This window comes from Mustela nigripes, chromosome 6 (assembly GCF_022355385.1).
Source record: "Mustela nigripes isolate SB6536 chromosome 6, MUSNIG.SB6536, whole genome shotgun sequence".
Taxonomy (NCBI): Eukaryota; Metazoa; Chordata; class Mammalia; order Carnivora; family Mustelidae; genus Mustela; species Mustela nigripes.
This window is the reverse complement of record NC_081562.1, coordinates 81,680,314-81,824,492: the sequence shown is the minus strand read 5'-3', so window position 1 is coordinate 81,824,492 and position 144,179 is coordinate 81,680,314. Positions and strand designations below refer to the sequence as shown.

Sequence of the window (144,179 nt, the reverse complement as noted above, 5' to 3'; positions counted from 1 at the left end):
TCGTAAGAATGAAAGACCAAAGACTGAAGCTCATGCTGTAATTCTGGATAATAATTTCTCTAACCTGTGTGTGAAAGCAGGTTTTCTTAACTTTCTTTTGGTATTTGTGCTCTAAGAAATTGTAGCAGAGAAACACAAAATCTAACCTAAGTCAGGTTGAAGCTTTGAATTACATTACAAATCAGTCCTGTCTGATTTTTCATAAATTTGAAATTCTTAAAACTTAATCTGTTCAAATGCATAAGACCAGAAAATGTATGGCCATGTTGTAGAAACCTTATCCTTGTAGCACAGTTATTCCTCCCAGTGGACTAACAGGTTTTTATCTAGAGTAAACATGGGGAAGGGCAATTTACTTCCCCACTTACTTACAGCTCCTTATCTCAAAATAGAGAAGTGTGGTTATCTCTTTGGCTTTAGAAATTTAATAAGCTGATCTTTAAACATTAGTTTTCTGTGGGGTCTTTGTTGCTGAAGTAAGTAAGTGTAGTGGAATTCACAGGACAATTAGAATTTGAAAATAGTGATTTAAGAGAGGGTATGGTTGATTACCTAGGAAGGAAAAGACATTGTTAAAACTCTTATAGGAGACATGGGTAATATTTTCTCTAAGTTCAGAAGAGACCTTTTGACTGTTTTTGGAGTCAAGGTGGGTCAAGGTGTCACAACATAACTCTTGACTATCTGGAATAAATCCTGGTTTGGGGGGATTGGGTTTTGTTGTTTGTCTTTGCCTATGTGTTCTACCTAAGTATGAGAAGATTTCCTTGTTGAAGTGTTTAATAATTCCACTTGCTAATAAGCGTCTAAAAGAAACTTGTTTTAAATTTCCTTGTTTCTCGCATTAAAAATTGTAAGCCAAAGCTATAACCGAGTTGGTATACAATTCTTCTAAAAATGCTGAAAGATAAGATTACTGACTTAACAATGCTGCTTTGTTCCCTACATTAGTATCAAGCCTTTAAGAAGCATTTTATGTTATGAATCAGCTGGCAGCCTTCCCAGAGCAAACAGTGGGACAAAAGTTATACTGTTCATACCCCATTTCTAACCTGAGTGAATATTGAGCTAGCACACAGCTAGAAGTTTATGCCTCTATAGGCTTTTTGTGAATAAGCAGTGCTTTTTCCAGACCTGCCGTTTTTTGTGTTTATTTTTATAGTGTCTCTATGAAATGAGTCCAGTAAGAAGAGGTGTATAGTATCTTGGGAATTTTCATGATTGGTTTTGACCTTGTGTTTCTTTTCTTTAATTCAGATTGTGGTATCTGAACGGTGACTATTTGGTTTTGCTGGTGTCGCTGGTGCTCATTCTTCCTTTGTCCCTGCTGAGAAATTTAGGTGAGTAAACCCATCTCTAAAGAGAACTGAAATGAGCCTATCACTAGCTAGTTGGCTATCTCTTAATAGAAACTGAAAGCTAAAAAGCTCCCCAAAACAGGACTTTGGGAGCTGCCACGTACACATGGGTAGGCCTTTTCAAAATCCTAACAGTGGCTACCAGATGGGCTGGCCTTTTCAAAATCCTAACAGTGGCTACCAGGATGGGCTGGGATATTTTGACACTTGATAATATTTGTGCTTTATAAATAGTAATAACACAAAATGAAAGTTTCTATTATTTTAGTTATTAGCAAGCTTTGTTAAGTAATTCTATACCTTAGTACCTAAGAATTAGAAATTTAATATTGTATTCATTACTAAAGACTTTCAGACAGAATTGAGTTACTGCCTAAAAGTTGAGAAAATCTTTTTGCCTGAAATGTGTTATATTGAAGCAATAATTTCTGCGTCCTACAGGATATTTGGGATATACCAGTGGCCTTTCCTTATTGTGTATGATGTTCTTCCTGATTGTGGTAGGTATATCTCTTCTTTAAAGCTAGAGATTGGTTTATGAGCCCAGTCAGGTTATTCAGTTTAACAAATGCAAAAAATAATCCGTTTTCAGGTGATTTGCAAGAAATTTCAGATTCCTTGCCCTGTGGAAGTTGGCTTGATAATTAATGAGACCCTAAACAGCACCTTAACCCAGCCGACGGCTTTTACACCTGAGATGGTATTTAATATGACAGACGATGATTCTTGCAGACCACGTTATTTTATCTTCAACTCACAGGTGACTAAATGTAGTTTTTCTTAAGATTTTAGGGAAGAAGAGAGGGATACTAGCCCCTGGAAATTTAAAAATAACTCCCAAGGCAAAAGGAGGAGGGGTAGTATAGCTACTCTTTAGAAAACATGAGTAGCTGGTTACTGAATTATTGAAGACTGAGAAGAAAATGTTAGATTATATCTTAAAATGGATGGAGAACTGAAATGAAATGATGTTAATAATTGACACCTTCTGAGGTTAGGATATTGATCACACTTAGTGAGAGATTAGAAGAAGGAAAACTTTAAGGGTTTGATGCTAAAATTCATTACTCTAAAAACACAAACTGCAGACCTGTGATGACCCAAATGTGTTACATGAGGATTTTAAGTAAATGTTTCACGTTTTTTACAGACTGTCTATGCGGTTCCAATTTTGACCTTTTCATTTGTCTGTCATCCTGCTATCCTTCCCATTTACGAAGAACTCAAAGGGTGAGTGCTCTTCCTCTTTTTATGTAAATTCATTGGGAAAGTTAGAAGAACATTTGATTACTGCTTATAACTATTGCTCAAGTATATATCTGTATTTTTCTTTGAATTTACATAGCCGCAGCCGTAGAAGAATGATGAATGTGTCCAAGATTTCATTTTTCGCCATGTTTCTCATGTACCTGCTTGCTGCCCTCTTTGGATACCTGACATTTTATGGTAAATAATGTTTAGCTTTCAGAAACACTTCATGAAGTAAAATTGATACTTGCACATGTATAATCTATCACTTAAATTCCATGTTTCGGTGTATTTCCTACTTGGAATGAGAAACTGAATTTAGAGCTGAGAATTTCCTATAGTCTTTAATCAGTAATTTCTAAAGCCCAGGGTCATATCTTAGCCATTTGGTGGCATTCATACGGTACGCTTCCATCTGGGTTTATGCTATCTCCTTTTCCAGTCATCTTCACATTCTACAACACAAACTGTAAGCCAGACCATGGGATTTAGCTATGTAGCTCCTGTTGTTTTTGATGAGGGTCATGTGGCTAAATCTCTACTTGGTATTTAGGAAAATTTTCCTTCAATGTTATTTTAATTGCATTAATCCTAATTCCAAATTAATCTTCTTAGCCTCATAGTTTATACCCGTTTTGTGAGTAGCTAATAACTTTGTTGCGTATTTGCTGTAAGTTAGATTTCCCACCTAATCTCTAGAGGAAACCGCTCACTTGAAGCTTTTTTTCCTTTGTCTTTCCCCATAGAACATGTTGAATCAGAGTTGCTTCATACCTACTCTACAGTCATGGGAACTGATATTCTTCTTCTCATTGTTCGTTTGGCTGTGCTAGTGGCTGTCACCCTGACGGTACCAGTAGTCATCTTCCCAGTAAGTGGTCACCTGCCCTCCTTCCGCTCACCAGGAATGAGGTTTTAAACATGTGAAGACTTGTGAGATTTTCTTCTTCTGTAAGAAGGGAAACGCTTTTAGAGCAATACCAAGTTGATGGTGGTTTTGAAGGGATTATTTAAAATACTTTGTAGGTTTTTAAAACATTCTGAGTATATTTTCCGTAATTGAAGACCTAAAGTGATCTTTTAATGTTCAGATTTTAAGGAAACAGCAGTAGAAGAAGGGGCACAATTTAAGTATTTAGAAAGTTGGGGTTTTTAAGTTTTTTTTAAAGATACAGCCCCTGTTATTTGGGGATTTTTTTTCCCCCATTAATTTAAAGCTGGAATTTTTATCTCTCTCTGTTTGCTTTTGCAGATCCGGAGTTCTGTAACTCACCTGCTGTGTGCAGCAAAAGATTTCAGTTGGTGGCGTCATAGTATCATAACCGTGTCTATCCTGGCATTTACCAATTTGCTTGTCATCTTTGTCCCAACAATTAGAGATATCTTTGGTTTCATCGGTAAGTTTTAGAAAGTGTCAGAGTCCTTTATCACATCAGCGATTTTAAAGTTTAAAAAAAGGAATGACCAGTGATTCACTGAATTCTCAAGAAGTGGTCTGTGTTCTTTTTCAGGGGCATCTGCAGCTGCTATGTTGATCTTTATTCTGCCATCTGCCTTTTATATCAAGTTAGTGAAGAAAGAACCTATGAAATCTGTACAAAAGATTGGGGTGAGTGAGCTGTTCAGACTTACAGAAACAGTCGTGATCTTCTAAAACTAGAATTACCTGATTTTAGTCCCTTAGTTCTACTTCTTAGTTTCTAGTGTATATTTCTTTAATGGTGATCTTCACAGATGGAAGATTGGGGCAGGAAAGGTGGAAGACAGTTCGCCTTCGAATATAGGCCTAAGTTAATTACAAGAAAGCAGTTGAGATATTTCAGAGGTAGGAGCACAGATAAAGAGTGTATGTGCAGTGTGGAGGTGCTCAGTCAGCGTCCCGCATTAGTGGAGCTGGTATTTGTCTCGCTGCCCACTTCGACACTTACATGGGCTTTCAAACTGTCTTCAAAGCAAGGAGCCAGGGGGAGGAGGGCTATACCTATACTTTAAAATAATAAAATGAACTTTAAAGTGTAATACAGCTGATTTTACAAAGAACATGATAATGTTAACTACAGAAGGTCCTGGGGGGGGGGGAGGTTATTTAGCAAAAAGACTGCCTTTCGGTCCTCACCCTGCTACAGTTCTAGTCTGATTAAAACACTAGAATTGTTTATAATTCTATATAATTCAGCTGTATTCTTGTTTTATTCAGAATACATAGTGGCAGTAACTGATGGGGGTAGAAAAGCTCTGGCTTTGACCAGGCTGTGTTTTAGGATGACTTCGGTTTGATATTGTGACTTAAAATTTTTGAAGTTTTAAGAAATGTGAGAAGCAAACAAAAAACTAGTCCCGTTCTGCTTACGACGTGAAGTAGTTCATTCCGTAAAGAAAAGTATTTACATTTCTGTCTGAAACAAAGGAATGAGAAAGCAAATTTGGGGAAGATTTCAAAAACCGAGTTATTTTGTACTGTAGGTAAGCTCTTGATAACTTAAGACAGTTATCTGAGCAAGGTAAAAGTGTAGCCCTGTAAATACATCATTTCAGTGATTTCAAGCCCATTTTTAAAAGTAGGAAGGAATGTTCACGGGTATGTCTTCTGCTGGCTGATGAGTTTCTCTCTATGCTTGTTGCAGGCTGTGTTCTTCCTGTTAAGTGGCATAGTCGTGATGACCGGAAGCATGGCCTTGATTGTTCTGGATTGGGTACACGATGCCCACGGAGGTGGCCATTAACTGGTGCCGCTGAAACCCCGCTAGTCCACTTGATGCCAGTGTTGAGTCAACTCTCAACTTACTATGAAATTTCACCTAATGTTTTCAGTTTCACTTCCTTTTGAAGTGCAGATTCCTCGCTGGTTCTTCTGAGTGCAGAATAAGTGAACTTTTTTTTTTTCTTTTTAAAGAAACTATTCTGTATGATAGAAATGGATATGAACAACCAAACCACGAGTCTCGGGTTAATGGAAGTGACAATTTTATTCCATTCCAGAGAATGGACGAACTCTTTAACTTTATCAAGCCACATGGTTGGCTGTGTCATTGTTTAACTTGGATATTTTATGATTTTACTTGAATGTGCCTAATGGAACCATTCGATGTGAGAAATAATTCTTATTAATTTACAGCAAAGTATTGAAATAACCATTGAGAAAAACACTATTATTTTTTTGTACCAAAAATATTTTAAGACCTCAGAAGCACTATTTTACTTTTAAAAAAAGTTGCTTTCTTTTTAAACTTTATCCAAAAACAATTGTCAACAAATTCCATAAGAAAAAACCATTGGTGTTTAAAAACAAATATTAGTATGGTGAAATGATTTGCCTTTTTGTAGGCATAATAAGCCAAATACTTTTTTTAACCCAAAAAAATTTTTAGAGAAAATGATGTAGACAAATTGTACCATGAATAGGAGCGTAGTTTTTTCCATTCAGACTTCACCGTTAAAGAATAAATAACTGATGGATTATATTGCTATACCAAATCAGATGAACTCGTTCATCACTTTTCTTCTCTGGCCCCAATTAATTTATTTCATTCAGACTGAAATACACTTATGGCTTCAATCTATTAGAATGGAAGATACAAAGCAGTGGGAAGTAAAATAACTAATTTTGAGGTACCAAATAGTGCAATTGGGTAAAACAGGGTTTATTCAGTTGCATCTGTCTCCAGAGCTGTATTGACAGCTCTGGGGGGGTTTTTTGTTTTTGTTTTTGTTTTGGGCCAGCCCTTTTTTTGACATTGCTTCCAGCAGTGGGAAATGGGCATTTGATGGCTATAGGCCAAAACTATTCTATCCAGAGAGTACAACTTTTTGCAATGTTCATCTACTGCTGGAAGTGGGAATTACTTGATAATGTATGGCTTAGTTGTGTTCTTGTTTTGTCTACAGTAGAGGTCTAATTCACAGGTTACACCGGTATTTGGTATAAGTTCTCTTCAGACAGGCCACTGGGTTTTCTCATGCAGTAAGTTTTAAAACTCCTTTGCACTGGATTGTCATCTCATTCTTGTACAACACAGAATTATTTGTTTACATCCAACAGATGGTTAGCTAGGGAAAACAGTGCATCCTGAGTGAAAGTAGTTGGTCCAACTGCATGTTCATCCTTCCATTTCAGTGCCAGTTAGAAGTGAAAAAATCACGTGGCTTTAAGAGCACATTTATTGTACGTTATGGTGTATGGTGAATATATTAAATAATGTGGTACTTTGCTCATCAGGCATCATGTCTAATATCTAATACACATAATTCCATTAGTGGTTGAGGGAAGCAAATAATGGAATCATCAATTGGCCTCTGGCTCTAAGGTTTCCTCTTAAACTCCGCATTTTTAGTTTTAGGTAGGGGCCAGAAACATGGCAGACATGGTTTTTGTTACACATTCTTGTATTATATGTGACTAAATTACAGACAGGATATGTCTGTGAAGACCCTTGTGGAACTGGAAGACGTCTTGTAGTGCTACATTGGGTGAAACCAATGGTCCATTTGTGTTCCTACAAAAATAACATGATTGGGGACCATCCAGAAAGGCAGTGAGAAGATGTATTCTACGGCGCTGCTTTCATTTAATTGGGTTTTAGCACTCACTCCCTTCAGATTCAGAACCTCACCTCTAGTTCAGACCAAGAATTGGCACTTCTGCTTGAGTTCCTGGAAGAATTGCTGATTTTGTATCTGAGACCTGCCAGGAAGTACCAAGTAGAATTGTTTTCTACAGTTTACATCCTTTTCATGTGGGAGAAACTACCGTGGCAACCAGGAAGGAACAGAAAAAAGGAATTTTCTTCTCACAGCAAATTGACGTGGGGAGGCTTGTTCAATCCTCTTTTGGCTGTTGGAGTTTCAAAACAAACTGCCTAGGGTAAATTCCATTGCATGGTTTTCTTGGAGCTATCTTGTCTGCCTTGAGGTTCCTAAAACAGTGAATTCCCATTAATGAGCAGTCTTCAGTATTAAAACCACTGTCTTGTCACCTCATTTTGCATTACTGTCTTCCGTGGATGTTTCAGTTATAACTGTAATGTTATTTATAGAACAGCATTAATCCATTAAAGCTAACCTATTTTTCAATATTTATGATAATCTGTACATACATTGTCTGTCCATATGTATTTGTAATATATAATGTATATAATGTCAGGTTTGGGTTTTGGGTTCAAGTGTATATATTCCTGTAAGTTTCTTAACTGCATTTTGATGAACTCACATGTATCTATAAGAATTGTCCCAAAAAGTACCTGTACAGAGATTTCAATATAAACAAATTGACTAATTATGTAAACACTAAGAATTTAAAATATTGTTTAAATTGTATTTGCAATAAACAGACTGGATGAACATCACATTTTTTCATGAAAACTTGGTGCAAATTCAGATCTCTTATTTAAAATTTAAATAAGGTCTAATTTTCAAAATGCAGTAGTTTCAAAATGTGATCTAGTGTAATGAAATCAAATGTGATCTAATGTAATGAAAGATCTTTGAGAAACCTGGGTGTGTTAGCTTTCTGTATATAGTGTAAATACCCGCACTGTACTGTTAGAGGCCAGCGGTTCCAATAGGACTTGTTGGCAAAGAGTGCTACACCGTTTCAATGAAACAATGTATGTTTTAACTGAACTAAAATAAATCCATGCTTAATCCTGAGTAGCAGTGTTTTCTTTGAGGTCGGGGGATAATGTGTCTGGTGACACATCAGAGCTTATTAGGCCCCCTATGAGGGAAATTCTAATGAAGGGCATGGTGAGAAAAAAGTTTTCCTAAAGTTTGCAACATGTGAGAAGGAATACAAAGAAAACGGTAAAGGGCACCTCAAGGACCTAGGGTTAGGCCTACCGTAGGTGTGCCAGTAGTGCATCAGAATCATCCGGGAGCTGTTTAAAAATGGAGCTTTCTGGAACATGTGCCTGTGGTAGTCTTAATTCCACTGGTCTGGAAGGCAGCCCAGTTTTATTTCCCCCTCACCCAAGTCCTACCCAGGTGATGCAGAGGCACAGGTGAAAGTAAAGGGCACTGAGAAAGGTCTAGAAGTCTGGGGAATTCAGCTGAGGTGCTCCAGTCCAGGGAAGAAGAGGAAGCCTTGTTGTGGCAGAGCCATCGTAGGCAAGCTGAGATTTATCTGACTGGGTACTAGATAAAGCTAGCTATGAGGGGGCTTGCTAAGACACACAAGGTAGTGGTCGGGAATGGCCTACTGAGCCTTGGAAGCTTAAGGGCATATGCAGTGAGGGCTGAAACAAAAAGGAAGATACCTCAGAGTAGCAGGTATGATTGGGAGTGGTTGCAAAGGCAAGTGAAATTTTCTGCAAGAGAATAATCCGGTAGCAATGGTCAAGACAGTTATTTGTGGTTAGAAAATAGAGCAGAATTTGTGACACACCTGAACTGAAGAAGAAAAGGCTTAGCGGGTTGTTGCTCCTCTGAGAAGTTTTAATTGAATGCCTACTGCATACAATTAACATGCCCAAGGGAAAGAGGGTGGGGTTCTGTGTCAGACTCCAGTTGTAACAGAATCCATACACTTTGAATTAGCCACTCTAAAGAAATGATATCAAAATGAAGCAGAATGCCGATTAATCTGAAATAAATATATTTATTTCAAATATATCTATATCAAGGGGTGAAAATGCAGTTCTCTAACCAGGGAAATACCAAAAGATATTTCCAGTAAACCTGAGGAATATTCTAGGAATGTTCTAACTGAAGAACTAGAGTAGTCTGTCCTGACTTGGAGAATACTTTTTTCCTGGACAATTGGCTTAGATAAGCTTCTGGTGAGAGTAAAGAAAATCTATTTAAATTAGCTTAAGCAAAAATGGTGCAGGGGGAAAGAGAACTTAGCAGATCAGGTTCCTCAGAGAATTAGAAGATAAACAGCCTTCCCAAGGGTCAAATGCTGGATTTGTCCAAGAGACCTTAAGGACAGAAACCTACAAGCCAGAATTACGGACAGAAACCTACTATAGAGCTTGGCAGTTAGATAATGAGCAATTTCTTCAGCCAACTTCTCAAGACACGCATTGGCTAATAATGGGTCCTGATCTCCAATACAGCCCAGTGGGCAGGATGACACAGCACAAAAATTCATGGCTGCCAAGACCCAGCCCCGTGGTGGGGAGAAGAGTTCTCAGAGGAGGAGTGACATGGTCATGAGCCGGAAATAGGGTCACCAACGGTCGTAGCTTTAGCTACTGGGAGTACTGCAACCTGGGGAACCCCTTAATCCATGCAAACCGGGAGGGTTGGTAACCCTAACCCTAGTTAGAAAGACATGCAGAAAGGCGTCTGATAAAACAACCTCGTGATACCAATAAACTCATTTCCTCTGGATTTCCTTTTTCTAGACTTGTAGGTAGAACATCTGTCTTCTTTTATAACTTTGCCCCAAGTCAGTGGATTAGATCTTCCTTCAATTATATTTCTGATTTTCCCCACGTGAGTTGTAAGCTTCATAAGAGCAGACAACTGTCATTTTATTAATTCATCTCCAACATTCACAACAGTCCAGCAAACAGCACATTAAGTACTCCAAATAATTGTTGAGTAAATAAATATCCCCTGTATTTCTTACAGCATAGCTGGGGTGAGGCTTAAACTTTTAAGTAAAAATTTACTAAATGCTTGTAAAATAAATACAGCGAGTACCATGAAATTCAACACTCTGACTTAAAAGAGAGTTTATTCAGATTCAACCGGAAGCCTCTGTCCGACAGCAAGGCTTCCTTGCCTAGCCTGGGATCTGCCTCCAGGTGGCAGAAGCCATCCTTAACCTCTACTCCATATAAGCGGTGCTGCTGCGGCGGCGGCGGTAAAATCCATTTGAAATGCTGGCCAGACCTGGTTATGCTCCAGGTACCCTAAGGGGGAACATTCACGCCCCGGGTCTAGTTATTCGGGTTGCTTACTCCTTATGTCCTCAAGGTAACCATGAATGTTCCTTGGCCAATTCCTGGGAATGTGGGCCTCAGAAGGCTGTTCTTATGTTAGTGATTGATGGTTTTCTTGCATACACTCGAAGCAACGGCCCATGCTATACTGGCTTTTCAGGTTGTTCCACACAGATGCCAAGATTAATGATGTGCACCTGGTTTCATTGTTGGGGTCCTGAGTTTTGGTTGCCAAGACCGGTTGCCAAGCAGAATGTGCCTTCGTAACTAGTCCCCCACCAAAGCCTTGGACTTGGAACTCATTTTGGTTTCCCCGGGCAGAGACATTCCCCACGCATCCCTATAGTTCACTGTTAGAGAAAGAGCACTAATTCCTGTGTGGCCTCGGTCAAGGAAGTTCTTGGAACCCTGTGCCGGACCTCGCCGGATTCCTCCGTTGCGTCTTTTCCCTCTCCCTTTTGCTCTGTATCCCTTGCTGTAATAAATCTGAGCAAGTGAGTATCATCTGCTTTTGAGTCTTGGGAGCCCTTCTGATGAAATCACCAAACGAAACATGTGCATGGTATCTGTATTTTCTCTACACCATCAGTTTGCAAACATCGGTATCTCTTGCCTTCTCCAGGAAGAATCTATCCACCATGAAAGCCTCGAAGCCTTACTGAACAAGTTTTACAAAATATTGTTTGGGGCATGGGGTGTCGAGAGGGTTAGGTACCAAAGAAAATTTTTTTTTTTTACCTTACGCATCCCACTGTGCACCACTTTGTAAAACCTGATTTGACATATTTCTTCTCCCAAGTCCCTCTGGCTATGCCTGTGAACTAGAGATTCTATCTGCCCTTCCTCCCACAACATACACAGCCTGTTTTCCATTCCCATGGGTAATTCTACTCTGTGTTCAAACCGGTCTATCTTTCTCAGATAAACAGAAGAAGTTCTTAAGTCATCAAGACTCACTTTCCTGAGATAGCATTTTACTGAACACAAATTTACTGGACTTACCTTAGTATTCTTCTTGACTACTTAATTTCCCTGAAAGGAGTTATGGCAAGTTCAACTTTCTCATCTGATTATATTAAAAATATCTGATGTAGAGTCCATTCTATAAATGAGAATAAAAGCAAATCTATGCTGGCTGAAATGGGGAGGGGTGAGGTCTACAGACTAAGAGATCCAGCTTCCAACCTCCTTCCACTTGATTCATCTCTCCACAATGGCCCGTGAGGTCCTACCGTAATCTAGAGACCTATGGAACATGGCGTGAAAACATGGCTCTCAATTCTTTCAGGAGATTGAGACCCCAAGATGCCAAGAATCCTGCCAGCCTGAAGATCAGCTACTGAGTCACCTTTTCCAAACAGTCTCTTTTTCTCCTTATTGACAAGGTGGTGGTGTCCTAGCATCCTGTCTGTAACCCAATCATCTTTTTTTTTTTTAAGTATTTTATTTATTTATTTATTTGACAGAGAGAGGCACAGCAAGAGAGGGAACAGAAGCAGGAGGAGTGGGAGAAGGAGAAGCAGGCTGCCCACTGAGCAAGGAGCCCGATACGGGGCTTGAACCCAGGACTCTGAGATCATGACCTCAGCAGAAGGCAGGTGCTTAATGAAGGAGCTACCCAGACACCCCTGTAACCCAATCATCTTGACCTCAGTACAACCCAACAACCTCCAGATTGACACTAGAGTCACAAAGAGGTCAAGTCTCCATGACTATGAATATACTCAGGTCCTTCCAGGCATCTATTCCTAAGGTAAAGTAGGTAAAGCAATCTAAGTAGAGAATCGGTATAGATATTGAATAATCTGTTTCCTGCCCCCAGTCAAAGATGATATTATTGCCAACAAGTGACTTCAGTTTGCTGAAAGAAGCCATCGTCTTTTCAAAGATGGAGGGGAGGAAATCTTGAAGAAAAATTCAACTCTGGTTAGATCTAGTTCCGGTGGTCTTTAGCTTTAAAAGGACAAGTGATCACAAATGAATCCCGTGAATCATCTGTTGTTTCTCAGGGGTTTCTGGAATTATTCCCAGGTCCTCGGTGTATAGCTTTAAACTTCCAAAGTTATACACATTCTTCCTGGAAATGTGGCAAAATCCCACATTGATACAATTTTTAAAAGTGAGGCATCTGGTCAACAGGCAGTAAAAGAAACCAAGTATATTGAAGATGTCTATTTTAAGGATGCAATTCCAGTAAGCAACTGTTTATTTTCTTGAGAGGAAAAGCACCCCTGAAGTTTTGGTAAATGACAGATTTTCTTCCAGTGTCTCCAATGGACTGCAGCCTAACACAGAATCATGCTGTTTTCCAAGCCAAAAATAAGCTATATTTCTTTTTTATTTCCTTTCATTTTCTTTGTATTTCTCCTTGAAAGTGACTGAAAGTCTCAAGAGATGTGGAACTCAGAGTTCACAACCCTTTTGCTCCAGATAGAAGGATTGTATTTTTAAACTGATCCCTAAATAGAAAGATCCAAAGAAGGAAATATGTGGAATATGAAAATCTCTTCTCTAACTGCATGAGAGCCTCATAAATTTGAAAACATTCTTCTCTCATAAACTGTTCCAAAAAGAAATGTTTAGTACTTACTGCCTGTATTGAAGACAATGAAGCAAGAGAAATTTCTTCTTGCTTGTGACAGAAAGCCTAGTGAATTGCATTTTAAACAAGCACAACACACACACACACACACACACACACCTCATAATACACTGATAAGGTCTTGGGGAAAAACATGATCTTGTCATTGTGTTGTGCAAAGGTTCAAGTTCTGGTTTGCCATTACTAGCTATCTGATAGCTGGCAAGTTCCTCAATCTGTCCATGCCCCAGTGGGTACGCTTTGTAATAAAATCTAACATAACTCACATCATTTCGTGCTTACCACCTGCCGGGTCACACTAAGGATAATCATTATAGTACCCTAAGGCAGGAACTTTTTTTTTTAATCCAAATTTTATTGAAGAGGAAACTGAGGCTTGTAGATCAATCTCAACCTTTCAAGGTTAAGCGACTTGCCCAGAAAGTGACGGAGTTGAGACTCAAGCCTCAGTCTTGATGTCTTACCATTAATTAACTTACTCTCAAAGTAAGGATGAATAAGAACTGCCCATTTGGGGGTTGTTTTGGAGATGGAGTGAAGTAACCCGGAAAGTGTTTTTCACTGTATATCAGACAATGGAATACTATAAACACTGAGAATTGGTGAACTACAGTTCATTTTAGTAATACCTTGAAGAAAAAAGCAAGTCTCAGAATATCACATACTTAGAGCCTTATGTGCTTTTCATAAACTTCAAAACAACGACAACTGGAGTATCCCGATTTCATACTTCTATGCTGGATACAATGAGCGAAAGAAGCAAAGGAAGGACATACACAACATTCAAGACAGCAGTTGCTGCGGGAGGGTTTTGAAAAGGGAGGGAGGGGAAAACACGCAGGTTTCATGGAAGCTCATCAGGGCTCTAGTTCTCTGGTGTTTCGGGGGAGCGTGGGAAAACTGACAAACCAAAGGGGGCCTCCTTGGACCAATGGTGAATGTGACTGATTAAGTCAGTTATGTACCTCAGAGGCCCACAAGGGGACTTTTACACAGTCCGAACCACATGAAATTGCCAACTTTTTCCTCAATGTTCTGCCCTGGCAAATGGAAATTTCATGTTTTGTTTGTTTGTTTGTTTGTTTGCTTTAAAAGATTTTATTTATTTATTTGACACAGAGAGAGAGATCACAAGTAGGCATTGAGACTGAGGCGGGGGAAAGTAGGCTCCTTGCTGAGCAGAGAGCCTGATGTGGGACTTGATCCCAGGATCCTGAGATCATGACTTGAGCCAAAGGCAGAGGCTTAACCCACTGAGCCACCTAGGTGCCCCTGGAAATTTCATGTTTTAAACAAATTAGTAATCAATAAATATTGATGTTTTGGTGTTTGTTTGTTTGTTTTCCCCATTTATCCTTTCTTGAGCTTGCTGGATATGATGAGAGGCCCACACAGTCCACAGCAGCCTGGCTTCCTCAGTGTCTCTCAACCCAGGCTACAAGGACGATAGCAGTTTCCACCCCACTACCAATTTTTGGTCTCCGTGTCCCAAGCGCTCTATCAAAGTGACAAGTTCATCTGGAATGCTGAATAATCATTGAAATCATGATTGTTCAAAGTCTCAATGTAGTTTAATGTGAGAAGAAAAAGATTACACCGTGCACAGAGTAGGGAGAGGGGACTGGGCAGAGAGACGTACATAAGAATAGCTCTCGGGCCCCAGATGCTTGGCTCCTTTCATCCTGCCTTTCATAAAAAGGGGACATGCATTGTGGCTTTGACGTTTCCTCTGGGATGTTGAAGGATCCTCCGGTTCCCTGAGATCCCAGTTTTGGAACCCATGCCCCAGGCTGGCACTCACTTTCTGCTTCCTGACTCAACCTGCTTCCTGGACTCCGTCTTTGACTTCTGCCTTCTCTGACGGCAGCTTCCTTAACACTTCCAGGCTTGGCTGTCAGTCCCTGTTTCTGGCATCTGTGCTACATCCCTTGAGTGACAGGGCCCTTCCTATAACCCCTGGCTTGCAACCCTTCTCAGATGGCTTCAAGCCATCGGCATTTCTGGAATCTGCCCTGGGACTCCAGCATTGCCTCTCTCCAACCCATTCCCCACACTGCACTCAGACTTTTTCCACAGCACAGATGTGATCATATCATTTGTCTTTTGAAAATAATCCATCAGCATGAAGCCCCAAATCTTTGTGGCCCTTCACGACTCGGGACTTCTCCCACCTCCCCAGCTTTGTATCAGAGCATAGCGCCTGCCCCTCCCTCCATATCCCAACCACAAAGAATCATTCCCAGAACCCACCCACCCTTATACACTCCATGCCTTCATATAGGCTTTGTCTTCTGCCCGTTTCCTGCTCGCTTCCTCTTTTCATCAAGACTCAGATCAAGCACCATCTCCTCCGTGGTACCGTGGGCACTCTCTGAGCAAGTGTCTGATGGTTCTCTGAAACTGTCTCACTGTCTACACCTGGCCCACTAGACTGAAGTTCCCTGAAGTGGGAGACTGTGCTCCTTGTCCCTACACCCCAGCATCTAACAGTACTCAGAATAAGTGCTACATTAATAGTTGCGGAGTTGGAATCCATTACAGGCCCACGTCAGACCAAGACCTAGCTGGGTCTAACTGTTGGCAATGCCTTCAGCTTCCAGAAGACTCCATGTGTCAGGCCCTGAGATAATCATTAAGCATTCAAAGACGGAGAAACTTTTTCCTTCCTTTAAGAAGTTTACAATTAGGGTGCCTGGGTGGCTCAGTGGGTTAAGCTTCTGCCTTCAGCTCAGGTCGTGATCTCAGGGTTCTGAGATCAAGCCCCGAGTCAGGCTCTCGGCTCAGCAGGGAGCCTGCTTCCTCTCTCTCTCTCTCTGCCTGACTCTCTGCCTATTCGTGATCTCTGTCAAATAAATAAATAAAATCGTAAAAAAAAAAAAAAAAAGAAGTTCACAATCAAACCAGAGGAACAGACTAACAGTTAATTGCAATTTAATATTGGAAGTGTTATGATAAAGTGGGACAGTAAATAACAGAATGATTTAGTGCAGTATACAATTAAGAGAAGGCTTGAATGCATACATGGATCTGAATCCCAAACCCGTGCTTCCTAGATGTGTGGCCTTGAGAATGCTATTTTCTTCAGCCTGAGTTTGCATCTCTGTGATGGGGGAAACAGTACATAGCAGGTAGAGAAAGAATGGTAATGAGAAGGGAGGTTATTATGGTAAAATCCATGTAATCTAATATTTACCATTTTAACTATTCATAAGCATGCAATTCAGTGGCACTGAACACATGACCATCACTCCTGTCCATACCCAAAAACTTCTCCATTATCCCCAAGAAAAACTCCATACCCAATAAACACCTCTCCCTAGCCCCTCCCTCAGCCCCCAGTAATCTGTATTCTTCTACTTTCTGTTTCTATAAGTCTGTGAATTCTAAGTACCGCATATAACAGGAGCATATAATATTTGTCCCTCTGTGCCTGGTTCATTTTGCTAAGCCTAATGTTTCTAGGTCCATCTATGTTACAGCATAGAACAATATTTCATTCCTTTTTATGGTTAAATAATATTCTATTGTATGTATTTACCACATTGGGCTTTTTCATTCATTTGCTGATGAACACTGGTTGTTTCCACATTTTTGGCTATTGTGCTATGAACATGGACATAAAAATATTTGTTCAAGTTCCTGCTTTCAGTTCTTTTGCTGGGTTATATGTTTAACTTTTTGAGAAGCTGCCAAACTGTTTTGCACAGGGGCTGCACCATTTTACGTTCCGATGAGCAATGCCCGAGGGTTCCCATTTCTCTCATCTTCAGCAACATTTGCTTTTTTCATTTTGAAAAAAGCATAGCCATCTTAGTCGGTGTGACTTACAATAAGAACAGGGGGCAGCTTCCTATCCTAGACGCGTGACGCAAGGGAAACACAGATAGCCTCTTTGGTCACGAAAGATAAAACTCTCCCTTTTTTCTCCTTCTGGGCCTAGTCCGGAAAACTGAAAAAAGGGTCCAGTTAATGGAGAACCGAAAAAGAGGTGGGAAAGCAGAGAATAAGGTTTGAGAGTATGGGGAATAGGGAAGAAGGAGAAGGCTGAGGTACTACAAGAAGCAGTCAAGAGTTGTGTTTTGAGGACGAGAATGGCCAAGGGACTTTAAAGAGACAAGTAATGATTTAAAAAACAATTTTATAAATTGCATTTTTGGGGTTTGTTTTCTTGAAAAGATGGCATAAGCCTGTGGTATGAAAAGCCCATCTTTCACTCCTGAGCCCCCAACCCTCTGCTTCCCTTCTCCTTAGGCATCTACGATTAGCAGTTTCTTGTGTAATCTTTCAGAGATATCTGGCATCGATAGACTGTATGCTGGGCCGCAGTGCAACATGCTACTTGGTTTTTCTCAAGACTTTGGGGAACTTGGGGCGCCTGGGTGGTTCAGTGGGTTAAGTCTCTGCCTTCGGCTCAGGTCATGGTCTCAGGGTCCTAGGATCGAGCCCAGCATCAGGCTCTCCACTCAGCGGGGAGCCTGCTTCCCCCCTCTCTCTCTGCCTGCCTCTCTGCCTAAATCTTTTAAAAAAAAGACTTTGGGAAACAATCTGCTTCCCCCAACTACATCATGCTAATGAGTGTGGTGACGCTTAAGGAAAGGCCCACGGTCCATGTTTGGTAGGAAGATGAGAGATGACACGGGCAGGAGAAAAGATCCAAGTGAGATCAGGAATTCAAGAGGAAGAAAAACATAAAAGCAAGAAGAGACTATGAAAAAAACCAAGCCCTGAGAAACGTGCAGAAATATCGGGGAAGGTGTTTCTGATAAGGGCTCCCACTATATTGACCGACATGCTGAAGAGACAAAGATCCCAGACACCTGGAAGACTCGGGGAGACTCATTCTCCCAATAAGTGTGTTAAAGAGACCTACACATGACTTATCAGGATTGAATGAAATACGGTGGGTAATGACTTTACCCTAGCACAGAGATACAGTAAACCTTCGGTAAGTTACAGTTGCTGTCATCACCCTTTATTGATTAGTTACTGTTTGTAGGAGCTGGGAATACACAGTGTAAAGATACACAGTGTCCTTAAAGAACTCACACTGGTGAGGGTAACAGAGAAGTGGACCATTGGTTACCGTGACTGGCTTCTTCCCCTTAGCATAACACTTTCAAGGTTCATCCATGTTGTAACGTATATCTGTACTTGGTTTCTTCTTATTGATGGATAATAGTCTTTGTGTGAATATACTACAGTTGATTCATCCATGAAATGATACACTTTGGGGTCGTTTCCACATTTGGGATCTTATGAATAATACTGCTATAAACACTTGCTTGCAAGTTTTGAACAAGGCATATGTTTTCATGTCTCTTTCATCATACTTCTTGAATTTTCTACATTTCTTTGCTTTATTGTGCCCTGCCCCCTTCTCTTTTTTTTTTTTTTTTTTTTTTTTTTTTTAAAGATTTTATTCATTTATTTGACAGAGAGAGATCACAAGTAGGCAGAGAGGCAGGCAGAGAGAGAGGAGGAAGCAGGCTCCCCGCTGAGCAGAGAGCCCGATGCGGGCCTCGATCCCAGGACCCTGAGATCATGACCTGAGCCGAAGGCAGCGGCTTAACCCACTGAGCCACCCAGGCGCCCCCCCCCCTTCTCTTTTTATCTCTTTCTCTCAGTTGCAGTTTCCTTGGGCCTGTCTTTGGTGGGACAGCCACATTTACCCTGAGATAGTCTGTCCAACTGAAAAGATAGAGCAAGTGCCGCCCTAACCAATACGGAGATTTTAACAATATGTCCAATGGCTGTAATTGATTTGATCCTTGCTACAGGTTTGAGTTTTAATCAGACTTTGTTAACCAAGCATTTTTCTCTGTCATTTTTAAAAAAGATTTTATTCATTTATTTGAGAGAGAGAAAGAGAGAGAAGAGAGCCCAAGCAGGGGGAGAGGCAGAGGCAAAGGGACAAGCAGACTCTCTGCTGAGCCAGCAACCCAAGGTGGGACTCAGTCCCAGGCCCCTGAGATCAAGACCTGAGCCAAAGGCAAATGTTTAACTGACTGAGCCACCCAAGCACCCCTTAACCAAGCAATTCTCAATGCTACCTTTTATGGTCTGAGGTTCAGAAACGGTTGCCTTTTGCAACCTTATAAATTCCCAAATTTGTGAACGCTCTATTCCCTTTCCTGCGTGCAAATGGACCAATTCTTTCCTAAGCTTATCTATTTCTTCTAATACCATGGCAAATTTCATCATCAGCAAGCAACACAGGATATAAACATCCTATTTTCCAACCTCTTCTTCTTAAACCAAAGATTATTAAAAATTCGATGTGCCACACAAATTACTTTAGATGACAGCTGTACCAAATGTTTTACTCCTGCAGAATATGGATATACATCCTTTCATCTTCCAGTAATAGTTTTCTACCACCTGCTACCAGCCCCTAAGCCAATACCTCATTTTATGGAAATGTAATTAAAATAGAAATGTCTCTGACATCCAGAATAGGCTAGGTTATGCTCTGGTACAACAAAACTAAACTAAACTACACTAAACTAAAATTTCAGAATGTCGGCAGCTTAATCTTGCAAAAGTTTATTTCTTGCTTATGCTACATGTCCAACGCAGTTCATCAAGGCAATGAGAAAGTAAAAATAGCTCGGACGGTAAAAATCCATCCTGCCATTCATCAGATTGGAATAAAAGGCACAGATAAAGCCAGCTGCAGAGTTAACAGGAAACAATATTTCCCCCAAGGACACCCTGCAGCTGTAAACTGTCATCCACCCCCCACCCTACGGCTGCTTAAGTGACTACTGCTTTCTCACTCACTGAGAATCCATTGTCTAAAATCAGAGACTATCAAAATTTGAAATACTTTGATTTAAATTGTATGAAATGATGTCAGTAAGAATGAAGCCACCTACTTGCCTGGGGGGTAAATTCCTTGGACACAGAAAAGCAATCTGGATTTACAGCCCAGGTGCAGACCTTCAGATAAGGGATTTGAGCATACACATTCCACATCTATCTTGTTGGGTCCTCCCCCCCCCCCCCCCCCCGCTCACCCCCTGCCACCCCAAGGAAACAAGGCCCTCAGTCTCCTTTGCAATTCAGATATGATGTTAACCACTCCACCCAGCTTGGCTTTGCTTGGAACCTATCAAAACACTGATTTATTTAAATTTTACCTAAACTCCGGGCGCCTGGGTGGCTCAATGGATAAAGCCTCTGCCTTCGGCTTGGGTCATGATCTCAGGGTCCTGGGGTTGAGCCCCACATTGGGCTCTCTGCTCCGCAGGGAGTCTGCTTCCTCCTCTCTCTCTCTCTGCCTGCCTCTCTGCCTACTTGTGATCTCTGCCTGTCAAATAAATAAATAAAATCTTAAAAAAAATTTTTTTTTTTACCTAAACTCTACTCTTCCAGAATTCTATCAGTCCTAACTCTATCTTTCCCTTTGTTGGGTGAGATACCCGGCAGTTTCTCTAGTGTGTGGTCTCCCCCACAGCAATGGGTCAATACATCTGATTTTGCCTAATAAACGGTTATTTTTTTAGTGGTTTGTAGCTTATTGAGCTAAGAGAAGACATTCAACTCATTACAAACTTTTGGCAGTGAAAGATCTGTATTTTATATAATGAAATAATTAAAGCTTCTTGTCAGACCCTGCCTTGACCCTAAAAACCATCTTAGCTTTCTGAAGATTGCTCCTTTCCTGGAAAAATTAAGCTAGCTGGTCTGTATAACACAAACCCTCACTCAAAAGCTATGGGGTTTAGAAATAATAATAGCCAAAGTCCTAAATGGTTCAGGGTGACTTGGGTCCCAGGCTGTCTCTAAAAATGTCACTGGGGCATAGCCAGACTGCCCGCTGAGCCTCTTTCTGTCTCGGTCCCTCTAAGACTAATACTCTGGAGGAAAGCCTTGTACTGTGTCACAGGTAGCTGTCATCTGTCAATACTATCTGGAGAATAAAACAGAAGGAAAGGAACTGTAAGTATGCCATCCTTCTCCACTCCCCGTCGTCACTATGGTTATTCCTAGAGAATAAGGAGTGTGTTCAGAAGTGGTTAGCAGGAGTTGCAGCAAGAAGCCTCAGAGTTAGAAATCAGGAAGATACTCAGGGAAAGAGATAGGATATCAGCCACTGTCCCAACGAGAAACAGAAGCAGGCTGGATTAAAGGAACGAACGAGGGAAGATGAAGCATCTGGGACAAGTACTGGCAGGAAACCATTATCGCCACTTGGTCTGAGAAGGCAGAGGGAGGGAAAGGTAGAGTCTTGTGAGAGCTGCAGAGGTGGAAGAGGGGTTCAGAATGTAGAGGGATGAAGCTATTGCCAGGATCACAAAGAGGCAAGGGATAAGAGTGGAGGAGAAAGACCATAAGAATAAATATCTCAGTCTCTCTACCTTCACCCTCCAATCTGACCTCTGGTGCCTCCCATTGGCCAAGCCCAACCGGACTCCAAAAAGCCAAAAGCCCACGTGCTGCTTCAGTGAAGGTCAACCTCTAGAAGCACGGTTCGGGGTGGAAAAAAACAGATAATGGATTGAAGTTGAGGGTGGAGCCAATGGAGACTAACAAGCATAGATGTGTTGAGAAACAAAGTGGAAGATAATCTTGGGCAAATGCAAGAGATAGGAGAGGCCCTGGAGAAAAATTAAGGGTTCTGTCATGAGTCCCAGGGTATCAGAAGTGAGTGCAGTGGTCCCTAGTTCCTGACGGGATGTCATGGGGGTCTGGTCATTGGATGGGTCATATCAAGAGTAGGGCCATGAGAAGTAACTTCAGAAGTTTAAAAACATGTCATAAAGACTCATTAGGGGGGCAGTCCTGGGTTCAGACGTCACTAGTACAGGAAGCTGTCCTGGAAACCAGGGTATCACTGCACTTCCACTACAGCCCTCAGGCACTGCTGGGTGTGGAATTCTTGAGTGACATCAGCTGAAAAGAAAGCTGTTTGGGTCCAGAGAAGAAACATCTCATTTGATTTTAAGGAGGTTGCGAATGACTCATTGGGTCTCTATTTCTCATTTAATTTATTTTGGCTTTATTTTGAAGACTATGTTCTTAAAGGAGCCAGCCGTGGATTGACTCACTGAATATTATAGATAATTTCTGATAATAACTAACAATAAAACTGGTTGGTAGGCTAAGAGCATTTGTGCTTTTATTTCTAATCTGTTTTATAGATTAGAACTTATTTTTTTCGAAAAGCGTAATTAAATGCATGATCCAAATAAGCTCTGTATCTAATCACATGATGTACTTTTTTTCTGTTAATTTTTTTGTTAATAATTAAGGAACGATCCCTAGCCCCAAAATATCAGTTATCTTACCTATCAGATTAAAAACATAGCGTAATTTATGGGGCGCCTGGGTGGCTCAGTGGGTTAAAGCCTCTGCTTTCGGCTCAGGTCATGATCTCAGGGTCCTGGGATCGAGCCCCACATCGGGCTCTCTGCTCGGCGGGGAGCCTACTTCCTCTTCTCTCTCTGCCTGCCTCTCTGCCTACTTGTGATCTCTGTCTGTCAAATAAATAAATAAAAATATATTTAAAAAAAAAAATAGCGTAATTTAAAGCCTGTAATTTTACTTGAATGTACTTCCTTACTTTAGCATACTGATGACATTGTTCATTTTAATCCTTAAAGAAGATCAAATAGAAAAGCAATCAAAAACTCCACTTTGTTTTTGGAGGGGACTTTATCGTTGCTTGCTGGGTTTTCCATTTCTGGAAGAAATTCATTGCATAAATAAACGGGGTATAGGAAAACAAGACTCACACATACTAGTAGAGAACAGAAGTAGAAGTAGAAGGCAAAGGCTTCACCTAGAACTTCATTAGTCATTCTCTTTAATTCTTCACGTCAAATGCATAAGGCTGTTTTGGCATTACTCTTAAGAAGAATTCTTTCACCTCTCCAGGAAGCAGGAAATGTTCAGAAAACAAACATTGCCTCAAAAGCTTCAGCTGATGAATGTGAGTATTTCCATAATCCTCCAAGTGGGTTGGAGCAAATATACTATTAATGTTGCCTGCTTTTCCTGGAAAATTCTGACTTTTTTTTCCCAGAATAAATTGGCTTTATGTAAATAACCTTAAGGTTATTTATGAAAAATGCTATAATTCTGCTATAGTGAAGTTATACATAGGTGTCACAACACGTCTGTGACAATCGAGTTATGCCTTTCTTTCCTTTTTATTTAAACAACTTTAAAAAGGGCGAGCCTGGGTGGCTTAGTTGGTTAAGCATCCAACTCTTGACTTCAGCTCTGATCTTGATCTCAGGGTTGTAAGTTCAAGCTCCACACTGGGTGTGGAGCCTACTTAAAACAATAAATAAATAAAATAAGATAAGAATGTATAGCATTAAAAAAATTAAAAAATAAAGAGCTCTATTGAGATATAATCTACATACTATAAAATGGACCCTTTTAAAGTACACAACTCAGTGAATACAGCAGAGTTGAATAAACTAAATATATATACACACACACACACACACACACACACACACACACAGATTCTATTGTATGGATACACCACATTCTGTCTCTTCATCAAGGGATTGACATTTGGGTTGTGTCAACATTTTGGCTGTTACGAACAATGCTGCTATGAATACTCACGTACAAGTCTTTGGACATATGTTTTCAATCTCAGTATACATTTGCACAGCTTATTGACATGTGCTTTTGTTTTCAGCATGCCTTCTGAGAGAAAGACACTTTACCATCAGTTATGCCCTCACATTCTCTGTAAGCCTGAGTAAAGAAGAGAGTAGAGGTAAAAGGGAGGGTGACATGGACCCCCCAAAACACCCATTCCCTGATTAAAAATGAAGGGGTACATTCACTAAGGTTATCTGGCAATTGCATTTTCTTTTTTTTTTCCTATGGAAAAAAAATATAAGTAGGCAAACTAAGAATACACACACACACACACACACACACACACACACACACACGAATACATGTGTCTGCACACAGGTAAAGGCTTCATCCAAAAGGCAAATAAAAAGTGAGAAAAAGGCTTTCCAATTTAAATATTAATTTTATTTTTAAAGTATCCCTTTTGAATATCTGATCTTTAGGTCTTTTTGGGAAACCAATGCATATAACGAAGTCTCGAAAGACTATTTTACCCTTGTTCTAAGAGGCCATATGCTCACTCCGGCCCAGTTTGTGATTACAGGATAAGTTCATGTGAAATGAGTTTTTTTCTGCTTGCCTATTTTCTCAATTTAATTGAAAACTCATTCTTTCATTTAGAAAATCCACTACAAATCCCCATGTTGTTATCATCTCATAATAAAGCAATGATCCCCTCCACATTGTAACGTGAGCCGGCTATACCATGCTGAGCAGTCACTCATCACCATACAGCATGAGCAAGAGAGAATCCTACCCCCGTCCTGTTGGAGCTTCTTCTCAGTGGAGTGTTAACACGCCTCACCTCTCACTGGTGTTGGGCCTCGGGCCTTGTATCATTACATAGGCATTTTCTCCTTAATCCTCACAAGGGACCCCACAAGTAACTTATTATCTCCATTTCAGAAATGAATAAACTTAGGCTGGGAGAGGTTGTGTAACTTTTTCCCGAGATCACATATGTAGTTACTTGCAGAGTTCACATTCAAACCCAGGTCTTCCGACTTTTTCTGACTCCAGAGCCTAAATTTGTATTCACTCCATTACAGTGCCTTTATATATCATGAACCCGGATGAGCGCAAAGAAACCTATACAAAATTTGCTAAAAGACTTCACCTACTTAGAACACAGCTCTTAGATGAAGTCCTTTGTGTAAAAAGGTATAGAATCAGGAAAGAAATTTAAAAAGTAGTCAGGGGTTCCTGGGTGGCTCAGTGGGTTAAGCCCCTGCCTTCGGCTCAGGTCATGATCTCAGGGTGCTGGGATCGAGTACCACATTAGGCTCTCTGCTCAGCAGGGAGCCTGCTTCCTCCTCTCTCTCTCTGCCTGCCTCTCTGCCTACTTGTGATCTCTGTCTGTCAAATAAATAAATAAATAAATATTTATTTAAAAAAAATAAAAAGTAGTCAAAATGGAGTTTATAAATCTCAAATACTAAAATATACACGCATTACTTATAGGATAATTCCTCAAGTTCTCTCTCAGAGACTTTTTACGGTGCTAAAATATACATAGTATAAAATTTACCATCTTAACCATTTTTAAGTGTACAATTCAGTGACATGGGGTACCTGGGTGGCTCAGTGGGTTGGGCCTCTGCCTTCAGCTCAGGTCATGATCTCAGGGTCCTGAGATCGAGTCCCCACATCGGGCTTTCTGCTCAGCAGGGAGCCTGCTTCCTTCCCCCCATCTGCCTGCTTCTCTGCCTACTTGTGATTTCTCTCTCTGTCAAATAAATAAATAAAATCTTTAAAACAACAACAACTCAGTGACATGCATTTATATTGTTGTGCTATCATTCACCACTGTCCATTTCCAGAATTCTCTTCATATTGAAAAACTGATACTACATACCCATTCAACAATAACTCCCTATTTCCACCTCCCCTCAGCCCCCGGAAACCGCCATTCTATTTTTGTTTCTATGATTTGACTACTCTAAGTGTCTCGTGTAAGTGGAATCACACAGTATTTGTCTTTCTGTGACTGGCTTATTTCACTTAGTACAACAGTCCTCAAGGTTCATCCATGTGATAGCACGTGTCAGAATTTCCTTTCTTCCTATTTAAGGTTGAAGAATATTCCATCGTATGTATACGCCATATTCTGCTTACCCATTTTTCTGTCAATGGGCGCTCAGTTTGCTTCCACATTTTAGCTATTGTGAATAATACTGATAAGAATACGGGTGAATAAATTTCTCTCCAAGACCGTGCCTTCAAATGTTGGGGTATATACCCAAAAATGGGCTTTAAAGGATTAAACAGAAATTCTATTTTTAATTTTTTGAGGAATTGCCATATTGTTTTCCACAGCAGCTGTTTCATTTTATGTTCCCACCAACAGTGCACAAGGGTTCCAATTTGTCCAAACCCTGGCCAACACTTGTTAATTTCTGGGGTTTTTTTTGATAGTAGCCATCTTCCTGAGTCGAGGTAGTATCTCATTGTAGTTTTGATTTGCATTTCTCTAACAATTAGTGATGCTGAGCATCTTTTCAAGTGCTGGTTGTCCATGTGTGTATCTTCCTTAAAGAAGTGTTTATTCAGGTCTTTGCCCATTTTTGAATTGGGTTTTGTTTTATTTGTGGTTACCAAGGGGATTACATTTAATACCCTAGAGTTATAACATGCTAATTTGGATTTATAACAGCTTACTGTCAATAATGTACAAAAACTGCTCCTTTACTTCTCTGCCCCTACCCCTTTCAGTTATTGAAATGATATCCTTATATATTGCATGTCCAAAAACATACACTGATAATTTTTCAAAAGTGTCAGTCTCTTCAATTATGTAAAAAACAAAATGTGAAGTTATAAACCGAAGTTGCAATAATACTAGCATTTAGACAAATGAATGTTTTTTTTTTAAACATCTTAGTCTCTTAAATCATGCAGAAAATAAAAAAACAAAGATATAAACCTTTGGTACAAAAATACTAGACTTTATAATTGCCTCTGTATTTATCTTTGTTGGGCTTTTTATTTCTTCATGCAACTTTGAGTTCCTGTCTATTGTCTTTTCATTTCAACCTACAGGCCTCACTTAGCATCTCTAGGAAGGCAAGTCTGATGGTAACAAACTCCCTCAGGTTTTGTTTATCTGGCAACGACTTAATTTCTCCCCTTAATTTTGACAAATAGTTTTGCTGGATATAGACAGCATTCTTGGTTAGTCGTTTGGTTCTTTTAGCACTTTGACTATATCAGCCCACTGTCTTCTGGCCTCCAAAGTTTCTCATGAAAAATATGTTTATAATCTTACTGAGGATCCCTTTGATGCAATAAGTCACTTCTCTCTTGCTGCTTTCAATGTTCTCAGTCTGTCTTTGTGTGTTGATAGTTTGATTATAATGTGTCTTAGGTGTGAGTGTCTATGGGTTCATCCTATTTGGAGTCATTGAGCTTTTCGGATGGTTGTACTCATGTCTTCATCAAATTTGGGGAGTTTTATTACATGTTATTTCTTCAAATATTCTCTCTACCTCTTTCTCTCCTCTCCTTCTGGGATTCCCACGATACATATGTTGATCTGTTTGATGGTGACACATAGGTCCCTTAGACTCTTTGTGTTCACTGTTCTTCAATCTTTTTTTCCTTTCTGTTCCTCAGACTTGATAATTTCCATTGTTTTATCTTCAAGTTCACTGATTCTTTCTTCTGCTACTCAAATTTGATTTTGAATCCCTCTAGTGTATTTTTCATTTCTGTTATTGTCATTTTTAGCTTCAGAATTTCTTTTTGTTGGTTTTTAAAATTTTGTTTTGTTTTCTATCTCTTTATTGATAGTTTCATTTTATTCATGTATTGTTTTCATGACCTTCTCTACATCTTATTTTAGTTCTTTGAGCATCTTTAAGACAATTGTTTTAAAGACTTTGGAAGATCTGCCTTTGAGTCTTTTTCAAGGACAATTTTTTCTTTGGCTTAATGTTTTCCCCTTAATGCGCCTTACTTTCCTATTCTTTGTAGCCTTGTGATTTTTGTTGTTGTTGTTTTTGTTGTTGCTATTGAAAACTTAACAGTTGTATCTAATAATGTAGTAACTCTGAAAATCACATTCGTCCCTTTGCCCAGGGTTTTCTGGGGTTTTTTGTTTTTATTTATTGTTTTTGTTTCCATTTTGATTGTTGGGAGCTATCTTTGTGCCAGGGATCGAACTGAGGAGTAAAATTAAGGTCCTCTTGGTCTTTTCTGTGCATTTGCTCTTCCCTGGGCTTGTGCAGTGACTATCCAATGTTCCCATATAAGAAGTTGCTTTTTTTTTTTTTTTCTCTAAGTAAGCTCCATGCCCTATATGGGGCTTGAACTCACAATTGTAAGATCAAGAGTCATGTACTGTACTGACTGAGCCCGCCAGACACCCCTGAAGTTGCTTTTGGAAGTCTTAGGGTCTTTTTTGTTTTTCTGTTTTTAAATGTCTTGGTTTTTAACGTCTGACTCCCAGAAGAGGAAAAAGAAAAACAAAGGGGAGAAAAGGTCATTGGCTTTTTAAGTTCTCTGGAAGTCATGTCAGCTAGAGCAAGAGGGGCTTGCAACAATAGGGAGAGGTGCAACAACAATGGCCACCCCCTTCTCTGTCTGCATTTCTGTGACCAGAGCAGTAACCAGTAATTGGAGTGCAGATCCTCATGTTTGGAGGACAAGGTTCTTATTGCCCACTCTGGCTCTTACAAGCTATATTACAAAATTCTTCTGGAATGCATGCATGGCTGCCCATAGTGGATCAAGGCGGTGAGGTCTCAAAGAGAGTTTTTCCTCAAAGCCTCAACTGCATTTTCCAGAAGTTTAATATATCTTTCTTTCTTTTCTGGAGATTCTCTCTTTTACCATTAAAACCTTCTGCATCTGAGCCCCATTTGTTGTAAGCTGAATTCTCATTCATTCCTACTGAGTTCCTGAACCAGTGCAAATTGGGAGATACAGTTAGGCATCTGACCTGTAGATCCTGCGGGAGCCATATTTCTGGAACTTTCTAATTCCATGAGGAAGTTAGTTCACACAGATCCTGCAAAGTACTTATAGGGAGCAGTGCTTCCTAATTCTTTCTACATGTCAGCCTATCAGAGGCTTTCTTCTGCCTTAGCAAAAATACTCTTACATCATCATTCACTTTCACCACATTAGTAAGCATACACACACAATGTGTGCATATGCATGCCAGCATGTACACACATACACACACACAGAAATTAAATTTAATATTCAATCCTGGCAATGATACAGTAAAACTATTGCTTTTAAAAATTGATGATGGCATTATAAATTGGAACATGTTTAAAAAATCAATATAGTAAAATGTATCAAGAACCCTAAAAATGTTCATTGACACAATAATTCTACTCAACTATATATAGTCTCAGAAGATTATCTAAAATGTGAAAAAGCCCTGTTCTGCATTATTTATTATGTTGAAAAATTGTAAGAAAATTAATGGCCACTAGTAAAAATGTAGTATATGTATCTGCTGAAATTCTATAGTGAAATTAAAATATTGATATGGGCATTAAAGTAATGATAAAGTCTACATAACACTATAAGTATGGTACAATAGCTACCATTCACTGAATGCCTACTGTGTCCCAGGCCACGTAGTAGCTATATTGTGGATATTACTTCATTTCGTCTCAATAATTCGGTGGAGTAGGTATTACCCTTATTTAAGGCTCTTTTCAAGGTTCTTCTTTTATCTCCCCTGCTTTCTTTCAATTATCTCTCTATGCTCTCTTCCCTTTCTACTTAAAGGAAAGAAAATTCCTCAAAGGAGCTCCTCCTTGACTTCAGAATATGGATTTTTAAGCATTACCCTAAACTGCCTCCTATTCAGTATGGTGTTAAACAGAAAAGCAAAAGAAATCAGATTACTAAAGTAATCTGATTTTGATTTGTAAATCCACTACAATTTAAAGTTTAAAGATGTTGCCTCCAGAAAAAAAAAAAAAAAAAAAAAAAAAAAACTTGGAAGGGAATATATAGAATTGATGACAGTTGTCCTAGGGTAGTGGAATCTCAGGGGATGATATTGCCCCCCCCCCCAATTTTCTGTAATATAGTTTCATTATTCTTATAAGCATAAATACTTTAAGGCCTCCCAAATGGAAGTAATTAGATTTGTTAAAAAAATAATTGGATTCTGACATGATCAATCCTTTTCATGTTCTAAAACATTCTTTATGGTCATTGTAACATTGTTTTCAGAATTTAAAAATATGCTAAGTACTAAAAAATGTCGACTCCATTTATGACAATAACAGCAGTGAAGCTTTCAAGTTTTAGAGCTTAAGGAGAGAAATAATTGTAATCTCATACAAACACATCAAGATAGTGCTTTGTGGGTTTCAATTTTATGAATATTGGCTCACTTGATCTTTCTGACACATGAAAGGTACAAGTTCAACTTTCTGAAAGTTATCCAGAAAGCTCACTCCCTAGAGTTTCCGTGAAGCCACAGCTCTACCATATCTACTGGCTGGTCCACATGCCCCAGGAAAGGGCCACTGGGGCATTTGCCAAACACATCATCCAGCCCCACTCGGCACAGCTGGAAACACAGCTGCAGGTTGCAGCTGGCCGGATCCCTGGAGTAATCATCACTGAAAAATGTTAAAGAGGAAGCTCCCCCGAAGGTCCTTCCTTCACCACCACCCCCTCTTTCTGTTCGTGGAGGCTGACTCTTCCACTTAATAGGAAGAATGATTCTACTTAGTATCGCTAATCAAGTAACAGCTGGTGAAAGAGGGGAGCCTCACTTCTTCCCCGCACTTCAGGCTCTCCCAAACACACCAAAAATATGGCAATTGCAGAAATCATGGGGACTTAATACTGCCCCCACCGGGCAAAAAACTCAGCCAAAACGGCAGCTTTCATTCAGATTTAAACCTCTAAGAGAGAAAATAGAGATTCGAAATGTCACTTCTCTTTCTTAAAAGCGTGGGATTCTTCTGATTATAAAATGAATACATCCTCAGTGTGGAAAAATGAAAATGAATTTAAAGAAGAAAATCAAATCACCCTAAGTCCTTTCAACCAAAATTCCCGCTCAGTAATTATTCATTTCTGAAAATAAATTCCTGGCCTTTCAAAAGTACATGACAGATACGTTGATACACACTTTTTGATTTTACCACTTAAGAATCCTACTGCATATACTGTTCAGTTTTCTTATATTTGACGTTACTGTATCCCCCCATTTTCCTATGCTGCAAAAAAATGCTTTTAATGCCTTCTGCCTCAGATCATAACTTTAGAAAGCATTCCCTGAAGTTTTGTTAAACTATTAGCACCACTGATTCCTCTTCCTGTATTCCCTAACTCCGCTGAATCCTCATGGGCATTTAGCGTTCTCTGGCTTCAGTGAGAATTAAGCACAGGCAGAGGAAAAGCAGGCCATCTGTGCGGGGAAGGTAAAACCAGTGTAAATTAAATGGGGTGTGAAAAAAAGCCACTTATGCTCTTTAAACATGTGCTACTTGAGGGAAATGCTCACCTGTGTACAGAACTAATCACTGAACACACAGGCTTCAGGTGACCAACCTGTGCTGAGTGTTCTTTGTTCAAAAAGCAAAAAAGCAATGCTCTTTTTTTATTTTTAATTTTTTAAAGATTTTATTTATTTACTTGACAGAGAGAGAGAGAGCTAGAGAGAGCGCACAAGCAGGAGGACTGGGAGAGGGAGAAGCAGGCTTCCTGTTGAGCCGGGAGCCCTGACGTGGGGCTCCTGGGATCACGACCCGAACCAAAGGCAGACGTTTAAAGACTGAGCCAGTCAAGTGCTCTGCAATGCTCTTTATTTTATTATTTTTATAAATAACATTTCAAAGCTCCAAAATGATCCAAGAGATTTTAATTAAACCTTAAACAGTTCAAGGACGGTAAACCGAAAACAAAAGAAGCCTCCTTCTCTGGCTCTGGGACCGTTTTCCTCCCAATGCCGCTTACCAGCTAGAATTCTTGTGGACTTTGTATACTCACCCAGGGCTGTTCGCTCACTCACTGCCATCTCTCCTCACTGATGGGTGTCTGTTCGCTCCTCCCTTTTCTTTCTGTTTCTCCCACACACCCCTCCTCCTTGTTTTCACCGATACACCAGTACTATGGAACAGCGTGGCGCTCAAGCGTGTCCGATGCGATTTGAATTTGAATTCTGTCTGTGGCAACTTAAAGTAAGTCACATATCCTCTCTGTCCCTCAGCTTCCAATCTGACAAGTGGGAATAGCAGTAACCAGCTCATGGGACTGTGGTGAGAAGTCCATGTGTCACGTTCTCTAAAGCACTCTCAGAATGGTGCCTGGCACACTGTGAGCACCTCATCACTGCTTCTAACATTTCTACTACTGGTGAAGAGCTTCCTAGATGTTTCCTTCACTTTCAGTCTCTCCTTCCCTGCTCCACGTGCATAATTACAGAGACTTCTGTGCTAGGGGAGAGCTTCCCATGTACCAACCCTGTCTAAGCTCTCTACATATTTTTAGTAATCATTCCATTCCATTCCATTTTACAGATGGGAAAACTGAGGCTTAGAAAACTTCCAGTCTGTCCTATACAGCCTCTGAAAAATGGCAAAATCCTTTTTAGTTACATAATTTCTTTGCTCAAATGTCCACAAGATAGTCTATTAACTGTCCCCACGTTGCTTTCCAATTGTGGGTATTGGGCTGTACCTGTTAACGCATTCTCGTTGTAGGCAAAATGGCCTTCCCAAGTCTATTCCTGAAAACAGCTCCAGTGCCGAGGTTGATTTTGATTTTCCTCATGCCCCTTTCTTTCCTCAACACCATTTTCATCAAAAGACAGAGATTTAAATTTGCATTTTTTCCTAGAATTATAGTGAAGTCCTCTATCCTGGTACTTTTTGGAGTACATAAACCATATTCTGGACGTCCCTGAATTTAACTGCACATGCCTTTAAAAAAAAAATCAAAGCATGTAGTCAAGGATAAAATGACTGGTGTAAGCTGGTGGAATTTTGGGACAAAGCATCATTATTTGAAGATTTTCCAGCCACTTGGGTTGCCTGGATGGCTCACTTGGCTAAGCAGCTATCTTCAGCTCAGGTCATGATGATTCCAGAGGCCTGGCATTGAGTCCTGCATCAGGCTCCCTGCTTGGCGAAGCCTTTAGTGAAGTATTTAGGAAGTTGTAATGGGCTAAAGGGAGAGGAAGAGAGCAAGATCAGGAGTCAGAAGTGAGAATTTGGAGGTAAAGCCTCATGGCCCAGAGCAACATCTTCTCCAAACAATGTTTAGAGTGTGTAGTCTGACACTGGACTAGCCAAAGTGAGCACAGATTGTAGATTTGGAATTTTTTTTTAAGTTTTCATTTATTTATTTGACAGACAGAGATCACAAGTAGGCAGAGAAGCAGGCAGAGAGAGAGGAGGAAGAGGCTCCCTGCTGAGCAGAGAGCTCGATGTGGGGGCTCCATCCCAGGACTCTGAGATCATGACCTGAGGCGAAGGCAGAGGCTTTAACCCACTGAGCCACCCAGGTGCCCCTAGATTTGGAAATTTTAACTGTAGCACCTCTTGTCTACCCTCATGTAGGGAATGATCAGAGGAACTGGAAATAACTCACGTTGAGGAAGAGACAACAAGACAGGTTGGGGTAGGATTGGCCTGGGTGAGCTGGTGGCTACAGAGAGAATACGTGGGAGGTTGACCTTGACTATCTAGGGTCTGTCATGTAGTAGAGGCAAGGGGATAGTGGGTGGCGAAGGGCAGAGCCGGGAGAAACAGAATAACCTGAAAACAAAACAAATAATTCCAAGTGGCTGGACTTACCACTTATCGGTGATGTTATAAAGGAAATGCCGGAGTCCCGGCTCAGAATGGTGTAGGTCTATGATGTTTCCAGGATCTGTCTGGTCACTCGTTTAGCTGGCACCTGGGTGGCCACTGGCTTACTTCGAGCAGGTCTGCCTGATTCAGGGGACCTGTCGAAGCCCCCACTCAAACTTCTTTCTCCTTTCTCTTTTTAATGGCTCCTTTCTTTTCTCCTACCAGAAGTGTGAATGTTTTTAGATACCCAATGATACCTTTCTAAACCCAAAGTAGGACCCCTTGCACTGGCACATGATCTGGTGAGGGAGTGGAAGAGCTGACCTGGGTGAGGTCCAGCCAACCCCACACTTCAGGGGCGGGGAGGGAGGGCAGCAGGCAGAGCCCGAGCCCGTGGCCCCACTGTTCCACCTGCTGCGGACTCTAACCATAGCCATGGCACGTGATAGAAAGGAGGTGGGCTGGGGAAGGTGGACCAATAAAGCAGCTATTGCCTCTTCCTCCTGCAAAAAATGAAAAGGCCCTTTGGGAGGTTGCATACCTGAAGTTCTTGGCAAATATTTTAATTAGAGTTCAGACTCATTGCCAAAAGTCACTGAAACCGGACATCAGACCCAGGAGAGGCCCTAGGGGGTGCAGGAGAGGGTGGGAGTGGCCGAAGGAAGGAAAGGAAGCTGATAAGGAAGGTGAGGAGGGCACCAGGCTTGCCCTTTGCCCCAGGGTTGGCGGCGCCAGAGGCTGCTCATTCCTCCTGTCTTATCTTGCCCTTGCATTCTGTTCCAGAAATCAGCTCCCTTTCCCAGGGAAATGCGGCAGAGGAGTAAGTGCTTGGCTAGTCTCCCCAGAGAATGGTCTGGAGCAGCTTGGACTCTGTAGCTGGGGTGTGTATGCTTGTGTGTGCTTTCCAGTGTGTTGGGGTGTGTCTGAGGGCTTATGTGTTCTGCAACATCGACTCATCTGGAGAAGCACATGTCTTTAACAAGCCAAGCAGTGATGATGATGATGGTGATGACGATGATAGCTAATGTCTACATGGCTCTTTTTTTTTTTTTAAGACTTTATTAGTTATTTGAGAGAGGGAGAGAGGGAAGGCATGAGCAGGAGGGAGGGGCAGAGGGAGAAGCAGGTTTCCCTGCTGAGCAGGGAGCCTGGTGTAGGCGTAATCCCAGGACCCCAGATCACGACCTGAGCTGAAAGCAGATGCTGAACGACTGAGCTGGCCCTACATGGCTCTTTCTACCGGGGATTATCCTAGAGTCTCTACAGACACTTACTCACTCCATGTTCACAACAATACTATGAGTAGAAACTATATCATCGCCACGTGGCAGACAAGGAATTGAGAAACAATGTGGGTAAGTCACTTGCCCAAAGTCATGCAGCCAGCCCAAGGCAGAACCTGCATTTGAACTCTGGCTGTCTGGTTCCGGAGACCATTTTCTTAACCATCAGGCTCTACTGACTATAAACAGAGTTAAGTGTTCAAGTAAAGAGTACCAATTCTTAACAAGATCTAATAAGTAGTAAGCACTAAGTATCGGGCCCTATTTAAGCTTGTAGCTCATGTAATCCACGCAACAATCCTACGAGATTGGTACTGCTATCATCCCCATTTTACAAGGGAAGATACTCAAGACCGACGTAGCTGCAGCTTGCGTGTGGACAAGACTAGAGTTTGGTCTATTAAGTAGCAAAAGCCACAGTTGTGAGTAGGACCTTATACCAAAAGGAAGGATGAAGGGCATCAACTTACTATTACAGGTTCTTCATTAAAACCAACAAACAATTCAGGAATGCCCCCTCTTAACTTGTATTGTTACTCCCATGATAGAATACTCTTTTACTTTGCCTCCATTTAAAAAAATGGGTCGCCTTTCTCGCCCCTCCCCATGCCAGCATATCCACCTTCATCTCCAAAAATCTATTTCAGGGTGTACCTAATGCTTTTAATGTCTTTCTGATGCCCACTCAACATGCATGTAGGTAACTCGGGCAAGCCATCAAAGGAATTAATTGAATAACGGTTTCAGTTACTTTGCCACTGGCATAGGAGCAAACTAGAAAAACAAACACCCTAATAATAATTAACGGGACTGAAAAGCCCAGTAGACCTTCATGACTACAACTGTATCTCATCCATCTCTTTTTTATCCTAACAAATAGGAAAGTGCCTGGTAAGCAATCCATAAATATTTATTAAACCAATGAATGACAAAACGGAGTTTTGCTATGGGGCACCTGAGTGGCTCAGTCAGTTAAGCATCTGACTCAATTTCAGCGCACCTCATTCTATCAGGGTTGTAAAATTGAGGCCCACCATAGTGACAGGCTCTAACACACTGGGCATGGAGCCTGCTTAAGATTCTGTCTCTCTTCCTCTTCCTCTGCCCCTTCCCCTGCTTGTGGGCCTGTGCAACTGCACATGTGCTCGCATGCTCTCTCTCGCTCTCTCTCCCCCAAATAAATAAATAAATAAATAAAATCTTTTAAAAGCTGAGCTATGTGGGGCCCCTGGATGGCTCAGTGAGCTAAAGCCTCTGCCTTCGGCTTAGGTCCTGATCCCAGGGTCCTGGAATCAAGCCCCAAATCGGCTCTGCTCAGCAGGGAACCTGCTTTCTACTTTCTCTCTGCCTGCCTCTGCCTACTTGTGATCTCTGTCAAATGGATAAATAAAATCTTAAAAAACAAACAACTGAACTATGCTAGAATGGAGAATAATTTCTAATTGTTTTGTCCGGTTCTACCCCTCATATTTACAGCACATAGAGAAAGAAACACAGGCATTAAGAGCAGACAGATCTGAGTTTGAATTCAGCTTAGCTGCTGTCTATGAAGTCGGGACTAAGTTCCATCCCCTCTTGCCTGTTTAGGAATGCATGGTGAATTTCCAACCCTTGCTGTCCTTCCTGGCTTCATTTTATTTTGCTGCCTCCCTTAAGAAGGGAATGGAAAGCAAAGGAAATGAGATTCGAATTCTTGCATCCTAGTTTTTCATGCCCAAGACTCAGATAAGTCAGAACAATGAGAACCCTAGAATCCTTTCTTTTATATTTCTTCCTGTTTATGACATCAAGTACCCTAGGGTGTGTGCATTTTTTAAAAAAAATTCTCTTAAGAATTTTCTACTGTCGCATTTACATTTATATTTATTGAGTACACATTGATACCTGATGTGGAAATTACAAGGCCTACTTGACTACAGAAGACATTATGGGACATTGTCCATGTCCCCCTTTAGAATCCCCTAGAAGCCCTCATTTATTTGCTCTCTTACAGAAGTATCTCAGCCACAGAAGGCTGATTCGCCTGAGGTCACACTAGGGTTCCCCGGCAGAGGGCATCCAGTTGTCCACATGCAGGTAAGAATATCCAGCCCCTCACCCTAACCCAAGACAAACCCGAAGGGCCACCTCAGCCTCAGAGCTCCCTGAGGCGTGGTCTGCGGCTCTGGCTGCGACTGTCCCATAAACCAACCAACTTCTCTGTTCCCTGTGCTGCTTCCTTCCCTTCCTCAAGTGTAGATCCCAAGGGGATAACCTTCTCGCACATTCATCTTAGTCTTCCACTCTCCCCAGGGAACCCAAAACTTCAACAGTTACCCAATTGGTTGATTATTAAACATTTTTTGGTAACTCGGACCAAGAGTCTCTGTTACTCGATATAGCAAACACAAGTGATGTCTTTCATTTTAATCCACAGAGTAAGAATGTCAACAAATACACTGTGGGTGGTTAAAACTTAAGCAAATTCAAAAGCGGTGCCCCTGGCGGTCCCCAGATCGGTGCGCCCCAGTGTGGGGAAGGAACACACCCAGGGGCGCCCCTTCTTCCAGCCTCCGACCACCCTCCAACCTCTCTTCCACACACAGACTTCGCCACCCTCTTCTCGACCGCCCTCCGCCCCCGGGACCCGCCAGCACCCCAGCCTGCGCCGGGCTCCCGGCCGCGCCAGGCCCGGTCCCCGCGCCCGAGGCTCGTCCACTGCCCGCTGCCCGCGCTCCGCGGCCTCGCACGCCGCCGGCCTCCCCGCCTCTCTCGGCACCGCGAGGCCCAGGCTCCGGCCGCCGGGCCCCGCATCCCCCCCCGCACGGCCCCGGAGAAGCCCCAGGGCGCCCGCGGCTCCCGAAGATGCAGCCCGGAGCCCCCGCGGCCGCTCCCCGCGCAGGCGCCCGGCTCCTCGCTCCCCGCCGAACCGCGGCCGGGCCCCCACGCGCCCCTCGGCCCGGGGACGCGAGCGCCCGACTCCCCTCCGCAGGCTCGACCCACCCGGGCGGGCTGGGCGCCGGGCTCTCCCGGAGGCTCACCCGCGGGCGCGCCTGGGAGCCCGGCGGCCTCGGAGGGCCCTCGGGCTGGTGCCGGAGCCTGTGCGGTGGGCCACGGGGCAGCTTCGGAGACCCCCGGGAGCTCTCTCCCAGCGGCGGACCGAGGGGAAACAAGAACGCTTTTTGTAGCCAAAACAAAACCAAAACCAAACCCGAAAACACTAAAACACATAAGGTTATATATGCTTTCCTGATATAGAAATGTATTTTACTTTAAAAAGGGTGCCTTATTTTTTTCCCCAAGATTTATTTGTTTATTGGGAAGGGTGTGGAAGCACAGAGGGAAATTAGCTTCAAGCAGACTCCCCGCTGAGCGGAGGGGGCGGTGGTCGTGGAGAAGGGGCTCCAGCTCAGGATGCCTGAGGTCATGACCTCAGGGGAAACCAGGAGTCTGATGCTTAATACACAGAGCCACCCACACGACCCTCCTTTTATTTTTTTAAGAAAGGTATTATGGGTCGGGGTGCCTGAGTAGCTCAGTAGGTTAAGCCTCTGATTGTTGATTTTGGCTCAGGTCATGATCTCATGGGTGGTGAGATAGAGCCTCGCTAAATGTGGAGCCTGCTTAGGATTCTCTCTCTCCCTCTGCCCCTCTTTCTCCCTGCTCACCTTCTCTCTTTTCTCTCTCTTGCTAGCCCTCTCTCAAATAATAGTAATAATAATAAATAAAGAAGGATTTATGAAGGCGACTGTATGGCTTAGTCGGTAAAGCACGCAACTCTTGATCTCAAGATTGTGAGTTCAAGGGGTGCCTGGGTGCTCAGTGGGTTAAAGCCTCTGCCTTCCGCTCAGGTCATGATCCCAGGGTCGGGGGATCGAGCCCCACATCGGGCTCTCTGCTCCATGGGGAGCCTGCTTCCTCCTCTCTCTCTGCCTGCCTCTCTGCCTACTTGTGATCTCTGTCAAATAAATAAATAAAATCTTAAAAAAAAAAAAGAAAGATTGTGAGTTCAAGCCCCATGCTGGATGTAGAGATTGTTTAAAAATAAAATCTTTAAAAAATAATAAAAATAAGCAAAATTAATTTTCTATAAATTGGGAAAAATTATTACCTTCTGACTGTATGGTATATTCCTGACATATTCAATACTTCATTTATATATTAGTAAAATTTTATACTTTACTTCCTTAAGTACCTTTCTTTTATTTTTTAAATCTCTATATCTAACACAGGAGTTTGAACATATGATCCCAAGATCAAAAACTGCATGCTCTACCAACGGAGCCAACTGGGGACTCTTATAGGTTCAAAATTACAGGAGGAGAGTCTACACATTTTTTTTAAAGGGAACTCTTAGATTTTTATGTGTTTTTATTATAAATGTTTTCTGTGTATGTTTACATTGACTTATGGGCATAATCAAAGTCCAAATCTAGGATTTTTGTCTTATTGACTCAGTAATGATCCTAAAATTCACATGGAATAATAAACAGTTAAGAATAGCTAAGAAAAATATGAAAAGGCTTGTGCCCGAGTTGGTACTAAAGTACACAGCAAAGGTCTACTAAGTAAGTATAGATGATAGAACGAGCAGACCAGCAGACAGAATAGATCAGGAGTAAAACCTTATCACACATACATTTTAAAATGCAATAACATCTGATAAAGGAGGCACCACAGCTGAGGGTAAAGAGAAGGAATTTTCACAGCTGGTGCTGGAATAACTGGTTAGTGATTTGGAACAAATCAATTTAGATTCTTAACTCTGACTCCTAGGTGGATGAAAGAATTAAATGGGAAAAACCGAAGTCATAAGAAGTAAGGCCAAATTCCAGTGAATATTGTATCTGCACAAGATAAAACTCATAGATGTAAGAAAAAAAATCCGGGACACCTGGGTGGCTCAGTGGGTTAAAGCCGCTGCCTTCGGCTCAGGTCATGATCTCAGGGTCCTGGGATCGAGTCCCGCATCGGGCTCTCTGCTCAGCAGGGAGCCTGCTTCCCTCTCTCTCTCTGCCTGCCTCTCCGACTACTTGTGATTTCTCTCTGTCAAATAAATAAATAAAATCTTAAAAAAAAAAAATCCAACAGTTCATTGACATACAAATATTAAATTTGTTTAAGCAAACAAAAAGTTGAAAAAATGTATAATTAGCTACAATTATGACTTTTAAAATATAAAACATTTGCACGAATGGATTAAAAAACACTAAAATATTAGAACAATGAGTAAAGCATACGATATATAATTCATAGAACAAATAAAAAGTCTAATAAGCACATTTTAAAAGTTCAATAAAATCAGTAACAAAGGAAATGCAAATTAAATCCAAAAATTCTTTTTCACTTATTAAATTAATAAAAATGAGCAAAATTATAATAGTCAAGACTGCTAAAGATGCAATGTCAGCAGCACTGTCACATACTATGAATGTTTTAGTGCATACTCTCTTTCTAGAACGTGATCTTAAATTTGAACCAAGTATTTTAAAGTAGTGCTACATTTAAACACTTAGATTCTGTTTCTAGAAGTTTACTTACAGAAATAATCAGTCATGGGGAAAAATATTATATATCTATATAATAAAATGAAAATCTGAAGTTAATGAGAATACAAAACGATATGATGGGATATTTTGTAGTCATTAAAATTTGTTTTTGGAGAATTGTTTTTTTTTTTTTTTTTAAAGTAGGCTTGGGGAAGAAGGTGAATTCTTTTTTTTTTTTTTTTTAATATTTTATTTATTTATTTGACAGAGAGAGATCACAAGTAGGCAGAGAGGCAGGCAGAGAGAGAGAGGAGGAAGCAGGCTCCCTGCTGAGCAGAGAGCCTGATGCGGGACTTGATCCCAGGACCCTGAGATCATGACCTGAGCCGAAGGCAGTGGCTTAACCCACTGAGCCACCCAGGCGCCCCGAGAATTGTTAATAATACAATAAAATGATCATAATTTAATGTTGTATGAAAATGCAAAACTGGACATGATTCTGAATGTAAAAAAGATGGGCACATATACAAAATGAACTAAATGCCAGTAGGGCTTATCTAATAGTCTATAAACTTATGGATGAGTTTGGCTTTCCTTAGATTTTGCTGCATTTTCCAACTTTTCTGCAGTGAGACTAAATTCACTTTGCAATTTTGTGTTTACATATGTGTGTGCATTTAGAGAATGAAGGAGAGGTGAAAAATTGGAAACATATTGTTAACTATTCTTTGGGGAAGCTTGTTCTTAAATAGAAGCAAGAGAAGAGCTGTGTCTAGAGAAAGATGTAAAATCGAGGGAATTTCCTCCCTTCCTTTTTCCTGCTCCTCCTTTCCTCTCCTGTTTCCTCCCTGCTTCCTTCCTTTCTACCTTTTTTAATGATTTGCTCTTTTTTAATAAGAGTTTCAAATACTTTATTGTCAGTAGGGGAGGGAATGAAAATGCAGTACTAAGGAAATAAATGCAGGAGCAAATTTCCGAAAGAGATTAGAGAATCAGATAAAGAATGCTGCCTTTCAAAGGAATTAACTTCAAACACATTTGTTGAAGACAAGAATGAATGAATGAATGAATGAATATACGAACGCCAAGCAGTATGACACTTTTTCTATAATTCTGTTCCTTTTCAAAACTGAAATCACTGAATTAACAATAACAATTTGAATAGAGACAAAGAACTATCATATTCATTGTTAAACTGATATTGCTAAATAAATGGCTCATATCTTAACTATAGGATTATGTCTAAATTCTCATTTTTATACGAAGAGCAAGGAGGAACAATAGAACAAATCGTAACTTTTTTTAAGCACAAAATTCAATTCGACTCCACTTACAAATGTTAATTTCATACAGGGAATGTGCTGCGGAGAACACTGGCCCTTATCCAGACTATTCTGAAAGTAAAAACTATACTTATTGTCAGGGAAGTGGTTGGGGTTCTGAATTTTCCAGATAATCCCCATAAGCTAGGAAACTGTTAAGCTAAATATATTACTTTTAAACATAGGCTGTGGTTTCTTTTTTTCCTTTTAAGAATGATGCTCCATAGACACTTACCCCTGGTGTTTTAAAATTGTAATTTATTCACGAGATTCCAAAAATTGCTATTCATTTGCTACTCATTTGATACATATATACAGGCTCCTAAACTTTCAAAACTTAGCTAAATGCACATTCAATACATATTTTAGGTTTTTGTTAGATTCCTTGTCCTTTTAAGGACCTGACATTTAAATTAAATAGGAAAGCATTCAAGCTACATAACTATATTCTATTTACTCACTCATACATTCATTCATTGGACAAATATGGGTTGAGCTTCTATTATGTCTGAGGTACTTGGAAACAGGTGAAAACATGTCATCTGCCTTTATGAAGCTCGTACACTAATGGGAATGCAGTCTTTGAATACATTATTTCAATGCAGGGAAGCATATAAGCTAGTTTGGATTTCAGAAGTGGCAAGTGAGTTCTAAACTGCAGTGGGAGATTAGGTGGCTAAGAGCAGGTCGAGTGAGCTGTTACTAGCCTCTCAGGAAAGGCTGACATGGAATGAGAAATGGGCCTCAGGGAGAAAATACCGGAACTGCTCTTCAGATGAATACATAGATCTTCAATGACCCTTCCTCAGCCCACACGTTAGATGGCCCCCTGTCACTTGCAGCACTGAGGGTGTCTTGAGGAAGGAGCCCAGGGAGGTGACAATGGCACCTTTGTTAATTTGTCCCCTTTTGGCATATTGTGATGCATTGCTTTTCTGCGTGCTTAACTGATTAAATTTACAAAATACTATTTTCTTTTAACTTGTCTTCTAAAAACGGACAAGGAGATTTAAAAGACTCATGTAGGGATGCCTGGGTGGCTCAGTTGGTTGGACGACTGCCTTCGGCTCAGGTCATGATCCCGGAGTCCCGAGATCGAGTCCCGCATCAGTCTCCCAGCTCCACGGGGAGTCTGCTTCTCTCTCTGACCTTCTCCTCGCTCATGTTCTCTCTCACTGTCTCTCTCTCAAATAAATAAATAAAATCTTAAAAAAAAAAAAAAAAAGACTTGGGGCGCCTGGGTGGCTCAGTGGGCTAAAGCCTCTGCCTTTGTCTCAGGTCATGATCCCATCGTCCTGGATTGAGCCCTGCATTGGGCTCTCTGCTCAGCAGGGAGCCTGCTCCCCACCCCCCACCCCCGCCCTGCCTCTCTGTCTACTGTGATCTCTGTCAAATAAATAAATAAAATCTTAAAAAAAAAAAAAAAGACTCATCTAAAGAAACTTCAGATTTAAAAAAAATAATACAAGCACAAGGGAATAAGGAAAAGTAGAGCTGAGGGAGTCTACATTGCAAGGTAAAGTGGTACCCATCTCGTCAGAGTGAGTAAGAAGTCCATGGAAACACTCGCAGAATTATCAAGTAAGGTTTATGGGCTCTCTTCCATAGTCATCAATGACAACCCTCATCTAAGTGCACATTTGTAGATGAACAGGGAATAAAATAAATCTTTGTAAATTAGTGGATGGGATTAAGAAATGAATGGCTGGATGTGTAAGTGAAGCTAACAGTCACTCCTCCATTGGGTCCACATATGTCTTTGAGGTTTCTTTGCCAGCTATGACAGCCATTAAATTCAGCGTCAAAATAAATCAAGTCTGGAAACAGACTTGTGAATTGCTGTATCACAGAACATTAAGCACAATTTAAAAAATAAAGTATACTGAATCAACTTTACCTCATTGAAATGCTAACACTTTAATAGCAACAAGGAATATATTTCAGTAATAGAATAAGCAATATAAAATGTAAAATCCAATTTAATTATTAAAAATTTGGGGAAATGTTTTTAATGTCTGTAATAAATAGGACAGTAATTCATATATGTTATTGAGAAATATGTACATGTACATATATGTACTTATATGATGAAGTACGTAATAAACGTCCTTTGGAGAGAACTTGGCCAGGAGAGAGTTGATGGAAGCTTACACTAGCGATAGCCATGAGAACGGAGAAAAAGGAACAGATGCTTGAAGTATTTAGGCAGCTGAGCAATGGGACGGGCGATTATTCCTTTGAAAATGCACACTGGACCATGTCCATTACCTCCTCCCTATTAAAACCCTTAGAATAAAGAGGAGGGAATCCAAACAAGGCCCCTGTCCTCAAGGGAAACTTCCTGACTCCCAGGCCAGTTCATGCTCCTCTATGACTCTCACAGAATCATGCTCTGTATTCTTTTCCTCTGAGCACTCCTTTCCATCTGTAATTTTCGCAACTACTGCCAAGATCACCTGAGGAATATTGGCCTCCCACTCTAACTCCAAGCTCCATGAAAGACCAGCATTTGTCTGGCACTTAGTAAATGTTAATTTGAGGAATTAATTAATTTGATGTGAAAAGTAAAGGACATAGCCAAGATACTCCCCTTTTCCTAGCTCGAGTGGTTGTGCCCCGGGTGGTGGTGTTTCCCAAGATGGAGTCTACAGGAGAAGAGGACTCTTTGGGTTGGAGAAAGAAATGATGAGTTCAATCTTGGACGTGTTACATTTGAAAGAAAAACTTTGAGCATTTTATTTGAGTGTGTATAAATAACTATATGTGTGTATAAATATATGTGTGTATAAATAACTATAAATACATACAACAGAAGACTATCAGTTTTACATCTCTTGTTAAAATTACCCCCTTTGTGATAATGAAGTAGTTTCATATGCCTAAAATTAAACTGAATAAAGAGTCCTTCAAAAGGGATATTTCGGGGTATTTCCTATTTTAAGAACAATCATTTAGAATAGAAACTTATTTTAGTAAAGCATGTTACTCTACTCAAGTCATGAATAGGACACTTCCCCCTAAGGACTGTCAGCAGTAAAGAATAAAATAACATAAAATAAAAACAAAAATCAGTCTCTCCTTTTCAAAGCTATCTTTTCATCGGCAAAGGCAAAAACTGCATTTCCCCCAAGTAAGATTGTTAGCATCCAATAGCACCTGGAGAGCCTCCAACACCTTGAGATGACCCAGCTCTCTTCTGGTCCCGACTGCTCAGGCCACGCATTTCCAACAGTTTTCAGATCTTCCTGCCTTCTGATCTTGTCATTCAATTTCTCATCTTCTTGTCTTTCTTATCTTTCCCTGATGCCTTTCAACCACTTCCCTATCACCTTCCTCTCTCTCTTCCCTATCACCTTCCTCTCTCTTGGATGCAGATCCTCTCTCTGGCTCCATTGCCTTTGGACACCCAAACTGATAAAGAAAGAAGAAACACATTGGATCAGAAAAAAAGAACAGTTAGCCCTGTATCCTGTTTCCTAAGTATCTCTAGGGGCTGAGGGACAGTTTATAGTTCAGCCTGGCCACTGGAACAATTTATTTCAATCTGTTATTTATGAATTGTTATTTATGAATTGTCACCCTTTCTTTAAATGAGTACTTGGGGGAAAAAATGAATACTTGGAAACATGCTTTTGACCTTTACTTGCCTGATTCCAAAGCCTGCATCCATGTGACATCTTTGTGTATTATTCTTAGGGTACTGATTCTCAGAAGTGACACCAATGATATCTGAGTTCCTTCTACTTAGCACCAAACTGTTTTCCAGTAATAATTTTCATTATTTGTTGAATACTTAAGATATGTTGTGAACTATTTTAAGTGTTTTTTAACATACAAATTACACATAACTTTATGAGATAGGTATTATTGTCCATTTTTGTTTTAAAGATGAGGACACTGAGGCACAGAGGCATTAAGTAACTTGCCCAAGGTTACAGAGCTGGTAAACCGTGGCATTGGAATTAGAACTCAATGTGGCCCAGAGCCTGCACTCAGTCATCTAATTTGCTTCCTTACAAAAAGTCGTACCAGTTTACGCTGGTACCATTAGTGAGTACAGATGCTATATTGCTTTGGAACACTTCCACTTTTTAATTAATACTTTATTAGGTAGATCCTAAACTTCCCTTTCTCTCCTTAAAGATAAGGTTGAGAGCTGAAATGGCTCTCTAATACCATCTCTCTCCCCATTCCCAGAGAGGCAGAAATGGGAGTAGAGCTGTGGCCTTGATATTCAGTATGAGGTGAGGACAGTGAAGTACTTTGTGCCTCTAACTGTGGTAGAGATACTCAGCCAGTTAGTACTCTAACAGTTAGTACTCTAACTGTCCTCTGTAGATACCGACTCATTTGCCCATCAGATAGGTATCATTACCCCCTGTGGCAACAAGCTAGGGAGATACACTCACAGTTGACATGTACGATGATGCATAAATGTCATGTAAATTAGACACCAAACCATCAGGACTGATCATCAGCCCTGGGTCTTTTTCTTGTCACACAGTCACAATACTTCATGAACCTTATTCCCTGCTCCCCTAAGAGATAAAAATAAATAAATAAATAACCCTACAAAGCTGACCTGGGCCGAAATCAGAGACCATAGACACTGTTAAAGAGGCCACTTCGAGATTTTACTTTAAATTCAGTTTAGAGTCAGTGGGGATTGCTGACTTCCTGCCAGAACCCATCAATTACAAATCTAATGAGGTTGGGGTGTCTGGGTGGCTTAGTCATTAAGCGTCTGCCTTCGGCTCAGGTCAGGATCCCAGGACCCTGGGATCCAGCCCTGCTTCGGACTCCCTGCTTTGCCCCCTTCCACTACTCCTGCTTGTTTTTCCTCTCTTTCTCTCTCTCTGTCAAATAAATAAATAAAATCCTAAGAAATAAAAACAAGTCCCATGAGGTACAACGTTTATTTCCGTGCTGGAAGAAGTGACAGTAGGCTCTGTCTGTCCCAGTGCTACTGAGAAGGGTGAGTTCATACAGTGCTGTGTATCTGCAGAAAGATGGCCAAGAGGACTGGGAACTCTTTTAGCTGCAAATTACTTTTTGCTGTGACTGTTTAACTCCTGGTGCCAAAATACTGTCACCTCTGGATAAGCTTATTCAAAGAACAAGAATGGTAAAAAGGGTTCATCAGGCAAAGAAATGTGATCACGTGAGTCAAAAGAAAAACCAGTCATTTTAAAGACCATCTGTTATTTTAGAGTAGATCCTACAAATAGGAATAAAAAACCTGATTTCAGAATAAATAGCTTATCTTCTGACAAGGTAGGTTTTGTTCACAGATGGCTATACTGCTTCTGTTACAAGGAGAAAATGCACAGGACGCTTATTCTGGATTAGCCTCACCAGTTGACTTTCCTATTTTTCATCGTTGTTAAAATTCAGACTATCCCAAAACAGTCCTTTACAGATTAAAAGGAAAAACTACATATTCAGAAGAGAGTATTTATCCTATGACTCACAATTCATCCACAAGAAGTCTGCTAGTAGCGGGGCCAGATGTCTCTGGAAAGTTTTGAAACCCCACAGAGGAAAGCATGGTTGTCTCTGTTAAGTGCGCAGCTCGTGGGGACCCTTACAAGCTGTCCCCCTGGGCAGCACACACGGGGACTGAGTGCCACCAAGATGAGGGCAGGATGAAGCTGGATTAAGAGCAGATGTGACTTAAGTTCATGCTGAATCCTCTTTGGGGCTCTTTCTCCACAAAGCCAGCCCTCCTTGGAACCATACAGAAAGGCCCCGTGAGGCTACCAGAAAAAATCCCAGGTGACCCCAGGTGAATCAGTTCTCCTTTCACAGTACGAATTCCTTCTCTAGTAGCACCTTCAGAGCAGACACAGAAATTCTATTTTCTCGGTTTCAAAGGGCAGCCCACAGTACAACCTGTGAATGTGTACAGACTACCTTCCATTATGGGAATATTAGATACTATCAACAATGCCCTTGGAGCTCACAAACCCAGTATAGAGCAAACGGACTCCTGGGACTCTCTGGAAACAGGGCAGTGGTTTCTACCTGAAGGTAGAGTGGCCTGGGACCAGTCCTACCCCCTGGTCCTCCAAAGAGGGTTGTTCCCACATGGAGGAACATATCAGGGCCAGAGTTTAAGAATCAGCTTTGGAGTTTGCTGGGGATTCTAGAGCTAGACCAGCCAGTCAGACCTGTGTGAACTTGGGATAATTTCCTCAGTGTCTGAATCGGGGATTAGGATGGTTGGCCTGCCCTTTTAGGAATGTCGTGAGGATTAAATAAGAAACCATCTGTGAAGTGCTTGTCCTGCTGCTTGTGTCTCAGCAAGCACACAGTTGAATGAGGGAGTTGTCAGCACACCGCCCTTTGCCTCCATTCGTGACCACAGCAATTGGGTTTAAGGGCTGAGCTACTTGAAAGGAAGTTTCACCTACAAGCAGTCCTGAAGAAAACCACACGCTGCCGCTGCCGTGAGCAGGCTCTGTCCTGAACACTACCTCTTCCCTCCTGCCGCCCCCCGCCCCTACCCTGTTCTCCACACAGCAGCAGCCCTTCCTTTCATTCACCATGTTGCTGCTTACAGTCTCCTTCCAGGTTGTCAACTAAAACCCAGACGAGGGCTGAAGATCCTTTTCAGCTTAAAGACCAAGGGTGTCTAGTGGCAAGAGGATGTGCCATCATGGTTAAGACTCGAGCACAGACTTTCAGTTAAGACCTGAACAGGAATCACTTCCTGGCTTCACCCTTCACGGCCTTCTGTCTTAAATGAACTGGGCCAATTCAGCCTCTTGGAATGTGCTTTCTTGTTTACACAGAGAGGATAATATGCAACTGAGCAGTTGGAGGGATTAAATGAGACAATATTTATGTGTAAAGTGCCTAGCAGAGTAGCTGGCAAGGAGCAGAAGTTCAAGTCACTGCTCTTGAATCCAATTCAAACAATTCAAGACTGCTAGGTAACTGCAATCTTTGGGGTGCATAGAAATTAGCAAATAATTTAATCAATGGATAAGCTTGAAATCAGATCTCTCTGAACAAATATTGGTGAGGATACATTCTGCCTAAAAAGGTAAAGATTTCAACAGCTTTTGGAACTACACTCAATTTACCTACCTTGCCTGTTTAGATCTCCCCCTCCTTTTTTGAAGATTTTATTTATTCATTTGACAGAGAGATACAGAGAGAGAGAGAGAGCACAAGCAGGGGGAGCAGCAGGCAGAGGGAGAAGCAGGATCCCCGCTGAGCAAGGAGCTGGAGGATGTGGGACACAATTCCCGGACCTTAGGATCATGACCTGAGCCAAAGGCATACGCTTAAGCAACTAAGCCACCCAGGCTTCCCTCAGGCTGCTTTTCTTATTTATCAGAATTATTGTGTCAGGCAAGGTGCACACTACTTAAAATTAATAAGCTCCTTACTAAATTAGCTTCCTGTAGGAAAGAAGGGGGGAACAGCCAACATTTTGAAGATGTGTAGAATATTCCCATGATGTGAGTACAATTAACCCTCTGTTTTACCAGTGGGGAAAACAGAACAGGGACAAAAGTGAAGCACGTAGGGCAACAGTGTCAGAGACAGAATTTGAATGCAGGTCTGTCCGAGGTAAGCTACCATCATTTCGTCCCCTTCTGTTTTGTACAGAATTTTCGATTTCTCAAGTTTATTCAAGAACATGCCTTCTAAATAGTGTTCCCAGGAAGCTATTGCTGAACTAATGGAAACCACTTATGGCCATTTGAAGGGATAAGGGATTTTAATTATCAGGGATTTGAAATTTGGTTGTCCTCTCACTTTTCCAGGAGTGGTTAAAAAACAAAAAACAAAAAAGCGATGGCTATTCCATTCAGTCTGCCTGCTTGAAAAGCTCCAGGTAGATTAATTTTTGAATTATGATTCATCTTCCCTTTCCTGTTTTGATGGAACACGGAGACTGAACGATTCCTGTCAATAAAGAGCTCGAGTTTCCACCCCGCAAATTCGCTCTATAATGACAGCCTAATTGACTGAGACGCAGGTGGGATTTCCTGACGCCATTTTAAGGAAACACAACTCCCCTGCAAGGAAGCGCCCAGTTAAAAGGGTCTATGCCCGAAACAAAGAGTAAGCAAAAGAAAGGAAAACGGGCCCAGTTGCCCAGTCCCCTGCATCCTGTTCCCTCGCACCCCACTCCCCCCGGATCTGGAGCGCCCCTACGCGCCTAGGCAGGTGCGCGCTCCGACCTCGGCACATCTATAAGGTCGCGTCACACCCAGTCCCCCAAACAGAGCGCCACAGCACCGATCTCGGGGAAGGCTGGCGAGGTCTGCGGGTGCTGGATCCGGAAGAGGGGAGGCACCTCCCACTGCGGGGTAGGGACAAAGGGTTTTCAAAGGTGCTCGTGCGCCCCGCTCCCCCAGCCACTGCACAACGCCCCCGTCGGTTCCCCCACCAACCCGGGCCTTCTCGGCGCGGTGCCCGGAGCCAACACACCGCTGCAGCGCGGCCCGCAGCTCCAGACACCGCCAGCTGTTCGCTGGGCTGCGCAGACCAGCCACTCCCGCGGCCATCCTCACGCTGCGACCTTCCCACAATGCAACTCCCCTGGCTCCCTCCGCGCTCTGGCGTACCCCGAGATGGGGCCCCGTCGCCAGCCCTCCTCTCCTCCGCGGGCGCCCTCTTCGTCGCTCCCACTTCCATCCCCAACGGCTCCGGGTCTCCAGCCCCCACCGCAGCCGGATTCTGGGCCCGCTGCCGGGTCCCCAGGAGGGCGTGGGGCAGGTGTCCAGGCTGAGCGCCGCCTCTGCTCCCGGTGCCATCGTCAGTGCGCCCAGCACACTCACGCCCCGCAACCCCTCCCTCGCCCCTTCCCCGATGCTCAATCTCCGCCAGCCGCGGTCGCTGCATCCTCTAAGCGGCAAGAGGAAAGTCGCGAGGCGCGGCCGCCAGCAGAGACACCATGTGACGGGCACCGCTCAGTGACAAGCAGCCTTGGTTAAAGAGCGGGCGCGCGGGAGGGGAGGCGGCGGGACGCGGGACGCAGAGGAATGGCCTGACTTTCCCCTTTAAACCATCACGAGCCATGGATGTGCAAAGGCGACGCGCCCCCCAGTAGGAGAATGACTGCGATTCGAGACCCTCCGTGCCAGAGCGTGTGGATGTAAGTGCGAGGCTGGCGAGCAGAGTGTGGGTGGGGGTTGGCGGTGGGGGGAGATTCTGATGCAATCGGCCCCGAAAGGAGGAGGAGAGCCAGAGAGCGCGGGCTGGGGCGGCCACGCCGCTCTGCCTGAAGGTCGCTGGGAACCTCCGCCCTTCACCTTCCTCGGAAATCCGCCGCCGCGTGTGAACCCTCCCCGCCCAGCCCTCGCTGACGGAGGCCACCTTTTCCCCGCCGCGGCAGCCAGACCTTGACACAAAGGACATCACACGGCCGGGGGAATCCCGGAAGGGCGGACACCTGGTCCCCTTTTGCCACTTTTCCCTTTATTGCCCAAGGTAAGGCGATTTTGCTTTTCCAGGGGGAGCCAAGGGAGCGGCGGCAGGGAGGAAAGGCATGTTTTGGATGCGAGAGGAGGCGGTAACGTCCAAGACACCCATGCGGGCGTGGAAGGAAGGAGTGCGCGGTTCTACCCGCTGCCTTCGGATTTTGCTTGTATTAAATACGGGAAAAGTCCAGATCGTCTGTTCTTCCGAACGCACGCGGCATTCGGATTTCACCTTTGCGTGGGCTGTGGCTTACTTTTTGGGTCTGTTTTCATAGTGGTAGAGTGTGGCACGCGATCTGGTTAAATGATACTAGGGTCGGGGACCACGCGGGTCTGGAGGGAGAGTGCAGCGGACGCGAGGGCGCTGCTGCCTACCCGAGGAGTGCTCGAATCCGGACATTTGGGGGGAATTTCCTGCGTCCGCAGGGCCCGGAGGAGAGCATGTGATGCCCCCGGGGGTGTGCGTGCGGCTGGCTGAGGCTGGGGTACTGGGCGCCGCGAGGGAACCGAACCGCCGAGCGCGAGTAAACAGGAGCACGTTAGCAGCCCCTTCCTCGAGCTCTGCCCCCTCTCGCAGCAGCCTAGAGTAGGAGGATGCAGGGGGAAGATTACTAAAGGAAGCTGGCGGTGATTCACTGTTCTTTCCCGCCCTGAAGAGGTGCTTTCCAACAGAAGAAGGGGAGAAAGAGAAGTGCTGTTCTGAGAGCTGGATTCCGCGGGAGCTGGGGAACAAAAGGCCACCGCTCGCGCGGGGCCCGGGCGCGGACTGCCCTCGGCTCCTCTCCCTTTCCCTCCTCCGGTCTCCGGCTTTTCGCTCGCGTCCCTAAACGTGGCCACAAAAGGCCTTTGAACTCGCCGCGTCGGGGCCGGGAGGAAAGCGCTCCTTCGCCCCAGTGCGCGCCCTGGGGCGCCCCCCACCCCCATAATCACGTCCCTGACGGTCTGGCTCTTTAGCATCCCCTGGGACCGCGCAGGTTATGGGGCTGCCTGGGCGCTGCTTGCCTGCGAGGTCGCCCGCCCCTGGATTTAGGGTGAACTGTGATCGGAGGATATACAAGAGCATATGGCGGCAAAAGGAATTTCGCGGTTGCAGCCTCACCGCATTTCGGGATGCCTCTCTCAGGCGGTCTCGGGCTTGAGAAGGTGGTGCTACAGTTGAGAGCCCTTTGTGTCTCTCTCTGCGGCGCGGACCCAGTTTTGATAGCACTGTTTCTTCCCGTGGAAACCTTACTGCCGCCAGGATCACGTACTTTCTGAGACGAAACCATGGTGATCTATGTAGTTAAGAGTGAAAAAGACCCCGGCGCTAAGAAACGGTATTTATGTGTATGTGAACGGATTTGACATCTCTGCAGTGGAGTTAATTTTTTTAATACAAGGGGGAGGAGAGAATAAGGCTGTGGTTTGCAGACTGCAGAGAACAGCAAGGCTGTAATTTGTCACCTTGATAGAAGAAACTGTGCAGCAACTCGTGCTTTTTCTGACGTCAGAAGGACAACGGAAATAAAACCTGAGCTAGGTGGCTGGCTGGCCTCATTGTTGAAACGTCTCACGGGGTGGGGGTGGGGGTGGGGGGTACTCCTGAAATCTATGCGGAAACAGTCAAGATGAGGCACTGATCCTGGATTTTGTTTGGCCCCAGCCTCAAAATGGCTTTACTCTTTCCGGCCACTTCAATTCTCAGCATATCAGCTTAGGTATTTAGGAAACTTGCCTAGTTTGGTTTGAGGTCTTAAAACCTTGATGAAGTTTATTCACGGCGCTCTCCCTCCCCCAATATTCAATAACTATTTCCTACTGAGGACTTCTTATAATGTGACTAGATAAAGTTCGTGTTTCCCTTCTCTTGGGGGAAGAGACCGTAAATGCACATATAATGAATTTCAGGTACTTGTTAGCTTAAGGGAGAAATAAAACAAGATCATGTGTTGGGGAGGGCACTTGGAATAGATGACCGTCTAGCAGGGCCTGTGTGGGAGGGTGACGTTTGTCCAGAGACTAAGAGGCTAGGCATCTGTCTATTCTAGTCTTGTATTTTTCCTCCCTCTGGATGACACTTGTGGGCAAAAACCAATCTTACTCATTATTGTTCCCCTAATATCCTGCACACAGTTACTGTTTAATAAATGCCTCTCAAACTGAGACCTGAGTCGTCTCATTCACTTCTTTATGCGGCTGGGGACCATCCCTTCCTTTCTATATCCCATTATCTGTTCCCCTTTCTCCCAAGCGAAGATGCCAGAGGTTTCTTTACCCTGCTTCCCTTTCCCTCCTACCCTCTCCCCACTTCTGAGCAGTTACCAGGCCCTTGCAAATGCCTCTCAAACCTATCTTCTCACCTCCATTCTCACTGCCCAAGTTCAGGTCCCTGTCATCTGTCCTAGACATGGCAAAGCAAGCCATATATTGGGATAAAAGGATCATGAAAGAGACGTGGAGGTGCCCTGAAGAAACCCGTGCTTCAGGCCAGCACAACACGTGGTGAAGAGTGAAGCAGGAATTCCTGAGGCGGAACAGCTTTCTCGTTGCTCTCCTTGGGTACCAGGCCCTGCTCCCCTAATTCAGTCTCCACACTTCCATGGGTTCTGGATTTCTAAAACTCAGCTTACTTTTTTTTTTTTTTTTTTTTTTTTAGTGGCTTTGCTTCTAAAAACCTTCAGGGTGTTCCCATGGCCTAAAGTTAAAGTCTCGATTCCTTAGTCAGGCACTGAGGATGCTCCACAGTCCGACGCCTCATCTCTTTCCATCTTTCTCACAGTTCACCTCGTGCTCTCCCTGTGGTTTTTCTGCTTCAGCATGGGCATTGATTCTGGACTAGAACACTTACTGTTATCCTGTGTATTTGGGAAGGCCTAGCCCAAATGCCTTTTTTTCTTCCCTTTCAAATCACTGTTCACTGATCATCTCTCAGCATTTTCATAAAGATATATCTTTTACTTTTTGCACTTTTATCACTCTAGGTGATGGAGGGCAGGAGATGAGGCCACAGGCTTTGAGCCAAAAGTAAATACTGGGTTTCAACTTACCAGCCCAGGGACATTGGGCAAATTGTTTAGCACCTCCAAACCTTAGTGGGTTGTTTTTTGCTTTTTGTGGGGTTTTGTTTATTTGTTTGTTTGTTTTAAGAGTTTATTTATTTACTTAGAGACAGCGCTGGGAGAAGGGCAGAGGAGGGAAAGAGTCAAAGGGAAGGGGTGGAGGGGGAGGAAGAGAGAATCCTCAAGCAGACTTCCAGCTGAGTGTGGAACCTGACATGGGGCTTGATCTCAGGACCCTGAGATCATGCCCTGAGCTGAAATCAAGAGTCAGCTGCTCAACTGACTGAGCCATCCAGGTGGCTATCTTTGTTTTTCCCCCTTTGTTTTTTCATTTGTTAAATGGGAATGAAGGTAATGATGATGATGGTTATAGTGGTACCCATCCTACTGAGTTACCCTGAAGATTTAATTCAGATAATGGGTGCCAAGCCCTTGGCACCATGGTAGCACTCCATATGTCTTGAATTAAAAGGGACTTCAGGTATCTCAGCTATCAGAGGTGGTGGGAAAGTTGATCAGTAATATTCCCCTTACCTCCAATATTCTGTGCATATTTAATTACTTAAAACACTTTTCTGAAAATAATATCTTAATGGAAACTATGAAAGGTGATGTCGGTGTGGGGGAAGGATGTGTGCAGAAGTAAGCACTTTCAAAATCACATCACAGACTTCAGAAAAAACACCTTGGACCACTGACCCTAAACCGCGTCTTTTTAAAAAACAGTTACAGTCACTTCTGAAATTTGATCACATTATAGTCATTGGTTTTCTAGTGGCCATCTGTGTGTTAGGGTTACTCAATAGCAGTAATAATTCAGTGATCAGGATGGCCCCTTTGCAAGAACCAGGCTTACAATCAAGGAACTCTGCCTCAGGTGAAGTTCCAGTGCGTCTTTGCCAATGATTAGCTGGGGCACTTGTGCAAACCATTTCACATTTTTATGCCTAGTTTTCTCATCTGTCCATTGCTAATAAATAGTGTCCAAGCTCAGTGAGCTCACACACACACAGAGTTGTGAAGACACAATGAGAACAGAGCGGAGGAAGCCCTTACACAAGTTAAAAGAAGCACTCGAGATGATAATCATTTAGAGTTCAATGTGTTGCTAATCCACAGGTGTACGGCACGAGTTTAGATTAGTGATCCTCAACTCTGCCTTCACATTAGATCCACTTGGGGTCTTTAATTTTTTTTTTTAATTTTTTTTAAGGATTTATTTATTAGTGGGAGAGAGAGAGAGAGAATGAGAGTGCACAGAAGCAAATGGGGGGAAGGGCAGAGGGCGAGAATCCAGGCAGGCTCCCTGCTAAGCCTAGATCCTATGATCCTTGAGATCACGACCTGAGCTGAAAACATGAGCTGGACACTCAGCCAGCTGAGCCACCCAGGTGCCTCCCCGTCTCACTTGAAGTATTTTAAAAGCTACCAATGCCCAGACTCCATTTCCAGATCTTCAGATGTAGTCAGCCTGCAATGGAGCTCAGACTTGCGAATATTTTTTAAAAAAACACCCAGGATGATTCTAATTACAGTGGCTTAGATTTTAAAGCAAACAAAACAAAGTCAGAATTTAAATGAAGCGCTCCATATGTTGTTTGATATAAAGTCTAAGTTCTGCCGAACTGTGAGCTTGACTGACTTTTCCCCTGATTTGACTGAACCAACGCATTGTTGATTTCATGGATGCACAGCCTCAGGTTACGATTCACGATGTGAGTGTTCCCAGCTATACAGTCCTGCCCAGTGATACAGCCGGGGCCACATGAAGATTTAATGTGTGGATCTCAGTTTCCATCTTTGAGGAGTGATGAAGAAGATTGGAAAAGAAAGAGGCAATGGAAAGGAAAAGGAAAGGGATAGGCTCCGACCCAGGTGTGGGAGGAAGAGGCTGAGTAGGAGAGACAGGACAGACCACAGAGGAAAAGCTGTCTTTGATTGCTGGAACTCATTTAGTTGAGGCTGCACACTGGTGGCTAGAAAGCCAAATAAAGCCTGTGGGTACATTTTGTGTGACCTACACTTCTCTTTAAAGCTGTTTGAAATTAGTTGTCAATATCTAAATAGCAGATCCTCACTTAAAAATTGGATTTCTGGCATTTATTTATTTTTTAAGATTTTATTTATGTATTTGAGAGAGAGCAATAGCATCAGAGATAGCAAGAGAGAGCACAAGTGGGGAGGAAAGGAAGAAGCAGGCTCCCGGCTGAGCAAGGAGCCCCGTGGGGAGGTTGGGATCGTGACCTCGAGCAAAAGGCAGGCGCTTGACTGACTGAGTCACTCAGGCACCCTGATTTCTGGCATTTCTTGAAAAAAATCGAAAGATCTGTCCTATTCCTACTGAAATAGGTAGGATACGTGTTCTCCAGGTTCTTACGCCCAGTCTGCCTTGCTGTGGTTGTATTTGCAATCTATCCATAGACCTTAGTACTAGCACATTCGAATCCCCTGCAGAGCGTTTAAACTATCCATGCTTGATCCCACCCTAGACCAATTAAATCAGAAACTGCTGTGTTTTAGGTTATTTTGTTTTAAACTCCCTGGGTGATTCCTCTGTCTCGGTCTGGAACTGAGGACTTCCAGCCGAGTTCACCTATTCAGAAGATTTGCCCACAAGCCCATTTCTTATCTCTGAAAGCGATCCATTAAGAAACACTTGATAGGATCATAAATTCAGAGGGTTTTAAAACTCTCCAATGTTCTTGGAGAGAACATTGGTCAATCAGAACTTCCTGTCTTAAGGTGAGAAAACAGGCCTAGAGGGAAGAAAAAATTGTCCAAGGATTATTACATCATTTGGTATTGGGGCATAGTGTATTTTATGATGTTTTCTATTTTCACGCAAAAGTGGATTTGTACTTTTTTTGTGTAAATGATTTTTTTTTAAGATTTTATGTATTTATTTGACAGAGAGAGATCACAAGTAGATGGAGAGGCAGGCAGAGAGAGAGAGGGAAGCAGGCTCCCTGCTGAGTAGAGAGCCCGATGTGGGACTAGATCCCAGAACCCTGAGATCATGACCTGAGCCGAAGGCAGCGGCTTAACCCTCTGAGCCACCCAGGCGCCCCGTAAATGATCTTTTTGTTTTACATGCACCACTTTGTGATGCTTTAAAATTCTCATTATTTCTCTTCTTTCTTGAATATTTTGTTGAGAGCTACCTGTCATAGCTTGGAGAAGCCTTAGAAACAAAGACAATCCTATCCAGTGTTTTAGTTCTTGATCAAAAACATCATTAGAGCAAAAACACACATGTGCCAAGAAGGAATTTTCTCAGAGGCTGAACTGTTGCAGGTTGTTTCAACGCTGTGTTTTTCGTAGTTATTTAAATCTATGAATTTTCAGTTAATGAGGAAGATTTTTAGTTTTGTGGTACCCACACTGCTCAAATACATTCACTGTTCTCATTTATTTAAGCATCACGGGGATTTATTATTATTTTTTTAATGTAATATGCAGTTTGTCCCATATCCAAAGTTACAGATTGACTTTGTTAACTTCTGGAGTTTATCAGTATTTTCTTAGAGGAATCAGAGTTGTCTCAAAACATCTGAATATGGATAGGTTAATTCCCAGATATCATAGGCTGGCCACATTGATAACAGACATTTAAAAGACCACATAGGAACTGGAAGAGAAGAGGAATTCTGGAGCGATGGATGCAGGTGTCGGAAGACTGTGAGCAAGATAGGATGCAGGGCTCCTCCTGTCCCAGGAAGTGAGCCGCTTATTCCCTGGCGAGCTTCCTTTGACAGGGGGCTTCTTTTCCTTGGCACTGCTGACATTTGCAGCCAGACAACTGTTGTGGACTGCCGTCCTGTACATTGTATAACATTTCCCAGCATGCTCTGACTTCTCTCCCCTAGCAATCTGCAGCATCCCCTCACTTGTGATGGTCAGAAATATCTCCAGACATTGCCAGAATTGTCCCCAGTACAGAACCACTGCCTTAATTAATTCCACTTTCTCTGGACCTTTCGAAATCATGCCAAGAATTCCTAAACATTCCAAGCATAGTGACTGTGATGTTCATGATAAATACCTTCCATTTATATAGTACTTCACAGTTTTAAATGTATTTCTGCATAATTCTCACATGCCCAGATTAAATGTAAAAGGACGTAAGTGGCAGACTTCATGAAAACCAGGAGGTGAGGCTATTCATGTTACTTCCTGTATCTTCCCATTTCTATTTTGTTTTACTGAGAAAGTGTTTGTGAGGATCATTAATATATTGTCTGCAGACAGATGATCATAGCTTGTTTTTTAAATTTAGTCGTCATTATTATTGTTAACGTATTTGCTACTACCATGTGCTAGGGAGCTACATGGTCTATGACCCCTGTTTTCAAGGAGCTGAAATTCTAATTATGGAGGATGATTAGTACACATGAAGACTATCAACATATTTAAGAACCCTTGTATAAGCCAATGAGTAATCTATACAAAAATGCTTAAAGAATCCATGACAGGTAAATAATCAATCATGGGTTGCTCATTGAAGAGAGATATCACAGGGAAGGTTGGTTTGAAATTTAAAAAAAAAAAAAAGCATGAAAACAAACAAGCTGGGCTTTAAGAGAAATGTACTCTAATAGAAATGGACTTCACGGGGTGCCTGGGTGGCTCAGTGGGTTAAAGCCTCTGCCTTCGGCTCAGGTCATGATCCCAGGGTCCTGGGATTGAGCCCCACATCGGGCTCTCTGTTCAGCGGGGAGCCTGCTTCCTCCTCTCTCTCTGCCTGCCTCTCTGCCTACTTGCGCGATCTCTGTCTGTCAAATAAATAAATAAAAATCTTAAAAAAAAAAAAAGAAGTGGGCTTCACAAGAAGGGGGAGGGGGAGCATGTTCAGGGCCAAAGGGATGGTGTGAACAAAGCAGAAAACTGTGTAAGACTAGATCGATTGAGGGAATGGAAGGTTCAGGAGGAATGTCCTTGGAGAGAAAATTAAAGAGCTAGTTACGAGTAATCTGAGATTGTGTTGTAAGGTTCCAGAGTTAGACTTCATCCTGTAGGCTTTGGGAAATTATGATTGGCAAGAAGAGAAGAGGGATGGGCCAGACATGTATTTTCAGGAACAACCTGTAGTGGGGAGAGGGCAGGGTCAGCAGGTAGCATGGAGGAGAGCCAGTTGTGGGTGGGCAGGGATGAGGGGCAGGGAGGGGACATACGGAAGAATGTTGATGGGGCATGGTGACTGATTAGATAGTCAGCAGCATTAAAGCCATACCCGGGCCCCAAGTCTGAGTGATGAGGAGAACAAACATTATCTTTAACAGGAATAGCAAAACTGATGTGTGAGGTCAGCGATGTGTTCAACTAGGCAAGTGGAGTTTGATGTGATGGCAAACATCCGCGTGAAGAAGTCCAGTGGGCAGCTGGCGTCTAAAAAGAATTTGTGGAAATTTTTCTGAGCTGGAAGGAACCTGAGAAATCCTCTCTCTCTCCAGCCTTCTCATTTTACAGATGAAGAAACATGTGACATGTTAAGTGACTTGATCTTTATCAAGTAGTATTTATGAGGGAGATCCTATTTCATAATGCAGAGGAATGCCAGTTTTATGAAATGAGAAAGACTGGGGAAAAAGTCTGAAAGATGCCTTTGTGGGATGGAACCTGACACTCCAGGCTTGAAACCTTAAAAAGGAAAGAATGTGGAGTGTGTGCTAGAAGGAGGAACCCCTACCCTCCAGGCGGGAGAAGGAAGTTAGCCTAGAGGCAGTGCTTAGAAGCAAGTGGTGGGGAGCGGGGGAGGTCAGGAAGCCGTGCTCCCTGCTGCTGAAGAAGGAGTTGGAGAAAATGAGAACTGAGAAAGGGCCACCTGCCTTGACGGGAAGTGGTAGCAGTTGTAGCAAGTATCGTCCCAGGAGCCTGAGAGGCACTGTTGCAGGTGCTGCCCTTGGAGTCGAGCATGGATTCTTGATAATGACTGTTTGAGGTGGGTATTCTTCATCTCCAGTTTACAGATTCAGAAACTGAGGCAAAGCGACATTAACCTACTTGCCTGGGGTCAACAGCTGCTGAATGGTGGGGCTGGAATTTGCCAGCGGAGCATGGTTTCAGGGGAGCGATGAAGACGGGAGCAAGTTGTTCAGGTTGTTGGCAGTAAAAGGCTGGTGGGGGCTGGTATTTCAAGATTACAGACAAGTCACTTTCCAGATAGGGAGCTGAGAGTGATTGGCGGAGGGCAGGGAAGCACGTGGAGAGGAAGTGGTAATACAAAGTGCTAGCAGAGTTGTGACTTGCATTTGGTTAAGCCAGTCAGAGTCTTTGAAGAAGAGAGAAAAATGTCTTTACATTGAGATTGCTTACAGGATCCTAGGCTTTTCACAACCAAAGGCCACTTTTATTATTTCCCACCTCCCAAAGATCATTTTCAAAGATTTTGAGTATCAATTTTAAGCTTTTTAAAAAGTTTTTATTTAGGGCCGCCTGAGTGGCTCAGCGGGTTAAGGCCTCTGCCTACTCCTCAGATTATAATCCCAGGATCCTGGAATTGAGCCCTGCATCCAGCTCTCTGCTCAGCAGGGAGCCTGCATTCCCCTCTCTCTCTCTGCCTGCCTCTTTGCTTACTTGTGATCTCGTCTGTCAAATAAATAAATAAAATCTTAAAAAAAATAATAAAAAGTTTTTATTTAAATCCAATTTAGTTAACATATAGTGTATTATTAGTTCCAGAGGTAGAATTTAGTGATTCATCAGTTGCTCATTACCAGTGCTCATTACCTCAAGTGCCCTCCTAATGCCCATCACCCAGTTCCCTCAACCCCCATCACCGTCCCCTCCAGCAACCCTCAGCTTGTTTCCTGGAGTTCTGAGTCTCTTATGGTTTGTCTCTCTCTCGTTTCATCTTATTTATTTCTTTTTCCTGCCCCCCTGTTCATCTGTTTCATTTCTTAAATTCCACATATGAGTGAAATCATATGATATTTATTGTTCTCTGACTGACTTATTTCGCTTAGCATAATACCTTCTAGTTCCATCCATGTTGTTACAGATGGCAAGATCTCATTCTTTTTGATGGCCGAGTAATATTCCATTGTAGATCTACACCACATCTTCTTTATCCCTTCATCTGTTGATGGACATCTGGGCTCTTTCCATAGTTCGGCTATTGTGGACATTGCTGCTATAAACATTGGGTGCATGTGCCCCTTCAAATCACTGTGTTTGTATCCTTCGGATAAATATAGCTAGTGGGAGTTGCTGGGTCATAGGGTAGTATATAGCAATACAGGGCTTTCTCAAGAAAGAAGTCTTAAATACACAACTTAACCTTTCACCAAAAGGAGCTGGAACAAGAACAGCAAATAAATCCCAAGTCCAGAAGGAGAAGAGAAATTATATAGATTAGAGTGGAAATCAATGATACAGAAATTAAAACAAAACAAAACACAGTAGAACAGGTCAACAAATCTAGGAGCTGGTTCTTTGAAAGAATTAATACGATCAATAACCCCTTCATCAGACATATCAAAAAGAAAAGAGAAATAACCCACATAAATAAAATCATGAATGAAAGAGGAGAGTTCACAACCAACACTGCACAAATACAAGCAATTATAAGAGAATGTTATGAGCAATTTTATGCCAACAAATGAGACAATCTGGGAGAAATGGATGCATTCCTAGATATGTATGAACTACCAAAACTGAAACAGGATAAAATAGAAAACCTGAACAGACCTATAACAAGCAAAGAAATTGAAGCAGAAATCAAAAATCTCTCAACAAACGAGTCGAGGACAAGATGGCCTCCCAGTAGAATTCTACCAAACATTTAAAGAAGAATGAATACTTCTTCTGAAGCTATTTCAAAAAATAGAAATGGAAGGAAAACTTTCAAACTCATTTTATGAGGCCACCCATTATCTTGATCCCAAAACCAGACAAAGACCCCAGCAAAAAGGAGAGCTACGGACGAATATCCCTGATGAACATGGATGCAAAAATTCTCACCAAGATACTAGCTAATAGGATCCAGCAGTTCATTAAAAGGATCATTCACCATGACCAAGTGGGATTTATTCCTGGGCCACAAGGGTTCTTCAACATCTGCAAATCAATCAATGTGATATACCATGTTAATTAAAAAAAAAGTACAGGAACTATACAATCCTCTCAATAGATGCAGAAAAAGCATTTGACAAAATACAGCATCCTTTCTTGATTAAAAACTCTCTGCAGTGTAGGGATAGAGGGAACATACCTCAATATCATAAAAGCTATATGTGAAAACCCCACAGGGAATATCATCCTTAATGAGGAAGTACTGAACTTTTCCCCTAAGGTCAGGAACACAGCAGGGATGTCCACTACCGCCACTGTTGTTCTACACAGTACTGAAAATCTTGGGCTCAGCAATCAGACAACAAAAAGAAATAAAAGGCATCCAAAATGGCAAAGAAGTCAAACTTTCACTTTTTGCAGAAAACATGCTTTATGTAGAAAACCCAAAAGATTCCACCCAAAACCTGCCACAAAACTGATAGAGGAGTTTAGCAAAGTCGCATGGTATAAAATCAATGTACAGAAGTCAGTTGCGTTTCTATACATTAGGATTTGTGTTAGTTGAAGTATAATTTATATGTGATGCAATATCCAGATTGTAAGTGTACTGTTTAATGAGTGTTGACTACAACTTTAATATATTAATTTATTTCCAGTTTTTATTACTCAAAGAAATACAAAATTGCTGGTCAGAATTTAGGATCATCACAGCAAGTTAACGCAATCTGGCCTAAAGCAAAGATACCTGACATTTTAGTCAACTTGTTTGGCTTGTTTGAGGCCTTTTGAGATACAAAAAGCAGCTCCTGGATTCATGTTATCCAAGGACCTCAGATGGGCAAACTGGCTTAGACATGAGAAGAGATGGCAGGAAGAAAAGGATCATCAGTGGCCTAAGGCCTAATGCTTTCTCAAAACTACTGACCTAGCTAGTTGAGCTAGGAAAGGTTTCATCTTACTAGTTTCACAGAATAAAAAATTCATAACAAATTTTAAATTAAGTGTGTGTGACTGGATATTATTGATATGAAGGCATTATTTTATTTTTAGGTTTGATAGTGATCTGAGGTGTTGTTTTATAAAAGTATTTTTTTCAGAGATAAGTGCTGAAATATTTACAGATAAGAGGATATCTGGGATCTGCTTTAGAATAATTCTCTGTGATGGTGGAGGTTAAACTTCAACAAGACTGGCCTGAATTGATAATTGTTGAAGTTGGTTCATGGGGGCTCATTATTCAGTTCTGTCTACTTGCATGTATGTTTAAAAGTTCCCCTAGGGACGCCTGGGTGGCTCAGTTGGTTAAGTGGCTGCCTTCGGCTCAGGTCATGATCCCGGCGTCCTGGGATCGAGTTCCACGTCGGGCTCCTTGCTTGGCGGGGAGCCTGCTTCTCCCTCTGCCTCTGCCTGCTATTCTGTCTGCCTGTGCTCTCTCTCCACCCCCCCTCTCTGATAAATAAATAAAATCTTAAAAAAAAAAAAAAGTTCCCCTAAAAAAAATTTAAAAGGGGGGAATAAAATTATGAATATCAGTTAGGGTTTAGTTACATGTAGCAGAGATCTTTCTATGTATGTTAAGTGAAAGGGATTTAATACAGGTAATTAAGTGTCTATAAAATTGTCAGAAGAGACGGCAGGACAGGTCCTAGGCTGGGTCTCTTGGAATAATTACTGGAGTACCACCACTTAAAACTAGTCCGGAGGGGAACTGTTCCTTGTGTCTCCATCTGGAAGCCAGGGAACCAGGAAGCCAGTTTCTCACTGTCTCAGCTGCATGATGCAGAAACACACCACGGGACCTAAATCTGATGATCAGGAATCCAGAGCCTCAATTGCTGGTTCCAGAACCATCTGCTGCACCTGCTAGAACTGCACCAGCAACATGGAAGCCTTGCCCCACTCCCCCCACCTTGCTCTCTGATTGGTGGGATCCAATATGCCTAGAACCCCAGCTGCAAAAGATCGTGGGAAATGTAGCTCTCAACTTTCCATCATTACAGAACTGGACTAACAGGAGTAGGAACAAATACCAAGCAGGCCAATCCACTCTGAAGTATATTAGCAATTGAGACTGTATTTGTCCCCAAAAGTGACTTTTGACGTGGCTTAAGTGACAATATATTCTTTGGTTTGTCTTTCCCTCTATAGTATTTTATTATATATATATATATATATTTTAAAGTAGGTTCCACGCCCAGCATGGAGCCCAGTGCAGAGCCCAGTGTGGGGCTTGAACTCACAACCCTGAGATCAAGACCTGAGCTGAGGTCAAGAGTTGGATACCCAAGCATGCCCCCCTGCAGTCTTTTAATCAGCATTTACCAAAGCTGTAAACCTTCCACTACTCAAGAACATGTACCTTGCTCCCTCTGCACTAGCGAGGTTCATCTGAATGGTCATGCAAGTCTGTTCTGTGTACATTTGGCCAGTGCTATTCCTAGTACAAGTTATGTCTTCCCAATCCACTGGTCTAAATCCACCTGGTTTTAGACATAGTTCAAGTCCTAACTTTTTAAGACCTTAGCTCGTTGCTCCAGGCCCCCTCTTTTCCCCCTTCCTTCCTGCCTGCTTGCCTCCTGACTTCTGTACATCCATATCCATGTATACTTCTGAAATCTTTCTGGATTTACTCTTTGTTCTGCCATATAGTTGGATCTCTATCATGCAGATATTTGTCTTTCTTGCTTAAATAGGGTACAAGTAATGTAAGCCTAGACAAGGTTCTCTGTGGATCTTCTTCTCTGATACATAACACCATGAAGAGTAGAGACTTACGTCTTTTATGTTGGTACTCTTGGTAAAATGTACCAATCAGCATACTGAGATAATTCTTGCTTAAGAGTACCTCACCAGATTGTGGTAAAGGACCAAAGATGTTCTGTGCTGATTAAACTTTAATGTGTAACCCATTATAAATGTTGAAAGAGTGTAATTATGATTGAGCTAACATCAAGATCTTCACAAAGTGACCCTGTTAGGCCTTTTCATTAATTGTATTGTCTTATAATCACCTCTGTATTTCAGTGAAGGTGTCATTCTTTGCTTCTTGAACTCAACCTGCACTTCCTGCCAGTGCCGTTGACCATGATCTGCTTCACTGAGGAGTCTCAGCTCAGGCCCCATCTCCACCTGTTAGTCTCTTGTCTGCTAAGCAGGGTCACTGTCCAGAAGTAAAGTAAATTGGGTGTCAGTTTACACAGAGCAGCATCTCGCAGAGCAGCAAACATTTGCAGTGATGGTGTAGACCCGCGTTTACTATCTCCGCGTAACTCGGGATAGGAGATGGTATCTTCTTAAGCGAAAAAATATCTGGGGCACCTGAGTGGCTCAGTTGTTAGGCGTCTGCCTTCAGCTCAGCTCATGATCCCAGGATCCTGTGATTGAGCCCTGCGTCGGGCTCTCTGCTCAGCGGGAAGCCTGCTTCCCACTCCCCTGATTGTGTTCTCTCTCTCGCTGTCTTTCTGTCAAGTAAATAAATAAAATATAGAAATATATATGTGTGTGTGTTAAAAGCTGTATGATTTCCATTTTTGTAAATGTATACCTGTTTTTTATTTGTACTCTTTTCATTTCACAGATATTTATTGAGTGCCTACTGTGCGCCAGGCACTGTATCTATGTGGGTAGAAAGGCCCTGGAAGGTCATCTATGTATACAGTGATCATCTCTGTGTGCTGACATAACAGGTAACTTTTTTTCCTGTTAATTTGTGCCCCCCTTCATTTGCAAAAATGTATTTTCTAATTTTTTCTGCAAAGCTTATATTATTTATTAATAAGGAACTAATATATGTGTATTTTTTTAATTCGACAGAGAAAAATCACAAGTAGGCAGAGAGGCAGGCAGAGAGAGAGAGAGGAGGAAGCAGGCTTCCCGCAGAGCAGAGAGCCCGACGCGGGGCTCGATCCCAAGACCCTGGGATCATGACCTGAGCCGAAGGCAGAGGCTTTAACCCACTGAGCCACCCAGGCGCCTCAGGAACTAATATGTTTTTACAAAACATTTTTGGGGACGCCTGGGTGGTTCAGTCTGTTAAGCTGCTGCCTCCAGCTCAGGTCATGATCCCAGGGTTCTGGGATCGAGTCCCATATCGGGCTCTCTGCTCAGCAGGGAGCCTGCTTCTCTCTCTGCCTCTGCCTGCCTCTCTGCCTACTTGTGATCTCTCACTCTCTCTCTCTCTGACAAATAAATAAATAAATACAATCTTTTTTTAAAAAATAAAAAAAAAAATTCTGTTCTACAAAATGCTTATAATTAATTCTACATGAAGTAGGTTATAAACAGTCTAAAATCCCAATATTTAAAAAAAAGAGAGAAAAGAGAAGAGGGAGCTAGAGATGGGGGAAGAAAAAGAAGGAAAGGATAATGAAGAAAAAAGGAGAGGAAATACATCAGAGTCTAGCAGTGGCCCAGTTTGGGGTGGTGGGATCTTTTTTACAATGTCTGTTCTAATGATTCTACGGTGAGTGTGTATTAGTTATAGAATAAGAAAAAAAAATTCTTTCTCAAGGACTGGTGTTAATGTGACTTTCCTATGAAGCTGCTTCAGATTCTTGAATTTGACTTTTTTCAAACTTTGAAATCCTTCATTATCGATCCTTAATACATAGATGATAAATTGTACAGAGAGGAATTTCTAAGTGTGGCCTCAGTCTTGGTAAGAGGTGTCTAACTTTAACTTAACCCATTTTGCAGCTTTCATTTTCAAGAATGAGTTAGATTTCAGATAGGTTATCTCATAATAATAAAAATGTATTTTTAAAAAAGGAGATTAGGACACAGACAACACAGAGACAGCAGCAAGTCACGTGAGGACACAGAGAGAAGGCATAGCTATCCACAAGGCCTCTGAAGAGACAAAACTTGTTGACTCCTTGCTCTTGGACACCTAGCCTCCTGAACTGTGAAAAAAAATGTCCTGTTTAAGCCAAAGGAAAAAACACTTATTCTTTGTGATGAACTTAGTACTGGTATTTGCCTAATACTGACATAATTTTAGTGGCGAGGATGTCCTCTGGTTCTTTTTATGCTTTTGCCTTTTTGCCATTTATTTAAATTACTATAGAACTTGTACACACACATATATATTGATACAAAAGTTTAAATTCAAACAGTGGATTCCAGATCTATGATTAGTCTACTTTTCCTCTCCTCAGAAAATTTTTGTCTCGTGTCCTATTTCCTACCCGTCTGTAGAGAGGAAAGGACACAGCCCAAACCGCAAACACGATCCACTGAATCCCACCAGCCCTGTAGGATCACTTCAGACTCCGAGGAAGTTGTACGGGAGAGAGCCCGTGTGGCAAGACTGCTGGGCATTACCCAGTCGAGCCCATCTGGGCAGCTTTCATTAAGGTGGCCAACATGTAAGAGTGCGTGTTAGCACACTGCAGCTTGGGTCAAGTAAAGCCAGGTCGTAAACACTGCTGCTGTGGGAAGGCACTGAGAACAATTAGTGATGGCCGGGTTGCTAGCCTTGACCAGCCTCCTGCCTAGAACAGTCAGCCCTGAGCCACCAGGTGTGCCTTTGCCCAGGAGACGCGAGGCTCGTCTCTCTCTGCCCTGGCTTCCTGCTGTCCAGGAGAGGGCCTGCCCGGTAGGAAGGTGAGTCTCCCAGAACCTGAGGTATTAGGAAGTACTTCCTTTCTTACTTGCTTGCTTTCTTGCTTCCGTCCGTCCTCCCTCTCTCTCTCTCTCTCTCTCTTTCCCTTCTTTCCTCCCCCCTCCCCCTCTCCCTTCCTCTTTCTTCCTTCTTTCCCTTTCCTTCTCTCTCTCTTTTTTCTTTTCTCTTTCTCTCCTCTCTTCTCTTCTCTTTTCTTTCTTCCCATCTTCCCCAGTGGGCAGTGAGAATGTCTTCATGAGCAGGGGACAGAGTTGTCCCCCTCTCTCTGAGGGTGTGTCGGGAGCTCTAGGCCCTCACTTCAGGGTCCATTTACCCTGGCCCCAGATGGCAGGGGTCGTCTCTAGCACACTTAGGGCCGCAGGCTTCAAATGCGCTGTAATTGGCTTTGTCTCCAGGATTTCCCACCCGTACTTGGGTTCTAGGGTTTTCCCCATCCCCTCATTTGAAAGTCCAGAGTCCAGAGGACAAGCACAGGGGGAGGACACGAACAGAGGTCTCCGGCACTGGCGGAATCTCCCTGTTGGAAGTTGTAAAGGATCCTGGAAGCAGGGAGATTTCGTGCTAGATAGGAGTCTGTATGAACAAAAAGGAGTACAGTATGGCCTGGTTGTGGGAAAGAGAGGAAGAAAGTTGTTTTTTGTTTTTTTTTTTTTAAGATTTTATTTATTTATTTGACAGACAGAGATCACAAGTAGGCAGAGAAACAGGCAGAGGGAGAGGAGGAAGCAGGCTCCCTGCTGAGCAGAGAGCCTGATGCGGGACTCGATCCCAGGACCCTGGGATCATGACCCGAGCCGAAGGCAGAGGCTCTAACCCACTGAGGCACCCAGGCACCCCAAGAGAGGAAGAAAGTTTAAAAAATTATCACTGTAAGGTATGGGTCTGGCCTATCCATGAGCACAGTGCTTCTTGGGATATACTAGGGTGCTTAGCTGGGCACATCAGAGTTTCTTTTTGTTTGTTTGTTTGTTTTTTAAAGATTTTATTTATTCATTTGACAGAGAGAGAGAGAGAGCTCACAAGTAGAGAGGCAGGCAGAGACAGAGAGAGAGGGGGAAGCAGGCTCCCCGCTGAGCAGAGAGCCCAATACGGGACTCGATCCCAGGACCCTGAGACCATGACCTGAGCCGAAGGCAGAGGCTTAACCCACTGAGCCACTCAGGCGCCCCCACATCAGAGTTTGGACTCTTCACTAGGCTGTAGGCAGCTTATGGAATTCAGGATCAGACAAAGTACCATTCAAAGGGGTTTGCCATGGGGAAGTGAAAGAAGAACAAACTTACTGGCGTTCTGCCTCATTCCACGGCCCCTATGCCCTCACTGAGATGACCCCGTGGGGGCTCCTCCTCCTACACAGGCCCTGCTTTTCAAGTTGTGTCTAGCTCGTCTTGGTGGCCACCTGTTTCTTAATTTGTGATGCTTTGAGTCCGAACCTCTTCCCCCCTTATATACCATGGAAATGTATGTCCCTGTCATCCACGTGGGAGAGACTGTGAACTCTGCAAGTCTTCCTTTCTGGAGAGGAAATATAGTTTTAGGTGGATTAACCTAAATCCCCCGAGTATGAGTTTTTAATTCCGTAATTCCCTGACGCAGAGTGATTTCACTGAAGAGATTGATTTAATCTTTTGCAGTTGATGGATAAAGTGTTTGCTAAATTTCAAACCACAGATTTGTCCTTTGCTGCTTGACCCCCCCAGGTTGCATCGTTGACCCTGCATGATGCCATTTATTGGGGATCCGCATTTTTTATTAAACTGGGCTTGCTAAATCTGAGGTGCTTTTGTGTCTGTGTAGTCTGTACCCACTCTGTGTGTGTCCTGGGATCAGGTGCATTAAAATAACGGCATCACTTTCATTTTAAATGCACTGTTCCATTAAAGGCATCTGTATTGGCCACTGTTGATGGGGTATTCCTGTTAACGTGCACACGAAGAGGATGGGACAGGACTCCTTTTGTAGTTAAAATGGAGAGAGATTTATGACAGGCATAAAATTTAGAAAGGAGCTTCCAGGGTAGCCTGGGTGGCTCAGTCGTTAAGTATCTCCCTTCGGCTCAGGTCATGATCCCAGGGTCCTGGGATCGAGCCCTACATCGGGCTCCCTGCCCAGTAGGAAGCCTACATTCCCTCTCCTACTTCCTCTAAATAAATAAAATTTAAAAAAAAAGAGAGAGAGATAAGCCTCCATAACTTGATATACAAAGACGGCCTTAATGCATTGGATGGCAAATTGGGCAAGTTATCAGGAAGTTAACTCTGTTAACTTTGTTTACTTGTAATGGTTTATCTTTCATTGGTGGTGATAGTCGCATCTTTAAGTAGTTTTTGTTGTGTTCTTTTCTAGGTCTGTCAAGCTTATATTTTTGCTGCTATCCGTTTTTAATACACTCAGAACAGAACTTGGACGAATTTTTTTTTTTTTTGACTCTGGATACTTTGTAAACATGATGCATTTCAAAAGTGGACTCGAATTAACGGAGTTGCAGAACATGACAGTGCCCGAGGACGATAACATTAGCAACGATTCCAATGATTTCACTGAAGTAGAAAATGGTCAAATAAATAGGTAAGTATTTTTGCGCTAACACTTTCAAGTCCATGAAAGAAATGTCTCTCAAATATTATTCTGATTTTCGGTTATTCTCCTGAATTATTCATTACTAAAGTTATGCTCCATTTGAAGACGTAATTTGAATTTCTTATGTGACATCTGTGGGGCCCGGTCTGCAATAGCAGAGGAAGCAAATAGGAAAGTAATTTATTCATCCTTTCAAATCTTTCAATCGAGTCTAATAAAAATATATAAATTCGATGGACCCCAACCAGCCCTAACTTTTCAAAAGCTCTGTGCTTGTGAATCGGACTGACTGCTGGAACTTCGCTGCTGAATGTGTACATGAGCAGGCATCATCTGCCCTCACCTACATTGTCACCCACCAACAGTCAACACCCCCTTTGCCAATGATCCCATTTCAAAACTACAAATACAGCCTTATAATCATCATTTATAACACAGATTTTAAATAGTAATCACCACAGTTGGGGCCCAGTAGCTCTCTTGAGAAACTGTAGTAGAGACTTAGTACATGAAACAGAAAGAAAAGATAGCATGAGTGGGAGGAGACAGGTGGGAGGCAGGTGGGAAAAGTGTGCCCGTGAAGCTCTTGGCCCCAGCTGTGACCTCAGCAGGTCCTTGCAACACTTGGGTCCTGTGTTTCTTAGTTAGAAGAGTAGGGCCAATAACTTTTTTTTTTTTTTTTAAGTGATCTGGGGCATTCTCTGACATGTGGATTTTGTAGCCAGACATAGGGGTCATTTCACAGGAAGTTCTCCCGGTTGGGACTTGGTGATGTGGTTTGTGGAAAGCATGTAGCGTTCTAAAAGGCCAGGGGAAGAGAGTGGAGTAGATAGCAGTAGATACCACCGCTTAGGAGAACAGCAACAATGTACACATTTGGGGCTGGTCAGAAGGAAATTGGGAAACATATGTCAGCTAACCAGATACCTTTGTGGAAATTATTTCTGCAAGTCTGCTCTCCTTTCTGCTGTGGTGTGCAGTTGGAAGTCCAGCAGAGGACTCGGGGCCATCATTCATGAACTCAGGTTCCAGCCCTGCCTCTTCTCCTCCCTCTTCCCTTCCTTAAATGTTCTTAGAGGTGAAGTGTGCCACCCAGACAGCTCCTCATTATCATCCATTCACTGTGTTGGGATGTCTTATGGTCGGATCCAAAATATGCTTCTTGCACCCTTTCTGAGTAATTATCAATAGTAAATTCCATTTCTTGAATGTCAGGTGTTTTTACATTTATTGACATTTTTTCCTTATGACTTGCAAAGCTTTCTTATGCAAATAAGGAAAATTTAAAAATGCATTTTACAAATAAGGAAACTGAGGCTCAGAAATGAAATGACTTGCCCAAGGGTACACACAGGTCTGTCAGAAATGCCTGTCTGTCTGCTCTATTCTGCTGCCTCCAACTATAATCCTGGGACATGGATGAAAAAAAAGAGTCTTTACCAATTTTATTAAAATACCAGTGCTGTCTTAAGCTCTGTACACCCAGACTGTTCTACAGTCACTGCTGACCTCCACCTAACAGGGGATGGGAGTCTAACCATTTCACAAGTAGGACATTTTGGTTGTATAATAGAGCTTCATTCCTGAAGCAGTGCAAACCTTTAAGGACCTTGAAATGAGTCATTATACTATTCCGTTCAGAATCTGAACTTGATCTTTAAAAGTTGTACTTACTAAACTAAGAATGGTAGGCTTTTGAAGAGATTACAGCTTGTAATAGCTGGAAGCACCCATTCTTGCCTGTGGCTTGGGCACCTTGCCTGGGTGATCTCACTTCCTCCCAGACTGTGACTAAGGCAGTAAGTGGGGACAGCGGGAGCGCTGGCGGGTGTTGACCACTTGCTTTGTGGAATCGGGTTTTGCTCCTGCAAATACAGTGTGATGCAGCTCTTTGCCTGACACAGTTCATGAATCTTGCTTCCTTTCTGGCTCTAGGACAATTCAAATTAAAAACAGCATGTGACAACATGGAGCCAAAACAGGCAAATGGAAAAGACCAAAAAAAAGACCCCCATCATGGTTCATGCAGAAGCTACACCTAAATACCTCTCCCTCTTCTTGTAGCTTTTTCACATGGGGGCGAGGGAAGCAGGCTCAATTATGGGACTCTAGGAGGAGCCCTCTGCCAGAGCAGTGAACTTTTAGTATATGTGCTGCCGAAGCGAGCACCAGAGCAGTGAACTTTTAGATCACAGTGTCTCTTTTTAGGAAGCCAGAGGGACTGTTGAAAGCAAATATTGATCTTTGCTTACCCGGCATGTAGCTGATAGCTTTGCCCGGAAACTCCCCACTAGGATACTCTCAGAATCATCTTTTTAAGTTTAGTTAAAAATAGAGTAGAGCCGTGTGGGTATTAGGACTCCTACCCTTATTCCAGTTCAGTTGTTTTACTTCATGCCCTAATTTTGGGGTTGTAGTCATGGAAATCTATACTTGAAACAGGAAAACCTTTCAAAATGTCCACTAGGCCTGCACTGCTGACATTTTAACGTGCACGCAAAATGCCTGGAAACCTTGTGAAAATGCAGATTCTGGTTTGGGAGGTCTGGGACCGGGCCTGAGATTCTGATTTCCAGCCAGCTCCTAGGTGATGCCCATATAGTCGCTCCGGGCACCACACTTCAGAGTAGCAAGCTCTAGGCTCTTTTTCTAGATATGAGCTTCTTGGCAGAAAGAGACGTCTTAATCATCTTTATATCTCTTATACCTTGTAATGATATGACAAGAGTGCCTGGGACAGGATGGATGTTACAAAATATTTGTTAAATGAGAAAAAGACACACACACACACACACACACACACACACACACACACGGAACCATTAGTGCATGGTTTAGACTTGGATTTGAATTGAACCCTAGCTTGATCACTTCTGTGATCTCGTGCTTTGAGCCTTAGTCCCATCCCTGTGAGACAGGGATAATAATAATAATTGACTTCATGGGATTGTTGGGGAATAGTAAATGCAATACTCATCTGCTGTTTGTAGGTTAAGAATTCAGGCTCTGCCTCCAGCCAGCTCAGGTTCAAATTCTGGCTCAGCAGTTTAGTTTTTAACAATGTAACTTTGGTCACGTTACTTAATTTCTTTAAAATGGAGCTAATAATAGTACATGGTATACGATACCACGTGTAAGTATTGTGAAAAGAGATGATAAAATCCATGTAAAGTACTCGACAGAGTGTCTGGCAATAGTAACCCTTTTAGTAAAAAAGTAGAAAAGTCTCTATCAATTATAGGGCAACCCTCTTTCTTTGGGAAGCACTTCTCTGTTCTCCACCCCAAGGAATAACAATATCAATTTAGCTTTCGGATGGTTGCTGGTTATTGTTACTTTAAAGCAGCTGAAATATTAAAGTTGTTGAAACATTAGTAGATTATCCTAGCTGTATCCATGCAAATATTCATGTATGTTGTCTACTGTTGTTCTCATCTCTGCAGAGGTAGTGCTGTTATGACCCCAGAAGCATCTAACAAAATTTGAGAGACTTTCAATTAAAATTTTTCTTGAAAGGATCTGGGGCATTTTTTTTTTTAATTCAAGTATAGTTAGCATACAATGTTATATTAATTTCAGGCATGCAATATAGTGATTCAGCAGTTCCATACATTACTCAGTGCTCATCAAGATAAGTGTACTCTGAATCCCCTTCACCTATTTCCTCCATCCCTCCAGCCCTGCCTACTCTGATAACCATCAGTTGGTTCTCTATATTTAAGATTCTGTTTTTTGTCTCTTTATTCCTTTATTCACTTGTTTTGTTTCTTAAATTCTACATATGAATAAAATCGTACAGTATTTGTCTTTCTCTGACTGACATTGTACTTGGCATAATACACCCTAGGTCCACCATGTTATTGCAAATGACAAGTTCATTCTTTTTTGTGGCTGAGTAATATTCCATTGTATGTATGTACCTTGTCTTCTTTATCCATTCACCTGTGTATGGACGCTTGGGCTCCTTCTGTAATTTGGCCATTGCAAATAATGCTGCAATAAACATAGGGGTGCATGTATCTTTTCACATTAGTGTTTTCGTTACTCTTTGGGTAAATACCAAGTAGTAGGATTACTGGATCATATGGTAATCTTATTTTTAATTTTTTGAGGGACCTCTAGACTGTTTTCCAGAGTAGCTGCATCAGTTTGCATTCCTATCAATAGTGCACAAGAGTTCCTTTACCCCTACATCTTCACCAGCACTTACTGTTTCTTGTGTTTTTGATGTTAGTTATTCTGACAGGTGTGAAGTGGTATCTGATTGTGGTTTAGATTTGCATTTCCCTGACGATGAGTGATGTTGAGCACCTTTTCACATATCTGTTGGCCACCTGAATCAGTCTTCTCTTCATATGCCTTCCATTTCTTTCATTCTTTCATGTTTTCCAATCTCCTTGTTACGGCTTCTTTCCTCTTATTCTCTTTTCCTTTTTAGTAGAGTGTTAGGATTTCAGGGAAAGAATGAACAAAGGTCATTCAAGTTCAAGCACTCGTGTCTTTTGTGTTATGAATCCTCAAATGAAACACTGTAATCTAGTAAGAACCTGATTGGTAGAGATTACAATAGGAAGATTATTCTCCTATCATACAACCCATCCTTAATTGGATTGTTGTTGTTGATTTATTTTTGGTTTTAAATAACTGTTCTATATTTCTCGCCTCCTTTCACACTATCTCAGCGTAACGCCTACATCCTTTCCAAGGCTTTGTCTGTTGAAGGTCATCACGACAGCCACTGTAGGTTTTGTTTTGTTTTGTGCACAGAACAATTGGCTACCTAAGAGTTGGTTGAATTCTGCTTCGTAGGTACAGACTGACCTGAAACTCTTTTTTAATAACACTTTTATCATTTAAGACCACATGTCAAAGGCACCCTTGCCCACAGCCCATTTTTTTAGTCAATAAAGAGAAATTTTATTTCAATTTCTTTGCCAGAGGTCAATGCTTTTTAGCATGGAATTGCACCTTTTAAATGGTGAGATAATGGAAACTTGTAATAAGTCGCACAACCTAGTTATTTTGAATGGACTTTTCACAAAAGACGTTGGTCTTATTTGTTAAAAAAAAAAAAAAAGTTTATGGAAATGCAAAGCAGAGATACAAAGACTAAGAGAAGGAAAATTTGGAACAACATAAAGAGAATAAAGATGCTTTCTTTAAGGACTTCATTCTTACTGAGCTAGATTTCCTTGCAGCCTAAGCGACTCCATACTTCTTAAAAAGAAGATGCATATTCAAGTTAATAGGGTCCTCTGAGTTGCGGGTGCATGGGCAGGGACATATAGGAAGAAGAGGGAGTGCGGGCATCACATAACCACTCAGGATGCAAAATGACTTTGTGACGCAGAAAAATAGTAAATAGGTCAGAGTCCGAAAACTCCATTTAAGGCGGGAGCATAAGAAGACCATGGAAGATGAAGGCTTTGAACTGGCAGGATGCCCCTGGCTGAGAGCAGGATGGAGGGTCTCCTGAGAAGGGGGAGTGGATTCCTACTATAGCTGGTCCTTGAACAACACGGCCTTGAACTGCACAAGTCCAGTTTTTTTTTTTTTTTTGAAGTAAATACAGGACAGTACTGTAAATGTATTTTATCTTCCTCGTGACTTTTTTTTTTTAAGATTTTATTTATTTATTTGACTGGCAGAGATCACAAGTAGGCAGAGAGAGAGAGAGGAGGAAGCAGGCTCCCCGCTGAGCAGAGAGCTGGATGCCGGGCTTGATCCCAGGACTCCGGGATCATGACCTGAGCCAAAGGCAGAAGCTTTAACCCACTGAGCCACCCAGGTGTCCCCCTCGTGACTTTCTTAATAACATTTTCTTTTCTCTAGCTTGCTTTACTGTAAGAAAACAGTATGTAATACATATAACACATTAAAATATGTGTGCATCCACCCTTGGCGTTACTGGAAAGGCTCTGGGCAGCAGTAGGCTGGTAGTAGTCAAGGTCTGGGGTGAAGCGCAGAATATCCTGGCCTGGCTTGTCTCATCCTCACCAAAACGAAGATCATTTTGCAGAGCAGTGGGAGCTAACATTGGGACGTTGAGACAACCTTAAGTTAAGCAGTACTTGAAATTGCAGGGTAAGGGATCCCTACTTGAAACTTTGTCCGTGGGGGAGCCAGTGAAGATTTAGGGGAAAACCGATTAAGCCAGGCTGCAGAAAGCACCCCAGAAGAGGCAGAATCACAGAGGCATTTGACACACTGTGTTTTTTAATATGCTTTTTAATGGTTACTTATTACCACAGCTCTGCAAGTCACGTTCATTATTCTCATCCTGCAGAAATTCTGCAGGAAAACCCTGGCAATCACGCGGAGACTTTATTCTTTATCCACGCGGAGACTTTATTCTTTATCCCTTTCCATGGTACAGTGTTTGACCCTAGTAAATGCCCCCGGGGTCACAGTGCCTGCGTCCCATTCTTCTCTGCCCACCAGTCCTCCGCCATGGACTCTGAAACACGCAGCCGGGCTGGGAACGTAGATCTGCCCTAACAGGCAGGGTATTGGTGTTCTGTTTAGTTTCTTTGAACACGTTTTCTCTTGATTTAAAATAATGGAAATGCTTTTTGCAAAACAAGTCCCTCCACAAGAAGGGCAAATGGGGAACATTGTGGATAAAAATTTGGTCGGACTTCAGTTGGCTGTTAAAGTTATCCTGATTAAATACAGTCTTTTTTTATTTAATAGCAACACTAAATTCAAGTCCTTTTCATCCTGGCAAGTCCAGCGCCCACATTTTTTAGGGGGCTGTCTGTGCGAAAAGGAAGACAGCTTTTCCTTGCCCCTCTTCGGCCAGATCTGTAAACCTCAATTCTGTGTAAAGATTTAAAATAAGGGCAGGGCACCTGGGTGACTCAGTTGGTTAAGCGCCCAAATTTGGTGTCCTGGGATGGAACCCTGTGCTGGGCTCTGTGCTCAGCGGGGAGTCCGCTTGACCCTCTCCCTCTCATTCTGCCCCTCCCCACTCATTCTCTCTCTTTTTCAAATAAATACATAAAATCGTAAACAAATGTTAAAGGCAAAAGAAGGGTCACACCAATCATTAATAGCAACAGCAACACTATACCACTGCCAGGTTGGTCTCCAAAGATACTGGTTTCCCTAGGTCATTCTCTTGCTAAGAACCTGCAGTAGTATTTCTCAGGCCTCTGCCTTTAAGTTCCCTCTGGCTGATCCCACCAATATCAGAGGCTTTTCCTTTTCTGGATTCCTCATCTCTACTCCCTTTTGCACAGCCAGACCTCCCTGCTGTGGTTTTAGCTGGCACAGTCTCTCCTGCATTTCCGGGGACCGAGGTTGCCTTCTACTCCGTTTCACCCTCTTGTTGGACAGGTGGCAGGCACAGGCAGATGCCGACGGGGTAAGCCGCAGATCGCGCGGCTTATATGAGGTGATGGCCCCAGGGCAAGTTCGGAGTATGTATACCGCCTGTCTTTAGCTTATCCTGGCAAAAGAAGGCGAACTTGGAGAAGTAAAGCCAGTGAGAAGCCAGACCCCTTGATGAAAGACGAAAAAGGTAGCTAAATTAAACCAACTTTGATGAGATGTATCTTTTATTTAAAAACGTCTTATTGTGAAATACAGCATCATTCAGAATACCATATGAAAATGTAACGTACAGTTTAAAGATATCTGCTTCTTTAAAATAGTCCAATTCAAGTGGCTTTACATTTATTAGTGAAAAATTCACTGTGACTAGTTCTTCCCAAAACTGGGCAATTAAATTTTCAAAGGAATGACTGAAAAGCATCCCTAATGTATCTTACTAATCCATACAGCGGTTTACCTGTGGACTCTTCTTTGACAATAACACCTGTTTTGTTAGTGGAGATTTCTTTTAAAGATTTATTTATTTATTTGAGAGAGAGAGAGAGCACAGCAGGCTAGGGGAGGGGCAGAGGGAGAGGGAGCAGCAGACTCCACGTTGAGCAGGGAGCCCTACAAGGGGCTCAATGAGGGTCTTAATCCCAGGGTCCTGGGATCATGGCCTGAGCTGAAGGCAGACGCTTAACTGATTGAGCCACCCAGGCACCCTGGGATTTTTTTTTTTTTAACTAGGCTCCACACCCAATGTGGAAGTCAATGCAGAGGAGATCAAGAGTTGGACACTCAACCAACTGAACCACGCAGGTGCCATGGGAATTTTTTTTTTTTTAGTTTGTGTTTTTTTTGTTTTGTTTTGTTTTTTTAGATTTTATTTATTTATTTGACAGAGAGAGAGTACAAGCAGGGGGGAGCAGCAGAGGGAGAGGGAAAAGCAGGCTCCCCACTGAGCAGGGAGCCCAACATGGGGCTCAATCCCAAGACGGAACCCAGGATCATGACCGGAGCCGAAGGCAGATGCTTAACCAACTGAGCCACCCAGGCACATCCCCCCTTCCTTTTTTTTTTTTTTTTAATTGAAGTTTTTTGTTTTTAAAGATTTTAGGAATTTTTTTTAATTGGGAATTTAGCCCATAACCGTCTCCTATTAATCGTTAATACATTTGATGGTTCTTTGAGGCTTCTGGATTCCAACTTCTGTGTCTGTATCTACTTTACGCAGCCTTTCTGACTCTTTCCCATCCCAACCTCGGTCCCACCTCCCCCATGCAGAGGAGTGACTAACATTTAGTGCTGTTACTCTGTGCCTGGAGCTGTACCGATGCTTTACACGTGGTCTCTTCTTTAATTCTCCCAGTAATGCTACGAGATAATATAAATAGTGTTACTCCCATTTCACAGATGAGAAGTCCGAGACAGGATGCCTTGTGCCTCAGAGCTAGTGAGGATTTGAGCTCAAGTTCTAAATGCCACACTTTCTTAAAGCCCTATAGCTCTGCCCCTCATCGTGGACTACATGCTCTGCCTTCCCCCACCATGATCTCCCAGCCTGAATTCCTATAGCCTCGTGTTGGCCTGGTGTCAGCATCACTTACTACCCATCCCCATGCCTCCCTCATCACCTGGCCTGCTGGCTTGCAGATAGCAGTTGCTGAAGGAAGGTCTGATGGGGAAAGAGTTATTTTCTTTTTTGCAGCAGAGAGGGAATGCTTTATTTACTAAGTTTGCATGCCAGGAATGTGAGTTCAGAAGGAGGCCTGTTTCCAGGATTCTTTTAAATGCCCCCTTTATAGTATCCTTGACATTATCGAATTGTCGGTGAGAGAAAATTCTATGTAAAAGTTAACTTCCATTGCATTTAGTGTTTTAATCCATCAGTACTGAAATGATTTGAGATTATTCTTTTTGATTTATGATGGTTGACTTTCATCTGTAGATGAGCACCTGCTATTAGCAATGTTTCTACTAAGTAGAGTGAGGATTAGAAAAACAAAGTATCTGTCCCTTGGAGCGCTTGGAGTTTATTTGGTAAAACGAAAGTGGAGACAGTGAATTCTGGCAAAAAAAAAAAAGGCAAAACAAAACAGAAAGGTGGTTGAATCGGGCTGTAAATGCTTAAGGAACTGACTGATAACTTTTCATGTGTGATGTTTTGATAAGTAATAATGTGAAGCTTCAATCATTATCGTGAAGTTAAATTATTATACATGTCTTTACAGCAAGTTTATTTCTGACCGCGAGAGTAGAAGAAGTCTCACTAACAGCCATTTGGAAAAAAAGAAATGTGATGAATATGTAAGTGTCATTATACTAAAGGATGCTTGTTTGTTTTAATCACATAAAATGGGACAGATGTTTTTAATTCATGTAGCATAATACCAGAAGTATAGCTACGTATATTCCCCAGGGTATCCTGTGTATCTTCTGCTGAAACCCATTTTAAAAAATAACTAGACCACTAAGGAAATATTTCTTGAATTTTATTGCCACACCGACTCCTAATAGCACTCTAAAGACTTTGGCATGATGAACTTTCCTGGGGACTGATTTGCTTATGTTTGTTTGTCTCTTTGTTTAGATTCCAGGAACAACCTCCTTGGGCATGTCTGTGTTTAACCTCAGCAACGCCATTATGGGCAGTGGGATTTTGGGACTCGCCTTTGCCCTGGCAAACACCGGAATCCTACTTTTTCTGTGAGTGTTGACATTGCTGTACTTACCGTGTTAAAACTGTATTTTCTGTATGTTTCTGCTCATCTATAGAAGAAATTGGAAATTTTTCTAAATAGTTTTACTCTTAATATTTTTACTAACTCGGTTAAGTTATGAGTACATACTTTTACATTGTTTATTGGAATGATTTTCCAAGTTGCACCTTATGTTTATGAGGAAGGGGAAAGAGAAAACCTTTTTAATCCACCAAAACACCAAAATGAGCCTTTATAAAAAGGATTTAAAAATTTCAAAACAAGATTTTTGGTATTTTTGGATTCTCTGTCACTTTAAATCTCAGCTAAAAGGTCAAAATATTTGGAGGTGTCTAATCCAACCACTCACCACTTTGGTATTTGGATTGCAATGGAACATGTACTATATCCAAAGGTAATCTCAAATTTGTTTGTAATAAATAGCCAAGAAGCACAGATGAGAAATTAGCATGTACTTTTCCTCTGAGAGTTAGTTAAAAGAAAATAGGCAATTTTGTTTTCAGATAACTTTTCCTCTCACTGTTAAATGGGACTTTCTGCAGATGTACAGAGGGCTTGTTTTCAGTTGGAACAACAAGCAAACAGATCATAGAATTTTTTTTTTTTTTTTAACAGCCCTATAGAGATTTTTTTTTTTTTTTAAGTTTTTTTATTTATTTGACAGAGATCACAAGTAGGCAGAGAGGCAGGCAGAGAGAGGAAGGAAAGCAGGCTCCCTGCTGAGCAGAGGGCCTGATGCGGGGCTCGATCCTAGGACCCTGAGATCATGACCTGAGCGAAGACAGAGGCTTTAACCCACTGAGCCACCCAGGCGCCCCCAGATCATAGAATTTATACCCAACCTGATTCCTCTCTCAAACCTGTAGGGAATATCAGCGGTGTTTTGCCTGAAGAGGCAAGGAGGAAATTCTCTTCTCCAGCCTTCTCCCCACCACAGACTCCACTCAATGTTCCTCATTGGCCTCACTCACTGGATCGTTGAGATGGGAGCATTATTTCCTTGGAAGCAGTGACCAGAATGGCTAGTACTCCTACAAATTGTGTATATTCCTTTAGACTTAGAAAATTGTTAAAAAAAAAAAAAAAGAAGAAGAAGAAGAAGAAAAAAGAAAACTGTGATGAAAGTACACTGTTGCCCATTCCATTACCCAGGGATCAATGATGTCCATCCATGCTGGGCCATTTTGGTCAGTCGCACTAGGGATTAACATTCTTCCTCTTACGTGTAAATGCACTAGACAGGTCTTTCCAAGAAATAAAACTCTGTTTAGGACAGTGAATTCAAGACTTTTTTTCCTTATTGTCCACCCAACTCTGTAAACCCAACGGCAGCCTCTTCTCTCTACTGTGCTGGTGGATCATTTTGTGTGGTCTTTCTGTTTACGTATATCTTGAGCCAGGTGCCGGGTTTTTGGGTGAAAGGATGGCATTGGACACAATATTTCTATGGTGACTTTTTTGGAATGTGTGGAACTCTGACCCTCTGAGGATACCACAGGGTCGCTGCACTTGTGACTTTCAGAGCAGTGACTGGAGACACCGACTGGTAGTCCCAACTCCTCTTCTGAATGGCTCTGTAGTCTTAAGCAAGTTACTTAGCCACTCTGAGCTGCCGTTGCCTCCTCTGTAAAATAAGGCAACTGTACTAGGAAAATCTCAGAACTGGGCCAACCTCTGAAAACCGATGATTCTGTGACTATTTTCAGTTATTCTTAAGCTGGAAAAATGTTCGGTTCGGAAATGTGCTTTACACTGATGTATTTATGTTTATTATCACAGTATTAGTTAGTTCTATGTTAAGTAGTTGAAGAGTCAATTCTTTGATGATGGTAACCACAGTAACTCTTGTGGCTCTTACTTTGTACCAGGTACTATTCTAAGCCTTTATGCTGAATCCTTGCAAGTCTCTGAGATAGGTACTAGTGTTAGTTCCTGCCTTCACAGGTAAGGGAACTGAGGCAGAGGGAACAGACTTTTATTTTGAATTCTCTCTTTGTCACCATTCTGGGAACCCCCTTCTCTGGGAATTCCCTTCCCCTCTCTTCTCTCCTAGATCCCCTATTTCTCCCGTATTCCATTTCTTCCTTTTTCTGGATTGACTTCCTTGCTTTTGTTGCTGAGAAAGGATGAACAGAAATAACTTTTTCCGAGGGCTTCATGTCTGCAAAATGTTTTTATCTTACCTGCATCCTGGGTTGGCAGTTTGGCTGGATAAAGAACTCTTTATTGGCAATAATTTTCCTTCAGAATTTTGAAGGTATTGCTTCATCACTCTCTAGGTTCTTCTGTTGTGAAGTCCCATATCCTCCTGATTCCTGATTTCTTTTATATAGCCAGGGTTTTGGGTTTTTGTTCTGTTTTGTTTCTGGAAATTTGTTGAATCTCTTTGTCCCGCATGTTCTTCAGTTTTTTAGTGATGTGTCTTGACATGGCCCTAATCATCCACTGTGTCAGGCTGCCGATACCTCCTTTTCTTTTAAAAGGTAATAGTCTTCAGTTTGGGGATATTTTCATACACATTATTGTGTCAATGAATTCCTTCCTCTTTTTACCTTTTCTCTGTTTCTGGAACTGCTCCCCAGATTCTGGAACTTCTGGACTTGTCCTCCCAGTTTTATTCTTTATTTTCATTTCTATAATTTTTCACAGTAGTTTCTGGGACATGTCCTGAATTTCCCTCAGCTCTTTACTGAATCCTTTATTTCTGTTATCATTATTATTATTATTTTTTTTACAGGAGCTTTTAAAAATTCTTGGAATGTTCCCTTCTTATATTATTTTGTTTTAGGATTTCAGTGTTTTCACTAAGGATTCTAGTGATAGTTTTTCTCTGTTCTGGGAAATTTCAAGCATAAAGTGGGAAGAAGAGTATCAAAGATTCCCATTTTCCCTTCATCCGATGGCCTTACTTGTTTAATCATCCCCCTCACCTGGATTGTCCGGAAGCAAGTCCCAGCTCTAATATCATTTCACCCATAAATATTTCAGTGTATTTCTCATTAAAATATAAGCGCTATTAAAACATAACCATAACATGTCACACTTAAAAAATTATCAACAGTTCCTTAATATCATCAAATATCCAAACAATATTTGAATTGCCTGTTTTTCTCCTTTAACAAAACAACAACTGGATTTTCCAAATCAGTACTCAAATAAGGTCCATACAGTGCAGTTGCCTGACACGTGTTTTAATCTCTTTAAAGCTGTAGGTTCCCCCATTTCTCTCTTCTTTTCTCCTATGCCAATCTATGTGATGAAGAAACTGGGCCGTTTGTCCTATAGAGTCTCCAACAGTCTAAACTCCACTTACTGGATCCCTCTGGCACAAGTTGATTTTTTGTTTGTTTGCTTTGAACTTGATCTTTCATTTTAGGATCTTTCCTGAAATGTCAGGTGGTCCTTCTTTGTTATATTCGAAAGTAAGGGATGGGGAAAACAAAGCCAATTTACGCCTGCCACACATGAGTGGGGCTTGTTGGGAATAGTTTCGCTTAAGGTGTTGTCACCAGCCTTTTACTTGGGGAACCAGCAGTGTTGGTTACTCTTTGGCTGCTGGGATCACTCAGCATCTTCCAGTTACCTGCCAGGAGGGTCTCAGCATTGCCGCCATCTTTTTGGGAAGCTGGGGTCACAGTTTGGGGGTGGATATCTCAGTTGCATGTGTTCACCCAATCCCAGTTTTCCTGGCAGTACCTACACCCCCCAACCCAAGTTGTGCTGGGTCCCTCACCCAGAGACCCGAATTTTATAATTTACAGAGAATGTCTCTTCAGATATATGTCCTTTGCCAGATAGGAGAGGAGCAACCCCTCAGCTTCACAGAATAGGTGCCTGGTCTGGGGAACCTAGTTATTTCTTGAGGATCCCCTTTATTTTAGCTCATCCTTTCCACTGTTGCCTACTTGCAGTAATGCCACCGGGGCCTTTTGGGAATTCTGTGGTGAAAATTGGATGAGTCTTGGCTTTCTCCACTGCCAGTTGAAGGTTCAGCTTTGTCTACTTTCCAGTTCTGAAATTTTGTGCTAATTGTCTCCTCTAGTTTTCTTAGGAGGGAGCAAGAGTAATTTCTTATATTCAATCTGCCATTCCTAGAATTCAGTTGATTTTTAATTACAGTGATTCAGGGATAATTGATCTCTTGTCTCATGACTCTTCAGTTTCTGACTGAAGCAAAGAATTGGATAAACTCGACACAGTTGCAGGAAGACTGCCCTGCATAAAACTCTTATGAATCATTTGGTTACTTGCAAGATGTGTGAATAGCAAGCACCGCACACCGAATCATCAGGTGAAAGCTTGTGAAGGTGGCTGTATAAAGACCCAAACTTATAGGCTCTTCACAAAATGCAGCGCTCTCCTACCTTAGAACAAGGACTCACTCTGTGTGTCGTAAAACCAGCTGCTCCTACAGCTGCTCAAAGCCAAGAAGCAGTTGGCAGGATCAAGGTATTTCATCTGGTACAGGGCCCTGTTCCAGACTCATATTAGCCAACACGGAAAAAGAGTCCAAGCCTGTCCAAGCTTCTTTAGAAAAGCAGCTGGGAAGGCTCCTCCGAGTCTCCCTGAGGCTGGGTGCGGAGCTCATCACAGGGGTCATCTGAAAACTTGCGGGAGTGAATTCTTTTTCTTGGATGAGTTTGGGGCTCGTTTTTTTTGACCTAACCATAATGGCTGTCATCCCTATTTAACACACAGCTGATTCGGTTGGATTAAGTGAACTCTGCCCCATTGGAAGAATGCAGTTAGTTAGGTTTTGTGTTTTCCTGAATTCTGAAGCCCTGTATTCCAGCTGAGGAACAGAAAGTATGGGAATGGGGAATCTTCAGCTTACAATTGTTCTGACGGTATATGTTCTCTTTTGGGGGCAAAATGGGGCTGTACCCTGAAAACTCTTCCACTATAACTCTCTCTTCTATCACTCTTTTTTTTTTAACATAGCTCCTCTGTAACTCCTTCATGGCCAAAGTGGTATCAAAAGTAAATACTGGCAGGGTGCCTGGGTGGCTCAGTGGGTTAAGCATCTAACTCCTGATCTCGGCTTAGGTCACAATCTCAGGGTCATGAGATTGAACCTGGAACAGGGTTCCACAGGGGGTGTGAGCCTGCTTAAGAGTCTCCGTCCCCTTCTCCTTCTTCCCCTCCCCATCCCAAGGAAAGAAAAGAAAAGGAAAACAAAGTAAATCTTGGCATGGAAGAATGGTGGGGTTTGTTTTATTTTTTATCTCACTTTACCATCTCTCCCACCCTAGCCCAAAACAGGAAAGTTACATTTCTAAAGATATCTATTAAAAGCATACATTTTATAGAAAATGAATATCTTTAGAACATATCATTTCTTCATAGTAGTAAGTAAATGAGAGGTTTATTAAACTGTATAGATTTTATATTTTTTCATAACTTCCTGGCATTTTAGTATTATTATTTTAATAATGTAACCCTTAAGTGTAAAACTGTGAAAAAGGAGAATGTAATTGATGATACTTCTGAGACCTCGAAAGATATGATCATTTATTATAAACGCTGAGTTTATAAACCATCTGTTTGAAATGATAATTGTGAAACAATATAATTTCAAATTTTATTTTGGTTGATTACAAATCCAGAGGCTCTTTTTTTAAGTTTTTGTAGTTTTTGAGTCCCATTTGTCATTTTCTATGTCACTTGGTTGTGAAGATAAAAATATAATATAGCTAAAGACACACTTTGAAAAGTGGCATGCAAGAAGACATTTATTAATTAGTGCCAACCCTATAGGACTGCTATGATTGTGTGTGTGTGTGTACATGTGACAGAGGGAGAATAGAGTATGTATGTGAGAAAGTATGTGTGAGAGAGTGTGTGTGCATGAGAGAGAAAAATGAACAGAGTACCAGTAATGCTTTGTACATACTAGCATTATATAGTACCTGTTTGTGGAATTATTAATTAGGTAGTCATAAATAATGGTTAACATCTATTGAACAGTAATTACATATGCTATTTTATCTCATTTAATCTCCATCAACACTATGAAGTAAGTATTAGCTCCATTTCACAGATGAGGTAACTAAGGCTTAATAACAACTTACCAAGTTGGGGAGCCAAGGTTCCGTCCAGGCTTTTCTGACTCTAGAACCATAAAACACTATACTGTCTTTTTGTGATATCTTCATCAGAAACCAAATCTGCATTATTAATGTACATCATCAGAAAAATTCTATTCTTATCAATAGATACCAGCAAGTTAATATTTCAGCTTTAAAAATCATCTTGTATAATCTTCAATATTTCTGGATTATGTTACTACTGCTTCACCAAGAACCTTCACCCTTATTTTAATGGAAATAGTTTTGTAATATCAAGTGCACCACATTGTAGATCAGGGGTGGTCAGGTTCCTGGTAATAGCCCATAAAACACATGCTTAAAGTATATCATGAAACTAACATACCTTCTGAACTGCTTCATATGTGTCATATCTATCCCCAACTTGGCCTCGAGTGCTATTTAAGAACGTCCCTTGTCTTCGTGAGCCCTTGACCTTAATTCCTTCCAAATATTTAACTAAATGTTAAGAATTAAAAACCAAGTACTGACGAAGTCAGATAATACCAAGCCCATTATTAGCGAATTGGTTCAATACTCAGAGTAGTTCCATAAAATAGAATATTAGACAACTATATGAAAGCGGAAACCGAATTATATGTACTTGTTTGGAAACATGTCACAAGAATATTATTGTTTGAAAAAGCCTGACCGTTAGGTGGAAGCGAGCAAGAGAGGAGAGTGTGTGTGTGCTTACGCCCCGCAGACTATTTCGGAGGGTGCACGAGTGAGCTGTTGACAAGGGTTGCTTCTGGAGAGTGGCACAGGGGCTGGGGCGGAGTGGGGGTGCAAAGCTTCCACTCTGTATTGTCTTCCTAACAGGTGTTGTTAGGGGAAGAAACTAATGAAAAGAAGCCTGTTTACTTAAGGAATTTAAAACCAATGCAATAAGGCTCCCCCCGCTTCTTACCTACAGAAAACTGAGGAAAAGCAGATTTTCAGTATTGATATTTAAGACCCATAGAGGGAGAATAAGCAGTTCATGCTGTGCCACCTACTCCACACTGTATTTTCAACCCCATCTGCCTTCAGAGAGCCTCCATTTCAGCCACACCACGTCCTTCTGTTCTGAAAAGGTCACCTGCACCATCCTTATTACCCTGGCCTTTCCCCTTCCTGATTCCCACGCACTTCCGTGCTTCTGAATCCCGACAGGCCTGTGAGGCCCCGTCAGATGCCACCTCCAGAACCCTGATCCTCCTTTACCTTTCCGATTGAACTCTGAGCCCTACAAGGGCAGGATTAATGTCTAATTCTCCTTGTTCAAATCACCTCCCGCCACCACTTCTAACGCCTCACTCCCGACCCCCCAACCCTGTCGGCCCCAACAAGATCTAGAACAGTTGCTTGCATATATGTGATTCTCAATAAAGTTTCATTGACATGAATGAATGAATACTTGAGAATTAGATTTTGCAAAACCAAAACAAGCCTTTAGGGCAAAACAATGGCCCTCATAATTGGTGCAAACTTATTGAAGGGCAGATACCAACTGAAAGGTTTAGCTCACCCTCAAATTTTCAGTGGGCTGTGGAGATGTAATGATAATCACCAGGTTAGCGCAGGACTCTCCCCCAAGTGGTTACTTGGTTACTTTCCTGGGAATGCCTCTTTCATCTGAACATTCTAAATAGTTCAGAGCCTGTTAAATCCTGTAAGAGGTTAGTATTACATTGCTAAAAGGGCATTTGTTGTTAAATTGCTATTTGCAAAAAGGAACATAATTGTCATTTTCAGTGTACAGCAATTACCTTCAATTTGTGGTAAATTGTCTGCTTCAATTATAGGTGAATTCTGTCTCTCTTTTTCTTAATATTTACTTCTGTGGACCACTAAAAAGATGCAATATTGTATTACCTGTAATTACAGTGTTTACAAACAAACCAGTAAATGGCCATGCCAGTAAGGGTCAATCTAGAATATAAAGATCTCTGTAAATCAAGATCAGACTAGCAGGGGACTTCTCTCTTTAAATTCAGTGTTTTACAGTTGAGCCTACATAAGGGACAGACAGAAATGGAATTAGAACCATAGGTCCATCAACACATTGCCCTAAGTCCTGTTCTTATCTTGTAGGTATTTGATCATTATTAGCCTGTCACCAAAAAAAGGTGGGGGGGGGGGGCTTCTCACGATATCAGGAGGTTTGTATTCTTAAATAACTGTCTCAGCATAGCTCTGAAGTCTCCTATCTTTTTTAGCAAATTCTACTAAATTGGAGTGAGACCGCAGTGTTCCTTCACAAATATGTACTCTGCATGATCCTGAATTGTCACTGCTTCGTTACTTCATATGTATTCCAGAAAGTTTGAATCACGCCCACCAAGATGATAATTTTGCTCTTAGCAGTAACAGAGATAGTCTGTGTGATATTTATCAACTTATTCCTCGTAAATGTTAAGTCATCTCTCTCTGTGCACTCCTTAGCAGGCAGTTCTTCGCCTGTTCCAGCGGAAAGACCAACTGGATCTTGTGATCTTAAAAACCAGGCGATTAAAGAGGAAGTCAATAGGGAAACCCTACTCTTCCGGTGATCCTAGGAGGAGGTCCATGAGTATAGTCCCAATCCTCTTCCCTCTTGTCAATCAGTTACTTGTTTTTAAAATTCTTTGAGTTATAGTCACTGTTCCTTAGAAATGATCTGAAGAGAAAACTGTTGTCCTTCAGCTGGCAGCAAAAATCATTGGCATCAGATTCTCTTGTTTGGGAATAATAATACTGGAAGAGGAGAAATGGCACATTCAGCCTTGCCAACATTTGAGATACATGTAAAAAGGGCAGTGGCAGTGCCATTGAACTCTATTGAAATTCGCTGGATTAAGAAGCTTTTCAGAAATCGGGAAATAGGAGAGTGGTTAGTGTTGTGCTAAAAATGAGTGCTTATTTTGTAAACGAAGAGGGTTGGCAAGCGTAGGAGATGAGTCCCACCCATTGTTTTTAAGAGTTGGGCAGTTATGCTTAGTTGGTGAGTCATCTAAGATGTGTCTGATAAGGGGTTCCAAGAAGGCAATTCTCGTGGCCCCAGAGGTGCGCGGGTGTGTGTACTGCGCGCATGCGCGAGAGCATGCACCCGGAGTTGGCGGAGTCCTCTGTAGCCTGAGTCGCATCCTGTCCCGGTGCCCCGGTGCTACCCAAGGACAACAGCATGGCCCCCATTTGGAGCACAGTGTTTTTCTCAGGTTGCGAGAGGCAACTTAACTCTGCTGTCTGAGGTTTTCCCAGTATTAAGACCTCCGTGATGCGTGAATCTTTCCTGGGTTGCAGTAAGCGAGGTGTGTATCAGCACAGTAGGTCCAGACAGCCCAGAAATTTGGATTTTCAAGGTTAGCTTGAACCTTCACTACTCACAGAGTCGTAGCTGGTTTAGTAGAGTGGAAGACTGCCCTTGTGTGGGCCAGTTAGCTGTGCTTTGTTCAATGGCTACACTTCACATCGGGCCCATGTTTCAACCATCTGCAACTACATTAGAGGTTTGCCAACTACAGCGTACTGACCAAAACCACCTGTAGCTTCTTTTTGTCTGGCTTGCTAGCTGCGAATAGCTTTTTTTTTTTTTTTTCTTTAGAGAGTTAAAAAAAAAAAAAAGATGTTCTAAAGTATACATGTGCCATGGGACCTATAACAACCCTATTTATCATCCTTATTTTATAGGTAAAGAAGCTAAGAGTCACAGAGGCTAAGGCACTTGCTAGGATGACACTGTGATTGGTGTGGGATGAGGGGAAAGAGGGCAACAAGCCCATGGTGTAGTCCTCTTAACTCTTCCATCGCTCCTTCAATGTGCATTGTTACCATGGAAACAGAGGAGGAAAGTATGAATGAAGCCTCTGCTCTGTTGTTCCCCTTAGCCTGGAAGTCCAAAATACCCACCGAGAACAGCACACTTCTTTATTTAATGGTTACGTGGAATTTTTCTGTCACTCAGGAGTTACATCTTAAGAGTGTAATAAAGGGCATCATTTTCAAAGGTAAGGATCTAGGTTTGAGGAAAAAGGAAGCTACTTATTCTTGTGGAGTGGAAGAAGAGGAAGGGGGACATGTCAAGAGTTATAAATGGAGCGCCCGCAGAACCCACAGACCTCTACCAACGACTCTAAGCAAAAACAGGAAGTGGTAGTGGCACATGGCTTTCTTTCTTACCAGTACAACTTCCTCTTTTAAACTCAACCCTCCTCCTAACTGTTTAACTTCGTGAAGTATCAACTAAGTTGATAAAATTCTAGTTCTGTCTGCATACATCTTTTAAGTACTTCATTCTCTGTAGGATCATACTAGATCTTTCTTGATTTGGTCATCAGTGAGGCATATTTCTTTCATTAGAAATTAGACAAGACGAAATATCTAACCAGCAGTGAGGCTAGTTTAAGAGCAGCTTTGCACCAAGAAATGTAGATTTATCTACAAAGAAAGAAATGGAAGAAATTGTACGAATAATTGATCCCAGCCCGTTCCCAGCTCAGCATTTAAAAACCATTTCTTTCACTCTCTAATTTGTAAATATTACAAATAATTGCATGCCACCAGATCCTGGTATGCTGGTCCTCTGACCCTCAGAATGTTGAAATTTAATCACAGTGTAGTGACTAGGAAGTACACTTTGGGACTGAATAATTATATGTTTCTGCTCCTTTTTTTTTAAGTATTTTGTGAGCTCCTTAAGTGAAATTGGGACTATATTAATGACCTTGGGGTTTAAACAAATGCAACTCTTCCCCTCCCTCCCCAAAGGAAGAATTGGAATAATACTACTATCATTTAAGAGGTTTTTTACATTTTTCATTTTAATACTATTATTGTAAGTGAGATAATCATTAAAGACCATTTTGAAAATACATAAAATAAATTAAGTATAAAGAAATCACCCCAGATCTCACTGTTAACAGCGGGCTCTGTTAGGCCTGTAATGTATTGCATTCTAAGTCATTTGTCTTCTGCTTAGGTTTTACTTTTTACACTGTCATTCCTCCGTGGACATTTGACTTTGGCAGACAATATAGCATGGGTGGGTAATGACTTTGGAATCAGACTTTCAGGGCTCTAATGCTAGCTCTGTGACCTTAGACAAAATACTTAACCTCTCTTAACTTCAATTTCCTTATCTGTAAAATAGTAATAGTACTACTCATAAATGAAATATTTTAAAGTGCTTAGTGTGGGCCTGACGTACTGAAAATACCTTAAATTTATTAGTAGTGATTGTTTTATTAATTATATTGAATTCCTATTAAAGTTCTAGGAAATGGATTTGTATATTAAAGACAGGTTTGAATTTTCCAAAATATTTCAAATTTTCACATGGATCAGGAACTCAGAACACTTGGTCCCTCTCTTCTCACTTTCAGGCACATCCCCTTCCATTTGGGCTCTCATTAAATAGAGGATTCTTCCTCTGTGTTGCCTTTTTTTTTTTTTCCACTTAGCCTCCCGCTAGCATGGCTTTCCTGGGCCAGGAACTGTGCTACACCATCTGCCTCTGCAGTCACCCTCAGACATTCTACTTGTGACCACAGCACCCCCTCCCCATTTCCAGGCTCCTCCCTGGGGTACTCCCATGCCTGTCCTCCAATGTCACCAACAGCCTCGGAGAACCTCAGGGAGAAGTACACTTCCTTCCCTGTCCAGTGCAGATGTCATGGCCTTTCACTTGAAAACCCCTCTCTTTCCCACACCCTAAAATTCCCTTCCCCACTAGCTTTCTGTCACACTAGCTGGAAACCCCCCGAATCTGAGCTTCTTAACTACACAGATGGGTAACTACATTCAGCATCTTCGCTTGGGTTCTCCATGCTGCCCAGCTCTCCCTTCATCCCCAGCTAGTGCTCTGCTCTCTGTAGCAGTGATTTTAGATCTTTACTTCCTTCATCTAGGTATTTCCCTTTGGAGGAGTTAGTTGACTGGGAGGAGATGGAGGGGCAGAGAGAGTTAGTGGAGATAAGAGATGAAGAAAAAAGTGGAGGGGGGGCACAGGAAGAAAGGTTGGAGAAAGGGAAAGGGTAGAAGAAAGTAAAAGAGAGGCCAGTAACAGAGGGGAAGGACTGGAGAAAGATGGTTGGCCAGAAAATAGTACGTTTCCTACAGTTTGTCCAACTAGCTTGTACTGGGATTTTAAATTTCTTGTAAATATCCTCCCTCAACCAGATCATGTGTCTCTGAATTTTGGAGGGAGGGGCTGTAGATTGGTGGGAGATGATGGTAGATAAAAGCAAAACTAGTGGGCGCCTGGGTGGCTCAGTGGGTTAAGCCGCTGCCTTTGGCTCAGGTCATGATCCCAGGGTCCTAGGATCGAGTCCCGCATCGGGCTTTCTGCTCAGCAGGGAGCCTATTTCTCTCTCTCTCTCTGCCTGCCTCTCTGTCTACTTGTAATCTCTGTCTGTCAAATAAACAAATAAAATCTTAAAAAAAAAAAAAAAAAGCAAAACTAGTGAAAAAGATTACTTTTGCTCCAGTGCAGGGAGTTTTTATATGGATTATTCCAATCATGATGATGGTAAATGTTTTATACTTTTAACTGGGTTTAGAACAGGACGAATTATATAGTGTAGTGAGCCTCAGATCCCTTTTGGAAGAAAAGAAACGTGGCTGGGGTGGGGGGAGGGATGTGGCATTGAAAATAATTTTGTTTATTTCTTGGGAGAAAGAGCAAGCAAGCATGAGTCAGGAGTGGGGCAGATGGAGAGGAAGAAGCAAAGCAGGCTCTGTGCTGAGCAGGGGAGCCCGATGAGGGGCTCCATCCCAGGACCCCAGGATCATGACCCGAGCTGAGGGCAGACACCTCACTGACTGAGCCACCCATGAGCCCCTAATTTTAAAATATATATATTGGTGGAGTAACTAATGCCCTAATATACCGAGGAAGTCAGGATCCCACAGGAATGGTCCAGGAAGTCAGGATCCCACAGGAATGGTCTGCATCCCATAGGAATGATAATGATTCAGCTGTAAATGCTTCACTTCACTGCATTCTCCCCTGGACAGCCGTGGGGCTGTGTCATGGGTAGTCACACTGTGATGGTGGCATGGCACCCCAGCTGCAGACAGTGCGGCAGGCCACATGGCACTAGTTCAACAGCTGTGAGAAACGGGAACACTGAGATCTGTTTGCCACAGGGCCAGAGCTGGCAGCTTTAAATCCCTGCTACTCCAAGAGTGGTCCCTGGACCAGCAGCATCTGAAATACTTGGGGACTTTTGAGAAGTGCAGACTCTCAGGTCCCACCCCACATCTACTGAATTAGAATCTTCAGTTTAACAAGATCCTAAGGAGAGTCGTATATACCCTTAAAGTTTGAGGGCAGCTGCTTTAAACTTTGGACGGGGAGAGACGTGCAGGGAAGGTTGGGAAGGGTCCCCTTATTTTTTAAGAGGAATGGGTCCTGGAGGAGTTGAAAGCACTCACCTGCATGGCAGCCCGGAACACCCCCATGTAAACACCCCCATGGAAGCTATTTCTGGATCGGCGGTGGTGACTGCTGCTTCATCTTCGCCTCTTTCGAGGGCTCTGCTGCTGGGTGGGGAGCATGGTATACAATTTCTTGTTATTTAGCTAGGCTTTTAAAAGATGTGGTCGGGGATTGGTCTTTTTAAGGTATAATTTATATACAGTAAAATTCTTCATTTTAAAGGGTAGGATTTGATAAATTTACCCAAATGTAGTTGTGAAATCACATAGAATATGTCAATTGTTGGAACACTGGGGTGGTTCAGTGGGTTAAGTGTATGACTCTGGATCTCAGCTCGGGTCTTAATCTCACTGTTGTGAGTTCAAGCCCCACATAGAGCTCCACACTGGGCATGGAGCCTACTTAAAAAAAAGAAAGAAAGAACATTTCAATTGCCTTAAATATGTGGTTCTATTGTCACAGTTTTCCATTTGATTAACATATAGCACTTTAAGAAATGAGATTTATTATAATGTTATCCATATAATGTCTGGGTAAGTTATGGGAGAGCAAAGAATTACAGTCTTATCACTGTGAGTCTAAACAATAACAAGTAAATGTCTTTAAAATAGATGTTTAGAGGTTATTGTTTAAGGTAGGAGCCAAAATTTTCTTGCACCAAATACACTAAATATATCTAGGACCCCTGTCAGAAATATTTAAGAAATCACAGAGAGCAGGAGTATCGCCAGAGGACTAGAAATGGGCAGATTTCATCCCAGCTTTCCCAGATCTACTTGGTAAAAAGTAGATCTCAAGCAGTATTTAAGGATGAATTATTAAATAACTTTTATGTACAAATACCATAGAAAATATTGCTCCCTGGAGGTCAATAGGGTTTTCCTATATAGTTGTGCTAAACTACTTTATCTTTTGAGATAATAGTGAACTAGTTGGTCACAGGATTGTCTTAAGCAGAATGTATCTTGATTTTAGCAAGACATTTGGCATAATCCCATATGACTTACAAATGAGATACTAATATTCTGTAAGTTCATTCTTAGCTAAGAGTCTGCTCTGTGCTTTGTTTGGTATTGTATGTAAATAGGCAAATAAGATGGCCCATGACTCCGAATGATGTGTTACGCCCTGTCCTACAGTCTAGTTAGTAATGGAGGGACATAATAAAGCAATGAAATAAAAAGATTGCTTTGGCTGCTGGTTGGAGGATGGATCAGAGAGGGCAAGAAATGAGAGACAGAGAGCACTATAGTTGCCCAGAAATTAGAGGTGATGGTGCCTGGGATCAGAGTAGTGACAGTGGAGATGGGGGGGGGGGCGGGGTGGAGAGGCATTTGGATTTAGGAACTATTTTTGAGAGAGAAGTGAAAGGGCACTTGCCAATGATTAGATGTTAGGGATGAGAGAGTAGATAAAAGATCAAGGGTGACTTCCGGTTTTCTGGCTGGAGCAGTTGATGGGACAGTGGGCCATTTTCTAGATTGGGTTCTTGTTCTACTCCAAGTTAGAAGCAGTGACTTGGATGAAGGCAAATTCAAGATAGGAAGCTTGATGAGGTAGCTGATACATAAGTAAAAAAGGTCAACAATTTTAAAAGATATCACGAGACTGGAAAGACAAGATATAATGGAAAGTGTAGAATCCTTTCAAAAAAAGTATACACATGGGGCACCTGGGTGGCTCAGTGGGTTAAGCCTCTGCCTTCGGCTCAGGTCATGATCTCAGGGTCCTGGGATCGAGCCCCGCATTGGGCTCTCTGCTTGGCGGGAACCGGCTTCCCCCTCTCTGTCTGCCTGCCTCTCTGCCTACTTGTGATCTCTCTCTGTTTATTTATTTATAAATAAATAAAAATAAATAAAAATCTTAAAAAATAAATAAAAATCTTTTTTAAAAAGTATACACAGGATGGAACTAGGAAGAGTAACCTAATAGGCGTTTCTAACAGAAGCTCAATAAGAATCAAAAGTGTGGCTTGGCTGCCGTAAAAATGAACACCAAAATAGGTTGCCTACTAGGAAACATGATGTCCATCTCAAGTTAGTAATCTTAATATGCTTTGTGCTATTTGGACCCAAACTGATGTGACAGTATTGTGCTTTTCTTGGCACACAGCCATGACAAAGGATGGTTGAGGAACTGGACCATGACTGAGATGTAAAGAGCCTGAACGCCCCCATCACAGGATGACAGCTGGAAGAATTGGAGAAGTGTAGGTCAAAGGGCACAATCTGAAAAAGAGCACCATCAGATGGACTGTTTGGCAGAAGAGGGTTTTGATTTTACGTAGATTCAAGTAGGTCCAAAGGGTGAAATGGCAGCGGTAGTTTCAGCTCAGCCTAAGTTCCTGTACATGGTGCTTCACAGAAGCAGGATAGGATGGGTGGCGTATGGGTCCCCTGTGACACACTTTGCAGACCTGGATGCCTGTTTGTGTGGGATGGAGCAGAGAGGCTGCCTGTGTTAGGTGGAAAACTGGACAGGGCAGTGTCTAAAGACCCCTCCCTGGTCCTGGAGTCTCGAATTATTTCCTAACAGTCTCCTTCCCCGTAGGGGCCATAGACTCTCTGAGGATGTCCCCACACCACCTCTTGCCTAGTGTGGCTGACAGTGTGAGGGTTCTTGGAAGTCCCTGATCACACTCTTCACACTCCTGCCACTGCTTACCCAGTGCCTATGTCCACCTACAAGTTCTGGATCCCCTTCTCTTCAAGGCTGAACCTAAGTCTGAAATACCAACACCTTGACAGCTCAGTTCCTATCGCCAAGATTTAGTTGCCCCCAAACACCTTTTTCAGCAAGCGGCTTTTGCCGTAACCATATTAGAGCTTGTCGTCAGTGATCAGAAGTGTGAAGGCAAACATGACGTCTGGATGAGATGCAGAAAGGAATCGCTCGTTTTCCTCTTAGCACAGGAATATCGGTGTATATTTCTCTGCCAGCAAACCACAATTAAATGTACAAAGATCTCATCGGACAAATGGAGGTACAATCACACTCAAGACAAGAGAAATGTTCAAATAAGTCATTACATTCTCTCAAGTCATTCCTCCTGCTTTCATTCTGATGTTATATTTTGTGTCTTTGACACCCCCGGATCCCCTTAGTCTAGCATCATTATAGCCAATTAGACAACTTAGAGTTTCTTTCTAAGAATCTAAACAAGGAGGTGCACTTCTCTACATTTTAATTCCATTAATACTACTAGATTTCTTTTATAGCCCAAAGTGGTCTTAAAATTTTATGTACAGATTTTGCCTTTTATGACCTGCTAGAAAAAAGCATTTTGTTTTATATTAGTTTTTGGTTTTTGAAGGGAAGTTGTAGATTTTGGGAGGGATGGAGAAGACCATCTTCAGAGATGGGGCGGTTAAATGCAGAGGCTGTCAGAATGTCACTCCAGGTCCTTCTGTCTGGGGTGCAGTGTTATGTCTTTTAAACATGGAAGCAGGAGGGTTGTTTTCAACAGTGGGAGGATCTCACTCTGCTGTTGGTAAGTGTGGGGGAGAGCATAGATGCACCCCCTGCTAATCTCTTCCTTGACCAAGACTTTTCTCCTGGAAAGAGAAAAAGAGGTGACATGAAGAAATCCTTGACTTCTTGCCAAGGGCCACAGGCCAGCTTGAGCATCACCTCCAATGAGATTTGACCCAGTAGAGTATGTTGGGAGGCAACCGTATGTAAGACCCATGTGGTCCCAGGGGCTGCTAGCTGAGGGAAGGAATGTTTCCTTATAATGTTTCTTTGGCTAATAAGTAACCAGTTCTCCTAGCCTTTGGTTAATCATTAGGTAGACATTAGTAATTGTCTCTCCTGCCAGGCACGTAATTCCTGCAAGGTCATACTCTCTAGTCATTAGCCTGGGGCCTGGTGGCAGGATCCCCCTCCTTCCCACATCAGTCCCAGGGGAATAGACTCAACAGGGCATGTGGTCACTCGAGAACAGCAGCAACTTGCATCTCTCCTATCCCCTACTGGAAACCCATGCCAGGCTGCGTCACACCCAAGTCCTCTATGCTTTATCACATGCGCACATGGAAGTCACCCGTTTGTCTCATTGTCCCTAAAAATGTGAGTGAACTCTGAGCAGAATTTGAAGCTTGCTTCTTCAGAATAAATATTGTGTATCTCTTACAAGGTGAAAGAAAAATCATACCACAGTTGGGTCCTGTATCTTCCTCTCTGGCAGAACATACCAAATGGGGCTCCATTATGTATCTCAGAACTATGAGCTGGGTATGGGACTGCCTGCTTTCACTTTCTCCTGTCCCTCAGCCAGAAGAGGTAATAAGGGACTTACCTTCGGAATCACCCTCCCCCTCAAGGATCTTAGCTAAGTCAATATATGTCTGAATGTACTTCCTTATCATCACCTTTTCACCTAAATTCCCCTTTTTATTGGCTGGTCAGTTTGGTCTTCACCCAGAGTGTTAGGTTTTCTGTTCTTTCTCCCCATGTTTGTTTTACCTCTGCTGAGCTCTGTCCCTCTTTTATGTTTTATGACCAATCTCTGGCATTCTGTCTGCTCTGTAGTTGGCCATTCTGTTCTCCCCCATCGATCTCCTTATGGCCGCATTGCCTATAGGGAACTATAGGGGAAGCAAAACACCATAAGACACGAGACAGCCACAGAGTTGCCTTTCTGCCTGGGGTAAGGAAAGGCACATAAAGGGGTGCCATCTGAGCTGAGCCCAAGGACAGGGGTTCAGTGGGTGTGCGGGAGGGGTTTGGGGTTGGGAAGAGAGATCCCACACAGAGAGAATCCCATGATAAGCCAAGTGCCTCTCAATGGCCCTTGCCAGAAAAATCCCTGCCTTATTTACTCAAATGTGGAATCAACTGCACTTATATACTGTTCTAGGGATAGATCTCCTATATCAGGGAGTGAGTGGTTTCATTTGGGGGGACTGGAACTTTTTTCTTTTTTAGCGAATAGGCTTTATTTTCAATTACCAAGTCTGTTTTAACCAAATGATTTGGAAATAATCTATGTGATCTCCCATGTCATTTTAGCTGTGCTTTTTCTTGGGGTGGGTTTGATAATGAGCCAGATGTACCAAAACAAAAACATGAGTTCGTCGTTCAAAAATGTCTTCTCATTTTCCTAATCAAAATTTTCCCATCGGTTAGAAGAAATGCTTGGTCTTTAAGAGGAACTAGGTGCAAAAAAAGTGAATTATCTCAGTAGTCCAATGCATAGATTCAAAAATAGCCAGACTAATTAGATGAAAAGAATCATAGACATCATTTAGTTTGTGTCTATGTTATAGGTGAGGAATCTAGGGGTGGGAGAAATTGAGCAACTTGCTTAAAGTCACATGGTCATCGACCTAAGAGTCACTACAAGACTTCCCCTCAGCCCTTGCCTCCCCCCCCACCCCGCCACCCCATCTCACACCTCTTTCACACTTTCTCACTCAGATGTAACAGAAAGTGCATCATAGGCCATAAAAGCTTTCTTTCCTAATACTGTCTGAAAGTCATTTCAACTGAAATGACCTCAGAGAGCTATTTAGGCTTTGAATTAACATAGAGGATTTGCACTGTTAGGGTTACTCAGATTCTAATGAGCAGCTCTTTATTTGGTAGAATATTTTACTGAGGATTTTAAAAAGGGTGTGACTAATCATTTCCAAAATCTGGATGCTACCAACAGTGTTAACCAAATAAATAAGCCTTTGCCCTTCTAAAATGTAAGGTCTGAGTATGTTCTTTTATAGTTATTACAAGACTTGTTTTCTTTGCTTTAGGATACTTTTGACTTCCGTGACACTGCTATCTATATATTCAATAAACCTTCTTTTGATCTGTTCAAAGGAAACAGGTAAGCTGATAGTAGGTCTAATTTTGTTAAAGCCAGGATGAATGATTTGCATGGTGATACTGTGAACGAGTAATGCCCTCCCGGTTCAGCCACTGATTACTGAAGAGTACATTGACCTACAGTTCCTCAAAAACCTATAGTGGTGTTTACCCAGAGAAACAGACACGGCACCATGGACCATAAATTGTCTTGAACCCTGAGAGAATAGCACTGCCATTTAAAGCAAACCCCCAATCATACCTGGTTTTCTAGTTTGAAATGACTTCATTTGAAAAGCTTCAGTTTTTCCTTAGGTCTTTACAAATTCAGAACAAGGATCCCATGTTTTGATATTACAGCCTTCGAGATTTTAAAAGTAAACAGTGCTTTCATTTCCTTTTGTGTATATTCCAAGGAGAAAATGGTATGCCCGAGGCAATGTGGGAGCGAGGGTACTGGGGAAGGGCTCCAAGTTCTGGGCAGTGTAATACCTGAAGTGTTTATTTTCTATTCCTGGGACAAATGGATTCTGTTTGTAATACTTTGACTTTTGCTTTAGCTGAGAAACCACATTGGCCAACTATTACTATACAGAGAAGACTCCATTTAAGTGGGACATTTTGTAATAGATTGAGCATCTACCACTGTCTTGTTTAAACACCAGTCTTCTGAGAGATTGAACAAAGCTTTAATTATAGCCTGACCCACATTGCTTTCTGTGAAAGTTTTAGAAACGTGAGCCGAACTGTCATAACGATATATAAACGTGTTTTCTTAATGAATGGTTTAGCAGTTTAGTATTTATCGAAATGAGACAGTTGAACATGTTAGGATATTCTTGTAGCCAGATTTGTCTATGGGTCTCTTTTCTGAGTTATGTATCTGTGAACTAAATTTTACAAATGATGAACATTCTGGTGTTGACTATTGTATGTTTGTTATTGTGTTTAGGACACAAGAGGCATTCATGGAATGTTATTAAGATTAAGATAATTCCTTATTAGCCTCATCAGTTCACATAATTAATTCAAAAGGAAACTATCATCCCCACAATAAGGATTTTTATTTTTAAATCAAATCTTTACTTTAATGATATGTACCAGACCTGAGAAAGGAGATCAGAGTAGGAATTCCCCACCCCCGGTTGAAAACTCTTCGAGATAGTTAAAAATAAGCCTTATGACCTAATAATTGAACTGTAATGCTTTTGTAGCCAACCTGAAAAAGGAGAAGTGGTGGTCATGTCTGACATTTTAAAATGTCACGATGTTGTAGCATCTTAACCCTTGCAAAGCCCAAAAGGCTATGTATGTGATTTTGAGAAAGGCAGAATAACTTGGGGAATAGTCCCTCGAATGAGGATATCTTGGCTTTCTTTAACTTTTAGATCCCTGTCATTTCTTGTGTTCTCAACTATGATTTTTAAATAGGCTGCATGGTTTATGAAAAGCTGGGAGAACAGGTCTTTGGCACCACAGGGAAGCTCGTAATCTTTGGAGCCACCTCTCTACAGAACACTGGAGGTAAAAGGAACACGCTTTTTCTATACATAACTTTAAAGTATGTGAATATTATTATCTTTTCTAATTCTGGTGGTTGGGTGGCCCGATGAATTTTAACAAAATGGAAGCAGTATCGTTCTCATTGCTAAAATGGCACATGGAAAGTAAGGCAGAGAGAGCAGTCACTTATTTAAAACCCAAGTATACTGAGTAGCTAAAACTGTCTTTGTGTCTTATTGAAGGTCAGTCTAAGAACAGGCTGGTAGCCTTTTATATAGCTTGCAACATGAGCCTTGGTATCTCCTTTCTAAAAATGTTCTCATTTTCCTCTAGCAATGCTGAGCTACCTCTTCATAGTCAAAAATGAGCTGCCCTCCGCCATAAAGTTTCTTATGGGAGAGGAAGAGGCATTTTCGTAAGTGATAGACCATTTTTTTGTAAGATAACAAAAATATTCTTAATTTGAATGTGGACTAACCAAAGTTTTTGTTTTATGAAAACTACAGGAACCTGAGTTTTCTCTGGGTTGTTATTTTTTTTCTTTGTTGTTCCAACACATTTCTCTGGGGTTTTTATATAAATGAAAGAAGCAGGGAAAGCCATTTGACGATGAGCATTTAAAAGGTAGATTTATCTGTCAAGCTGCAAACAGTAGATGCTGCATCTCCCGGAGAGCCTGAAATCTATATCCAGTTTCTACGGAACAGAACAGATACAGAGTATTTTTAGCACAGACATATATTTAACACAGAAGTGGAACATGCAAACACATTAAGACCCTAGTCTCTTTCTTAAAGAAGGGAGCGGAGCAACATTAACATGAGCCAACTTGAATAAAAATCTAGCTAAGCTTGGAAAATGTTGGAGCTACACCTGACATATCCATTGTTTTAACTCCCTCTTGTTTAATAGTTCTTGCCAGTCTTTGTTTCTCTGTTTTCTTTCAAGGCAGAATCATAGGAGCCAGAATTCCTCATGTTCTGTCATCAGGACTCAAGGTCAAATACAAGAGGTTAGGGAGAAAGCAATGCCTACCTGTGCTGACTTGTTTTTCAATGGTATTAGCCAAGCAAAACAAAATGGAACTTCTCCTTAAATAATTGATAAGACATGTTGTAATCTGACAGAATGCAGTGTGTGCATTCAGCTTTGAAACCACGTAAATTATTCAGAGGACTGCCCCATTTAGCTGGTGGGGGAGGGAAAAAATCCCCCTTCTTCCATCACTGGGGAGAGAGACGATGGTAAATGGGAAGTGGTTGGATTAAGGTGTTTGGATAAGCCTGAAAAATGATAGAAATTAATGGTAAAAATTAATAATAATAAAAATTCATTGAAATGTATTGTGAAGTTTTAAATTTGAGAAAAAAATTTCACTTTCTATGAAAATATGACCCAACTTAAATGCCTTTTTCAGAGCCTGGTATGTGGATGGCCGCGTGCTAGTGGTCGTTGTTACCTTTGGCATAATCCTCCCTCTGTGTCTTTTGAAGAACTTAGGTAAGGAAAGAGCTTGCTTTTATCATAGTCTCTACAGTGCCCAGATGAGTCAGAAACCTAATGAAAATGAATAACTTTGCCCCCTCTACTTTTACTTGTAAGGTAAAGATTATGTGAATGATAAATTACAAGTATTAATCAGGCTTGACTTTAATATGGGCTAAAAACAGTGGTCGGTATGTGACCTCGTAAGCAGTCCTTCCATTGAGCTGTGGAAGGGGGAGGGGAGGCTCTGGGGCCAGCAACAGACTCAGTGCCGTATCGAAGAGCACAACTTACAGGCTACTCTGAGAAAAGTACAGAATATGAATTCTCCTTACACAAGGTTTTCAATGTCCTGATTATTTAGATCAGTAGATTTTCAAATCTAATATCAAGACAGAAAGTTGCTTGTATTTATCCCCTAAAGTAGAATGAATCATTCGTATATTATCGGAGTCTAACCCATCTCAATTATTTGCTTCATTGAAGGAAAAGATTGAAGTGAAAGGTCAAAGGTTGCCATAATTTAGGTCCTAGCCACTTGGTTTTGATATTTTCGTGTGTGTATGTTTATATTTGGAGACAAATGTGCCTGATGTTGTGGGAATAGCATATATTGAATCATGTGGCCAGATTGGTATCCAGTCCAAAATGCATCACCTTTAATTCTGGGCAAATTCAAGGAAGACATTTAGATTAAAGTTCTTCCTGCAAATGACTGTTAACCGTAGTGTTTTGTTTTGTATGAATATCAACCCTCTGTAGCTGTTATGTAAGATCTAGAAGTAGATCTTAAAAACGACTTAATTTTATGGTTCCTGGATCTGTGTTTTGGCTTCTCTGTGTATACACACATAGCTATTTTGAGTTTAAGGAGGGAAGCGCTCTTTTTCTCTGGGAACAACGCAACCTCCCAGAGACCACTTAACTCTGCCTCTGTGGAAATTACAATGGATGGGGACTCCAAGGGGAGCAAGTGAAGATCCCCAGACGCTCAATTTATTCCTAGAAATCACTTCATCTCCTCTATGAGGGCCCCTCATCTAGGAAGAGAAGTACTGTAGCTGATATTCAGTATGTATGCAATAGGTACTTAATAAAGAATATCGAGATCAAGGAGTAATGGATTTGGCTGTAAGGCTCCATCAGAGTATAGCAACAGAGAGCTACGGCCGGATTTGGGAGGCTCTTTTTCCCTATCTGGGAGTCTGCATTGTCTAGTGTATCAGAGAAAACTAGAATCAAAGTGATAATATGGTACTTTTATTTAAAGTCGCCTTTTTTTTTTTTTTTTGGCCAAATAAAGAAGCACTCTCAAATAATAAATCTTCTATTCACATAGGCATATTTGTATATTATTGGACCTATGCTGGAAATAATGCATTGCAAGAAACAAGGTGATACATGAAATAATAATAATTTTTTTCAACTTTTCTTTTAGGGTATCTTGGCTATACTAGTGGATTTTCTTTGAGCTGTATGGTTTTTTTCCTAATAGTGGTAAGTGCTGATGAAATGATTGGCTTGGTTTTGCCACAGAACTATGATATACAGCAGATATTTATTATTTGGCTTTATTTGATAAAGTCTAATTGTTTCTCCTATATTTCTTAATACCAGGTAATCTACAAGAAATTTCAAATTCCCTGCACCGTTCCAGAGCTAAATTCAACAATAAGTGCTAATTTAACAAACTCTGACATGTGTACACCAAAATATGTTACCTTCAATTCAAAGGTAAGTTTCCTCATCTTTTCAATATAAAAAAGAGCATTTTGTTAAGGGTATTATAGTTCTCCTATTTGTTGTCATTAAACTGCTTTGAAAGAATTCATTCTCAACAGAACACCAAACCACTGCTTCCCAAATCCCATAATTCAGAGACCTTTAAATAGGCAAATACTAGATTTCATGCTTCCTCCTATGCAGTTTACATATAGGACAACCTTTAGCATTGTCTGTGAAAATCTCTGTGTGGATCATTGTCTCAGCTCCTCTCTTCCTTGTGGATCTTTAAAAACAGATTAATACCTCCTTCGCCCACTCCCTGCTCCTCCCTGGTGGTGATAGAAAGGCATCCCTCCGGTTTCCCCAGCTCGCACAGTGGAAATACAGATGCTGAAATACAGACACACAAACTGACACTTCAAACTTTCACACAGTTGGAGTGCTGTTATTAGCATGGGGAACAGTGGACTACAGAACCGGTCAGGCTTGGACTTAAATTGTTTGGCAAGCTACCAGATCCCCAACTGAAAAACAAGGATACTGTTCTATATCTCACAGCGTTTTTTTAGAATGGGCCTGGTCCAGTGCTTTCACAGAATTAGAGCATGAGAAATGTTACTTTCTTCCTCCTTCCTTCCTTCCTTTCTTTCTTTCTTTTCTTTTCTTTTTTTCTTTTCTTTTTTTTTTTTTTTTTTTTGCATCAGAAGTTGTACTGAGTTTGAGAGTTTTAAAAAGTCTTATCTAAGAAAACTAAAGAGATCAGATGCAATTGGGCCCGTTCAGGGTGGTATGGCCATAGTATGCTAAGCGAAATAAGTCAATCAGAGAAAGACAATTAAATGTGATCTCTCTGATGAGGAATTTGAGAGTCAGGGCACAGGGTCATGGGGGGAAGGGAGGGGAAAATGAAACAACATGGGACGGGGAAGAGAGATAAACCATAAGAGTCTCGTAATCTCAGGAAGCAAACTCAGGGTTGCTGGAGGAGTGGGGGGGGTGGGAGGGATAGGTTGGCAGCGTTAGAGACATTGGGGAGGGTTTGTGCTATGGTGAGTGCTGTGAATTGTGTAAGACTGATGATTCACAGACCTGTACCCCTGGGGTAAATAATACATTATATGTTAATAAAAAAATACATAAAATAAAGTTACATGTTGAGAAGCCAGTAAAAATGTTATGACCAGAAAAAAAAGGAAAGAAAGAAAGAAAGAAAGAAAACTAAAGAGAGCTCTCTTGCATGCAGGCACAATTCTAAGAACACAGCCAACGTAGTGACTGGGGAAGTAGTTGTCTTTTTAGATGCCAACTTTTAAGTCTGGATTGACGGGCCCTGTAGAGCAAAGAGCAGTGGAACAGAGATGGAAGAAGCCCGGGGCATGTCACCTAACCTGTTGAAGGGAGTCAGGAGAGCGTCAGTGGTCTGTCTACCGATCAGGGTTGTTGTTGGGAGTTCGTAAATTAATGCAGGGAACGTGCAGGGTGACGGTGCCCTGTAACTATGGGATGATGCTTTGCCCGAAGCAGTAAAATAGGATGTAGGTGAGGGGAACCTAAGAGCCCTGTGTGCCAAGTGCCTCACGTCTCAAGCTAGATAAGCCCTCTTAGAAAAGCTGCTTCTATTTTCGACACCAAAGCCCTCCTAATAATCGAGTAATCCAGGGATTCTGAAGAGCTGTCAGAGAAGACGACAGCACAGAAATATTGGAGCGGAATAATTTTTAGAGTAATAAATGCTTCTTCGTAATGTTTATTTTTCTCTTCCAAACAGACCGTGTATGCTTTACCGACTATTGCGTTTGCTTTTGTCTGCCACCCATCAGTCCTGCCAATTTACAGTGAGCTTAAAGAGTAAGAGATTTGTTGTTTACCTTAGTCATTTTACCTTTTTTTACCTTAATCATTTTTTACATCCCCTCATTAATAGGCAAGTACTGTATTGAAATAAATAGATTTGTATAATGATCTGGCAGATGGATTCATCAGCCAGCCTCAACATTTACTTTCTGCCATTCTGGAGCAAGTACTATATTAATGGAAAAAGAGAATAAGAAAAATCAGAAAATTGCATTATGTTTTGGCCATAAATACATAAAGTGGCGACCTATGTGGACTTTTTTGTTAAATCAGTTTTTCACATACTATATTACTTAGGAGAGTTCAAGTCTTTGTGTTGCTTTATGTGACTTATGCTTCCTTGCCAAGTGTTATAATCATAATCAGATTCATGTATAAACTGCAAAATGCGTTGTGCCTGATTTGCCTTGTATTGGTTTAGAGGGAAAAGGCTGCGAAATCAGGCAGAAAGAAATTAATGTTAAGGCCAAAAACTGGACAAGAGAATATAAGTGTTGTTCATTTTAAACTATTAAGATGATTCTGTGGATTTGTTTTTGATTGCTGTTTTAGAGAAAACTAAAGTCCTGCTTATAAATTTCCTCCTGAGTTCTCTTTTTAGCTAACTGTTAGCAGACTTTACCGATAAAAATAGTCTTCATGGCCTAGTCTTAAGCTCAGAAAAGATATACAGTATTTCCCATTTTGAAAAATAAAATATCATTTAGCATTGATTCACTCATGACTTGTCCTCTTTCATATTTAATTGATATATGGGTAAGTTTTGAATATCTTTATCTATCTATGTGTACAGCAATCCTACTTTATGATCCTATACTTAGGACATTTAAACATGTCTTTGACATCTTTTAAATTTAATAGTCCAGCTTTTAGTTTGTAATTTTCTGATGTGTGTGCATCTCAGTTTTTCCTGTTATGACACAAACAAATGTTATGACTATCATGGTCTGTTATTGAGTACAAGTCTCATAGAGAAATTATTTCGGCCATTAAAGAAACTTAAATGGCCACCCAAACTCCCCGAGTAAGCTTGACCTAAGAGATAGAGCCCTTCATCATCACAGCTGTGATCACTTGGGATTTATTGTTCTGGAAACATAGACTTCCAAGTGCATCCCCGAGGCTACTCAGTGGGAAAAAAGGAAACTAAATAACAGCTTTAGCAATAGAACACCTGAGATCAAGTTTCAGATTTGCCCGTGATCTCTGGGCTGGGAGAATAGTATTTGAATTTATTCTGCTCTTTTCCCTGTACGTGCGGAGTATGGAGATAATATCAAAAACAAATATTAAAAAAATATTTTCCTCCCTTCAGATGAGAACCTGATATTCTTTGAAAAGAATGGGGAAGGGCATTTAAGGGATTGGGAGTTCCATGAATCACTCTCTCACATTACCCGTTTGGCATAAAAGAAGCTATTTTAAACTGGTGTAATTGCTAGGGGCAGGGGAGGTGGATGGCGGGTAAGCTCCGCTGCTCAGATCTTCCCTAGCCTGACAGAACGTTGTTAGTATTCTTCAGTGTTAACACCAGTACTTAAATTCAGTAACATGGTTTTTAATTTTTAAAATTCCCTTATCTTTGTTCTTAGTCGATCACAGAAAAAAATGCAGATGGTGTCCAATATCTCCTTTTTCGCCATGTTTGTTATGTACTTCTTGACTGCCATTTTTGGCTACTTGACATTCTACGGTAAGTGACTTCTGTTCGCACACAAATATATGTATTTGTAGCTAAGTTAGTGAAAAATCTGTAGCCGAAGAACTTTTCATATTTTTTAAGAGATTTATGTATTTATTTTAGAGAGAGTGAGAGAGCACGGGGCAGGGGGGAGGGCAAGGAGGAGAGAGAATCCTGAAGCAGACTCCCTGCGCAGCCCAGAGCCCAGCACACTCAGCTCAGTCCCAGAGATCATGGCCGGAACCAAAATCAAGAGTCGGCTGCTTACCCCACTGAACCACCCAGGTGCCCCAATACCCAAATAACTTTTAACACGATAGCCCCCAAAAGCAACGAATCTACCCATTGATTTTGCTGGTCTTTTCTTCTACATAAAGCAAATGGTGATGATTCCTTTACCTATTTGAGTAGACTGCACAATAGAGTAATTACTGAAACGAGATACTGTAATTTTTTCTTCCTAATACTGTCCTTAAAAGAAACTGCATTGGGGTGCCTGGGTGGCTCAGTGGGTTAAGCCTCTGCCTTTGGCTCAGGTCATGATCTCAAGGTCCTATGATCAGGCCTGCATCGGGCTCTCTGCTCAGCAGGGAGCCTGCTTCCCCCTCTCTCTCTGCCTGCCTCTCTGCCTTGTGATCTCTCTCTCTCTGTGTTAAATAAATAAAATCTTAAAAAAAAAAAAGAAAGAAAGAAAGAAAGAAACTGTGTTTTTTAAGCATGCCACCTTTACTGAGCAAAGTTGAAAACTATACCAGAGAAGGCTCTCCTAATTGCTGGTGCAAATTGGGTCAGATTCCATTAATAGAGAAGAGAGACAGAGACAGATGTTGAAAGTGGGAAAGAGCAGAGTGCTACACTCATGACACTTGTGTTAATTAAAAATAAAACGCCTGATTGTTCACTGGAAGTTGGAGTCCTGCAAAGATTTGAAGGAATGGCAGGGAGGGTTCAAAGGAATGAAATCTGAAAAAGGGTTTCATTTGTAACTTCTTGGCCCTGTAGGAATAGTTTTCTTTCTTTTATCAGGTCTTCCCCCTCTGCTATTCAGATGATCCTCAAGCTGTATTGAACATCTTTCATTATCATTACAATCTGGGACCTGATTTAAATTTAAATACCTGTATATCACATTGTTCTCTATTAAATAATATTTCTTTGGGACATTTTTTCCCCCCATAAACACAAATGTCTCAAAATTTAAGGGCGCCTGGTGGCTCAGTGGGTTAAAGCCTCTGCTTCGGCTCAGGTCATGATCCCAGGGTCCTGGAATTGAGCCCCACTGCTCAGCGGGGAGTCTGCTTCGTCCCATTTCTGCCTACTTGTAATCTCTGTCTGTCAAATAAATAAATAATATCTTTTGGGGAAAAAAAAAATTTAAACACGTTTCCAGATGATTAATTCAGCCTGGAGGGAATAGCTACCCCGATTACAGAGTTGTATTGTCACCATTTTCACAAGTAACGGCAAACAGCATTGTCTGATGAATCCATAAATGCCATGTTGAATTTTTGCATAAAAATAGTGTTTCTAGGTTGCCTGCAGAATTGCAGCACTGGGGGTAGGTAAAGAGAGGGGAGGGAGAGCTACATGTTCCTTCAACAGTCTCACTGTTACCTTGTTCCAGCCATGAGTTTTCTTTGCAAATCCATATTTTTTCTTCCCATAAAATAAAATACCACACCCTTTTGTAGTCTTCGGTCAAAGAAAAAGGCTCAGGTATTTTTGGATCATTATAGATTTTGACTCAAGAAAATTCGAACTAATGAGATTTTTATTATAACCTAGGCTCCCTTTTCCAAAACTGAGCCCAATGTATGGCACAGAATAGAATTGGACTTCCACCCCCAGAACCTTGAGACCGGTGCAGTGAGAAGACCGTAGAGGAGACATGGCAGGAGGGGAGGGAGGTCTTGTCAAAGCAGTGAGCATTCGCAGGGACTTCCCTTCTAGCTTTGGTTGTCTTTGTACCTCTGTTGGCTGGCCCCTGGAAGCTGAGTGATAAGAGGAGGGTCTGGAAGGCTCTGTGGGGCCTGCCGTCCACCCAACAAGGCTGAGGCAGTGTAGTGTCCTTTGACGAGCGGCAGCAAGTGGGGAAAGTCTAGATTAAGAAGGGTTCTGTGCTTCGACTGGATGTTCTTTTTAGCCCCAATTTACGCCTCGGCTGAATTTGGTATAAATCGAGCACCCCCATACTGGGTAGCGGCTTGTAGCGATGACTTTACAGTCATTATTCCTCGTAAGGTGACCTACGGACGCGTGGCGCCTGTCTCCCACAGGGCATTTTTCTTCTCGACTTCACAAACTGTTTCAGTAGTTACTGCGACACCCAGGACATTCCTTTCCTTGCCTTTTAGGGTGCACGTTCTTTGTTGTTCAGATCAGCTGTCATTCAGCAACGTGCCTTGTTTCTCTCTCAACACTCTCTTTTGCTCGCTTCAGAAAACGTGCAGTCAGACCTCCTTCACAAGTACCAGAGTAAAGATGACATTCTCATCCTGACCGTGCGGCTGGCTGTGATTGTTGCTGTCATCCTCACGGTGCCCGTGTTGTTCTTCACGGTGAGTAACAGACCACGGGGCCCTGTAAGAAAAGCCGAGGTCTCGCCCGTCGCTCCCTGTTTGGAGCCTGCCCCACAGACAGCCTGCGGGAGGGAACTTCCCAGGGTCGCTGGAATGGTACCAAGGAGGCGCCTCAAGACTTTGGGGTCAGTGAGATAGGGCAGGCTCTGCTGGGATGAACCTTAATTCTCATGAGTCTGTTCCTTCTTCAAAATCTAGACAGAGTGTTTGGATCTTGCTCGCGCGTGATGAGAGCACAGAAACGGACGGGAAGAGCACACACTTAGTCAGATAAAGACGGAAATTATCCCCCACCAGAGCTAACTACCTATTTGTAAATAAACATACTTTCCTTAAGCCAAGCCCCTACCTGTAATCCTGCACAAGGACTTACAAAACATTTCCCAGATTCCTGTGCACCGGGACATGTGTTTCTGCTGAGGACGCGACGGTTGGTGTGCCAGGGGCCCTCACAGAGTCTTTGTCTTCTTTTCCTGTAGGTTCGTTCGTCTTTATTTGAACTGGCTAAGAAAACGAAGTTTAATTTGTGCCGTCATATCGTGGTTACCTTCATACTCTTGGTTATTATCAACTTGTTGGTGATCTTCATACCCTCCATGAAGGATATTTTTGGGGTCGTAGGTATGGCTTTATGAACCTTATACTTCTCATTCTCCGATAGCTGTTCAGAAAGCTAAAATTCCGCTGTAACAACTTCATTTTTTTTTTCTTATTTTACAGGAGTCACATCTGCTAATATGCTTATTTTCATTCTTCCTTCATCTCTTTATTTAAAAATCACAAGCCAGGATGGAGATAAAGGAACTCAAAGAATTTGGGTATGTCTCAGGCCAGCCTCTCTTTTTCTGATTAGTTTTTCATTTAAATTTACCAAATAAATAGTCCATCTCCCCCACCTAATCCTATTTTTAGCAGCCTCAAAAGGGGAGCAGCAGGCCTGATGTTCTCCCCTTTGGGAGATTGAAAATACCGTATCCGACTCTGATCTGTTCTCTGAAGATGTCTTACTCTTATTGTGCCTTAACTTGGGCTCTGAGCTAGGGCAGGGCCAGCTGGGAAACTAGACGTCTGTCATCCTGTGTCTCTGTGGGGCGATGCCTTGTCTTTAGCAAGCTAGGAAAGGGAGAGCAACTCGAAGACTTGATGCAGCCCGCTACTTCTGTACGTTCCCGGTCCTGTAACTCCTTCCGACAGCCCAGGGCACGTGGGATCCCTTCCTGAGAATGGCGGCGTTTGCTTAAAGAGACCTCTTCTAATTTGGCAGAAATACTTTGGAACAACAGACCTGGATTCAGAAACTACCTTTCTATGCGGGGATTCTTGTTCCCAGGTCTGGTGAAGTTCAAAGGCATCTTGAAGGTGCCGCACTTGGAGACAGTGAGGGAAGCAGGGGTGAAGGGGCGGCTGCCTGAGCACCTCCTAGAGCACCATTTTGTTTGGCCTCAGAGAAGGCTTCTCAGCTGCCCTTCCAGATAGTGTCAGTGCTCCAGTGCACACATGACCCGAATCAGCAGACCCGGGTGAGAGATGCAGGCAGGAAGAGTCATCCTTGTGCTTATAGGAGAAGCAGCACTGATCTGGTACAGCATCTGCCTCCCCAGCAGGATTCTCCCTGAAACCATAAGCTCCACGTCCTTCTAAACCATACCAGGAGGGGCTTCATAAGCACAGAGAGAGAGAGGTCACTCTGGCATAGCAGTAAAATACAACGCACATTAAATCTGAAAGTGCCGGAGGCCTGTGGCCCATGAGTTCTGTGGGCCTCCCCAGCCCTGCTCTCACCTTAGAACTGGTGGTAGGATCTAGCAGAAAGCATTAGACAAAGGCTCCTGTCCATGTGGGTCCCCCAGGGAGTTAAGCCAGACCTCCGATGAAAAGCCTGTGGACAACCTCACCAGTTGCCTCTCCTTCCCTTAGCTCTATTCTCCAGGTTCAAGTTCAGCCCCCTTGGCTCTAAGTTCCTTCATGCTTCTCCCTGCAAAGCTCTGGTTGGATACTTTCAAGGCCAAGCAATTTCTAATCTCATGCTCTCCCTGTCTGGTTTTAGTAACCTGTCCCCCTTTTGGCCTTCCTCAACCCTTACAATAACTTAGTTCTGGACGCCCATTTTCTATTTCACTTGATCAAATTGTCTTTGTTATATTTCTTTCCCCCCACTTTTTCAAATAGAAATGTTTGCCTGCCAGTGGTAACTTCAGTGGGTTGGTAAAAAGTAACAAAATGGCCTGCATATTTTCAAAGTCCTTTCTCTCTCTCTTTTTTAATTGTAATCTTAGTTTGAAAGAAACTATAGGATACTCAGGGAGTAGAATGGATTTGTTCTGAGGTGACGATGAAGTCAAACAAAAGGATATGGGAGATGGCCCTGCATAGCTAGTTTTTGTTTGCCCCTCCTTGGAGAATCAGAGCCGTACAATCTTGGAATGATTCTCAGAGTTTGCCAATGGTTGTAACAGACTCCAGATACAAGGGGACACAGAAAGAGAAGGAAAAGCATTTCTGTTTGTTTCCCAGGTGTATGTGGGAGATGTTGGCTTCCTTGAAAATAACGCATGCTTTTATGTTGCTCCAGGCTGCCCTTTTCTTGGTCCTGGGGGTGTTGTTCTCCCTGGTCAGCATTCCCTTGGTCATCTACGACTGGGCCTGCTCATCAAGTAGTGACGAAGGCCACTGAGACCAGCTGAGGACAGGAAACATTCCAGCCCGTGGCTCGGTCACGTCACCACACATCAGCAATCTATCATCACTTCTTTTGCAAGTTTACAGAAGCAAAACAGGAATTCACAGGATACTTAAAATGGAATAACACTTCGGTAGCAAAACAGAAACCTGTTTCTATAATAGTTCCTGTCCCTCTAAGAGTTGGGATCAGTTTAAGGATTGTGGATTTTTTTAAGTTTCATGCAATTGTATTTCTCAGTACCCTTCACAATCAGTTATTTTTCACTCTCCTAACTATTATTTTTTTTGTGTGTGTGGTTTCACGGCCCTTTAGAACTTCGGAAACATAATCATCGATCATGTTTATTTATTATGCGTCCAGGTTCTGAAATCATTTTCTTGCTGGTGTTCCACTCACACCATCAGTATCTTTTTAGAAGAGAAAAGAATCTTGAATTGTATATAGTTATTTTCCTTTACAGAAAAAAAAAAACGGTTTCATAAATATTTTGCCTACTTTGGTTACCATAGCACACAGGGGATCATCATAAGAGAGTGACAGGGTGTGTGCCATTGCTGGGTCAGAACATGCCCAAGATTTGAGGGGAGCCCTGATCTCCTGGCAGCCAGGCTCTGGCGGTCCAGTGGCCTCACTAGTACCACACCCTGCATCCTGGGGAGACCTTCTCCGATGAGTGTTCTTAGCTGGAAAGGGGGTGAGAATGATTTCTTACCTTGGTAAACATCTCAAACGACACATTTGGGTTATCTAGCAAATGAAGTTTTGTTTCCCTCTTGGCCAGTCATGTCGAAGTTACTCTAATCTGAGTCACCTTCCACGGAGGGAGACCCGCACCACCTTGGTAATAAACTGAGAACCACGAGTATTGCAAAAAGAGCATCCAAAATGCCTAAGCAAATATTCCTCTGATGCAAAGAGCCTTCAACCCTACACCTGGATTGTTGAAGGAAGAAAAAAACACTTTCTTAAATTATAAACCCAGCAGCTTTTACTCATGTCCACCAGCTTTTTGCACAGGGAATAATGTGTATCCAACCAAGGGTGATCTAGGATAAGTAATTCCTGTTTTATATTGGGTACTTTAGGGGGTCTTTAAAAGACTTGTTTTATATCTATAAATTTAGGTTATTACAAATACAAGATTTTTGTACCTTAAATAAGCCTCATTCCTATTTCTTCTCCATCAATAATCCACTCGGAGTCTTGAAAAAAGAAAGATAGAAAGCAAGCAAGCAAGTGAGCAAGCCCTTAGAGATAGCCTTTGAGAAGAACTTGTGACAGAATCAGTGTACCTTCCTTCCCTCAGACAGGGGCTTTGGTGCCTGTGTTGTGTCCTCTTCTCATCCCTAACCAAGGGGTGGGCCATTACCGCCCACCCGGCATGACCCACACAGGAGGACAGAGCTGCCTCACACCCCTCCTCCAGCTCCACTATCTCCTAAAGGGGGTGGAAGGAAATTACACAGAGTCTACAAGAGAAGAGAGTTGGGGGTAAGACATAGCTTGGAAAGTTGTGGGACTGCAAGGAAACTCAGAATTACATCCTCCTGAAGCTGGACCATCACCTGTGATTGGATTGTCTCTATCACACAGCAAGAAATGTTGGTGCTCTCTGAGCTGGTCTTTTGAAACAGGACTTGTGTTTTATTTATATTCTGGTTGAATTTCTCAAACACATAAGTTCACCAAGCACAGATTTCTTATCCAGAGATAAGTAGACTCTAACCACAGACTCTTGGGAGGAATTCCAAGCACTTAGCTCTGAGTTCTGTTCCTCCCTCACTAAAATCCCTAAAGGCCTTTACTCACCATTCACTGGGAGTAACAAGGAGCTGCCCCTCCCTCTTTCAGACTAATGTTCCATAGAAAAGGCAGGCATCTAAGCACCTTGTTGTGATCCTCTTGGGGGAGAGGGAAAAGCTATTTCCTGCATTTCTTGGTAGGATCATTCATAGCATTTAATGTAATGGCTCCAGAATTACATCCACCTTAGGTCAGAGTTTTGGTAATTAGATATGAATACCTACCCATACGTGAATACTAACCTAGTAAAATCCACAGCCACCTCTGTCCTTTTCAGCAATGTCTTCCATATTGGATGAACAGGGAGATAAATTAAGCAAAACAAGTCAGGTGGCCCCTCAGAGGCTTGTCTAGGGCACCGAGTAATGAAATAGCCAGGTAGTAGACGGACCCTCCATTAAAAAAAAATATACTTAGTTGAGCTTGCAAGCAATATTATGCTACTTTCTATTTTCCTCATTAGTTTATAACAATTCATTTGACACAAAGTCAACTTAGAAAATTACCATTAACTTTTGGGATGGGTAGTGGTATTCTTGGATCTCTGGATTTTATGTGTCAGTACAGGGAATTTTTATTATTATTTAAAATATTTATTTAGAGGAGGCACGTTGTTGTTGATGTCTGTGATACTGCAGATTTTTAAACATCTTTGTATGTTTATCTAAGTTTATTTTTGACAGGATATAATAGACCCTATTGTAATTTGTCAAATACCACGGATTAATTACATCATTTGTGTGGGATTAGCTGTAAAGTATACTGCAATAATTCTTCTTGTTCAGAATAGTGAACTGGTAGCCAAAAATACATGTATCACAGATGTTAGGTAGAATTTAAACAGCAGTCAAGTGCTATAGAAGTTTTTCTGCTAAATTAGTAGACTAAAGAATATTATACCTTAGCCATTGGGAGCAGCACGTTTTCCTTTGGTAGATAGAACCTTAACACTAGTGAACAGTGCCAGTTTCATATTTTGGATTGAGAACTGTTCTCTAGTTATTATAACACAATATGCCGTAAATCCCTAATTTACCTAATGTTATTTACTGGGAGTGGAGTAGGAAAGGATGCACAGGAAAGAAATCTAGTCTCGTTAGACACAGGCTGTCCCCAATTTATAAGCAGACCATGTTGCAAAACCCTGTTAGGTGGTTGGTTGCAAGCTGGAATGTATTTTCCTCTAAAACCAGGTTATACATGGTGTTTAGGCCCCCAGAGCAGCTAGGAAAGATGGTTAGACCCATCATTCAGCAGAATAGGATAATATAACATGATAGCTAAAAAGCCTTAACAGCCAAAAATAATATTATTTTGAAGGAGTCTTTGTTCGGAGTTGCCAAGAGTATGTCACTCCCGTTAGTGGAATCTGGACTGCCCACGCCAGCCGCCGGACGGTGCGGGTAGGGTCACCACCGGTGAGCGGAGATCAGCAGGGCCTGAAGCAGAGTCTCCAGCAAAGGAGGGGGAAAAGAAGTCCAGGGCCACCGGAGCACCTGGTGGGAGGAGGAGGGGAAGGAGGATGAGGAGCTTCTTGTGAGCCCTCCAGGGACATTCCTCAGCTGGTAGCTTTTCTTTTGCCTGGAGGTCTCGGGCTTGGCCTGACTTTTCTGTTCAGAGGACCTGCTGCTTCCCCTGCCTGTTAGAGAACAGGATGTTGCTGCACAGCCTCTCTCGTGCGCCAGTCCCTGGAGCCAGCCCGCACACAGCACTTTCAGTGGGTTTCGTGCTAGTGAACCATGGTTTAACTGTCTAGTAATCAGGTCGGTGGAAGAAGGTTCCCCCCGACTTTCCTTCTTTCTATTTGCAGACCCTGTTGAGAAAGGCACCCTGGGGGCGGGAGGTGGAGGGGGGATAGTCAAGGGGCTGGAGGTGGTCAAGGGACTGGGATAAGATTCCTGTGTTTGAGAGACACACCAGAAATGGCCCCACAGCTGACTTCCTTCCGGAGTTGGATTCAAGCCTCTAAGCCCGTGGTCCTCACAGTGTGGTCCCCAGACTGGCGGCAGCAGCATCACCCTGGGATTTGTTGGAATGCAGGGCTTGGGGTCCCAGCCCAGAACTAAGGAAAAAAGAAACTCTCAGGGCGGAAACCCTCAGCAGTCTGGGTTTGAACAAGCCCTCCGCCTGATCTCGATGCGCTCGATGCGCGATTAGTGTGAGAACCGCTCCCAGTCCGTTCGTCCGTCATTTCTTTTCTCCCCATCAGTCCTACCTCAGAGTATGGTTCCTCGGAAATGCTGGTGCCGGTGCTCAGTCATCAAGGAAGGCCGCCTGCCCTCCGGTCTGTCAGCCTGGGCTGAGGGGCACTCAGATGACATTGTGTGAGGCTGTGAAGAAATGGAAGTCAAGTGTTTGTGTTTTTGCAGAGAAGGAAAAGAAAATACCCTTTGTAAAGGCAGCCTTAGATGAAATACTGAATTCGTGTCAGGAGTGAGCTCTCCACAGCGTTCGGGTGTGTCGTGTGATGGGCCACCTGTCCTCTTCAGGTGGATTCTCTAGAAAGGTCTGTACTGCATAAGCACCTACAAACTGCTCGGAAAAGGATGGAGAGCTCGGCTCCATTTCAGTAAATCACAGTGCTGGAAGGCACATGCATCAGGGTGGGGAAGAGGTTGAGGACATGATCAGATATTTGATCTGAGGGCTCAGAGCAAAAGCCACGCGTTTCTCTCAGTTTATCCAGGTAAATGGCTTGAGGCTTAGAAAGGGCAGAAGTTTGAAGAACAGAATTCCTCCATTTCACTTCACTGTCAACTTGTAGCCACTCTCAAAACAGAGAAGATACAGACTGTGCCATTTAGCAGTGCTAATACATGGTTTTCCTGAGCAATGGCAAAGCTGGGGATCCTTTAGCAACAGAACATACTTCCTCCAAAATGTACACAGGGAATTTATGATGACATAGGGCTTTCAGGTACAAATTGGGAATAGGGTGGCTAACAACTGAAAAATATCACTAAATCAAAAAGGGAGAGTTCTTGAAAATTGTAACATTCACAAGGCTCGGTCATTTTCCTTTAGGGTTTTCTCAGAGGAAGGGCTGCAAATTGGGCCCATCTGTCTACAGGCTTGAATTTGTGTTTTTAAAAGGAAGAATCTATGCAGCTGAGGTTTATTGTAGGAAATACTTCATTTGTATGTAAATATGTTGTAAATAAATAGGAGGCTGTATATTTTTGCAGTTGTGGATCCACACTGAAATAGAAGTCTGCATATCAAGAATCTAGTATTTGCATATCAAGAATAAATGTTGTCATAGATATTAGTGGTTTTGTTTGGGAATTAGAAAAAATTTACCTTCTCGCCCAGGTAACATCGTTCTCTCCGTGTAAACTTGGAATCTAAAAATCTTACTTAATTGTTTAGAAAGCAAAATGTCGGAGAAATAGTTGCATTGATTTCTTATACTGGTATTATGCTCCATTATTTAAGAGATAATCCTCTGAGCTACAAATAAGGAATATTTAGACCCAAATTATTGTCATATAGAAATAGATATACCCAAAATGACAAACTGTTTCTTCATAATGCTCTTATGCTGTTAACACTGATACCACTACACAGTATTTATGAAAACAGAAGTGGGGGAGAATTTCTTTCTTTTCAAAATTAAGATGAATTGCTGCATTTCCCAAATGTTGGGATCTTTGGCGGGGGGGGGGGTACCGAACATTAACTATGAGCACAAATTTGAAGGACAAAAGAAGACCATTATTTTATCAAGCTTTTGAAAGTCTTGCATGTTTGCCTTCCATTTTCAGTGTTGACACCAACATAAACCATCTTAAGTCATTTTTTCCCAAAACACTTGAATCTTGACCATTGGTACATAATCCAGTCTCCAGAGTCTTTGTTGTATTTTAGACTTCATATAGGTCCAGTATGTGTAACACACCGCTTTTATTCATGTAAAAACTTGTAAATGACTTTCAGATGAGTGATAGAAGTGAGTCACAAGTCACAAAACTTTGCTATTCATGGTTAATCAAATAGTTTATTTTCCCCCCAGGATATGGTGTAAATAAAGAAACATAAGAAATTCTGTTCTATAATTGCTCTGTTAACATAGTTTTTAAACATTAAAAATGTGAGCTAAAAGTATTTTTGAATTTTGCCTTTCTTCTTTTGGGATGTAATACTAAAATGGTGGGGGGAGCGTTTGATCTTTGGAGACAGATTTGCACACATTTGTCAGTGTCCTAGAACATTACTTGTTCATGAAAGCTTATATTTATGTACCCACACTTGAAAAAAAATTCTTCTGATAGAAATCTAGGGGCGCCTGCGTGGCTCAGTGGGTTAAGCCACTGCCTTCAGCACAGGTCATGCTCTCAGGGTCCTGGGATGGAGTTCCGAGTTGGGCTCCCTGCTCTTTCCCTCTCCCTCTCCCTCTGCCTGCTGCTGTGCCTACTTGTACTCTCTGTCAAATAAATAATTAAAAAACTTAAAAAAAAAATCTATCTGATCTGAAACATACTACCTATCCTATTTCTCCATTCTCTGTAATCAGAGGAGGTTAAACCTAATATTTTCTTTTTAAATTCAGGTTAATCTTTATGGAGATCAATTTCTGTATTATGTTGTAACAGGGATTCTACTCATATTGTAGTCTCCCAATAACACAGAAAATTCTATCAGCACTTCCAGTTCTCTGGAACTTTTAAGGGGAAAGCTTCTACAGCTTGACCTTTTCTCTGTCCATCTCTGGCTCCTCCCCCATGATCTTAGGAAAGTTTTATCAGAACAGCAAGATGGTCAGAGTCTGATATCCAGATTCCTTTTGAAGACGAGTTTAGTGCAAAAACAACCTAGGCCTTCATGGTATTACTGAGTATAAGGCCCTTCCTGACTCTCCCTGAGATGCCATGATGATAGCCCATTCTGCAGAGCACAGGTGCACATGTGGATCTTAAGGTAGAAATTTGGGGCACAGGAATCCAAGTTGTGTACTCCAATCTAGCTTCATTGACCAAAACCCCAGAGGCAAAGGGTGTAAGTAATTATTATTTTCAAACTCAAGCAGCTGTTAAAATGCAAACATCCAAAAGGTCATTGAGCATCGGAGTGGGTTTTGTTCTAAGTCAAAAGCTTCAAGCCTCTGGTGGTTTTGACAGTTCTGACTTCTTCCCCTATCACTCCTATTGCCTCTGCCAATATTGTTCTATTCTCCATGTTACATATAATTGTCCAGGTGAGGGTTATTCTCTGACACCCCTATGGAATAAACGATGGGCTTACTAACTTCGCAACTCAGAAGACATGTTTTCTTACCTTCTAGACTCATAATTGTATTCTGCCTGATTAAGATAGTCTGGGAGGGGTCGATGAGGCGCAAATAATTGGACCAATCTTTTGTAAACCAGTGCTTTATCTTTAGTTAGTTTAAATTTTAGACTAATCTAAATTGGCAGGACAATCTGATCTTCCTTCATGGGCTCAGTGCAACATCAAAATAACCTGTCAGATTATTAAAATGTATTATAAAGCTGTAGCACCTACAACAGATTTTTACTGATATGGAAATAAATAAATAGATCATAAGAGAGAACACATAAATTGCCCAAATAACACCAGAATGGGGGCCTTCAAATTAATAGGGAAAGCAAGGGCTATTCAATAAATTAAGAAAAAAGGACTCGTTTTTTGAAGAAAATAAATCTGGGTCCCTGGTTCACCTCTTATATCTAAAGAGAGCTCAAATACACAACACGTGTATAAATACATTTTTTCACAAGTGTAAATCCATGACTCTCCTAAAGCTATTTTATGTCGAAAATTTTATTTAGCTCATTATTAATGAAGGAACATATAAGATGTTTAAGAAAATGGTTCAAAGGATAATTTAAAGAACAGACATATACATAAGCAATCAGGAGAGCTAAAATGAATTTGCTAATAGACATAAAATTGGCCTTATCCAAAGGGGGAAATCAGTTGATCTCTACCAGCAGAATTCTTTTACTTCTCTGGGCAGCAACTATTTCTACATCGGTTTTCCATAATTTACAGGACTCAAAGCCCACAATGCCCCCTGCAAAAGGCAAAATGTGTATAGAATAAGATCATTCAGAAGAGATATCTGGTATCCATCAAAGTATTCCCAGTAGCCTTTTTTGCCCCTTCAGTCTTTCCAATTTCCCTAACAACTTCCCTTTTTGTGACCATAAAAATCACAAGGATTATTCTTGACCATTAAAAAAGAGCTGGACTCATTATGTTTGCCAGATTCTTTTCATAGGTGCAAAAAGTGTTAATTAATCATGTAGGGTTCCTTCGGTTTGCTTGGAAAATTGAGAGTCATGTAGTATTGAACAGCTAATGGAACCACAGAATTATAGTTGTACATGTCTATTATTCGTTAGCTCAAGGCTGGGGAAGGAACCCCAAGAAACTACCCATATTTTGCTTGCATGATCTATAAGTTTAGGTGAATTCATCTCTACTTTAGGTGAATTCATCTCTACTTCATTCTGTCCCCCACCCTCCTGCCCCATTCTTACCACCTTTAGGGATGATACTAAAGTCAGTTTTCCTGAGATGGTTTTGTAGCTCCATAACTAAAATCAACCTTTGTTCCTTAGAGTTGTTTACCATAACTGATTAAATGAGCATCATTCTCAAATAGGACATTCCAAGAAAGGCCAAGGTTCTAAGATCGGTTTTTTCTAATTATATTCTGGTAGAAAGGAAAAGATTCTTGTTGAACCCATGCAAATAAGTACATTGCTGTGAAAAGGTAAGGGAATTCAAAGCTTCTTAATTTGGATGGTAGGTAGTTCTTTGAGAGGTATAATATAACTGGTATCATCTGACTCTCAAGTTTGAGGTCAAAATTATTCAAAATATTCCTTCAGTCAAATTACCAGGATGCCCAACAACTCTTTCTTGATAGTCCCACCTTCAAATTGTCCAAGAACCCTCGAGGCATTTGATTCCCGAGGTGCCTGCTTCCAAATTCAAGAGAATGAACTAGCGAATGTAATCCATTCACATCAGCCTCTTTCCCACTGTGTGCAGCTTCTGGTGCTGCCACACGGGGTCACTGCTGAACACCAGCGCTGCACAATTTCTTAACAGGTGTCTACTGTGGCAGTAATGCCCTTAAAGGTCCACAGCTCAATGAGGGCTGAAGTGATGGAGGAAGGATAACTTTAATCCATATAGTGCCATGCTAGCTGTCACCTTGACAGCCCAAACAATCTACAGTGCTTCAGCTCACCAGAAGTTTGTTCCCACCAGGCTCATGCCCACCAGGCTGTCTGGCTCAGAAGGGGCTCCAATTAGAGCTGCATACTGTATCAGAGCCAACCCTGTCCCTTTCCCCATCCATGGGCATTTAAACCTGATATTGATCTCAGGTCTTGACTCTAGATATCCCAATGGTGAATTTCACTTTGAGACCCTTAGGACTGTTTCCTGTCCCTTCCGAGATCATCTCAATCTATAAGAGAGGTTTGGAAACAAAACTCAAAAGGAAAGGAATTGGGTAGAAGACATAATATGATCTTTCCAAGAGGCAGCTTGGTGCTCTGCAGATATGCCTGACCTTTTCAGTAGCTACTGTTTCAACATACCAAGGGATGTTTGGCTTTGGACAGTCATAGATAAACCACAAAAATGTTTCAGTTACATTTTTCCCTAAGGGTGATGCCTATCAGTTTGACTCCTACTTAGAACTCAAGAGGGGCCATTCAATTGACTTTTCCTTGTTTAACAGTGACTAAACTATCTTCAAGAAGAAGCACCTAGAAACTTCTTAAGATTTTGCCTACATAGTCCTTAACATAGGGTTAATTTTCTTAATAAATCAAATTTTTAAAATCACCAAGAAAAAATATAAAAAGCCCAATAGAAAAATGGACATTAATATAAAAAGTGAACAGAAAAAGAAATAAACCTTGAAAAGGCATTCAATCTAACAATTTAAGTCATAGGTAAATAAATGAAAATTAGAACATCTATGTATACCTTTTTAAATTATTGCTTTCGTTTTGGCAAAAATCAAAACAGTTGCTATTAGAGTTTGGGTAAGGAAGTAAGAAATACCATTTTCATATGTGGCTGATGGTAATTTAAACTTTTTTTGGAAAGAAATTTGGCAATGTCTATTAATATTATAAATGCTCTTACTTTTGTCCCATCAGTTCTATGACTGAGTTTTTGTAACTCACAAGAATGATATGCTGTCAGATTCTCTTCCTATTTCTTTATCTCAGTTCGTACTCAGGTCTCTCTTCTTCTACTGTTTCTGTTGTCCTTTAAGTTGCTTCTTCATCCCTTCTCTTTTCTCAGTAAGCTCTTCTATAGTCCGTATGTTAACACTCGCCACGCCACACTCCAACTAAACCCAGCGCCCAGTCCTTATTTTCTATCTTCAGGCTCCCCGCTGGCCTAGTTCCGTATCACACATAGAAACTAGAGACATTTCCTAGTCTTATGCATCACAAAATTCCCATTGGTAGATCCCTGTTCAATCACAGTTTGGCTTATCATAGCTAGTTTCAAAATGGTGGTGGGTAGGTTTTATGTATTTTATTAATTTAGGGCAGCTTTAAAATAAGCCAGGGTCCTTCTTCAGACCAACTAAATTATAATCTCTAGTGCTATGGCCACAGATGTTTGAAAAATTATCCAAAATTTAGAAATAACACAAAGAGAGGACATAATACTGGACCAGGATGTTATTTGTCAGTCTCACCCATGCATTATTAAATCATCTGGAGGAATGTACTTTATTTTTACAGGAATGTACTTTTGCTTGATATGCTGCTTACTATTGACTAAAGGCCCAGATTTTGCAATAAATCTATATATGTTGTAAAAGTATAGACTGTAATATTTAAATGAAACATGTAATTACATATTTATAAATGTGATTTGTAACATGTAATAACATAATTAAATATATAATATTTGTATGTAAATATTATATTATGATATATAAACTTCACATGTTAAATATTAACGTCTCAATTTTTATCTGATAGAGATGCAAATTATTTCTGTCTAGGTGAACTATAACCTCCAAAAATTTGTATTTAATTTAGCAATCTTATTCTATCATTCTTTTTAAAATGACTATAATTTGTTCCTTAAAATAGCCTTTATTTAATTTTTTAAAAAAGATTTTGTTTATGTATTTGAGAGAGAGAGAGAGAACCAGGGGCGGTGAGGGGAGTGGAGGAGAAGGGAAGGGTGGGCAGAGGGAGAGGCAGACTCCCCGCTGAGCAGGGAGCCCAGTGTGGGGCTTGATCCCAGGTTCCAGGATCATGACCTGAGCTGAAAGCAGACGCTTAACTGATTGAGCCTCCTGGGTGTCCCTATTTATTCATTTTTTATGTAGACTCCACACCCCGCATGGAGCCCAATATGAGGCTTAAACTCAAACCCTGTAATCAAGACTTGAGTTGAGATCAAGTGTGGGACGCTTAACTGACTGAGCCACCCAGGAGCCCTTCAAAATGCCCTTTAAATTTATTTGGCAATTTTATTTCAGATTGGTTGAGTGTTATCTTTGGTTTATTATTCTTATTAAGGAAACTATCCAAAGGATCTGAAATTCCTGTCTCTGTTGTGATATTTTATGTTGCCACACTCACTATCCCCCTAGCATAGGTTATTTTATATCTTTGACTCCCAGCCTTTTAGTCATATTATGAATACTGTGAAGACTGAATAAATTTTTGATACATTCTTTGCGCACAAAATATATCTTTGATGCAGACAAATATTGCAATTCCAATTTTTAAACATATGTAGCCAAAAGAAGCATGTTTGAGAGCAGGATAGGTTCCTGAGCACCAGTGAGTCCTTTTTCCTCAATCAGGCAACTGGCAACTAAGTCTGCATGAACTGCTCAGCACATGGGAGTTGGGCATCAGAGAAAGTATTATGTACTATCTACACTTTTTTTTTTTTTTGGAAGATCTTTTATTTATTCATTTGAGAGAGAGAGAGAGAGCACACAAGCAGGGGGAGAGGCAAGGGGAGAGGGAGAAGCAGGCTGCCCACTGAGCGAGGAGCTTGAGGTGGGACTTAATCCCAGGACCTGGAGATCATGACCTGAGTCAAAGGCAGCAGCTTAACCATCTGAGCCCCCCAGGTACCCCTTGTCTGTACCTTTCGAAAAGATAGTTCTTCTAAGTAGTTAAGAAGCTTCTCTGCCTGAGAAAGTATCTTGCTTTCATTTTTCAAACATCCAAGATGATATTTGAGCCAAAGGTTTATTTTCCTATGGAAGCATGATGGTTTGAAGACCATAAAGGAAAGAGTGAGATGTACTTTCCATTAATAGTTTTCAAAGACCCCTTTGATAGTCAAATGATGTCCTTATCCTGGATCTTGTCTCTTAGCGATTTTCAGTGGAGTCCACTCTGTGATTTGTATGCCTGAGGATTTAGCATCTCTTCCCTTCTCAGAGCGCTTGACCCATAACTGACGTAAGGCATCACTGACATTAAGCTGTGTCATAAGGAGTGCAGCGACTTTGCCCTAATGGGGCCAACACGGAGGTGTGCCTACTATCTGCAGAGCTCCCTGTGCCACGGAGCCAGCTTTCCTTCAGACTTTCATGACACTACATGCTTTCTTGCTTGGTTCCTTCTCTCTGACCTTCTGTAGGTTCTTCTTAGGAATACTCCCTAATAAATAACTTTTACACAAATCGGTCTTAAGATTTGCTTCTGGGGAACCCAACCTAAGACACAAAGTTTGCCTGGGCCCACAATGTGTAAAATATATTTGAAATGATCATGTTATTCTGAGCTTTCTTGACAAATCAAAATCCTGGGGGTTTTATTTGTTTTGTTTTGGTTAGTTTGTTTTTTAGATGAAGAGGTCAGGTCTTAAGTAAATCCTATGAGCCGTGCTCCCTTTGCTGAAAATCAAACAAACAAACAAACAAACAAACAATACCTTCTGGAATAAAACATCCTTATCAGTTTTTTTCTCTGAATAGGGTAGCTGCAAAGTAAACCACATGGCCGGCACATTCTGTCAGAGGGTCCATTCAAACAAGAATGGCATTTCCAATTACCCTCTGGAATCCCACTTGATTGTTCTCTCAGACTTCTCTAAACACATACCCAGGCCATTTTAAAATTCTCTTTTCCAATAATGCTCTCAGGAGACACTCACTGCAGTGTCTCTATGTACTGTGAGGAATGAATGGCAAATACTGCACTACCTTCAAATTTGAAATGACCAACTCATATTTGTCATTAGCTAGTAAGTCATATCATGTCATTACCTGTTCAACATCCTTGTGGTTTCCCATGGCACTCATAGAAAAAGCTAGATCCTTTATTTACATGGTCTTCCTATGATCTCTTCCTCCTTACCATCGCCTACCCCATGTTGACCTTCTGGTACCCTGAACATACCAAGCATACTCTGATCTCAGAGCCCTTTCACTTGCTCTTCCTTCTGCTCTCACACTCTTCCCACAGTTAGCCACATGGCTGTTACCTTATTGCCTTCAGTTCTCTTCCCAAATGTCACCTTATCCCTAAGATCATCTCTGACCGTTCCACAATTGGCAACTCACCTACCCATAACACTCATACCTCATTTCCTATATCCCTTATCTTGTTTTATTCTTGTTGCTAGAACCCTTATTACCACCTCAAATGCTTTAGTTAGCGTGTTTGTATCTTTTTCTAGCTAGGATGTAACCCCATGAGAGCAGGATCTACGTCTAGTCTCTTCAGCACCTAGAACAGGATAGGCAGGTGTTCAATAAATATTTGTTGAAGAATGAATTAATTAAAGAGTTTACATTGAGTCATTTTCCCTCTGTAAGTGGAATAATTAGATGTAGGATTCAGCATCGTGCTCCCAGAAGTTTTTTCTCCCTCTTTTAATTTTCTTTTAAGTTTTCAATTCCAGTTAATTAATGTATAGTGTTGATTTGTTTCAAGTGTACCATATTGTAATTAAAACCCTTTTTTATTTTTTGAATTTCATTTTCAAATATTTTTCTTAATAGGTGTTTTAAAAAGTATAAGCCCCTTCTTACAACAAGTCAAATGTTACAGAGATGTATTAGGAAATGGTTAAGAGGGGCGCCTGGGTGGCTCAGTGGGTTAAGCCTCTGCCTTCAGCTCAGGTCATGATCTCAGAGTCCTGGGATCAGTCCTGCTTCCCCCCTTCTTGCTTTCTGCCTACTTGTGATCTCTGTCTGTCAAATAAATAAATAAAATCTTAAAAAAAAAAAGAAATGGTTAATAATCATTGTTTGTTTTTGGAACACTAGATTGATACTAAACATCCAAAATGTAACTTTCAGAATGGTGGTTGCACACATGGATTCTAAAATCAAACTGTCTGGATTCAAATTTATTGGATCTGAAAGCTCAGATATGTTACTTCAATATCTTGATACTTAACTTTGCTTTCGTAAAATGGAAGTAATAACAGAAGCTTTCCCATAGAATTGCTGTGAGGGTTAAATGACTTCATTAAAACATGAACAAAAACTCAGAATAGTATATATTGTACTGAAAACACTGAGCAAATTATCTAATTTTTTTCCCACTTAACAAGATCTTGGATTTCCTTCCAACACAGTACCTACAGATTAAACTCATGCATTAGCATCCCCTGGTGTGGCTAAGGCAGGATATGTATTTTTTTAATCGTTTCCTATGACAGACATATAGATTTTAATGGTATATAAGCTACAATAAATATCCATGACTACAGGACCTTATATAAATTGGTGTATTATTTCTCTAGGATAAAAATTCACAAAGTGAGATAGCTGGGCCAAAATATCTATCTTACTTAATTTTAATAGAAATCATCAAATTCCTTTCTAAGCTACTAGTAATAATCCACACACCCACAAATAATATATATCTGTCCCTTTCTCTGCATCCTCCCCAGAAAAGGAAGTTGTGACACATTTAAAGTTTTTGTCATGATGACAAAAAAATGGGATCTTGTTTTTATTTTATTTTAAATTTCTAAACTATGAATGAAATTGACCTTTTTAAAAATATTTATTGCCATTTTCATTTTCTTTCTTATGATTTGTCTGTTCACATTCTTTATCCATTGTTCAATAGGACTGTTTATCTTTGGCTTATTAACTTGTGTAAAAGGGACAAAGGAATGCTCTGTTTGCTTCATATGTTATAAAATATTAATTTTTTCCCAGTCTATTATTTTTGGTTTTGGGCTTTCTGATGCATTTTTTATTTTCTGCCTTCATATAGTCAAACAAAGCTATCTTTTACAGGTTTTGGCTCTCTTGTATTTATATTCTTTATAAAGAAATTCGCTCTCAGTGCCAGGTAATAAAAATATCATCCTAATTTCATTTAACATGTTTATTATTTTATTTATAATAGTCAAGATTTTCTTTCTTTCTTTCTTTCTTTTTCTTTTTAAAGATTTTATTTATTTATTTGACAGAGAGAGATCACAAGTAGGCAGAGAGGCAGGCAGAGAGAGAGAGGAAGGGAAGCAGCTCCCCGCTGAGCAGAGAGCCCAGTGCAGGGCCCAATCCCAGGATCCTGAGATCATGACCTGAGCCAAAGGCAGAGGCTTAACCCACTGAGCCACCCAGGCGCCCCAACAGTCAATATTTTCAATCCATCTGTAGGATATTTGTGTATAAGAGAGGGGACTAAAACTTTTCTCATAGATGGATAGGTACTTAGGTCAGCACCACTTATTATATAAACCACCATTTTTCCTTGCTTTACTAAGTTCCTATATTTTTATCTCTTTCTGGATGTTCTTTCTAGTCTTCCTATCAATATTTGCAGTCTTGTGCTAACACTGTCTTGAATTAGAGTCTTTTTTCCATTTTTTTCAGTTTTCAAAATGTTTTCAATTTATTTAATTTTTTTCTTGTTTCTTTTTAGCTATATTGTGCTATAATTGACAAGGTTGTAAGATACTTAAAAAAAAAAAGACTTATTAATTTATTTTAGAGAGAAAGAGAGCAGGTGGTGGGGAGGGGCAGAGGGAAGGGGAGAGAGAGAGAATCCAAAGTGGGGCTCAGTCCCAGGACCTGGAGATCATGACCTGAGCTGAAAACAAGAGTCGGGCACTCAACCAACTGAGCCACCCAGGCACCCCAAGATTGTAAGTTATTTAAAGTATACAACATGATGATTTAATATGTGTATATATTGTGGAAGGAGTCCTGCCATCTAGTTAATTAACACATCTGTCACCTCACATATATTATCCTTTTTTTTTTTTTTTTTTGGTGAGAACATTTAATTTCTACTCTCTCAGCAAATTTTAATTACACAAGACAGTGTTAGCTACAGTCATAGTTATTTCATATAATGTCTTAATAATTGGTAAGATATGCCCCCTCTCAACCTTTCTAAAAGATTATGGGTCACATGTAGATATTTAACTTTTATCTTCATTCTAAAATATTTTTTAAGGATTTTTTTAAGCTTACTGGGGTTCAGGTTGGAATTCCAATACATGAATCTTATGTATTTGGAAAGATTTACTTGGAAAGACATTTTTCTTAGAGTGAGTCTTCCTACCATCCAAAACAAAAGTATCTCTCAAGTTATGTGAATCTTATTTTTCATCATCACTCAGGGAGATTTTCCAGTCTGCTTCATAGAGGTCATACACTTTCCTTTTTAAAATTTATTCCTTAAGAATTTTATAGTTTTTGTCACTATTATAAACTGAATCTTTTTCTCCATATTTAAAGAATTTATTTATTTATTTGAGAGAGAGAGAGAGATCACAAGGAAGGGAGGGAAACGGCTGAGGGAGAGGGGGCAACAGGCTCCCCACTGAGCAGGAGCCCCATGTGGGGCTCGATCCCGGGACCTTGGAATCATGACCTGAGCCGAGGGCAGACACTTAACTGACTAAGCCACCCAGGCGCCCCTCTCCATCTTTATTTCCATCTTTATTAGCAGACTCTAGATTCTGTTTTATTATGTCAGGTGGAAGCAGCATCTCGCTTCCAGCATTATCAAATTATCACTGACATTCTTTTTTCTTTTAACATTTATCATTGCTCTAGTTCTAAAAATTTATAGTGCGTTTGGAAAGCTATTTCTGCTTTATATCATGTGTTTTATATATAACTCACATGACTTTCCTTTACCAGAAAGGTTTAACATACTGCTTGGTTTTTAGCTATGAGTCAAAAGGTATGTTATGTGAACAAAACCTTTAAGAGAAGGAACTCTAAATATGGAGGGTCTGAAACTGGACTTGGGATTCTTCTGGAAAAGACTGTTATGTGTCTAATACCTGCCACTTCTGTGTCCATTTATCGATCATCTCTTCAGTAGTATTTCATAACTTAGTCCTTGACTCAAGGTAGAATGGCCTCCTAGGAATATGAACAGGTGGGTTAAGAGAGTCTGCATGAGGATAGGCTCTTAAGGGAATCTACCCAGCTGCCAAACTGACTCTGAAGGTCTGGGGAGTTGAAGGAGCCCCAGAGGGACTGTTGTACTGTTTCAGTCATGATCAGTCATATGTCAAAGCTACAGAGTCCAAGGAGGAAGTGGCCAGGTTCCTCTGAGTGGTGAAACTCTACAACAGGAAATCAGAAGTGATTCCCAGGTCAGGACAGACATAGGCATTGGCCAGGAAACTTCACCAAAGACAACAGAGCCATGGTCAACTGCCCCGAACTTCAAAGCAAGTCTCCATTTCTAGAAGGAACCAGACTACTAAACAAATTACTGATTGGAACTTAGGAACCAGAACTCAGGCAAAAACCAGTGCCAACAGCTGAGGCAGCAAACAGGCCGAGCAACAGAAGGACCCAGCCATCACATCCTGAGAACACTAAGCAGTGGTCTGGGAGTCACTCTTGAACCTATTGGTGGCCAGTATAGCACCAGATCCCAGGTCTGACCTCTTAGTTCCTTGACCTCCCCACTCTCAATGACTTTTTCTTTCACCCTATCCAGCCACTCACTCACATCATAATATCTAGACCTTGCCATTGTCAATAACTGAAACTGCTCCGTAATCTCAATTTCGGCCTTTTTTAACCACCTTCTACCTATCCCAATGTGGGGCTCAATCCCATGACCCTGAGATCATGACCCAAGCCAAAGGCAGAGGTTTACCCCACTGAGCCACCCCGGTGCCCCCACAATTCTCATTTTCCTAATAAGGCTTACCCTGGCCACTCCATGTAATACCACAACACACATACACACACATACAAACACACACATACATGCATGTGCACATAGTCCAAACTACTTTTTCATAGCACTTATTGTTTTAATTATGTTGTTTATTGTCTCTCTCCTATACTGGAATATAAGCTCTATAAGGTCAGGGATTTTTCTTTTGGGTTCACTAACGTATCCCAAATGTTTAGAACAATGCCTGGCACATAGTAGGCTCTCAAATATTGAGTAGGTGAGGTTGTTGAATGAATAGGAGATGACTCAAATGCTAAATCCTGCTTGGTTTAGTTTAAGAATCTAAATCTATTAACTTCCTGCTTATCTCGGACGAAATGGGATCAGGAATGGGGCCAGGTCAGAGCATATAGATGAAGTCTATCTCGATGGAACTGGACAGGAGAGTCTAGTCAATGTAGTCAATGCAGAGGTAGGTGTAGGGAAAGGAAAAACAAAGTCCAGAAGCTCCCCTAACCTTGGAGCAGTGTAAGTCTTAGCTGAGAGGTCCTTGTCAGTGTTGAACTGGAGAGTTCTACATGGTTCAGATGTGAAGAAAATTAGAGGTAAAAGGTTTACTCAATGTAAAGAAAGTCTTCACTAATGATTAAACAAGCATCTCAGAATATATTTGTAGAAAATACTAATGGGTATAGAAATTACAGATGTGTGTGTGTGTGTGTGTGTGTGTGTGTGTGTGTGTACGCGCACATGAGTGTTATTGTTGTTGTTCCCACATTCTCCCGGATGTCATTTATCTCATGCAAAGGAAATGAAACGATATGCAAACTCCAGACCAAAGATGGGTTCCCAAGATTCTCTGTTCAAGTTTCTCTACCTGAAGTTTCACTTCCTGAGGAAATTCTGTATTAACACCTATGGATACTAATCTCTTTTCGGATGGTTTCAATATCCTTCAAAGTATGATCTGTGGGTTACCTGAATCAGAATAGCCGGATGTTTCTTAAAAACGTAAATTCCTGAGTCCTTCCCAAACCCACTAAATAGGGCCAGGAATGTACAGCCTTAGTAAGCTCTCCAGGAAATTTTGATTCCTACTAAAGTTTAAGACCCACTGTTATAAAGGAAGGGAATTGTTTTGCCCTAGATTAATGTTTTGCCCTAGATTAATGTGTCTGTTTTCTTTATTCTGTGTCTCATCTTTTTTGTTTCATTTTTAAAAATATAAAAAGACTTAAATGACCCATGTTTGGGATTAGGTGGGAAGTTACAGATGAAATTAACTTGATTCAATAATTCCTGTGACCCATTTTATTCTGTTCCACATACTGTGAGGTATAGGACAAGATACACCAAACCACATACTAACCAGGCATACAAACCACTCTTTTCTTCTGGTTGGACCTGTGGTGAGTTTTTAAATTGCCTTGCTCCCAACTCAGACTAATAATTCCTTCAAATTTAAGGACTGTCTCGGAGAAAGTGGACAGTTTCGTACCAAACATAAGAACACTGAAGAAACAAGCTAAAATATGACTCTGAATAATCAGTTGACTCAAGACCAAATTATGCGAGGCAGACCATCATCTGTACATCATTCATTATTTAGAACAATGCATTCATAAACTACAGTTCTTGGCTATGTTTCCCTTGTAGACCAACCCACTGACTGAGAAGCACATAGACATAAGGTCATAGCTAAGAAAGTTCCTCCAAAAGTTATCACTCAATTTTATTTTAGCAAATAATTGGATAATCTTAAAATCTTCCAGAATATTTCTTAAAGAGAAGTTCAATAGAAGAAATTTAGGTAATAAAACTCCTGTCATTCCAGCCTTTTTCTTTTTTCTAAAATAAAACAAGTCAGCTTTCATCAAACGGGGCTTCAAAGGAAGTTCTTTTTGTCCAGTTCATCTCTTATCCTTGAGGCTTAAGAGAATTTAGAATTTAGCATATACTGGGATAATTCCAAACAGACTCATTTTGGTGTTATCCTACTCTCTAAATATTACCCCAACTACTTCTGGAAATCAAGCAGAATTCTAAAACCCTTTCAGGGAATAGAAGACTTTCAGTATACCCTGTTTCCTCAGAACCTAGTTGCCTTGAGAAAGAAGAGTTCTGTTGGGACGCCTGGGTGGCTCAGTTGGTTAAGCAGCTGCCTTCGGCTCAGGTCATGATCCCAGCGTCCTGGGATGGAGTCCCACATCGGGCTCCTTGCTCAGCAGGGAGCCTGCTTCTCCCTCTGCCTCTGTCTACCATTCTGTCTGCCTGTGCTCGCTCTCTCCCCCTCTCTCCCTCTGATAAATAAATAAAATCTTAAAAAAAAAAAAAAAAAAAGAAGAGTTCTGTTTATTCCCATGTTAGAAGGGTATGTTGAAATGTTTGTCATTTTGGAATTCTTATTTATTCAGTTTTAATTTTTAGTTATTTCTTAAAGTAGACTCTACACACAACGTGGGGCTTGAACTCACAACCCCAAGATCAAGAGTCACATGCTTTACTGACTGAGCCAGCAGGCACCCCATTCTGTATTATTTTTCAGTTTTGAGTTCTATGAACATGGCTACTTTTCCAGTTTTCCTATCTTTGGAGGAGGCGGTCAAATACTTTATGAAGGTATTAAATCCAGGCTAGAATTGCTTAACACTGTTTATTACAGAGAGGAATTCGTAAGGTCCCCCTTAAATGGCCAGTGAAAGGGAAGGTTTAACTGACAAAGGCAGCTGTCCTCATAAGGCAGGGCCACCTATCCACCAGAACTACAGCATGGCCTCCAAGTGAAGCCTTAGATCAAACCTCTACATAAAATGAGAATAACATAGGGAACATGTCTTCCATCTTGTTGAGGAGGTATCCGTCACACCCTGTTTTTAGGAGCTGGCTTGGGCCTCCCATTTGGAAAGTAATCCTGAGGTAGTTGGGGAAGGAGAAAAGCTTTATTCTTGGGGTGGAAAACTGGCCTGAACAACCTGGTATCTCAGGGTCATCCACCACCAGCAGACGCTTCAAGAAAGGACTATTTTTTGGAGGGAATTGGTCCCCTAAGCCAAGCAGAGACTCCCTGTCAGTCAGCTCTACAAGTACTAATTCCATGTTTTATCGGAGGCAAACCTAGACCTGTGTGTGTGTGTGGCGGTGGGGACGGGGGTGTAATGCTTGGTCTTCTCTCCCAGGATTTTCCACCAGCCCAAGGACAAATGGCTTGCCTAGGAGAAAATGTAAGGAGGTAGGAACATGGCATTGATCTCAGACTGACCTTAGCTGGAATCCGGCTCTACCCCATACAAGCTACATGACTGTGGGCAGGTTTCTTCATCTTTCTCAGGCTCGGTTTCCTCAATCATAAATTGGGAATAATGATGGCCACTCCACAGATTAGAGTGAGGAATAAAGGCGACAGCACATTGTCAAAGGCTCAGCGCAGTACCTGTCAGCTAGTAAGCCTGCAGCAAAGGTTACCTGTTATCACCGTGATGGTCTGATCTGTGGGCCCATGTTCTGTGTTTCAGTAGAAACCTGTGAGAAAACTCTACTCAGCAAAAACGAAATCACTGTTTGTACCATGTTTGAGGCCAGTGTAAAACCCAAAAGAATACTGTGGTTAAGAGTGTCAGAACACAACCCTCACTCGTCTGAATTCCCACATGGGTTACTCAAGGTAGAGCTGTCACAGAATGTGGGACTAGCCCCTGGTATAAAAGCCAAACACACCCATGCTTTAAAGGAGTTTTTTTCACAAGGGTAATTGGCAGAGACTGATGCCGTTAGGAGTCAAAGCCGAGTAGAGTCTCATCAGGAAAGTGTGCACACAGCAGAAACTCCTGGCAAAGGACGGAGAGCATTACACTCTAACGTCAGATCTGTGGTCTGCTGAGCCGTCTAAGCAGGGCCAGAAGGGCAAAAGCTCACCAGTAAAAATTAATGCCAATGGAAGTTTAAGAACACCAGTCTCCAAGAAGCGTGAAAAATTCACATGTGCTGCGGGACAGCCCGTTCCTTCAGTGCCTGAGATCATTGTCAGATTCCATCTTTTCCCACAATAATGTAACACCTCTGTTAATTTGCAAGATTCCACAGTGAGATCATAGGAAAAGCACTATATGCTGCGCAAATGCCTCCTTATCCATAACAAGAAATTACGTGTGTGGTCATTAGTTTGCTGTAGCTAAAACTGCGAGCCCCAACACGTCAATCTTGTCCTTCACGCCATTAGATGCTTGAGCGGTTTTATTTTAGTTTATTTTTTAAACTGTCATTGGCAACTGCCCAGTAACACTTGGAATGAAGCAGTACCCTCCCTCCCATTTAGCCTGTTAAACAAGCTTGTTGGGCAATAGGACAGAAGAGTGAAACCTTCCTTGTCTTCAGTCAACCTTTCCTTAATTGGGAGTACAGTGCACATTTTCATCCCCGACAAAAGAGAAATGCAGTTTTGGTTTTCCAGGAACACGCTATTAAGATTGCCATTCATTTGTCTGAACTCTAGCTTCTTAGGTGCACACACATGCCACCAAAGAAACGAGCTCTCTGGGATGTACATACTCATCTTCATGCTTTTTACTTCTTCCTACTCTACGTTTTTTGCCTTTTCAGCAAGGATTTAAGATCATCAGCTCAAATACAAAAACACTCTTAATTTTTAAACATTAGCCCTTTACTCACCTCGGGCTCATTCAGATTTGTAATTGAAATAATAGCCCAAAACAGCTATTTGAGTGGTTATAGCTGCACAAATATTTTTGAAAGAATGGTGAACCAAGTAAGACATTATTGGTGAAGTGTTCTGAATAATTGGTTGCACAAGTGTCCTTACAATGGAGAGCTTTCGTTCACGTTTATATTCCCACGTAGTGGGTGCTATTTAACTTCTGAAGTGGATTTGCAGGTTGAAAAGTCACAAGCTGGGCGCCTGGGTGGCTGTCAGTTAAGCGACTGCCTTCAGCTCAGGTCATGAGCCCAGAGTCCCGGAATCAAGTCCCACATCAGGCTCCCCATTCAGTGGAGAGTCTGCATCACCCTCTGACCCTCCCCACTCTCGTGCTCTCCTCTGTCTCTCAAATAAATAAATAAAGGCTTAAAAAAGAAAAGTTGCACTTCAGTCTATGGACTAGGGTAGTGGTTTTCAAAAATCTGTTCGTGTTTCATAGGACTGACCCGAGATCTGACTTTCAGTGGTCAGGAAACAAATGAGAAAATGAAGGATATTAGAGGGAGACTTTTTTACATATTTGAAATTACTCTATTTAAAGGACAGAACTTTATTCCAAGATTTTTGGTCTTCTATTTATCTCCATATTTCTTTTATTTTTCATTGTACTTGTCCATGAAATCCACATTCTGGGAACCACTGCTGGAATGCCTAGAAATATGAGAGCCTGTCAGTGGTGAATTGGCGGAGCTCACTGTATTCCTATTGTGCTGGCCACAGAGAAGCTGCCAGATTTAGGTCAATAACAATCTGGCTGATCTAGCTGAAAATATCCCCAGATGGTGTCCAGTCTCTTGCCCTTCTCCTGGTCTATTAAACTCACTCTCTCCTGCAACCCTGACCATCACTAAGTGCCTTCATTTTAAAACAGAGGAAACCTTGGACCAAACCCTTCGCCCATTTGATTCCAAGAAAAGTGAGTGACTACTGGGTAAACCATGCTGAATTCTATATGACCAAATAATCCCTGAATGGAAATGGAGGGAAACAAATATTCAAATATTCTCTCCTCCCTAAAAAAAAAAAAAAAAAAATAATAATAATAATAATAATAATCAGCGAACATAAGAAATCTGTATGCAGGCAGCACCATTTTGATTTAGCTAGACATTTTCACACTAGTGAAGAAAACATTTTGGCAAAGAATTATTTAAACCAAGAAGTAAAACACAAAATTCCAATCTTAGCTAAGGCCATCTGTTATAACCCACATGAAAGCACATTGGAAGGAAATCTCTCTATCCATTCCATTGTAGTATTACTGATGCTCATTGGCTCTCTTCAACGTCAAGCACCAAAGGGAATACTGCACTTCTTGGGGCTGAACTGGCTGAGAAACTGCGTTCCCTGAAGAAAGGAAGAGCATGAGAATCCTCAGAGGAGAGGGATCCTACTGGGGACTCTGGTTATGAGTCCAGCCCACATGGATTTCAGATCATTTGCCATGTTTATGGGTCTAACTAGTTTGTCATCACTGAGGGGGAAAAAACCCCACTACAAAGCCCCCACTTCATAGATCTTTTCAGATTCAGATTTTAGATAACTCCGAGTTTTTTACACAGAGAACAAGATACACACAACAGTGTCCCTTTGAAAAAGTTCTAGGGAAAAGTTAATATGATTTTATAATCCTTCCTACTGAGTTTAGTAGCCATCCCTTCCTCCCTCTCCCCCATAACCAATTACCTGCTCTGGTTAAATGAGAATCTTCACAGTGATTTCTTTTGGCTAGATGTTATGCCATAAAGAAGGCGGGATTTTGAATTTGACACACAGAAAATCTTGGTTTTAAAAAGTCTAAGGAATTGAAAACATTGATTATACACAGGAGTCTGAGGCAAGAGATTGTGGCAATCTCCTCTTCCCCCATCTTGGTCATTTCAATCTTTTCCCATACTCTCCTACTTTCTCATGTTCTTCTCCTTCCTTCATGTAGTATTTCCTACTCCTCCCTACTGCAAGGTCTGAGGAGGCACTATTTAGTGTAATGAATAATGGCTTTTGAGTAGCTCTTTAACACTCACCAAGGGTGATCACTTCTCTGCCATATTTCATCACCTCAGAAGACAAGCAGCAGATAATCATACTATCCTCAGCATCTTGATAAAGAAACTGAGGTTCAGAGATGGGTCACAACTAGAAAAAGTGGCAGAAATGAAACTCATATCAGTTTTCCTAATTTCATATCCCAAGTTTTAAGCAGCATTTGAGGCTAAAGAAGTCAGCACTCTCTGGTCTAAATCGGGATTCCAACCTTTTTGGTTCAATATACTTTCTTTTTTCTTCAAATCTGTAGAGACTTGTAACTCTCTGAGTTCCTAAGACCTGGTAAAACAACAACAATAACAAATGTGAGAGTAACCAAGACCTCAGCATCCAATTCTCCCCTTCTCTCAGGAAGTTTCAGTCAATAGGAGGAAAGGGGCAGTGGGTAAGCCAAGTGGGCCTCCGAAGATACAGGGAAAGGCAGGACAATAGGAGGAGTTGTATTAACCCACAGGCTAAATCTGAAAGCTGTGTCTAGAGCTGGAGAACAGGGCAAGAAACCAAGAGTGCCCTCTAAGGGTTGGAGAAGTGACACCAGGAGAACGCTACCAGCACCAACCTAAACCCCTGGCACATCTTGCCTGTCCAGCACAGTGTTCAAACAGAACAGAAGCATTTACTGATTCTCAAAAAGATGAACAGACAACCAAGACCATGGAAACATTTGAGGAAAATTAATACCTCGGAAGAAAATCCAAAATTCAACAAATAAAGAATTTTGAATAATAAGAGTTAAAAGAGCTCACAAGTTTTCAGAGTAAGTACAAAAATATCACTGGAAAGGAATAGGATACTGTAGCTAAAACATTAATGGGATATTGTAGAAATAAAAAATTTGATAATTAAGATAAAAAGATCAATTTGAGAGTTAATAGTAGAATGGACACATATGAGCAGCCTTTTGAAATAGCAAGTTGAGGAACTGTCTCAAAACATAGTGGGGAAAAAGCAAAGAGAATATGAAAGAAAAGTTAACAGACATAAGGATTGACTCAGATTCCCATAGCCATTTAATAGTGGTTCCAGAAAGAGAGAACAGAGAGAATATAAGAGAGGAAATAATTGAGGACTTAGTAAAATAAAATTTCTCTGATAGAAAAAAATATTCATATGTATCTAATAGGTCCTAAGCAGGATAAGTGAAAAAAAGAATTTATATCTAGATCCATTCTTGTAAAATTTTGGAACAAAAAGAATAAAGAGGGCATTCTAAAGGCTCTAGAGAGTTGGAGCATATGGTTGGCTCAGTTGGCAGAACATGAAACTCTTTATCTCAGGGTGGTAAGTTCAAGCCCCATGCTGGGCATAGAGTTTTCTTAAAAAAAAAAAAAAAAAGATAGGGATGCCTGGGTGGCTCAGTTGGTTAAGCATCTGCCTTCAGCTCAGGTCAGGATCCCAGGGTCCAGGGATTGAGTCCCACATCAGGCTCTGTGCTCAGCAGGGAGCCTGCTTCTCCCTCTGCCTCTGCCAGTTCTGCCTGCAGCTCTCCATACTTTTGCTCTCTCTCTGAAAAATAAATAAATAAAAATTTAAAAAAATAAAGGCTTCAGAGAGTAAAAAATAGATGACCTGCATAAGAACAAAGATAATATTAACATCAAAACTCATCAATAATATTGAAATCAAGAAGAAATTAGAACAACTTCAAAATTCTGAGAAAAGAAACTGACCCCAAAGTTTTGACCTAGTCCATTTTTGTAAATGTAAAGTCTCAAAAAAGTTATCAATCAAATCATTTTTGAAAAAAACTAATAAAGAACATATTTGCAAACAATGAAAGACAAACCCAAGTAGAAGACATAGGATAGATACAACAAGAAAGAGGGGTGTTAAGAAACCAGAATAAATTACACTTGACCTTCGTTAATTGTTGGAGGAGTGATGAAAAAATAAAAATCAGAAATGAAAATACCAGATGATCTCAGGGGAGAAAATGGCAGCAGGAGCAGAGGGAGCTGGTAAACGAAAGTGTATATAAAACTTCATCTGGTCTTAGGGTAAAGTTAAATGCTGCATCATTCTAGATAAAAAAATATGTTGAATAGGCATTAAACATCTAAAAATAACCATTAGACAAGTAGAAATAGATTGTGTATTCCAAGCAAGTGGAACAACTGAATGTAACCAAAACTAAACCAAACTAAGATAAAAAACTTCAACAACCGAATCAAAGACCCGAAAGAAGAGAAAAAAAGCAATGAAAAATACAAACCCCATTAAAGAAGATGGTAGGAAAATGGGTGTACAAACTGACGTATACCCTTTAAAATGTCAAAATCATGAACATAAAATAAAGACTTCGGAAATGTTCCATATTAAAGGATACTAAAGAAACGGGCTAACTAAATACAGTGCACAATCCTGGATTGGAAGCAGGGGTGGAAAAAGAATTGCCATAAGACATATTAGTGGGAAATATTTGAAGATGGATTCTAGATTGGATAATAGTAACAATGTTAAATGTAATGGTGGAACAGTGATCTGTAGGATAATTTTCTTTTCCTTAGAATACTCATACTGAATTATGCAGGAATAAAGGGATATAATCTTCACATGTACTCTCAAACAGTTCCAAAGTGAAAAATTACCAAGTGTATATAACTATGTAATACATAATACATATGACATAGGTGTGTGTATATACATCAAGACAGGGAATGATCAAGAATGTGACAAAATATTAACAGATGATGAAGCTGGGTGAAAAGTATACTGGCATCCTTCGGACTATTCTTACAAGTATTTTGTAAGTATGAGACCATTACAAAAAGGAAGTGATAAAATAATATGGCAGAAATAGGTATAACAATCAACATTCATGACAATATGAATGGATTGAATTCCTTTATTAAAAAGCAGAGATTCTCAGGCTGGTCTAAAACAAAGCAAAGTAAAATAAAGACAGAGACCTCAACCTCATGTTATTTGTAAGAGACACAGCTGTAACAAAAAGGGAGGAAAAAAAGACATTTTCCAAGCAAATGCTAAGAAACAGAAAACAAGTACAGCAACATTCATATCAAGCAAAATAGAATTCAAGAGGCAATGTTCCAAGAAGGAGAACAAGGAATATTTCATATTGATAGAACAATTCACGAAGAGGGTAGAGCAATCATAAATCCGTTTTGTCTCTGATATTACAGCATTAGTAAATGGGGGAAAGTCTGGTGAGCATGCAAAGAGATGTCAAAAACTCCCAATTACCATGGAAATTTCAAACATACCTCTCTTAGAGGTGGATAAATCAGGTAAGCCGAAAGTAAATTACATCAGGTTTGGACCATGGTTGAAAAGGAGGTCTAATATGTATATAAAGAAATTTGTGCTTGGAAGGCAAAGGTTATAAATTTTTTTGTAAATTTACCTGAGATATTGAGAACAATGAAAACAGGCCTTAGAAGAAGGCTTCATTTCAGAGTAAGGCATCTTAGATGGAGGGACCCCTGGATCTTATACTTTGTGTTCCAGGAAAGGATGATATTGAACCCAGGCCTATCCAAAGCATCTGCCTCAAAACCAGACACTTGAAAAGCCAGATTTCTGTTTTGTATATTATACATTTCCTTCTCACAGGAATCATACCTTCCTATAACATGATATGCATGTGACAGCTCCAGGACCATGCTGCACGCTGTACTGCCAAGCAATTTTCACAGGAACTCCATGCCCCTGCAGAGCTTATAAGCATATATAGTATATATGTGTATGTGTAGCTACACATGTATATATATTTGCATGTATATGATTTTAAATTTTACTATGATATACTTTATACAGTACAAAGTTCACTCATTTATACTGTACAACTCAATGGCTTTAGTATACTTTCAGAGTTGTGCAATGATCAGTATAACCTAATTTTAAACATTTCATCATCCCCAAAAGAAACCTTTAATCCATTTACAGTCAATTCCTACCTGACCTTCTGCTCCCTCATCCTCCAAAGTGGCTCCAAATTCCCATCAGCAGTGTAGGAGGGCTCTAATTTCTTCATATCCTCACCAATATCTGTTCTGTCAGTCTTTTTAATTATGGACATTCTAGTACATTTGAAGTGGTATCTCATTGTGGTTTTGATTTGTATTTCCCTTGTGACTAATGATAAGATCTTTTTATGTGCTTATAGTGTATAGTCTTTGGAGAAATGTCTATTTGAGTCCTTTGTCCATCTTTAAATTGGGTTGTGCATTTAGTTATTTATTTATTTTTAGTTGTAAGGGTTCTTTATATATTCCATATACAAGGGTTTATTAGATATATGACTTTCAAATATTTTCTCCTTCAGTTTTTGTCCTTCAGTTCTGATAGCGTCCTTTGAATCATGGACATTTTTAATTTTTATCAATCTTCTAAGACTTGTGCTTTTGATGTTGTACCTCAGAAGTCATTGCCTAACCCAAAGTCATGAAGATTTACTCTTGTTTTCCTCTAAGGGTTTGACAGGCTTAGCTTTTATATTTAGATCTCTGTCCACTAGAGTTTATATTCTAAGTGTTGTCACACAATAACCTAGGAGTTGGGAAAGGGGCCTGTTGGGTTTGGACAGGGTAATGTGATGCTGTTTAGCTGTGGTCCCTTTGCTTTCTTCCAGCTGTGGTTGAAAAGGTTAAAAAGCTATGAAAGAAAGTTCCATAGTAACCCATGGAGTAAACCTTGTTGTCATGATTTTTTAATGCTGGTCTCACTACAAAAGTCAGAGTACTTTAGGATCTGGGGGACAAGCTCTGCATTATAACTCCATAACCCAAGTTCTTATTGATTCTGATTCCAGTTGGCTTTCTAACTGATCAAAATTTCTTCTGTGATGTATTGCTCTTCAATAAAAACTAATTTTTCTTATGTATACTCATCTCATTCTATGAATATTTCATTCTGTATTCCAAAGCAGAACTTTACTTGAACTCTGATAAGTAGATATGATATTTATCCTCTTCTTTCCCTAGAGAGCTGTGTTGCTAACCAGGAACCTGCCCCTTTGTTGGTTCTTCTACTAGATTCCATAATTGCATTTATGCTCTCATTAGTAACTCCTCTCAGTCACTTGGACTCAACATTTCTAAAGACGACTAGTTTGACACTCTTCTATAAAACACAAGATTGAACACTCCTAGGAAACATTTCACTTGGTCGGAGTTCTACCTTATTTTTGACATGTCTCGGATGGTGAATTTTTTCCTCAAAACTTTTGCAATCTGCTTTCCTCAAGCCTCATGTGCATTCTAACCAGGCAGAACAACTTACTTGATAATCAAAACTTTGACATGTTGCACCTGTTTTCTCACAAGGTTCCTCTCGCATTCCCTTAGTGCATAGGCTCCTTTCTGCTGGTCAGAATTCAGACCAGGATGGTCTTTGGAGCCTCAGCTAGAAAAAAGTGTATCCTATTCTCTTTCTTATCTGTAATATCATGCCTTAGTTTTGGTTTTGTAATCTGCAGTAGGAAAACATCATCTATTCCTTCCATCTGGCCAGTAATTCCTTGGTCTCTATTTTCTATTTTCTATTCCTGTTTCTTTTGATACGATGCTCACCAAATGTTTTTCATGATGCTATATCTTAAATATCAATGCTATTGGACTGAACAGTTTCTGAGAATTAGGTAATAGTAATGCATCATAGTAATGGGGCATCTTGTTGGCAATTTGAGACCAAATGGTGGTCAGGAGTTATTATTCTTGTCCTCCCCATTAACATCTGATGTTGAGTATGTGACTCATTAAAGAGTTGTACCATTATTGATCAATGAAACCCATTATGGGTATAGAGTGTTTCCATCCATGCAATGTATTTCTGATCTTAGCCTATGGTCATAGTGACATCAAACAACCCCTATTTAACAGTGTGGCTGGCCCTGTTGGTTACCTGTCAATCTTTCCTTCAACTCTTTCTTGTTAACAGAAGACTAAATTTCATTGAGATATGGGCATCCGGTCCTTTCTTCCCCCAGAAAGTGAATTTTTTTTTTTTTTAAGATTTTATTTATTTATTTGACAGACAGAGATCACAAGTAGGCCGAGAGGCAGGCAGAGAGAGAGAGAGAGAGGGAAGCAGGCTTCCTGCGGAGCAGGGAGCCCGATGCGGGGCTCGATCCCAGGACCCTGAGATCATGACCTGAGCCGAAGGCAGCAGCCCAAACCACTGAGCCACCCAGGCGCCCCCAGAAAGTGAATTTTAATTGGTCTAAGATAGTCATGGTTTAGCCATGGGCATGTGATACACAGTTTTGGTTAATGATATATGTTATACGGAAGTAGGTCCACTGGGGTGGTAGTAGGGTGCTTTAAGGAAAGATTTTCCTTGGTAATAACCAGAGGTCATAGAATGAAATGGCTCCTCTTCTGTTTGATGGGGTCATGCTTACAGGTAACACCCAGAACTATAACAGTCATTTTGCAACCATGTGGAGAACAAGCCTGAGGAGAAAAGACAAGATAGTGAAGATG

The 144,179-nt window shown here is 41.4% G+C and overlaps 2 protein-coding genes across 3 annotated transcripts in view; both read left to right on the top strand.

Annotated features, from left to right (window-relative positions):
• SLC38A2 (solute carrier family 38 member 2) overlaps positions 1 to 6,067 on the top strand; it is an 11,776-nt gene extending 5,709 nt beyond the window's left edge. The window contains exons 8-16 of the mRNA XM_059402961.1: positions 1,258 to 1,340; positions 1,800 to 1,858; positions 1,951 to 2,118; positions 2,509 to 2,588; positions 2,704 to 2,804; positions 3,353 to 3,477; positions 3,859 to 4,003; positions 4,118 to 4,215; positions 5,231 to 6,067. Of these exons, the coding sequence (XP_059258944.1) occupies positions 1,258 to 1,340; positions 1,800 to 1,858; positions 1,951 to 2,118; positions 2,509 to 2,588; positions 2,704 to 2,804; positions 3,353 to 3,477; positions 3,859 to 4,003; positions 4,118 to 4,215; positions 5,231 to 5,329 (958 nt within the window). The 3' untranslated portion in view covers positions 5,330 to 6,067. The remainder of the gene's footprint in view (positions 1 to 1,257; positions 1,341 to 1,799; positions 1,859 to 1,950; positions 2,119 to 2,508; positions 2,589 to 2,703; positions 2,805 to 3,352; positions 3,478 to 3,858; positions 4,004 to 4,117; positions 4,216 to 5,230) is intronic.
• Positions 6,068 to 50,669: 44,602 nt separating this feature from the next.
• On the top strand, positions 50,670 to 113,571 carry SLC38A1 (solute carrier family 38 member 1). Of its 2 annotated transcripts, XM_059402962.1 has the most exons (17): positions 50,670 to 50,998; positions 65,614 to 65,722; positions 70,006 to 70,227; positions 79,788 to 79,863; positions 80,147 to 80,262; positions 99,509 to 99,582; positions 100,992 to 101,084; positions 101,397 to 101,478; positions 102,481 to 102,563; positions 103,987 to 104,045; positions 104,166 to 104,282; positions 106,042 to 106,121; positions 107,720 to 107,820; positions 110,248 to 110,366; positions 110,867 to 111,008; positions 111,108 to 111,205; positions 112,960 to 113,571. In XM_059402962.1, the coding sequence occupies exons 3-17, from the start codon at positions 70,106 to 70,108 to the stop codon at positions 113,059 to 113,061; spliced, it is 1,464 nt and encodes a 487-aa protein (XP_059258945.1). In that variant the 5' UTR covers positions 50,670 to 50,998; positions 65,614 to 65,722; positions 70,006 to 70,105; the 3' UTR covers positions 113,062 to 113,571. The 2 variants fall into 2 exon arrangements, with proteins under 2 accessions (XP_059258945.1, XP_059258946.1); XM_059402963.1 differs by lacking the exons at positions 50,670 to 50,998; positions 65,614 to 65,722; positions 79,788 to 79,863 and having other exon boundaries at positions 70,144 to 70,227.
• Positions 113,572 to 144,179: the final 30,608 nt, after the last annotated feature.

Coding starts and splice junctions, on each gene's coding strand:
- SLC38A1 (XM_059402962.1), top strand. CDS start 70,106: ATGATGCATTTCAAAAGTGGACTCGAATTAACGGAGTTGCAGAACATG. Junction 107,821..110,247: donor TGGCTACTTGACATTCTACG/GTAAGTGACTTC, acceptor TGCTCGCTTCAG/AAAACGTGCAGTCAGACCTC. Junction 111,009..111,107: donor GGATATTTTTGGGGTCGTAG/GTATGGCTTTAT, acceptor CTTATTTTACAG/GAGTCACATCTGCTAATATG.